General features: G+C 45.4%; 2 protein-coding genes across 4 annotated transcripts in view; both read left to right on the plus strand.

Moving 5' to 3' along the window:
- Nucleotides 1–34,005: 34,005 nt before the first annotated feature.
- On the plus strand, nucleotides 34,006–92,486 carry e2f4 (E2F transcription factor 4). The gene is made up of 10 exons (XM_059651588.1): nucleotides 34,006–34,201; nucleotides 54,440–54,549; nucleotides 59,539–59,700; nucleotides 60,579–60,622; nucleotides 61,002–61,066; nucleotides 61,226–61,508; nucleotides 62,641–62,844; nucleotides 79,698–79,745; nucleotides 83,579–83,623; nucleotides 83,951–92,486. The coding sequence occupies exons 1-10, from the start codon at nucleotides 34,085–34,087 to the stop codon at nucleotides 84,064–84,066; spliced, it is 1,194 nt and encodes a 397-aa protein (XP_059507571.1). The 5' UTR covers nucleotides 34,006–34,084; the 3' UTR covers nucleotides 84,067–92,486.
- A 22,651-nt stretch (nucleotides 92,487–115,137) lies between these two features.
- The window catches only part of elmo3 (engulfment and cell motility 3), a 122,857-nt gene continuing 110,494 nt past the window's right edge, over nucleotides 115,138–127,500 (plus strand). For all 3 annotated transcript variants that reach the window (XM_059651590.1, XM_059651591.1, XM_059651589.1), the window contains exon 1: nucleotides 115,138–115,350. The gene's annotated coding sequence lies outside the window, so the exon portion shown is untranslated. The remainder of the gene's footprint in view (nucleotides 115,351–127,500) is intronic.

Below are 127,500 nucleotides of genomic sequence, written 5' to 3' on the forward strand. Positions count from 1 at the left end.
ACACACACACACACCCACACACACACACCCACACACACCGCGCTCCCCCCAACACACACACACACACACACACACACACACACACACACACACACACACACACACATAACACACATATGCTCCCACACACACACACTCACACGCAGACACGCACACATACATACAGGAACACACATTCTCATGCACACACATCTACTCTCTCACACGGTCTCAAATTCATGCAAGCACTCACACACATACACACACACTCCCTCTCACACACATACACTTATTCATGCACATGAGCACACACACACACTTTTTCACTAGGTGCTGCTGAATAGCTCCCAAGCAGGAATCCTGAGCATTGTTTCCATTTCTTCAATTCCAATTGGGAATTTTCAGTTAATAGCTTACCTTTACGACCCCAGTTATAGACCCCAGCGCACCCTTCCCCCCACCTCCCCATCACCATCTGACCTCTTCTCTACAGCTTCCTTCCATTGTTTGATGCCTGTTGAGGTAGGATTTCTTGTTCACAGGCTGAGGGAACAACACATTTCTTTCACTATAGTGTCCAGTCAGGTTGTCACTGAGCAGTGCTGGGACCTCTGTTGTTTGTAACATATAGAAACGTGTTGGATGAAACTGTGGTTGACTTTATTAGTAAGTTTGCAGACGACATGAAAATGAGTGGAATCGTGGATGGTGAGGATTGTTGTCAAATGACATAACAGGGTGCAGACCATTTAGAAAGTTGCACGGAGAAATGACAGATGGAGTTTAATCCAGACAAGTGTGAGGCGATATTGTGGGGTCAAATGCAAGAGGAAAGTATACAGTAACTGGCTGGATGCTGAGGAGCATTGATATAGAGAGGGATCTTGGGGTGCAAGTTGATAGTTCCCTCAAAGTGGCAACACAAGTGTGAGAGGGGGTAAAGCAGGTAATAGGCACATTTGTCTTCGTCGGTCAGGGCACAGAGTGTAAAAGTTGGCAAGTCATCTTGCAGCTGTATAAAACTTCAGTTAGGCCACATTTGGAGTTCTGGTCACAACACTATAGGAAGAATGTGGAGGCTTTAGAGCGGGTGCAAAAGAGGTTTACCAGGATGGGAGTGTATTAGCTATAAGGAGAGGTTGGACCAACTTGGATTGTTTTCACTACAGCGTTGGAGGCTGACAGGCGACCTGTGAGATTTATATAAAATTCTGAGCAGCTGCGATAGGGTTGATAGTCAGAGACTTGTTCCCAGCTGGGAAATATGAGGGGGCGTAGGTTTAAGGTGAGAGGGGGCAAGTTTGACAGAGATGTGCAAGGCAAGATTTTACACAGAGGGTGGTAGGCGCTGCCATGGGAGATGGTAGAAGCAGATATGATGGTAATGTTTAAGAGACATTTAGAGAGATACATGAACAGGCAGGGAACAGAGAGATATGCAGCAGGCAGATGGGATTAGTTTAGAATAGCATCGTGGCGAGTACAGAAATGGTGGCCGAACTGCCTGTTCCTGTGCCAAACTGTTCCACATTCTGTGTTTAATTGCCTCTAGCAGATTGTGCTTCACCACAATAGAAATCTGATACTGGGGATAATGGGAACTGCAGATGCTGGAGAATTCCAAGATAACAAAATGTGAGGCTGGATGAACACAGCAGGCCCAGCAGCATCTCAGGAGCACAAAAGCTGACTTTTCGGGCCTAGACCCTTCATCAGAGAGGGGGATGGGGAGAGGGAACTGGAATAAATAGGGAGAGAGGGAGAGGCGGACCGAAGATGGAGAGAAAAGAAGATAGGTGGAGAGGAGAGTATAGGTGGGGAGGTAGGGAGGGGATAGGTCAGTCCAGGGAAGACGGACAGGTCAAGGAGGTGGGATGAGGTTAGTAGGTAGATGGGGGTGCGGCTTGGGGTGGGAGGAAGGGATGGGTGAGAGGAAGAACCGGTTAGGGAGGCAGAGACAGGTTGGACTGGTTTTGGGATGCAGTGGGTGGGGGGGAAGAGCTGGGCTGGTTGTGTGGTGCAGTGGGGGGAGGGGACAAACTGGGCTGGTTTAGGGATGCAGTAGGGGAAGGGGAGATTTTGAAACTGGTGAAGTCCACATTGATACCATTAGGCTGCAGGGTTCCCAGGCGGAATATGAGTTGCTGTTCCTGCAACCTTCGGGTGGCATCATTGTGGCACTGCAGGAGGCCCATGACGGACATGTCATCTAGAGAATGGGAGGGGGAGTGGAAAGCAGTCTGCTTTCCGGAGAGACCACTCTCTCCGTGACTCCCTTGTTCGCTCCACACTGCCCTCCAACCCCACCACACCCGGCACCTTCCCCTGCAACCGCAGGAAATGCTACACTTGCCCCCACACCTCCTCCCTCACCCCCATCCCAGGCCCCAAGATGACTTTCCATATTAAGCAGAGGTTCACCTGCACATCTGCCAATGTGGTATACTGCATCCACTGTACCCGGTGTGGCTTCCTCTACATTGGGGAAACCAAGCGGAGGCTTGGAGACCGCTTTGCAGAACACCTCCGCTCAGTTCGCAACAAACAACTGCACCTCCCAGTCGCAAACCATTTCCACTCCCCCTCCCAATCTCTAGATGACATGTCCGTCATGGGCCTCCTGCAGTGCCACAAAGTGGAAAAATAACGAAATTGGCTTCCTCCTGGCTCCTGATTTTTGTTCTTCCTGGTTGGGAGCTTCAGCTGCCTAAAAGCCTGATTCCCTCCTGACATCTCTGTTCTGCCACATCCCTTCGTTCCTTTATTACAATCTTGAAATCCTACCTTTTTGAAACAAGCTTCAGACGTAATGGTTTGGCTTGTACAGGACCCTTGTGAGCCCTGGCTGCCCAGGCCCTGAGTTTGAAATTGGTCCAGGAAAGGGCTGCCACATGGCCATCGAATGGTCCTCCATAAAACGAATGCACCTCCTCAGGGACATTTTGTAGAATCCAAACAGTGTAGAAAGAGGCCATTAAACATATCAAGTCTACAGCAAACCTCCAAAGAGCATGCCCGTGCCCCCCCCCCGACCCTGACTGACACCCTACCCTATCCCTGTAACCCTGCATTTCCCATGGCTAACCCACCTAGCCTACATGCCTATGGACACCATGGGGCAATTTAGCACGGCCAATCCACCCATCTTTGGACTGTGGGAGGAAAGCAAAGCACCCGGAGGAAACCCACACAGACACAGGGAGAGTGCACAAACTCCACACAGTCGCCCGAGGGTGGAATCAAACCCGGGTCCCTGGTGCTGGGAGGCTGCAGTGCTAACCAGTGAGCCACTTTGCTCATCCTGTTTCAAGCAGAGACCATCTACTCTCCATATCGGCAGCTGCCATCCACCACACCCCACCCCGCTGGAGGGGTAGTCAACCCTGGCACTGCCCCTGGGGCTTGGGAGGGCAATCAATGCTGAATTGAACTTTTTTTGAGTATATGGACCTCGTGCTGGATGTTGAGGAGGGAGCTAAGTACAAGAGAAACTTTTAGCTAGATGAAGAGCTGGTTTTCCTTTGACACGAGAGGATGTTGGCTCCAATCTTTTTCAGGTGTAAGTTGTATTACACCAGAGTGAGCTGGCATGCCTGTACTCCAATACCTTGAGCCTTCTGAGCAAGTAGAAGCCTTGGTGTGCTTTGTTAGCTGTAATAGATGGACCAGGAGAGATTGTTGGCTATCATTACTGCTAGGAACTTGACATTCTCGACCATCTCAAACTGCAATCTCTCCCACTCTCCCAGCTCTGCGGGCACCCCCAAAACCACACCACCCACCACCCCCGACTTCAGATCATTTCACCCCTCCCACTTTGGATGGTTAACTTCATGTAACTTTGTGTTGAAGTTTCCTCCATTCACTCATCATTGATGAGACCTGTTCTGGAGTACTGCGTCAAGTTCTGGTCACCCTGTAATAGGAAGGGTATTATTAAACTGGAGAGGGATCAGAAGAGATTTACCAGGATGTTACCAGGAATGGAGGGCTTGAGTTATAAGGAGAGGCTGGCAACTTTATTCACTGGAGCATAGGAGCTTGAGAGATGACTTTACAGAGATTTACAAAATAATGAGGTGTACAGGTAAAGTGAATGGCTGGTGTCTCTTCCCCAGGGTGGAGGATTTTAATGCTAAGTGACATATTTTTAAGATGAGAGGAGAAAGATTTTAAAATGGATAGTTTTTTTTACACAGAGAGCAGTTTGTGCCTGGAATGAACTTCCAGAGGAAGTGGTGGATGTAGATACAGTTACATTTAAAAGATATTTGGATAAGTAGATGAATAAGAAATGTTTGGAGTGATAATGGCTAAGCTGGGTCTAGTTTGGTTTCAGATTACGGTCAGCATGGACTGGTTGAACTGAAGGGTCGGTTTCTGTGCTGTATGACTGTATGATCTCTCGGGGTATATTGTCAACAGTGGTGGCACAATGGTAGATCCTCAGAAGATTAGAGCCTTTGAGTGTTTTCCCACTCTGAAGTCAGTTCAGGACCATCAGAGGTTTTTAAGAATGGTAAACCAGTTGAAAAAATTATTGCCAAACATAATAATGACCACAGAACCCTTGAGACTGGAACTGTATCATTGTTCTTTCACTATCACTGTGTGCAAATCCTGGCATTCCCTCCCTAAGAGCATCAAGGGTGTCCCTAAACCCCATGGACTGCAGTCGTACAAGATGGTAGCTCACCACCAACTGGGTGGTTAGTGTCAGGGGGTGAATAACCAGCAAGCGTGCCCATGCCCCATGAATGAATGGAAGATAAATATCCCTCATTGCTGTCTTAGCAATCGATCCTTCAGGTCCAGGATTTGGAGCCACATCCTTCCAAGAATGACCAGACAAGTGTTGCAAACTAGTCTATCATACAGACATTCATTCGTGATTGACAAGGAAGCCCGATGAGTCCACAATGACTCTTAGCAATTCCTATCGATGCTCCATAGTAAGCATCCTATCCAAGATATCAAGGTTTAGAACTGGATGAACAAGCAGGCCAAGCAGCATCAGAGGAGCAGGAAAACTAACTTTTTAGGCCTAGGCCCTTCTTCAGAAACCTAGACCCTTTTTCTGAAGAAATGTCAGCTTTCCTGCTCCTCTGATGCTGCTTGGTCTGCTGTGTTCATCCAGCTCCAGGCCTTGTTATCTCAGATTTTCCAGCATCTGCAATTCCTACTATCTCTGAAGCATCCGATCCAGATGCATCACAGCATGGTATGGCAGCTACTGCTCTGTCCAAGAAACTACAGAGAGTTGTGAATATAGCCCAGTCCATCCCACAAACCAGCCTTCCATCCATTGACTCCATCAATGCTTCCCACTGTCTTGGGAAAGCAGCCAACATAATAGAAGATAATAAAGTGTGAAGCTGGATGAACACAGCAGGCCAAGCAGCAGGTGCTCCTGAGATGCTGCTGGGCCTGCTGTGTTCATCCAGCTTCACACTTTATTATCTCGGATTCTCCAGCATCTGCAGTCCCCATTATCACTAACATAATAAAAGACGCTTCCCACCACCAGTTATACTCTCTTCCACCCTCTTCCATCATGCAGAAGATACAAAAGTTTGAAAACATATGCAAACAGATTCAAGAACAGCTTCTTTCTCGTTGTCATCAGGCTTGTGAATGGGCCTCTCAAATATCAGTGTTGATCTTTAGCTGTATGTTCTCTGTAGCTGTAATGCTTTATTCTGCTTTCCCTGATGTTCATATGCAAGGTATGATTTGCCTGGATAACACACAAAATAATACTTTCCACTGTATCCCTGTACATGTGACAGTAATACATCAAATCAAATCAAATCAACCACATGATAGAAGGAACACTGGAGCGCCTCCCATCGCTATCTATAGCACCTAGGTACAACCTGCATGGAAAAATGTATATTGTTACAGCTACATGGGCTGCTGGTGGTAACGTCATTGGACGAGTAATCCAGAACCCCAGCTTTATGATCTGGTGATGTGGGTTCAAATCCCACCACGGCAGAGGGTGGAATTTGAATTCAATTAAAATAAAATCTGGAATAAAAAGCCAATTTGTTGGCTGTGGTTTAAAAAAAACCCATCTGGCTCACTATACTTTGGGGAGAAATCTAACATCCTTACCTGGTGTGGCCTACATAGGACTTCAGTCCCACAGCAACATGGTTGATTCTTAACCACACTCTTGGCAATTAGGAAAGGGTAATATATGCTTGACTGGCAAAAAGACAAGTAATAAAAAATATTTCCCCAACAATCAAATTCTTTTTAAAAAAAGGCATAATACTACGGACACTAGAATTGTACCAGGATCACAAGCAACTTCAGAGAGCTAGGGACAAGTGAAGACAACATCATTTGAGTACAAACTAGTAAGGTTTGTCTACTTTTAGACATATTTATTGAGACAAACATGGTACACAAGGCATTACTGGTAATTTCTTCCATCAGATCTCTGTCCTGTGTGCCCATGCAACATCATACAATAGCTCCTATGCACCTGCACAGTAGCTATCATTAGGTAACCCTTTACGCTACCTCTCCCTTCGCCAAGTTTTTTTTGCTTGGCATGCCATTTCTGCCATTAGCTTTTCTGGAAACTGGAAATGTAAATAGGAAATGCCGACAATCAAGAGACCATGTGGGGAATGAAACAGAGTGTGCCGTCTGTGATGTTTCAGAAAAATGTTAGAAATGTAATCGGCTTTAAAGTGAGTACACAGGCAGGGCAAAGGGAGATGGGCATACAGAGGAATTGTAAAGAGGGTGGATGACAGGAGAGATTAGGTGGGATTAAAAGGTTGATGCATGGCCACATCATTATGGTAACAGGACAAGTAGGGGAGGAGAGTGGCACCGTGGTAATATCACCGGACTAATAATCTGGAGCACCTGGCTAATGTTCTGGGGACACGGATTTGAATCTCACCATGGCAAAGGATGACATTTCAATTTTAAAAAGTTTGGAACGAAGTTTACGAAAGGCTAGTCTTGTGGTGACCACGTAAGTATTGTTGGGAAAAAAATCCATCTGGCTCACTAGTACTCCTGAGGGAAGGAAAATGCTATCTTTGCCTGGTCTGGGCTACATGTGACTCCAGGCCCACAGCAATGTGGTTGACTCTGAACTGCCTGCTGGGCAATTAGGGATGGGCAATATATACTGCCTAGCCAGCAACTTGATCCGGTTAATGAATAATAAAGAAAATGTTTTTTTTAACCACAGCCAACACATTGGCTTTTTATTCCAGATTTTATTTTAATTGAATTCAAATTCCACCCTCTGCCATGGTGGGATTTGAACCCACGTCACCAGATCATTAACCTGGGGTTCTGGATTACTCGTCCAGCGATGTTACCACCATGCAGCCTACATAGCTGTAGCAATATGTGAAGACCTTTGAGATTCCTGAAGTTATAAAACTTTCTTCCAGAACAGCCGATCCTGGGTTTGATTGGTTGTGACGGGTGGGAATTTGGCCCATGGGATCAGAATCACAGGCTCTCAAGGAGAGTAGTTGATCAATGCTCTTTGACCAACTAGCAATGAGCAATCATTTGTTTAAAAGAGAGTCCACTGGCACCTATTGATTTGATTTGATTTAACCTTCATTATCAAGTGTACTCAAGTACCGGAGTACAGTGAAAAGTGTATAATGTTGCCACATCTTAGATATGAAGGTACCTACATATGAAACGAAAGTGCGAGTAGTAATATAGAGGGACAAAGTTAAAAATAAGGCATTACCATTGTTCTTAGTAAAGTAGAAAAATAAAGGAATAAAGTTAAACGTTAATATTACAGTCCTTCCTAGTATTAAGTGGAAAAATAAAAGAATAAATTTAAAACATCAACAGTCTTTCTTAAGTGCCGTCCCTGCAATAGTTCAGTCTCTTCGCCTGCCACCTGCCCTCTGGGAAGCCGTGGGCTTCCTACTCTTGATGCCACAGATGCCGGGCACCTGCTTCACTGATACGCCAGGCTCACTCTGACCAACTTGGGCTCAGGCCCACAACCCCTTCCATGCACCAGACCTCTAGCCGACACTGGTCCAGGTCCACAGCTGCTTCCCTGTACCAGGTCTCAAGGTGGAGGTCGATATATTGGGCTCTGCAGGCAAGCCTGGCACTGGGGAGGGCAGAGCAGGCGGGTATGGGCATTTAGCACAGATTACCTAGCATCTGGTGACCTCCCGGAATATCCCACGTGTGGGGCACAAACTGTTGAAGGCTTTTCTGCTGCTTGGTTGTTTGTTATTTGCATAATCAATTCAGATGCAGTGACTGTGACTAATTCCCTCCCGTTGGATCCCAAGTAGCCTCAGCCAGCGCTTATCCATCAAATGGCCAACTTCAATTTCTATCTGAGTCTGCTTGGCACTCACAGTACCAACACCTCTCCACCCCGCCACCTGACACCTCACCAGCACTGGGCACTGTTCTAGGCCCGGGAACCACACAATGGCACCAGCTCCAAGTAAATTTTACTGAAGATAGTGAATGCTGGGCAATCTGTCTGACGGCAGGCTAAGTATCAGAGCTGAACACAAACCCAAAGCTGAAGCTACCCTCGTTGAGATGTCATGGGCATACTAACCTACAGATACACACAGGCACACACATGCACACACACAAACAGGTGTGCCCACAGACACACACAAACACAGACACACACACATGCATATGCACAAAGACAAAACATGTTCCCATATACAGACACAAACACACACATATAGATATAAACACACACACACGCATATCCACAAAGACAAAACACGTTCACATATACAGACAGAGAGACACACACACAGACACACACCCACACATATGCATATGAACACAGACAAATACACACAGATACATCTGCCTAGCAACACTCGATATCTCCATTCAAATATGAGAAATGGGCAGAAAGCTAAATGGTTCCAACAGTAATATAGATGAAATAACGAGCTGCCTTCATTATACCACCACTCTCCTCGAGCACTTCACCAGCAGTGAAATAGTTTTGAATTGTAACTGCTGTAAGTTCCAATCAATAACCACTGGCCAGTAGTGGGGGGATAAATGCCCAGCTTCTTTTCAATGGAGTCTTTGCGATGCCCAACAGAGCTAACAGGACCCGGGTTTAATATCTTACCCAGAAGCTGGCATTCCCAACAACGCAGCATTCCTTTGGTTTGATGCTGAGGTGCTGGCTTAGAATTGTGCTCTGGTGTGAGGCTGGAGCTCTCTGCTTTCTGACTTGGTCCAGGACATCGCCTTCCCTTGCACAACACAAGCCCGAATCCAATGGCAGTTCCTTTCCACCATTGTCACCCTGGCTCCCTGACCTTCTCACTGTGCCCTACAGCACGCATTTCCCAGCAACTTGGCTGTCTTTCAAAGAACATTTGGCAAACCCAACACCATCAATTATGGTGCAGGTTCGAAGGGCTGAATGGCCTACTCCTGCACCTACTTTCAATGTTTCCATATGTCATCTTCCGCACATCTGTACAACGGTCATGTATTTTATTGTCAATATTCTGATAAAACCCTTGAATAATGTCTTGCAAACTGTTAAACTCACTGACAGATTGTTTGGAGGGAGTGGGATTGAATGTAGGCCATGGTGACAGAGGGAGAATGAGTACAAGGAGGGTCAAGATGCATCCATTTGCTGCTGAAACCTCAGAACTCTGAATTAAACCATGAGTATATCTTACAGTTGATATGAATCAAACTGAGAGTCTAAGGACAGTGGGTACTGTTCAGTACAGGACTACTTGCACACCCAACAGCGGAAGCAGTGTGCAATAGATGGAGGGATCAGATCTAAGCTCTGCAGTCCTGCCATATTGAATCCTGTATAGTGGTGGACAATTAAATAACTTGCTAGTGGAGGATCCCTAATGCCTGACATATCAGTAAAAGGCTGAACATTTTTAGCTGGATAGACCTGAGTGAATGATTCATTTCAGTCTCTTCTTTAAGCTCTCAGCATCGCAAAAGGCAGCCTTCAGCCAATTCGATTCACTCCATGTGATATGAAAAATAGTTGAATTTGGATACCACAAAGGCTATGGGCCCTGACAATATCCGAGCAATAATACTGAAGACTTGTGCTCCAGAACTTGACGCTCCCCTAACCAAACTCTTCCAGCGCAGTTACAATGTTGGCATCTTCCCGACAAAAATGTGGAAAATTGCTCAGCTATGTCCCGAGCAATTATCACCCCATCCTGCCTAATCCTAGTCTCACCCTAAATTGTCAGCAAAGTCACTGGAGGGGTTGCCGATAATGATATCAAGTAGCAACTTTTCAGTAATGACCCGCTCACTGAAGCTCAGTTCTTCTCCAGGGCCAGTCAGCTCCACTCAGCCTTGTTCCAAACATGGAGAAAAGAGCTGAGAGGAAAGTAACCACCTTTGACATCGAGGTAACGTTGAACAAGTGCGAACCAGTAATGGTCAAAGTTTTGAAAAATTCCTTCACAGAGGGGACAGCGAAAGCTGCTCCAAACTTTGTGGCACATTGTCTAAAAAGTGGAAATGGAAAGCTTGGTCTTTCAGCATTCAACGAGTGTGAATACTAATGAATGAACTGGATGGATTGCATTGGTAGAGTTAGGTGTTATCTCTGACTTCCAGCATTCATTGTTCCCTCTGTATCTCCATGGCAATGCCCTCAACAGTTGGCAGCTAACTCTACATCCCATGGCTTTCAGTGTAGGCTAGATCCAGCATTATTGAATCGAGTGTTAGTTCAACCCATTGAGCATTCATTTATCACAGACTTCGAGCCCACCAGCAAAACACAACAACTTAGCTCCAACAGTAACATTATCCCCATGAGGGACCAACAGTGACAATGGAACACAGCGATTATCTGACTGAGGGATTTGCTTTCTTTCTGTGGAGAAATGATTGTACCCTTTCCACTGTCATCCTTTTTCTTATCTCTGCTGGGTAGCTGTTCCCCAGCCATCACGCCACCTCTACAGAATCCCTAAAGAGCAGAAGGAGGCCATTCGGTTCATCAGGTCTGCATCTATCTTCCAAAGAGCATCTCATTCAGACCAACGCCTCCTTAATCCCCATAACCCCATATGTCCCATGGCGAATCCCTGGGCACTATGGGGCGATTTAGCATGGCCAATCTACCTAACCTTTGGACTGTGGAGGAAACTAGATCTGCCGAAGGAAATCCACGCAGACACGGGGAGAATATGCAAACTCCACACAGACAGTCTCCCGAGGGTGGAATCAAACCCACATCCCAGGCACTGTGAGGCAGTAGTGTTAACCACTGAACCACCCTTGTGTATATCCCATCTGTTTGGGTACAAGGGGCCCCGAGTGATTCTGATACTCCTGCCAATCAGTCGTCGAGTCTTACAGCTCAGAAACAGACCCTTTGTTTCAACTCATCCATGCCAATCAGTCTTCCCAAATCTTGTAACCATGTCTCACCCAGCATAGCAGATTACCAGGCTGTTTGACGTGATACTGAAATACTGCAGACTCTCGAGAACACCAGGCAGTAGCTAGCTTGGTTCTATGCTGGGAGTTCAACAGCAACTGCACACCGCTTCAGGCCCCATTGTGTTCACATTGGCTGCAGGAGAACAGGAAGGAGCAGGCTAATGTGTTCAACAGGTTTGTGAAATAAGCACTGGGTTAAGGAACCTGCGAATTGCTGAATGGTGAATGTTAGACAATGTAAATGATTCACCCCCTTTGGTGGGCGCAGCATGTGGTTGAAATGAGAGAGGGTTTGGAATCTCTGTAGCCCAGCAGAAGTCTGTCCTGGTGCCTGGACCGAAAGTGGAATGGTGGAGCCCAGTGTTGCTTTTTGCCAATGGCAGCCAATGAAGGGATTGTTGCCAGGGTTTCCACCATTGTTAAAGACAGCAGCCCACCAACAAGAGCTGGAAGTCCAATCAGAGGACTGCGGTTCAGGAGCGCCACCAGGAGGGGTGGTCATTACTGGGATTGCAGGCGGGGATGACACCATTATTTAGGGCTGTACCAGTCAGGCGTTGGGTGTTGTCGTCAAATGGTAAAGATGATAGATTCAAGGTCATGGAATGACAGAGGTTAAAAAACCAGGATGGAAAGTTAAATTATTGCGGGAAATACAATGGCTGTGACTGGAGAGGTAAGTATGGAATCAAAACAAGGTCTGACAGTTCTTGGTGGTATCCCAGATATATACAGTAAATCAGAGATGCTGCAATCTTTACCTACTAGACTTTAAAGACTGAAGATGGGGACTAGGGTGCAAATGATACCAATGGGAGATCAGTTCTGGGGTAGAAGGGATCTATGCAAGCCAGGCTAGTTACAATCTAATAATACAACAGTCCAATGGTCCACTGGCTGAACAGAGCTTCAACTGACTTCCTTCAGGGGTGATTTGCTCATGTTATTGAGGAAAGTTTATCATGGCAGAGATGTGAACCATAATGTAAAGTCAGAGAGGAATGCCACAGTACAGAGAGTTGAGAGACAGCAGCACTGGAGTAGGAAATACGGTATCAGGTGAGTTCAGCATAAGAAAGCAATAAAGTCTGAGGGCTAGGCCAGCATTTATTGTCCATCCCTAAACAAGGATCTCAAATGTGCAGGTAGACAGTGGTTCAGCACACAGACAGCTGCAGAACTGGTGGGCTGAGTCCTTGGTCATTTGAAAATGCCAACCTGTGTGGGTTAGGGTAGAACCTTTCATTGGTTGGAAAAAGTGAAACTGAGATTATTAGGGGCAAATGAATTTTGAAGTGTTGAAGCAAGAGATCAGAATTAAACTTTATCGGCGTCTGTGTTGTTTGGAAGAGAGATGAGATGGAAAGATTGAGAGAGTTCCTATAAATGCCTGACTCGAAATGGAAGGAGAACTTACAGGAGATTGTTATAAAGAAGACAACGGTTGTATACACCTCCTGATTTTTGTCAGTCACAAATCTGAGGCAACTTAGCCCCTGGCTGTGTTTTTTCATTCCTGCCCTTTTTGAATTGAGTGGGGCTGGAGGTTTTGAAAGGGCTGTCACCACATTGGTGATAAATCCACGCAAACACCAGGATCTGTCAGTATTGGCATCTGGGAATATATGTAAATGGGTGGATATTATGTGTGTGGTTCCCCCGAGGCATTAGGCCAAGCTTCCGAGAAGCCCAGAGAAACAAAACAACTCTGGCCCGTGCCGCCTGACTGACTCGCCAGCGCTTGGAGTCTTGGCTCCACGATGGAGGGTGGATTGAAGCCAGGGCTAGTGACACTGTCTCCTAGCATGAGCCAGCATCTGTCAGGCAGGAGAAAGCCATGAGCTTTATTTGAATCCTGAGCAGGCATAGATCAATGTCGATCAGCACGAGTGAACTGTCTGCTACAATGCTCTGATTCCCATTCTGGAAATTCCACCTGTCAGTCAGGAGGCTCCTTCTATAATCTTCCTCAGGCCTACAATCTTCAGAGGCCTCGGTTCGCCTCCAATTCCACCCTCTTACACTACCCCAATTTCATTTACGCTTCATTACAGGCCGTGTCTTCAGCTCCCTACGCCCTGAAAATCTCCTCTTCAACCTCTCCTTCTTTCAAATTTTCCATCAGATTTCCAACATTGTCCAATTTCTCGGAATATCTCCTCTGTGGCTCACTTTCTGATTGAATTAAATTGAACTGAATTAGGTTTATTGTCATATGTACTCAAGTTATGAAAGCACAGGAGCGCAATGAAAAGTGTACAAGGTTGCCAGCACATGGCACTATCCTAGGCACTAAGTACCTAGGTACGAACACAAAAAATAAAAGAGAAAATATTATACTACATTACAGATATACATACATATGTATAAATTAGGAAACTAAGAAATAAAGCTAAAAAGATAGCCATTACAGTCTATAAGAGCTTCCACATATGACTGGGGTCCATCAGTTCCCAACCAGGAGTCATTTACACTCCAGGTCCTACTGACCATCCCCGCTCCACTCCGCTCTGGACTGCCCACCATCTTCAGTCTGCCCCAGGGCCCACTGGCCATCCCCACTCTGCTCTGGACTGCCCACCATCCTCAGTCTGCCCCAGGGCCCAATGACCATCCCCACTCCGCTCCGGACTGCCACCATCCTCAATCTGCCTGAGGGCCCGTTGACAGTCCCCACTTCTCTCCAGACTGCCCACCATCCTCAGTCCACCCCAGGGCCCGTTGACAGTCCCCACTTCTCTCCGGACTGCCCACCATCCTCAGCCTGCCCCAGGGCCCACTGACCACTCCCACTCTACTCCGGACTGCCCACAATCTTCAGTCTGCCCCAGGGCCCACTGACCGTCCCCACTCTGCTCCGGACTGCTCACCATCCTCAGTCTGCCCCAGGGTCCACTGACCATCCCCAGTCCACTCCGGACTGCCCACTATCCTCAGTCTGCCCAAGGGCCCAGTGACCGACCTCACTCTGCTCTGGACTGCCCACCATCCTCAGTCTGCCCCAGGGTCCACCGGCCATCCCCACTCCACTCCGGACGGCCCACCATCCTCAGTCTGCCCCAGGGCACGTTGTTAGTCCCCACTCCACTCCGGACTGCCCACCATCCTCAGTCCGCCCCAGGTCCACTCACCATCCCCACTCCACTCCGGACTGCCCACCATCCTCAGTCTGCCCCAGGGTCCATTGATATTCCCCACTCTGCTCCGGACTGCCCACCATCCTCAGACTGCCCCAGGGTCCATTGATATTCCCCACTCTGCTCCGGACTGCCCACCATCCTCAGTCCACACAAGGGCTCACTAACCACCCCCACGCTCAGGGATCACGAAAAGCTCCTGTTAAATGTTATGGTGTTTTGCCGTGTGTTAAAGCAGCTATAACAGTACCAGCCATTGTTGCATCCCTCTGCCCAGGTTTATGAGAGTTTCCAGATCATTATTGACGAGTGCAGTACAAAAACTGGCAGATACATCAAAGAAGCCGGGCAGAGCTTGAGCGAGATAAGGTTTATTTATGAGGCGGAAGGCTCGCGCTCCCTTTGAATTCACCACCTTCTACTGTGTCCCCACCTGAATCCTCCCTTCCTTTGATTTCCATCTGTTTATCACCTTCCATTGATCAACATGAGATCACAGCTCCTGTTCAGTCCCACATCAGTCACTGAGTGTCCTTGAACGCTGTCTGAGAGGCAGCAAGGGCAAAGTTAGGATTACTGAAGTAGCTGATACACTTTTGCTTTGTGTTCTCATCAACTCTCTCCAGCAGAAAGAATGTCACTCCTGCAGCCTTTGCCCAACAGCCCGCTCTTTAGTACCTTGGCCCTGAGACTTGGCTTATGTGTCACACACTGATCCCCAAGACCAGGAACCTTCCCCAGGAGTAATCCTCACCTCTGTTAACCATGGCAGCTGAGGCAGGGAATCGAACTCAGCATCCATGCGGTCCGTGTGGCTTCGCACTGCAGGGGGAGGTGCTCACACTCAGCAGTGCAGCTCATGCAATCCTGCTCCCAACTGAGATTCCCAATCAACCAGCGTCGAGAGCTGTTCAGATCTACGTGGTTATCCTCAAGGGCAGCTGCTCAAAGATCGTGGTTCAATTCACTTTAGGGAGATCAAATCATCCCCGGGGCACGTAAGGAACAAAAAGGAACTGGAATTAGAATGAGAATTAGCTAATTCAGTCTGTCAGGTTGGCTCAATCAGATGATGGCTGATCATTACCACAATACCACTCACCAATGTGATCCCCAGATCAATTAATAGCACTCAGACGGGAATGGGTGGGAATGGGGAACTTACTGTTGATCTCTATGCCTAGGGCTTACCAAAGTCATAAAGCAGACAGAAAGCCAGGACACAGCAGGCACGACAGTTCCACTTCGTTGACCAGTGAAATACAACGCTAGGGGCTGGTTGAGGCTTTATGGACCTTCCAGTTGCCAAGCCCAGCCCCATGTAATCAGAGGACAGTGTGGACAGGGTGGAAAATGGTTCCATTCCTTATCTTCACAATGATCAGGAACCTGTTGAGGAACTGTAATTTGTATGATAAAGATGACAATATACTGTATCCAGTCAGTATCTCTCAGTCCCACACTGCCTCTGCACTCGGTCAGCATCTCTCAGTCCAGCACTGTGTCCTGTATCCGGCCAGTATCCTTCAGTCCCACACTATCCCTGCACTCGGTCAGTGTCTCACAGTCCAACACTGTGACCTGATTCCGGTCAGTATCCCTCAGTCGCACAATATGTCTGTATCCGGTCAGTATCTCTCAGTCCCACACTGTCTCTGCACTTGATCAGTATCTCTCAGTCCCAGACTGTGTCTGTCTCCGGTCAGTATCTCTCAGTCCCACACTGTGTCTGCATCCAGTCAGTATCCCTCAGTCGCACACTGTGTCTGCACTTGGTCAGTATCCCTCAGTCCCACAGTGAGTCTGGATCCGGTCAGTACCGCTCAGTCTCACACTGTGTCTGTACCCAGTCAGAATCTCTCAGTCCCACATGGTCTCAGCACTTGGTCAGTATCTCTCAGTCCAACACTGTGTCTGTATCCGGTCAGTATCTCTCAGTCCCACACTGTCTCTGCACTTGATCAGTATCTCTCAGTCCCAGACTGTGTCTGTCTCCGGTCAGTATCTCTCAGTCCCACACTGTGTCTGCATCCAGTCAGTATCCCTCAGTCGCACACTGTGTCTGCACTTGGTCAGTATCCCTCAGTCCCACAGTGAGTCTGGATCCGGTCAGTACCGCTCAGTCTCACACTGTGTCTGTACCCAGTCAGAATCTCTCAGTCCCACATGGTCTCAGCACTTGGTCAGTATCTCTCAGTCCAACACTGTGTCTGTATCCGGTCAGTATCTCTCAGTCGCACACTGTCTCAGCACTTGGTCAGTATCTCTCAGTCCCACACAGTCTCTGTATCCCGTCAGTATCTTTCAGTCCCACACTGCGTCTGTATCCGGTCAATGTCTCTCAGTCCCACACTGTGACTGTATCTGGTCCGTATCTTCCAGTCCCACACTGTGTCTACATCCGGTCAGTATCTATCAGTCCCACACTGTGTCTGCATCCAGTCAGTTTTCCTCAGTCCCACACTGTGTCTGTATCCGGTCAGTATCTCTCAGTCGCACACTGTCTCAGCACTTGGTCAGTATCTCTCAGTCCCACACAGTCTCTGTATCCCGTCAGTATCTTTCAGTCCCACACTGCGTCTGTATCCGGTCAATGTCTCTCAGTCCCACACTGTGACTGTATCTGGTCCGTATCTTCCAGTCCCACACTGTGTCTACATCCGGTCAGTATCTATCAGTCCCACACTGTGTCTGCATCCAGTCAGTTTTCCTCAGTCCCACACTGTGTCTGTACCGGTCAGTATCCCTCAGTCCCACACTGTGTCTGCATCCAGTCAGTTTTCCTCAGTCTCACACTGTGTCTGTATCCGGTCAGTATCCCTCAGTCTCACACTGTGTCTGTATCCGGTCAGTATCCCTCAGTCCAACACTGTGTCTGTACCCGGTCAGTATCTCTCAGTCCCACATTGTGTCTGTATCAGGTCAGTATTCCTCGGTCCCATAATGTGCCTGTATCTGGTCCGTATCTCTCAGTCCCACACAGTGTCTGTATCCAGTCAATATCTCTCAGTCCCACACTGTGTCTGAATCCAGTCAGTTTTTCTCAGTCCCAGACTGTGTCTGTATCTGATCAGTACCTCTCAGTCCACACCGTGTCTGTAGCCGGTCAATATCTCTCAGTCCCACACTGTGTCTGCACTTGGTCAGAATCTCTCAGCCCCACACTATCTCTGCACTTGGTCAGTATCCCTCAGTCCAAGACTGTGTATGTATCCGGTCAGTATCGCTCCGTTCCAAAATGTGTTTTAATACGGTCAGTATCTCTCAGTCCCAGACTGTGTCCATATCTGGTCAGTATCTCTCAGTCCCACACAGTGTCTGTATAAGGTCAGTATCTCTCAGTCCCACACTGTGTCTGTAGACGGTCAGAATTCCTCAGTCCCATATACGTCCGTATGCGGTCAGGATCTCTCAGTCCCACACAGTGACTGTATCCGGTCAGTATCCCTCAGTCCCACACTGTGTTCTGTATTCGGTCAGTATCCCTCAGTCCCACAGTGTGTCTGTATCCCTTCAGGATCACTCAGTCCCACACTATGACTGTATCCGGTCAATATCCCTCAGTCCAACACTGTGTCTGTATCAAGTCAGTTTTTCTCAGTCCCACACTGTGTCTGCATGTGGTCAGTATCTCTCAGTCCCACACTGTGTCTGCATGTGGTCAGTATCTCTCAGTCCCACACTGTGTCTCTATCCGGTCAGTATCCCTCAGTCCCACACTGTGTCCTGTATCCGGTCAGTATCCCTCAGTCCCACACTGTGTCCTGTATCTGGTCAGTATCTCTCAGTCCCACACTGTGTCCTGCATCCGGTCAGTATCCCTCAGTCCCACACTGTGTCCTGTATCCGGTCAGTATCCCTCAGTCCCACACTGTGTCTGTATCTGGTCAGTATCCCTCAGTCCCACACTGTGTCCTGTATCCGGTCAGTATCCCTCAGTCCCACACTGTGTCCTGTATCCGGTCAGTATCTCTCAGTCCCACACTGTCTCTGCATTTGGTCAGTATCTCTCAGTCCCACACTGTGTCCTGTATCCGATCAGAATCTCTCAGTCCCACACTGTGTCTGTATCCGGTCAGTTTTTCTCAGTCCCACACTGTGTCAGTATCCGGTCAGTATCTCTCAGTCCTCACTGAGTCTGTATCCGGTCAGTTCCTCTCAGTCCCACACTGTGTCTGTACCGGTCAGTATCTCTCAGTCCCACACTGTCTCTGCACTTGGTCAGTATCCCTCAGTCCCACACTGTGTCCAAATCCGTCAGTATCCGACAGTCCCACACTGTGTCTGTATCCGGTCAGTATCTCTCAGTCCCAGACTGTGGCTGTATCCAGTCAGTATCTCTCAGTCCCACACTGTCTCTGCACTTGGTCAGTTTCACTCAATCCCACACTGTGTCTGTATCCGGTCAGTATCCCCCAGTACCACACTACGTCTGAATCCAGTCAATATCTCTCAGTCCCACACAGTGTCTGTATCCGGTCAGTATCCCTCAGTCCCACAATTTGTCTTTATCCAGTCAACATCTCTCAGTCCCACACTGTCTCTGCACGTGTTCTGTATCTCTCAGTCCCATACTGTGTCTGCACTTGGTCAGTATCCCTCAGTCCCACACTGTGTCTGTATCCGGTCAATATCTCCCAGTCCAACACTGTGTCTGTATCCGGTCAATATCTCCCAGTCCAACACTGTGTCTGTATCCAGTCAATATCTCTCAGTCCCACACAGTGTCTGTATCTGGTCAGTATCCTCAGTCCCACAATTTGTCTTTATCCAGTCAACATCTCTCAGTCCCACACTGTCTCTGCACGTGTTCTGTATCTCTCAGTCCCATACTGTGTCTGCACTTGGTCAGTATCCCTCAGTCCCACACTGTGTCTGTATCCGGTCTGTACCTCTCAGTCCCACAATGTGTCTGTATCCGGTCAGTATCTCTCAGTCCCACACTGTGTCTGTATCCAGTCAGTATCTCTCAGTCCCACAGTGTGTCTGTATCCAGTCAGTATCTCTCAGTCCCACACTGTGTCTGTACCGGTCAGTATTCCTCAGTCCCACACTGTGTCTGTACCGGTCAGTATCCCTCAGTCCCACACTGTGTCTGTATCTGGTCAGTATCTCTCAGTCCCACACTGTGTCTATATCCGGTCAGTATCTCTCAGTCCCACACTGTGTCTGTATCCAGTCAGTATCTCTCAGTCCCACACTGTGTCTGTATCCGGTCAGTATCTCTCAGTCCAACACTGTGTCTGTATTCGGTCAGTATCCCTCAGTCCCACACTGTGTCTGTATCCAGTCAGTATCTCTCAGTCCCACACTGTGTCTGTACCGGTCAGTATCCCTCAGTCCCACACTGTGTCTGTACCGGTCAGTATCCCTCAGTCCCACACTGTGTCTGTATCTGGTCAGTATCTCTCAGTCCCACACTGTGTCTATATCCGGTCAGTATCTCTCAGTCCCACAAAAGTTGCTGGAGAAGTTCAGCAGGTCTGGCAGCATTTCTGAAGAAAAAGTCAGTGTTAACGTTTTGGGTCCAGTGCCCCTTCCTCAGAACTATTCTTTCGGTTTTCTCTCATTCCCAAGCTATGTTTGTATCTGGTCAGTCTCTCTCAATTCCAGACAGTGTTACGCTTTTTTTAAAATCCCTGTTATCAGTTATTTTAGTTTGTGTACAATAATAAAACAACTGATATATGACTTGCCGCTAACTTCAATCAGAGTAACATAATTTTATCACTGAAATCTCACCATAACCTCATTGTTAAGCACTGCCAATCCTGTATAAATAATGCTACTGCTATAATGGGCCTTTCTAACTAAGTGCAAAACCATTCATTTTGAAACCAGCATGTCTATTGGAGGCCTTTTTGTGTCTTATCAATATGAGCTTCTACATTTCCGCCACTCAATTTTAAAGCTTTGTGCATTTGCTTTGCTCATTCTGTATCCTGAGTTGGGCATTTTTGTTCAAAAAATGAGGTTGTGCACCACCAGGTGTATGCAAAGGGCGAGAATATTTTCAGGATGAGCAATTGTTTAATACTGAATGTCCTGTACCTTGACTCCCGCTCCGTGGCTTTGCCCCCAAACAGAAAGCTTACACTGGTGCCTTGAGAAAGGAATGCTATTCTGGTTTGCCAAGGTAAAAGGCACTGGAGGAAGGTTATGTGATCCATAAACTCCAAAACAGACTCATTGGACTGAATAGTTTGTTTCCAAACGGTAATAATTCTACTTAACTCCGTCTTTCCCCCATTAGTTCTTATTGCGCTGCCCTCTGCTGAAAGCACTGTCTGAGATGATACAGTCAGTCTGTGTAAGCTTTCCTGCATGTGACTCCAGGTCGATGGGCCCTGTCTAATCCTGTCCTCACCCAGCATCCACCCGTGGTCACCCTAATTTTTCCCTTCTTCTGTGGAACGTGGGCGTCGCTAGCTGGGCCAGTATTTATTTCCTGTCCCTTGTTGCCCCTGAGAAGGTAGTGATGAGCAACCTTCTTGAATTGCTGCAATCCACCTGCTGTCGGTTGTCTCACAAAGCCCTTAGGGAGAGAATTCCAGTATTTAGACTCAGTGAAAGTGAACGAATGGCAATGTATTTCCAAGTCAGGATGGTGAGCAGCTTAGAGGGGAACTTGCTAGTAGTGGTGTTCCAGTATATCTGCTGCCCTTGTCCTTCTAGTTGGAAGCACTCATGTGTTTGGAAGGTGCTGTCTGAGGATCTTTGGTGAATTTCTGCAGTGCATCCTGTAGACAGTACACACTGCTGCTACTGAGCGTCGGTTATGGAGGGAGTGGATGCTTGTGGATGTGGTGCTACTCAAGCAGGCTGCTTTGTCCTGGATGGAGTCGAGACTCTTAAGTATTGTTGGGGCTGCACTCATCCAGGCAAGTGGGGAGTATTCCATCACACACTCCACTGTCTCCCACAGGTACCTGGACTATACATCCTCACATCCCACTTCCTGTAAATACTCCATCCCATTCTCTCAGTTCCTCCATCTCCATCATATATGTTCAGATGACGCCAACTTCAACAAGGGAGACTCCGAGGCTTCATCAGCTCCGTTGTCAACAGGGCCCTCGACTGGGTCCGGCCCATCTCCTGCACTTCCACCCTCACCTCTTCACTTCCCACTCACAACCACAATAGGGTTCCCTTGTCCTTACCTACCATCCCACCAGCATCCACATCCAGAAGATCATCAAGTGCCATTTCCACCACTTCTAGCAAGATGCCACCACCAGACACATTATTCCCCCCTCCTCCCTTGTCTGCATTCCACAGGGACTGTTCCCTCTGGGACACCCTGGTCCACACTTCCTTCACACCCCCACAGTCCTACGGCACCTTCCCCTGTAACCGGCGAAGGTGCAACACCTTCCCATTTACCTCCTCCCTCCCCAGTATCCAAGGGCCTACACATACCTTCCAGGTGAAGTCACGCTTCACCTGCACTTCCCAGAATCTAGTCTGCTGCATTTCTTGTTCACAATGTGGTCTCCTCTACATTGGGGAAATGAAACATAGACTAGGTGACTGCTTCACAGACCATCTACGTTCTGCTCACAAAAAAGACCCTGAACTGCCTGTTGCCTGCCACTTCAATGCACCACCCTGCTCCCCGGCCAACATCTGTCTCCAGCTTGCTGCAGTGTTTCAGCGAACCCCAACGCAAGCTGGAAGAACAACACCTCATTTTCCGCTTGGGGGCCCTGCAGCCCTCTGGACTGAATATCAGGTTCAATAATTTTAGGGCCTAAACTCTGCCATGTTCCAGCCCCCTATCCCACACACCAGGCCTTGTTACCACATAGCCTGCCATTACACAACTCCTGTTGTTAGTCACTAACACTCCCCATTAACACCTATTCACCCTCCCAGCCTGATCATTATCAAATCTTGGTCTGCCCAGCTGCTTTTCTCTCTCTTTAGGTTCTATCCTATCATTTACTCCCTACCCAATTCCCCTCCCCTTTATTCTGCATATAAACTGGTGTTTTCCCAGCCACCATCCGTTCTAAGGAAGGATCACCAAACCCGAAACATTAACTCTGACATTTTCTTCACAAACACTGCCAGATCTGCTGAGCTTTTCCAGAAACTTTGTTTTGGCTCCTGTATTCAACCATACTCCTGACTTGCAGCATCTTAGGAGCACAATTTATTTCAGAACCCTCTCCCCCTCCCCCTTTTCTGATGAAGGACCTAGGCCCAAAACGTCAGCTTTTGCGCTCCTAAGATGCTGCTTGGCCTGCTGCGTTCATCCAGCTCTACACTGGGTTATCTCGATTCTCCAGCATCTGCAGTTCTCATTATCTCCTGACTTGCACACTTGGATAGGCTGTGGGGAGTCAGCGCCTATTGCCTTTGACCTAATGTGTGATAATTTGTATTTTAAAGTTGGGGTCACTATCTTTTCATTGTCTCCCTGGCTCTGGAAGGGCCAATTGCCCCCAGCAATAGAGTGGCACATCCTCCTGATTTCAGAAATGAACATGTCTGTCAATATCTCATTGGCAACTAGCTAAGTGGGTTAGCAATTACCTTCTAATCAGACCCAGTCATAAAACAGCCCTGGCTTGTCAGTATGGCTGTGACTCTAAATGGAATATTGTATTGATTTCTGTAGGAATGAATTACGTATTATTTCCAATGTGGAAACAAGTCACCTTGCTCAACCTTTCTATGTTGGTTTATCCTCTAATTAAACAGGGATCAAGATCCCAGAAATAGTGGGAACTGCCAATGCTGGAGTATCTGAGATAACACGGTGCAGAGCTGGATGAACACAGCAGGCCAAGCAGCATCCGAGGAGCAGGAAAGCTGACGTTTCGGGTCTGGACCCTTCTTCAGAAATCAAAATCCCATATGTTCCCAATCTATCCAACCCTTGAACTTTTATTTTTAATCATTGAATTAGTCTCTGCTTTATTAGCACGGCAAAATATGAATTGAAGAAAGATTTTCAAACCTGCAGCTCACTGTTGCACATGTTAAAGAGAACACACCCTGTCAAAGACATGATCATAGCTTCCTATTTTATCAGAAGGGAATGAATTCACCATCCTACCACACCCTCCTCCACATCATGCCCTCAAAGATAAATGAAGTAACATGAAAACAGAGAAGTGCTGGAGAAATTCAGCAGTTTGGCAGTATCCGTGGAGACCAAAGCAGAGTTAACGTTTCAAGTCCAGTATGCCTCTCCTTCAGAACATCCACAGTATTTTGCTTTTAAATGAAGCTGCAGACCAGAAACTAGATCTAACCTTTGACCCTATGTTATTTATCCTTGACTTTTGCTTTTCTGTTCACGATCCTGCCATAATCAGGGATCTTTAAGCTATCCATTGCATTTTCCTGGCAATCCTAAGATACAGGAGCAGGATTAGGCCATTCAGACCATCAACTCTCTTCCACCATTCGATTATTGCTGATGCGTTTCTCACCCCATTCTCCTGTCTTCTCCCTGTAACTCTTGCTCCCCCTTACTAATCAGGAACCTGTGTATCTTTGTCTTAAATAGATTCAATGACTTGGCCTCCAGACCCCTCTGTAACAATGATTTCCACAGATTGACCACACCCTCTGACTGGAGAAATTCCTCCTCATCTCACTTCTAAAGGGCCATCCCATCACGCTGAGGCTGTGCCCTCAGGCCCTAGTCCCTCCTACTAGTGGATATATTTTCTCCCTTTCCACTCTACCGAGGCCTCTCAAAATGCTGCAAGTTTCAATCAGATCCTTCCTCATCCTTCTAACCTCCATCTAGTACAGACCCAGAATCCTCATGTGACAAGACTTTCATTCCCAGGATCATTCTTGTAAACCTCCTCTGGATCCCCTCCAACGCCAGCACATCCTGTAGATACAGGACTCAAAACTACACATAATATCTTAAATGCAATCTGACCACTACCTTATACAGACTCAGCAGACCATCTCTGCTCTAGTATTCTAGCCCTCTTAAATGCCAACATTGAATTTGCCTTACTAACTGCCAACTAACCTGCATGATAACCTTGGGAGTCCTGAACTAGGACTCTCAAGTCCCTTTGTGCTTCAGTTTTCTGAAGCCTTTCCCAATTTGTAAAAGAGTTTATCCTCTATTATTTCTACCAAAGTGTATAACCTCATAACTTCCCACACTGTATTCCATCTACCACTTCTTTGCCAACTGTCTGAGCTTGTCCAAGTCCTTCTGCAGCCTCCCCGCTCCCTCAACATTATCTGTCCCTCCACCTATCTTTATGTCATCTGCAAACGTAGCAACAATGCCCTCAGTTCCTTCATCCAGATCATTAATGTGTGATGTGAATGGTTAGGGTTAGGCATGGATTCTTGCAAAATTCCACTCGTCACTGGCTGCCATCCTGAAAAAGACCCTTTTATTCCTGGTCTCTGCTTTCTGCCAGTCAGTCAATCCCCTATCCATGCCAACACTTTGCCAGTAACACCATGGGCTCTTATCTTATTTAGCAGCCTCCTGTACTACATCTTGTCAAAGGCCTTCTGGAAATCCAAATAGACCATGTCCACTGGCTCTCCTTAGTCTAACTTTCTCCTATTTCCTCAAAGAATTCCAATGGATTTGTCAGGCGGGACCTCTCCTTGACGAAGCTGTGCTGAATCATCTGTGTTTTACCATGCACTTCCGAATAGTCTGCAATTCCATCTATAATTATGGGCACTAAAATGTTATCAACAACTGAGGCCAGGCTAGCCAGCCTATTGTTCCTGTCTTCTTCTTCCTCTCTCCCTTCTTAAACAGGGATGTTACATGAGCCATTTTCCAGTCCTTTGGGACCCTCCCTGACTCCAGTGATTCCTGAAAGATCACCACCAATGCCTCCACAATCTCCCCAGCTATCTTCTTCAGAACTCTGGGGTGTATTCCATCTGCTCCAGGTGATTTATCCACCTTCAGACCTTTCAGCTCACCCAGCACCATGTTCTTAGTAATGGACACTCCATCCACCTCTGTGTTCCAACTCTCTTGACATTCTCATTCTAAGTTTGTCCAGCTTTTTCTCAACCTGTTTGCCACTACATCGTTACTTGTGAATTTCCAAGATCCATGGATTTGTGGATGCCAAGATCCATGGATTTGTGTGGCCATCCTTGACTCTGATGCTGCATTCCTGACTATCAATCAGAAACTCATGACTACAAGCGACATCCCATTGAGTTTACAACATAGCCCAACACTTCAATGAAGTACTGAGAGAGGGCTATGGTGGGGCCAACTTTCGTCTGATGTGTTAAACCAAGTTACTCCCTACCCTTTCCAGTGTCCGTTAACATTTTTGAAGACTTTTCATTTATTTTGTTGCTGAATGTGTGGGAACTTGTTGTACACAAATTGCTGCATTTTGTACAATTAAATAGGGACTGTATTTCAAAAGTACTTAGTTGACATGTTCAGGCTGTTTCAATTGCTATACAAATGCAGTTCTTATTTTATACAGAAAATTCCATCTTTTCTGCTTCCTCTTGGGAGATTTCTGACTTTCCATTCGTGGCTTTCAGTCATGCATTCAAAGATCCTTTCACATACACCAAGCAATTCTGCAGGCATTCAAAGAGACTGGACCAAGTCCTTTTTGAATCTTTATTTCACTCTTTTTTTGAATGATTCCCAAAGTATTCATCCCCTGTTGAAAGTGAACTCCCAAAACAATAAAGGCAAAGGAGAATTTTCAGTTTGGGTGTAAAGTAGCATCTCCTAGTTCTTGTTGCACAAGTTTTCGGCATTGATTTCATGATTCAAGTTTAATAGCAACATTGCAAATTAGGCAGGTTAGGTTAGCGGCAACTTGGATGAGACTTTGCAGGTGGTAGTGTTTCCATGTATCTCCTGCCCTTGTCCTTCTAGGGCTCAGAAGATTATGATAAAGAAGCCTCGGTGAGTTACAGAAGTGCAGCTTGTAGATGCCACACCTTACTGTGACTGTGTATTATTGGTGGAAGGAGTGAACATTTAAGGTGATATAATAGAAATCCTACAGTGTGCAAGCAGTTCATTCAGCCCATCAGGTCCACTCACTATTTGAAGAGCATCCTATCCAGGCCCACCCCATGCCCAATCCCTGTAACCCTGCAGTTTCCATGCAGATTCTTGGACTGTGGGAGGCATGAGGAAAATGTGCAAACTCCACACAGTCACCCAACAGAGGAATTGAACCCAGGTCCCTGGAGCTATGTGGCACCGGTGCTAACCACTGAGCCTCTGTGCCACGAGTAGTTGAGGTCAATGAAGTAAGCTCTTTGCCCAGGACGGTCTTGAGCTGCTTGAATGTTTTTGGAGATACACTCATCTCGGCAAACGGGGAGCATTCCATCACATTCCTGATTTGTATCTTTCAGATAGAACAAAGAACAATGAACTGTACAGCGACGTTGTGCCGAAATTTTACCCTAATCCTAAGGGCTATCTATCCTCCACCCTTGCCTTATACTATCATCCATATGCCTATCTAATAGCCGCTTAAATGTCCCTAATGAGGTCGACTCCACTACCCTCTCCAGCAATGCATTCCTTGCCCTGACCACACTCTGAGTGGAGAACCTACCTCTGATGTCTCCACTATAGCTACCTCCACTCACTTTAAAACGATGTCCTCTCATAATAGCTACCTCCACTCACTTTAAAACTATGCCCCCTCGTAACAGCTACCTCCACCCTAGGAAAAAATCTCTGGCTGTCTAGTCTATCTATACCTCTGATCATTTTGTACACATCTATCAAGTCACCTCTCATCCTTCGTCATTCTGCAGAGAATAGCCCCAGCTCTCTCAATCTTTCCTTGTAAGACCTTCCCTCCATTCCAGGCAACATCCTGGTAAATCTCCTCTGCACCTTTTCCAACGTTTCCACATCTTTCCTGGAATAAGGCAACCAGAATTGGATACAATACTCCAGATGTGGCCGAACCAGGCTTTTGTATAGCTGGAGCACAACCTCACGGCTGTTGCACTCAATCCCTCTATTAATGAAAGCTAACCCACCATATGCTTTCTTAACAACCTGGGTGGCAGCTTTCAAAGAACTGTGGACATGAACCCCAAGATCTCTGTTCCACCACATTGCCAAGAATTTTTCCATTAACCCTGTATTCTGATTTCAAGTTTTTCCTTCCAAAATGAATCACCCCTGCATCCTATCAATGTCCCTTTGTAAGTGAGAACAGACCTCCGCACTACCCACAACGCGACCCACCTTCATATCGTGCACGAACTTACTAATCCACACTTCCACTTCTTCATCCAAATCATTTACAAAAATCACAAATAGAAGAGGACCCAGAACAGATCCTTGTGGTACATCTCTCGTTACTGAGCATTATGTTAAATATTTTCCATCCACTACCACCCTTTGGATTCAGAATTGGCTGGCCCTTGGAAGACAATCTGCTACATTTCCCCCCATCCCATGCCTTCTCACCTTCTGCATGAGCTTACCATGGGGTGCCTTATCAAACACTTTACTTAATTCCATGTATATCATATGCACTGCTCTACCTTCATCCACGTGTTTGGTCATCTTTTCAAAGAATTCAAAAAGGTTTGTGAGGCATGATCTACCCCTCACAAATCCATGCTGACTATCACGAATAAAACTGTGCCTTTCCAAGTGATCATAAATCCTTTCTCTCAGCGCCCTTTCCAATAATTTTCTAAACACTGATGTAAGACTAACTAGCCTGTAAATTCCAGGGTTATCCTTATTCTCTTTTTTGAACAAGGGATAACGCTTGCCATTCTCCAATCTTTCGGCAAGTGGATGAAATGATCATCACCAAAGGCCCTGCGATCTCTTCCCTCACTTCGCACAGAATCCTTGGATAAATCCCATCAGGCCTGGAGTACTTATCGATCTTCAACTTCCTCCACATTCCTAGCACACCTTCCTTACTAACATCCACCTCCTCTAGCCTACCAGCCTGTTTCACACTGTCCTCCCTTACAACTAGGCCCCTCTCAGTTGTGAATACCGAAGAAAAGTATTCATCAAGGACCTCTCCTATCTCTTTAGGTTCAATGCACAAATTCCCTTTACAATCCTTGATCAGCCCTACCCTTTCTCTGGTCATTCTCTTGTTCTTCACGTACATGTATTGGCATTTTCCTTGATCCTATCTGCCAAGGTTTTCTCATGCCCCCTTACAGCTGTACTAAGACCTCTCTTCAGATCGTTCCTGGATAACTTGTATCCCTATAGAGCCTTTTGCGATCCTTGTTTCCTAAACCTTATATAAGCATATAAGCATCCTTCTTCCTCTTAACTAGTTGTTTGACCTCTCTTGAGAACCAAGACTTCCTCACTCGACCGCATTTTCCCTGCCTGGTAGGGACACATATCGAGCACACGCAGTATGCATTCCTTAAACAATCTCCACATTTCAATAGTGCTCTTCCCTGACAGCATCTGTTCCCATTTTATGTTTATGCAGTCCTTGCCTAACAATTATAATTACCCTTCTCCCAATTATAAACCTTACCCTGCTGTATGTACCAATCCTTTTCCATGACTATTGTAAAAGTAACAGAGCTATGACCACTACCATCAAAATGCTCTCCTACCAACAGGTCTAACACTTGGCCCGGTTCATTGCCAAGCACCAAATCCAAAGTGGCCTCTCCTCGTGTTGGTCTATCTACATACTGTGTCAGGAATCCTTCCTGAATGCACTGGAGAAAATCTGCTCCATCTGAACTATTACAACTAAAATGTTTCCAATCAATATTTGGAAAATTGAAGTCACCCTTGACCATAACTCTGTGACCTCTACACCTTTCCAGTATCTGCCTCCCAATCCACTCCTCCACTTCTCTGCAACTATTAACGGGTCTGTAAAAAACCCCCAACAAAGTGACTGCTCCTTTCTTGTTCAGGACCTCAGCCCAAACTGACTTTGTAGACCTATCATTCTCGAACTGCCTTTCAGTAGCTGCTGTACTAGCCCTGACTAGCAATGCCACTCCCACACCTCTTTTTCCACCCTTCCTATTTCTTTTAAAGCATCTAAATCCCAAAACGTCCAACAACCATTCCTGTTGCTGAATTACCCAAGTTTTTGTAATGGCCACAACATCGTAGTTCCAAGATGGGTTTGGAGAGTCAGGAGGGTATTTCTTGCCTCAATTGCTGTTGTGGCCTCTATGTTTATAAGGCTGGTCCAGCTTAGTTTCTGGTCAATAAACATCGACCAAACTCCCCCACCTCTCCAGAATGGCAATAGAAGATAATCCAGTGATCATGATACTGTTGAAAATTATGATGGAGTGGTTGGACTCGTTGGTGTTGGAGATGGCTACTACCTTGCACAGTTGTTCTTTTTCCCCATCAAACACTTCCAGGACAGGTACTGTGCAGCGTTGCAAAGCCATCAGAATAGGTTAAGGTCAGCTGGCAGCAAAATGACATGATGAACTTTCCTTCATATCAGTACCCTCAGACAGTGAAGGCCATCAGTTTAATTGGGACAATGTAACCGTAGTAGCCCAAGCCAAACATAGACATGCATGGGAATTCCTAGAGGCACGGTTCTCCACCCATACTTCAATCAACAAACATATAGAGTTGGACCCCATATACAAGCCCATACAGATCAAACCTGGAAATGACAGTACTCACCACAATGGACCGGACAGTATAAATTCCAAGTGGAGTAGAACAACATCACTTCCCCAGAGGCCTCACTGATGATGTCACCAAGCATGATGACGAAACGTCTGAATGAGAACAAGCCAGCTCGGTGAGCAAGTCAATAACCCCACCCACAACCCGAGCTACAGATCTTTGCCAACACTGTAAAGCTCCTCTACTCTTTTAAACTGGAAGTATAGTTCTCTCCACGTTGTCCTCATCAAAAACTCCCAGGTCAAGTTCAACGCAGAGTTTGACAGTGAGTAAAGTTCCTTCAAATCTTTTAAATGGAAAGAAAGCTGAAAATAAAGGTCTTTCTACACTGTCTCCATTAAACTCTCCCAGGATAGGGACAGCATAGGGACTAGCAGCAGAGTAAAGCTTTGTCTACACTGTCCTCATCAAACATTCCAAAGCAAGTACAGCATAGAGTTCAATATAGAGTAAAGCTTACTCTACTTTTTTAAAACAGAAAGTTAATGTCTCTTAACACTGTCTTCATCAAATGCTTCTTGGACAGGCACAGCACATAGTGAGTAATGCTCCATCTACTCTTTTAAACTGAAAGTAAAGCTCTCACCAATTGGACGGTTGTCTGGTTTCTAATTGTTCAGCATACTTTGATGCACGCAGGCACAGACTGCTTCATGTCCATGGAGTTGTGAATGGAATTGATCATTGTGCATCAAACAGTGAACATCCACATTTGAGAGAGAAAGTCATTTTGGGGCCTGATGTTTCTGCTCGCCTTGACCTCTGAGGTGGAAGGTCAGGAAGGAGCTATTAACGGAGCCTTAGAGAATATTTCCAGTGCATCTTGTGCACTTGCTGCCATTGTGCATTGATGATGGAAGGAGTGAATATTGGAGGTGTTAGATGGAGTGCCAATCAAGCGGGCCACTTTATCCTGGATGGTGTTAAGCTTCTTCAGTTTTATTGGAGCTGTTCGCATCCAATCAAGCACAGAGTATTCCATCACACTCCTGACTTGTGCCTTGTAGAGGGAGACAGTATCTGAGATCTGAGTTAGCGGCCACAGAATTCCTAGTCTCTGACCACTTCTTGTTGACATAGCAATTCTACTGTTAGTCAATACATGTGGAGCTGAAGGAACGCAGCAAGTCAGGCAGCATCAGATGAGCAGGAAAGTCGGCATTTTGGGTTTACACCCTTCATCAGGATCTTTCCTGTTCCTCTGATGCTGCCTGACCTGCTGTGTTCCTCCAGCTCCACACTGTATTCGCTCCGACTCCAGCATCTGCAGTTCTTTTTCCATTTCTACAGCTAGTCCAGTTCAGCTTCTCATCAATGGTAACCACAAGGATGTTGGTAGTGGCAGGTTATCGTTGACTTAAGTGTCACTTAATAACATGACAGACAGAAGCTTCCAACAGTTTGCTGAGGTGGTAATTGGCCAGGTAGGATTGTCCTGTGCTTTTGTGCACAGGACAGGCACAGGCAATTTTCCACATTATTGGGACGATGCCAATGTTGTAACTGTACAAGGGCAGCATGTTTAGGAACATAGCAGAGCAAGTCTGTGGTAACATTGCTGGAATATTGTCAAGGTCCATGATCTTCACAGTGTCCAACATCTCCAACTGTACCTTGATACCGCATGGAGTGCACTGACTAAAGCCTGGAATCTGTAATATTCAGGATTTCAGGAGGAGGCTGAGATGGATCATCCACTCAGGTCTTCTGGCTAAACATGGTTGACAGTAATTCTATCTTGTCTTTTGATTTAACGTGGAAGGCACCTCCATCACAGACAATTTGTGGATCCTTCTCTTTTCAGTTGTTTAATTGTCCATGTTGCTCATGACTGCATAGGGTAGGACTGCAACATTTAGCTATGATTCATTGGGTTGTGGGATCCTTAGCTCTCTCTATTGCTGTTTAGCCTGCAAGTTGTCCTGTGTTGTAGTTTGACCAGGTTAACATATCATTTTGAGGTATGCCTGGTACTGGTTCTAGACATGTCCACCTGTACTCCTCATTGAACCAGGTTTGATTATGGAGTTGTTTGGCAATAGTACAGTGGGGGACACACTGGGCCATTAGATAACAGATTCTGGTTAAATACAGTTCAGCTGATGATGATTGATAGCACTTCATTTGCAGTTTTAAGTTGCTAGATCTGTTAATAAGGAGGACTTTTTCGGGACAACAGGGCTGTGGGTATTATTATTGTTTCCGACGCTTGGTCAATGCTTTTGTTTTTATTCCTTTCTTTTAGGCTTTGTAGCAGTTTGATACAATTGAGAGGCTACTATGGCTACAAGCAAAGTTCGAATGGCATTCAGGTCATACTAGTGGCAGATTTTCATTTTTTAAGGCCATTTTAGGACCTGATGGTTTTTGATGACAATTGCTAGTGGTTTCATAATTACTATTAGACTAGTTTTTGATTTAGTCACAGAACTAAAAATTCACCATCTGACATGAGACTTGAACCCACGCTTCACAATGCTTTAACACAGGTCTTTGGATTACCAGTGACGATAGAATGAAGCCACCACCTCCCCAAAACATGACAAATGTGGAATGAAGGTGGTTGGCAGAAGACCTTGGAGGGAGATTGGTGGAGGGGTTTGGGCAGCTGAGCCGAAATCTTCTTTCATTCGGAACATTGTTGTTCAAAAACAAGGAAAAGGAGCAGGAGGAAGACATTTGGCACCACAAGCTTACCCTGCCTTTCAATGAGATCAGGACTGATAAACCTCAGGTCTCAATTCCTATTTCATATCAATATTTCACAGCCTTCAAACTTGGATGTTGAAGATGGCTTCCTAACCCCACCCCAATGTTCCAAACTTTATGGAGGGTATGGGAGGGTTGCAGAAGGAGTGTGGGTTTAAAGGCACTTCCTAAGGCAGGCAGGTTTGTGGTTTCTGGGGAGCATGTTTTTAATACACGGTCCCCGAGGTAGGCAGCAGGAAGTTTTGCATTTCTTGATATTTCAGTGATTTGCAGATGTTCCTTGGGTGGTTTTGTGACATGTGGGCAAAGTGGCAGTTTGCAGATGCTGCCTGAGAGCCACAGTTTGTGCTTTGCTGGAAGTGTGGTGTTTTGATGATACTCCTTCACTGGTACTCCTGTTTGCACTTTGCCGGGAGAGAGGCAATTTGAGAACAGTCCCTTGGTGTGGTCGGTGCTGTTTGCCCACTGCATTTGATGGCAACTGTTTGAGGATGCTCCCTGGCTGGGGCATGCTGTTCGAGCTTTGCGCAGAGGGAGGCAGTTTAGGGGCACTCCCTGGTGGGGGGGCCAGTTTGCTCTTTGCGGGGACGGGTGGGGTTTGAGGACGCTCCCTTGCTGGGATCTGGGACAGTTGACAGCTTGCAGAGAGGGTGGCAGTTTGAGGATGCTCCCTGGATGGGACCTGGAATTGGGGGGGGGGGGGAGGGGGAAAGAGACTGTCTGCGCTTTGCGGAGAGGGTGGAGGTTTGAGGACGGTCCCTGGCCGGGGCTGTCTGCGCTTTGCGGAGAGGGTGGAGGTTTGAGGACGGTCCCTGGCCGGGGCTGTCTGCGCTTTGCGGAGAGGGTGGAGGTTTGAGGACGGTCCCTGGCCGGGGCTGTCTGCGCTTTGCGGAGAGGGTGGAGGTTTGAGGACGGTCCCTGGCCGGGGCTGTCTGCGCTTTGCGGAGAGGGTGGAGGTTTGAGGACGGTCCCTGGCCGGGGCCCGGTTTGAGGTTGTTTGTTGGGGCGGGGGGGGGGGGTGTTGCTGTTTGCTCCCAGTTCAAATCAGTCCCGGCGTGCTGCGCGCTGCTAACGGCTACCGACCGAGAGAGACAGAGAGAAGGATAGAGGGAGGGAGGGAGTGAGTGAGTGAGGAAATAAAGTGAGTGTGTTGGTGAAGATGGCCGAGGCCTTACCGCAGACTCCGAGCAGGCATGAGAAGAGCCTGGGACTCCTCACCACCAAGTTCGTGTCCCTGCTGCAGGAGGCCAAGGACGGGGTGCTCGACCTGAAAGTGGTGAGGGGAGCGGGGGTTTAATCCGGGGGGGGGGGGCGGGTACACGGCCCCTGGGGGTGGGGTTGGATTCACCCCCCCCCCCCGGGGGGGTAAGGAGCACCGAAAGGCCGGCACACACACACACACACACACTCCGCCGGCTCTGGGAGAGGAATGAGGAGCGATTTTTTTTCGGGGGGGGGGTGTTAAAAGGGGAGGGGCAGCTGGACACCGAACAACCCCCCCCCCCCTCCGAAACCGGAGACACCGCGCGGCCTTGGTTGGGGGTCGGGGGGGAGGGGGGTTTGCGGGAGAGCACGTGCTCAACCTCCCGGTGCAGCGCGTCCGCTTCCACCCCCCACCATCATTCACATTGGTATCGTCCTACTCAGCTACCCCACCCCCCTACATTCCCCACTGACCACCCCCCCACTGACCCCTCCCCGCCACATTCCCCACTGACCCCTCCCCTGCCACCTTCCCCACTGACCACCCCCCCACTGACCCCTCCCCGCCACATTCCCCACTGACCACTCCCCTGCCACATTCCCCACTGACCCCTCCCCGCCACCTTCCCCACTGACCACCCCCCCACTGACCCCTCCTCTGCCACCTTCCCCACTGACTGCTCCCCACTGACCACTCCCCTGCCACCTTCCCCACTGACCACACCCCCACTGACCACTCCCCTGCCACCTTCCCCACTGACCACTCCCCTGCCACCTTCCCCACTGACCACCCTCCACTGACCACTCCCCTGCCACCTTCCCCACTGACCACTCCGCTGCCAACTTCCCCACTGACCACTCCCCTGCCACATTCCCTACCGACCACCCCCCACTGACCACTCCGATTCCACATTCCCCACTGATCACCCCGCTGCCACATTCCCTACCGACCGCCCCACCACTGACCATTCCCCACTGATCACCCCCCCACTGACCATTCCGCCTCCCACATTCCCCACTGACCACCCCCTGCCACATTCACCCTGACCACCCCCCCAACTGACCACTCCCTTGCCACAGTCCCCTGCCATATTTCCCACTCACCATTCTCCCTCCCCCACTGACTACACCCCCCACATTCCCCCTGACCACTCCCCTGCCACAGTCCCCACTGATCACCTCCCCAACTGACCACACTCCCCTCACATTCCCCTCTGACCTCCCCCCCCCCATGTTTCCCACTGACCAAGCCGCCCACCTCCTCCACTGACCACCCCTCTCACTGACCACATTCTCCACTGACCACCCCCCCCACATTTCCCTTTGACAACCCCCTGACATTTCCTTCTGACGCCCCCCCACCTCTCCCTCAATGTCACCACCACCACCTCCCAGTTCCCCACCCCCTGCTGTCCCTCAACACCGCCACCCTCCCGGTTCACACTCAGCCACCCCCCTCTGCCTGAGCCCTCCTTCCTTTAACCCCCCCCAACCTCTGAACTTATTTGTTTCCCCCCCAACCTCTGTTCTCCCTCCCCCAACAGCCCTCTGTCCCTCTCTGCCACTGTGTGTGTGCGGGTGTCTCCCCCTCTCTCTCATTATTGGCAGTAAGGGTGAATATTGTCTTTTATATGACATTGTACTAGAGGACCGAGGAGCCCTATCAAGTGTGCAGGTGTCCTATTGCTGAATTCATTGCTGTGGCTACGGGGACCATTCACACTGAGTCACTGTTGAAATTCGCTGGGTAATAACTGTTCCTGCAGTCGCACAGGTAAAGCTTTGTTTTGCAGCACTGTTTGGCAAAGTCCGAGACAATGCTGGAATCTGTTCAACAGCACACATGGTCACTCTGGTTCAGTAGCTAGGTGCATTGTTGAGTGCCACACACAGTTAACCAAAGGTCAGGGGTTTAATCCTGCGCTGAGCCACTGCATCTCAGTTAGGACAGCCCTAAAGTATTTGCTTCAGTCACCGCTCTGGGTGTCCTGTGAGGGAAAGGGATACATGGAAGAGATCTAATTAAGACATGCAATTCTAAAATGCTGCTCACACTGTCGAATAGCTTGCCATCAGTCTGGGCTAACAGATAACAGTTGTTCCCTTGTGTTAACATTGCAGAGGGTGGGTGCGGCTTCAGATTGAGATCTCGGGTGGAGCTCAGGAAAACGGTGGGAGAAGTACCCCATTGGCATCAGAAAGTTCCCATTGCTGCTATCTTGGAGAAGATGTGAACCTATTTAAGTCCTTCTTGATTTAGGCTGCTGCTGGATTCATGATTGATCTTGACCTTTGGCCACTTAGTTAAAGAAACTGTGACTGAGCCAGTCCAGTGCTATCCGTCACCATGTGTCCTCTCCTTGGGCCTGGGTTTTGGTCATGGGTTTGTGGTTTCAGCTGTTCAGTGGTTGGTCAGACCTTCGGTTGCTGCTGTCAGCCTGCCGGCTGCAGCACCTGCCAGTGTGGCACTGTGATACTCGGATCCCGAGGCTTTCCACTACTGACTCTGTCAGCGTCTCGTTGTGCCGTGATTCCTCCCACAGTTCAATAAGCCATCTCATACCGTCCCATTAGAGTGCATGTCACCCAGGTTTTAGGAACAGGTCACTGCAGTATGCGAAAGGATTCTCCACTCTCGGTGAGGGACAAAACGGCAAGGCTACATCGAGGGAGAACATTGCTCGCAGCTAGTCTAGCTGATTGGGGAATTCCCCTGTCAGTCATTCCTGGAGGCTGGGGTGGGTGGAGACTTTGAAGGTTTGGTCCACAGTTTGGAGAATCTGTCAATATATAGCCCCAGTTCCCACCCCCACCTCCCTCTTCCTGCCTGTGTCTCTGGTGTTACAATCATTCTAAAACAAAGCTGTTGTTAGTGACAGCCTGTCTGTGTTATCCTCAGTGAGGCATATTTTTGATGAGATTCCAGCTGTTATCTGTGGATAGTTTGGTACAGTGTGCCCCCTGTGGAATGCCAGAGGATGCAGCTATATCTTTGTGCTTTCTACTCTGCAATGGAACATTAGAGATGTAACCCATGGCCTACTGCAGTCTTGCCTCCAGTCAGGGAGCTTTGTTCCATTCATAATATCCCAACAGGAAGTGAAAATGGCCTTGCTGGGTCAAAGGTGAAAGAGTATTAAGGGGTGTCATGGGTTCATGGGGCACAGAATAGCTCAATTCATTCATGATATCCTGAGCATTCCTTCACCTTTGACCCTTGGAACCCATTGTAACTTCTGTTAACATTGTGAACCCCTTAATTAAAGGTGAATTATCTGCAGTGTAGGATTTCTGTAATTGCTTCAGCACGGCATTTTCTTCCTTGCAGAGGTGGAGTTTCTTTGACTAAGCGGCTTACTGATGTCCGATCTCCCTGCAATGTTTACTTCCTGTTCACTCCCATGTGGCCCTTCGTGGCTGGCACAACCCGTGAATGAGGTAGCAGAAAATTCTTGCCTGCTCACCGAGATTTAGCTCAAAAGTATGGTACGCCAGTTTGTTCAGCAGTTTATATTTCCTTACATGTTGTTCTGACTGATGAGGCTAAATGGATATCCACCATGGATTTTGCAGCACAAAGCATGTTGATTGTCTGAGAAGGACCCTTTCTCCTTCCTCAGACTCCTCATGAGATTCTGATTTGCTCAAAAACAAGGGGTAGAGTTTCTCACACGTGAGAGTGAGCTAGCATGGGTGGCTGAACACAGGCAGGAATCTTGGCTGATTTAGAGTCAGAGTCATCCAGCACAGAAATAAACCCTTTGGTCTAACTCGTCCGCGCTGACCACATATCCAATCTGACCGAGTTCCATTTGGCCCATATCCCTGTGAACCCTTACTATTCCTGTAACCATCCAGATACTTATTTGATCATAGTCATACAGCATGGAAACAGACCCTTCTGTCCAAATCATCTGTGCCTGCCAGATGTCCTAAATTCATATAGTACTATTTGCCAACATTTGGCCCATATCCCTCTAAACCCTTCCTTTTTGTATACCCATCCAGATGCCTTTTAAATGTTGTAATTGTACCAGCTTCCACCACCTCCTCTGGCAGCTCATTCCATAGATGTTTCACCCTCTGCATGAAAAATTACCCCTCAGATCCCTTTTAAATCTTTTCCATCCCAATTTAAACCTGTGCCTTCTAGTTTCGAACTCCCTACCCTGGCGAAAAGACCTTGACTATTCATCTCATTTTTGCAGCCCCCATGATTTTATAAACCTCTACAAGGTCAGCCCTCAGACTTCAACACTCCAGGGAAAATGGCACCAGCCTATTCAGCCTCTCCCGATATCTCAAACCTTCCAACCCTGACAACATTCTTGTAAATCTTGCCGAACTCTTTCACGTGGTCGTTTTATTGTCTTGTATGGTGTCAGTTTCCTTGAGCTTTGTTGGAGCTGCAGTCATCAAGGAAAAGTGGAGAGTATTCCATCTCAGCCCTGGCTTGTGTCTTGTAGATGGTGGATAGGTTTCAGGGAAATTGGAGGTGAGTTACTTGCTGAATTCTGACTGGCTGTGCCACAGTGTTTATCTGGCGGCTTCAGTTCAATTTCTGGTCAATGGGAACACTCAAGGTTAGGGTTAGAACAAAGAAAATTACAACACAGGAACAGGCTGTTTGGTGCTCTAAGCCTGCACCGACATGCTGCCCATCACAACTAAAGCTCCCTATTGTTCTGGGGACCATATCCCTCTATTTGCATCCTATTCATGTATTAGTCAAGACGCCCTTTAAAAGTCACTGTCCTATCTGCTTCCACTACCTCCCCCGGCAGCAAGTTCCAGGCACCCATCACCCTCTGTGTAGAAGAAAACCTTGCCTTGTACACCACCTGTAAACCTTGCCCCTTGCACCTTAAACCTATGTCACCGATAACTGACTCTTCCACCCTGGGGAGAAAGCTTCTGACTGTCCACTCTGTCCATGTCTTTATAGTCTTGTAGACTTCTATCAGGTCGGCCTCAACCTTCATCATTCTAGTGTGAACAACCCAAGTTTGTCCAACCTTTCCTCATAGCTAATGCCCTCTGTACCAGGCAACATCCTGGTAAATCTTTTCTGTACCCTCTCCAATGCCATCATATCCTTCTGGTAATGTGATGACCAGATTTGAACACACTATTCCAAATGCGGCCTAAGATTCTATCAAGCTGCAACATTACCTGCTAATTTTTAAACTCGGTGCCCCGGCCAATGTAGGCAAGCATGCCATATGCCTTGTTGACTACCTTCTCCACCTGTGTTGTCACTTTCAGTGACCTGTGTACCTATACGCCCAGATCCCTCTGCCTATCATGACTCTTAAGAGTTCTCCCATTTTCCGTCTGGATAAGACCATCTGCAGTGCATTACCTCACATTTTTCTGGATTAAACTCCATCTGTCATCTCTCTGTCCAACTGTTCTATATCCTGTTGTATCTTTTGACGGTCGTCATCTCTATATGCAATTCCACCAACTTTTGTGTCAATGGCAAACTTACTAATCAGACTAATTATATTTTCCTCCAAATCATTTATATATATTACAAATGGCGAAGGTCCCAACACTGAGCCTTGAGGCACGCCACTAGTCACAGCCCCCCAATTCCGAAACACATCCTTTCACTGCTACCCTCTGTTAGTGGGAATAGATTGAATATCATAGGACGACAGTTAGCTTCTCTTTAGTTGGAAATGGTCATTGCTGTCTGGCATGGCTGTTACTTGTCACTTATCAGCCCAGGCCTGATTCCTTCGGTATCTGAGTGTCGCAAATGATGCTGAACATTATGCAATCTTCAGTGAACATCACCACTTCTGACCTCCATGATAAAAAGAAGTTGCTAACACAGCCAAGTATTGTTGGACTGAGGACGCTCCCTGAGAAACTCCAGCATTTATGTCCTTTGGCCAAGATGATTGACCTTGAATAACCACAGCCATCTTCTGGTGTGTCTCCGACCAGTGAGATGCCCTCTGATTCCCAGTCTTACAAGATTTCCTTAATACCGTACTCAATCAAATGCTGCCTTGATGTCATAAGGTGGTTATTCTCACCTCACATTGAATTTAGTCCTTTTGCCCATATGCGGAACAAGACTGATATGAGGTTAGAAACTGAATGACCTTGGTGGAACTCAAACTGAGGAATAGTGGGCAAGTTTTTTCCTTGCACTGCTACTTAGTAACACCCTTGACCCCTTCCATCATGCTGATAAGCAAGAGTAGATTGTTAGGGCAATGCTTGTTCAGGTTGGATTTGTCATGGTTTTTTGTGAGCAAGACATAGCTATCAATTTTCTACATTGTTGACTAGTTGCTGGTATTGTAACCATCTTTTAACTTTTAATGAAGCCCTGTCCCAGAGGCCTGTGGTATAGATGCTCTTGTGCAGTACTGCCGGGGGTGCTATTCCTTGACGGAGTTTTGCACATAAAACTTTGCCTATCTGTGCCAGTCCTTTGAGTGGATGTGGGAGACTTCTGGTCAATATACAGAGACAGATTAGCTGGAATTCCTCCCTGTACCAACAAAGGATGACACGGTGGCTCAGTGGTTAGCACTGCAGCTTCACAGCGCCAGGGACCCAGGTTCGATTCCAGCCTCGGGCGGCTGTCTGTGCAGAGTTTGCACCTTCTCCCCATGTCTGCATGAGTTTCCTCCGGGTACTCCGGTTTCCTCCCACAGTCCAAAGATGTGCAGGCTAGGTGGATTGGCCATGCTAAATTGCCCGCAGTGTTCAGGGGTGTGTGAATTATAGGGGGGTGCGTCTGGGTGGGATGCTGCAAGGGGCAGTGTGGACTTGTTGGGCCAAAGGGCCTGTTTCCACACTGTAGGGAAGCTAATCTAAAAACTGACCAACCACTCAGTGGCTTTTTCTTCTTTGCTTGCAAAGTGATTCCTACTTAAGCCTCTCCACTCTAAAAATCATCACTTATGTATAAGTGTGGTTTTCTAGAGAGAAATTTCATTAAAAACAGCAATTCGTTATGACGTAGAGACCAGTGGTTCAGCAGGGAGTCTCATTTCTCTTCTGATATGCTCTCCACCTCCTCTCATTGGGTGAAGTTTCACTGGTTAATGAGTACAGTTGCTAGATGGAGATCGGTTGTGACTCATTCCTTACTGAATAAGTTGTGGTTGATAGCCTGCTCCATTTGGCTCTGGAAATGAGTAAAGACGGGTCTGGCCTGTCACCCACTGCTGTAACATCGGAGAAAGGGTACGTTGTTCTTTCGGTTAGGCAGATAGTCAGGAACAAGCAGAAAATGTGGTTCTTTTATAATTGGAAAGTCTCCAGCAATGTTCCAAGTCCGCGCGATTTCCCCCTTTGGTGCGAAGTAGCCATCACTGGCCATTTCAGGGTGTAATTAAGAGTCAACTACATTTTGCATCTAGGCCAGAACAGGTGAGGATAACCGATTTCCTTCTCTAAAAGATATTCATGGGCTTTTTTTGTTTCAATGGATAATAGTTTCATCACCACCATGACTAAGAATGGCTTTCAATTCCAGATTTATTATTTAAATTTTTGAGCTCAAGACGCGAGAGCATTGCCTGGGTCCCTAGATAAATAATCCAATGACATGAAACTTCTTATCATCTCCCCGCTATTGGCAGTGCCATATTTTTAAAGGTTTTTTAAGATATGGAAGATTCATATTGCAAAAGCTGAAATTAAAAGTGACCTTTCACCTGCTGGGAAGGTGATCCTTTCTCTGAAGTGACAGCCTGCTATTTGTAATAGGATCTCTGTCATGTTTTCGTGCTGGTTAGGAAGATCCCAGTAGGAGTGTTGTGTGAGGAATCCTGCACTTCCAGCCTCTTTCCCTGAAAGGGGTTCCCTGGTTGATGGCATATTGCTGGGTGGTGAATTTTGAACCAGGTCCAGAAGTAATCTGTCAAATCCCCAGGATGCAGAGAATGAGAAGCAATCTGTGAAGAGCCAAATGCTAATGATGCACATAAAGCCACTACTGTCGAGATGGTGCCCTGCTGAAGGGGCAGAATCAGGCCACAAGAATTTTTGAAAAAGATGCAGTTAGGAGATTTCCGTGCCTGAGAGAAGCAGAATGATCTTTGTGTCCTCATATGTGAACTGGAAAAGGTTCATTCGCAGGTACAGCAAGTAATTGGCAAAGTTAATCAGTGCTTTAGTTGATTGAAAGAGGATTGAATACAAAAGTAGGGAAGCCATGTTTTGCTTCGACAGGGTGAGGCAATGTCTGCAAAACTGAGTGCAGGCTGAAGATCTTGCTGAATGGAGAGATGGAAATGTGTTGGCAGCAGTTCAGGAGAGGTTTGCTAGATCAATAGCCAGAATGCACAGGGTATTTTCTGAGGAGAGGTTGAACAGATGAGGTTTATATCCCACAGGAGATTAGAAGTGTCAGAAGTGAGTTGATTGAAACATAGAAGACCATGATGGATATTGGCAGGATGAATGTGGAAAGGATTCTTCCTTTTGAAGCAGAATATAGAACTAAGGCTTACTGTTTAAATATAAGGGGTCTTCCGTTTAAAACGGATGAGGTTTATTTCCAGAGTTAAGTGTTTGGAGTTCCATTGCTCAAAATGCAGTCAAAGCTGAATCCTTGAATATTTGTATGTCCAAAATAGATTATTGATAAGTAAAGTGGGGGTTGAGTGAAATTTTGTCAGAAGTGTAGGAGTGTGGAGTGATCAGTTGAGCAATGATCATGTTGAATCTCGGAGCAGGCTCTGGGCCGAGTGGTCTTCTCCACCTTCTAACTTGTATGTGCTGGAGGCTGCAGAGCAGATAGTGCTTTAAAAATGCTTCCAAGACCACAGAAAGAAAGAGTCAATTACTTTGAGTGGAAGAACTATTAAAAATTTTGATATCCAATTTGAGTATAGAAGGAAAGCTCTGTCTTTTGACCAGTGAACTAACTTAATTCATTGGAAACAGTTTGCTGTATTGTGAAATATTAATTTCACTCTTACACTGGGACCCCTGCTGTAACTAGCTCCCAGACATGCATACCTGGATAATGAGAGAGGTGAGATGACATATTTGTACTTTGTGTTTGATCCAACTACGATTCCATCAGAATCAGTAATGTGTGTACCTCCTAACAGTCCTCAGACTACAGTGTTCAAAATAATTGAATAAAGTAGGAACTTTAAAAATTAGCTATTTAAAAAGACATTCTAACATCAACCAAAGAGTTAAAATTGGTGACTGTTCGTAACCTTTGCAGACTGAAAGATTTAGGGTCAGAGGTGGATCTGCATTAGACCATGTTACAGTGCTGCACCTGCATTCTAGCAGCAGATGAAGTGCTTGCTGTCACATAGACAAATATGTAGTGACTGATATAAGACAAGCCCAGAAGTCACTCAGTTTTCAGAATGTTACAGCAATGAGCTAGCTCCCAAGGAAGGGGCGCTGGTACCCCAGGGAAAATGGGGAGATTGGAACAACTAGGCCAAAGGGATGGGGCTGTTGCTGGAAGGGTCTGGACCCATAAGTGAGGCTAGGAGTGTAGGTTATTGGGTGAGGGATCTGTCTGGACAAGGCACAGTAACAAGGAGGGAGTATTGCAGTGAGGAGATGGTGGCCTGATTGTGGTGGCATTGGACTATCAAGTCTTAGACCAAGACCGTGATCTGGTAATATGGATTCAGGTCCTAGCATATCAGCTGGTGGAATTTAAATTCAGTTAATAAATTTGGAATTGAAATACTAGCCCCAGTTATTGTGAAAAGGAAATTATCATCAATTGTTGTTATAACCCAGCTGGTTCACTCATGTCCTTTTTGGAAGGAAATCTGCCATCTGTCCTCTGTCTGATCTACATGGACTCCAGATCCTCAATGATGAGCTTGACTTTTAATTACCCTCAGAAATGGCTCAGTAAGCCACTCAATTCAATGGGTAATTAGGGGTGGGCAACAATCACTGACCATGCCCACATCCCGTGGAATAATTCTTGTAAAAGTGATATTAAGTTCCCAACCTGACTGTAGTGGCACTCCTGTGTTTGGATACTGCGGGGAAATTCCCAGAATTCCAGACCATTTGACATTAGTATTTGGAAAGGAAGCACTTTGAACTGACAAGGGAGTGAATTCTTCTGAAACTGGCATTGTTTAGTGAGCCAGTCCTTTCTGCTGACATCTGGGAGCAGTGATCAGTGTTAGTGTGTGTTGTATTCGTTGATATAAAAGCACAAAAAGCCCCTTTACCTGTATGGTATCCACATGCATTCAGTGGGCATTGCTGGGCTGCTGGTTAGTTTGAGATCCTGCCTGAGGCAGAGCAGCTGACACTGAAGTTGACTTTGGTTCCCCCGATGTTTCCTCTGAGCTGCAAACAACTGGATACGAGATCAACCCTGATGGGTGGCATTGTTTAGTGAGCCAGTCCTTTCTGCTGACATCTGGGAGCAGTGATCAGTGTTTGTGTGTGTGTGCTAACAAAGCATTCTCACTGTCACAGGGCAACAAAAAAACCTGCTCACCTGGCAGCCTGTAACTCAAACTGGATTGTGCTCTGTACCTTATAAATTGATACATCCTGCACCCCCTGATTGATTGTAAACATCATCAGTTGCAATCTGGTAACAGACCTGATCGGTACAGTGCCAGGTTTCAACCTCCCATTATCTGAATAACCCTCAACCACTTGAGGCTTGGACCCAAAGATGATGCAACCCGTCACCCATACACACCTCCTGCCCTGAAGAGTCAGCCCTGCTTATATCTACTCTCAGCTGCACTACCTGAAACTCCTCAATAACTTTTAATCTCAACCTTAACAACAACTGCTTCCTCAGCCAAATAAAACTATTGTGGTACTGCGCCAGTAACGTGGTGTTGCCTGCTGGATTAAACGCATTGAATCTCCACCTAAGAAATCTTAAAGCTACTGAACTATTTCACTGTTACAAGTTTTGAAAAGCACATGGCTTGATTAGTAGAGTTCAAAAAGAAGGAAGTTAATCTGACTGGTTTGGCACTAATTGAAGTATTGTGGCTAATTCTGGGCACCACATGTTGAAGAGAATTTCAAGGCCTTAGAAAGGATGCAGAGGAGATTAATTGATTTCCCGCATCTGTGTGATAATTCTAGCAATGTTGGAACACTCTAGGAAATGAGATTGTTCTCCTTAAAGGAGAAAAGGTGAAGGGGAGGTTTAAGTAGAGATGCCTAAAAGTTTGAGGAGTTTCAACAGTAACTGAAGAGCAACTGTTTCCAGTAGCAGAAGGGTTGACAGTCAGAGGGATACAGATTTAAGATGTAGTTAAAAGAAACTAGAGGGCAGATAAAAACCAAAAGAACTGTGGATGCTGTAAATCAGAAACAAAAAGAGAAATTACTGGAAAAGCTCAGCAGGTCTGGCAGCATTTGTAGAGAGAAATCAGAGTTAATGTTTAAGGTCGAGTGACCCTTTTTCAGAACTGCTCTGAGGAAGGGGCACTCGACCCAAAACACTAACTCTGATTTCTCTCCACAGATGTTGCCCCAGACCGGCTGAGCTTTTTCAACAATCTCTGTTTCTGTTGTAAAAGGGAAATATTAGCTTTGCACCCTATAGTACACGGTAACTGGACAATCTGAAATAATTGAGAGCCGATTCAATGATCTCTTCTAAAGTGAATTGGGTAATTACTCAAAGGAAATTTTCTAAGCCCATTGGGAAAGGACAGTAGAATGTAACTCGTGGAATAGCTCTTTGATTGAGCTGACACAGGTAGAATGGTCCAAATGGCTTCTTATCTACTTGACTTTGATCCTGCAGATTGGTCTGAATGTGAAGCAGGGAATAAACGTGAAGAGCCCAGTGAATCCCTGGTTATGCTGGTAGTTTGAGTGGGATAATTTGGCCAGGTTTTGAGGGCAAGAATGTTATGGAAAATGTCCTGCCCCAGCGTGGGGGGCGACTCTCAGTTTCTCGGGAGAGGGATCCTGATATCTTACTCTCCCAGCATTAAAGGTGATGAATGTTTCCTTGATGGGGCAGTCACCTGCTGCTCTGTATGGTGTCACATGGAGATGTGAAAAAGAAAGATGAACTCACATTTATGTAGCACCTTTACATTGTCTCAGGACATTCAAAAGCACTTTATCAACCAGCCAAGTGCTTCTGAAGTATGGTAACTGTTGTAATTTAGCAAACTTGGCAATCAGTTGATGTACAGCAAGCTCTCTCAGTCAGCAATCTTATCAACATACTAGAGGCAGGGTTGGGTGGCAGGGGTCAGTGGAAAGGAAACAATCATGAACTGCGTTGCCGTCTGGATGATACTGTAAATATGGACCACCGCTGTGGTGCCCTCTATAATCAAGTAGCTTGGGCTTCTTAAGTCAAAAGGAACATATGCCTTTAGAATCAGAAATGAGGTGTATGGAGATAGTTGTTGCCAAGAGTCAAGACCAGGTTGCTCTCGGGAATTTCCTTTATCATAGCTCCTACCCATTCTAGAAGCTGATGGAGCTGGTGTGTTTCTCCTGCTGTCTGCCATTTTGAGACATCGATCTGCTGTTTGGTGCTCTGTCTCCTGCTGCATCAGGTTGTCAGTCAGCAGCAACCCCTCACAACTCCACTGAAGCATGTGAATCTTACAGCAGGAACAGTGAGCAAGGGTACAGTCATTTCATTCCTTTTTGACCCAGATGGTGTCTGGGATTTTCCCCAAGCAGCAGAGGACTCTGTGGAGTCAAGTCACTTTCTGCTTTCTTCAGTGTTTTGTTTTTTGTCAGTTTCTGATGCTTATTTGAGCTTCTATTTTGGCATGTGGGTGGGGATTTACAGCAGGTGTTTTCCATTGACAGTAAAATCCTTTGGAACTGATACAGTTACATCAAGGTCCCCCAGTTCACCAGAGTGGCTGTGTTCAGTCTGATCTCATGGCTTACTGGCTCCTTGTCAACCTCCTAGCCCGTTATTTAGCTTGGAACTATTTGCACACAGCAAACAATGTAGTATTCACCAGGTATGTAAGACCATAAGTAGTAGGAACAGAAGAAAGCTGTTGACCCCTTCAGCCTGCTCAATCGTTCAGTAGTATCATGGCTGATTCAACATTCCTTGCATCCACTTTCCTGCCCTTTTCTCACAACCCTTGATTCCCCAACTGATCAAGAATCTATCTATCTCAGCCTCAAATATCCACAAGGACCCTACTCTCGCAGTTCTGGTGTAAGTAGTTCCAAAGACTCCACCCTTGAAGAGGAGAAATTCCAAAAGTTGGTTTCAGAGCATTCACTTCCTTCCTCACTTAAAATTGGTAAACAGTTGCAATCCCAACACTGATCCCTGTGGAATTTCACTTGCTGTTTCCTGCTCATGAGGCCGTTTTCCATCCACACCAATATACTACATCCAACACCGTGGGCTCTTCTGACTTGATCTTTTGTGAGGTACCTTGTTGAATGTCTTCTGGAAGTCCAAATACAACACGTCTGGTTTCCCTCTGTCCACTCTCTGACTGAGACCTCAAAAAATTCTAAACAGTTAGTCAGACACGATTTCCCTTTAATGAAGCCGTGCTGATTCTTGGATTATGATTTTCCAAATATTCTGCCATTATTTCCTTAATTCATTCCTGTACCTTTCCAACAATAGATCTTAGAGTAGAATGTCTGTATTTACCCACATTTTCCCTCCCTTTTTGAGTAGGGGTGTTACATTAGCAGTTTTCCAATCCCCTGTTGTCTGCATATCCAAAGATTTTTGGAAAATTACAACAAATGCATCCACTGTCTCTGTAACTACTTCTTTTAAGGATCTTCGGGTGCAAGCCAGCAGGGCCGGGGGTCTTATCTGCCTTTAGCCCCCATTAGTTTGTCAAATTGCTGCTTCTCTAGTGATTGAAATGGTACTAATTCATCCCCCATATTTTTTAGTATTGATAGAATGTTTGAAGTATCTTCCGCCATAAAGACTGATTCAAAATATGTTTAACTCCTCTGCCATTTCCTTGTTCCTCAAAACTGTCTCCCCAGATTCATTTTCTAAGGGACCTGCGTTCACTTAGACCTCTCTCTTCCTTTTTACCTATTATTATTGTCTATTTTATATTCCTCGCTAGTTTGCTTTTGTCATTTATTTTCTCTTCATTACCATTTTTGTCCTCCCTTGCTGTATTCTCGATTTACCCTAATCATTGGGGCTAACTCTGACTTTTGGCCTCCTTGAATGGTTTTTCTTTCAACTTCACACACTGTTTAATTTCCTTGGTCAGTCATTATTGGTTTGACCCTCTCTTAGAATCTTTTCCCCTTACTGGGATGTATTTTTGCTGACGGTCATGAATTACCTCTGCCACTGCTTGCCTACTGTCATTCCTACTAATCTGTGTGCCCGTTTCTTTTCATCTAACTCTGTCTTCCTTTCATTGTAATTTCCTTCCTTTAACATAAACAGTTGTTTCTGACCGAAGTTTCTCACTGTCAAATTGCATATTAAATGCCATCATGTTAGGATCACTGCTTCCGAGGTCATTGATTAAACCTGCCTCACTACCCATTACCAGATCCGAGATAGTCTGCTCCCTGTTTGGCTCCTGGAGATATTGCTCTTGGAAACTCATACCATTGAGCCTATGAATTCAATGTATAGCTGCTCTTTCCAATTTGATTAACCCAATCAACATGAAGATTAAAGCCACCCATAATTGTTGCTTTATTCTTTTTCCGTGCTAATCTTTGTTGATTTATAACGTTTCCCACAGTGATTACTGCTTGGGTCTGTATACTACGACCAATGCTTTTTCCCTTGCTGTTTTTTCTAACCTCTGCCCAAATGGACTCTACATCATCTGAGCCTAGGTTATCTCTCACACTGTCCTCATTTCATTTGTTATTACTAGTCCTACCTCATTGCCTTTTCTATCCCTACTGTCTCTCGGAAAGGTGAAATATCCCTGAATGTTAAGTTCCCAGCTTTGATCTCCTTGTAACCATGTTTCCCTAATGGTTATGAGTTCATATCCCTTTACCTCAATTTGCACAATAATTTCGACCACCATATTTTGAGCGCTTTGTGCTTTCAGATGGCAAGCTTTTAAGTTTGTTCCCTTATTTAATTTCAGTACAATTTTATACAAAGCCAGGCTATTTTTAAAGTTCATTTTCAGGACATGGGCGTTGCTGGCTGGCTAGCATTTATTGCCCGTCCCTAATTGTCCTTGAAGAGTCTTTGTGATGATTAGTACAACTGAATGGCTCGCTAGGCCATTTCAGAGGGAAGTTGAGAGTCAACCACATTGTCTAGGTCTGGAGTCGCATGTAGGCAAGAACAAATGAAGATGGCAGACTTCCTTCCCTGTGGGATAGTAGTGAACCAGACAGGTTTTTCCGACAATGGTTTCATGGTCACGAGCAGTTTCTCAATTCCAGATATATTTATTATTGAATTCTGTAATCTGCCGTACCAGGATTCAAGAATGACCCCAGAGTATTAGCTGACTTTCTGTATTAATAATCTACCGATAATATAACTAGGCTCTCCCTTCCCCGCCATTTTACCTATCATATTCACACTGGCAATCTGAAGAACAGTTCATTTTGTGCTACTCTACCGCTTATTTGCAGTAGCCCTGCATTTTTATCCTTCCCTGATAATGATCCAGTTCCCCTTTAAGTGTCTTGATTGAACCTCTCTCCACCATGGTCTCAGGCAGTGCATCCTGACCCTAACTCCTCTTGTCACCCTTGTTTGATTTGCCAAATCACTTGAATCTGAGCCGTCTGTTTCTTGGTCCTTCGACCAGTCTGATGGTAGTTGATCAATAAATGTTGGCCAGGTGACAGTAACACTGGGACTTGAGCTCACAGCCTTCTGACACAAAACTTGGAGAGTTACCAGATGATATCACTCTCAACCTCTCAACCATTTCTGGTTCGGCTAGTGGGAGAAAAGGGGTGTGTGGGGAATGAAAGCCACACGTGTTCTCTACTTTGGCTCTGCCCTTTACTTGAGTAGGCCCCATCAGCTGGTTGGCTTACATATGGACACTGGCTGCCCCCTCGTATGTCAGCCAAGTGATTGTTCTCGGCACGATTACGGTCTCCTTATCTACCCAGGCTGTTTGCAATCTCTTGCCCTACACGTAAACGGATCACTGGATACAGATGACTAGAAGTGCTCTCGAGCACTGAGGTCAGCTGCTACCCTCCTCAGACTTACTCTGCCCAGACTAGTGATTGGCCACCTCATCTAGTGGCCGTAGTGGGCAGCCCATTAACCTGCCTTTACTGAGGCAATTGATTGTTGGTTCCAGATAGAGCAGGCCTCACTTGGTCCTGAACCGCACTGCCCCTGACAAGGCTATGCACAGGATAAGACTGAGGGCGAAAGTGAGTAAAGTCCCATCTTCCTAACACTTAACTTAGTCTTCATGAAGCTGAAGGAGTAAGGAGAACAAGTTCCAGAATGGATAACAAACTGACAGGGAAATTGTGATTACACTAGTGGCAGAAAGTGAAAGAGAGTGCTGCACATGGATCGTTGCTACAATTGCAGCTGTTCACCACTTTCATTTGTGGCTGGGTCTCTGGAATCGGCAGGGCAGCATCAAAGTTTTCCAGATGCACCAAGTTTCTGGGCAGGGTAATTAATGCAGAGAACTGTGTAAGGATGGTTAACAACTTGCAGGATGAGCTATGCCATTGGCAAATTAATTTCAAGAGTGACAAATGTGAGGAGCTATATCTTTGGTTGAAGCAATGGGAAGCCACATTTCTTGAAAAATGTAATGGAGGAACAGAGGAAATCCAGGGGAGTATGTCCGCATGCATCACTCAAAACAGTACAGCTTAATTATAATTTATCGGGGTAGAATTGAAAAGCGGAACAGTTACGTTAAACCTGTATCAAATATTGGTTATCCCAGGGCTTCCTTGGATTAGCATTTTGAAGTATGAGAGGGTGGAGAAAGTGTGGAAAAAGCTTTACTAGATTAATACCAGAGCTAAGAGATCATACTGAGAGGGAAGATTGATCTGGCTGGGATTGTGTGGCCTCGGAAGAAGTCTGAGGGCTGAAATGTTAGAAGCCTTTAAGATAATGAAGGTTTTGGTTTGGGTGGATATCAGGAGGCATTCTACTTTTTGGAGAAGACCAGAACTATCGGCACTAATTTTAAGATAGTTGCAAATAACTAACAAATAGGGATGGTAATATCACTGGGCTGATAATCCAGGGGGGCACTGTAGGATCTTGCATTCGAGTCTCACCATGGCAGCTGCTCAAATTTAAGTTCAGTTTCCGTATCTGGAACTATAAAGCTAGTTTCAGTACTGACCACTGTGTAAGATATATTCTATTCAACCTATTCAGAGATGGTTATACGTACCTGTCATCTACTACATAGAGCTTTATGGAAGAGTATAGTGCAGGAACAGGCCCGATGGCCCATCATGTCTGTGCTGACCATGATGTCATTCTGAACTAAACCCATCTGCTTGCACATGGTCTGCATTCCTCGATTCCTTGCCTGTAAATGTGTCAATCTGTGTCTCTTAAATGCTGCTTCTGCTACCTCCCCTGACAGTGTGTTCCAGGCACCTATTACCCTCTGTATTTTAAATAAAATCTGCCTTCCTCATCATCTTTAAGCTATTCCCCTCTGACCTTAAACCTGTGACCCTGGTATTTGACATTTCCACCCAATCCATGCCTCCCATAATTTTATAAACCTCAAACGGGTCGCCCCCTCATTCTCTGACAATCCAGCAAAAACAGTCCAAAGTTTGACCAACCTCTCCTTATGGCCAATACATTCCAGTGCAGGGAACATCCTGGTAAACCTCTTTTGCACCCCCTCCGAAGCCTCCATGTCGTTCCTGTAGTGTGACAAGCAGAACTTCACACGATGCTCCAAATGTGGCCTAACTAAAGTTTTATACTGCCGCAAATATGACTTGCCAACTTTTATACTCCATGTCCTGACTGATGAAGGCAAGCATCCATACACCTTTCTTGCCACTTTACCCACTTGTATTACCATTTAGAGGAGGCTAAGGACTTACACCCAACACCGCTCTGTATATCAGAGCTCCTCTGGGTTCTCCTATTTACTGTATACTTTTCTTTTGCATTTGATCTCCCAAAATGCATCGCCTCACACTTGTCTGGATTAAACTCCATCTGCCATTTCTCTGCTCAACTTTCCCACTATATCCTGCTGTACCCTTTGACAATCTTCCTTGCTAGCCATGCTTTCATGTCATCCGTCAACTTAAAAAGAAACTAGATTACCTGCATTTTCATCCAAATTATTTACATGTCTGAGGAGTGTCAGGTAGAGTTTAATTTAGATAAATGTGAGGTGTTGCATTTTGGAAAGGCAGATCAGGGCAGGACTTATACACTTAATGGTAAGGTCCTGGGGAATTCTGCTGAACAAGGAGACCTTGGAGTGCAGGTTCATAATTCCTTGGAAGTGGAGTCACAGGTAGTGAACAAGGCATTTGATATGCTTGCCTTTATTGGTCAGTGCATCGAGTAAAGGAGTTGCGAGGTCATGTTGCTGCTGTACAGGACATTGGTTAGGCCAGTTTTGGAATACTGCATGCAGTCCTGGCCTCCCTGCTACAGGAAGGATGTTGTGAAGCTTGAAAGGGTTCAGAAAAGATTTACAAGGATGGCGTTGGGCTGGAGGTTTTTGAGCTATTGGGAGAGGCTGAATAACCTGGAACTATTTTCCCTGGAGCGTGGATGCTGAGAAGTCTATAAAATCATGAGAGGCATGGATAGGGTGAATAGTCGAGGTCTTTTTCCCATGGTAGGGGAGTCCAAAACTAGAGGGCATAGGTTTAAGGTGAGAGGGGAAGGATTAAAAAAGAACCTAAGAGGCAACTTTTTCATGCAGAGGGTGGTGTGTATTTGGAATGAGCTGCCAGAAGGAGTGATGGGGGCTGGTACAATTATAACACTTAAAAGGCATCTGGTAGATATATGAATAGGATGTATTTCGAGCCCTATGGGCCAAATGAGGACCAATGGGACTAGATTTTTTTTTTAGATATCTGGTCGGCATGGATGATTTGAACAGAAGGGCCTGTTTCCATGCTCTACATTTCTATAACTCGATATTACAAACAATGCAGATCCCAGCACTGATCCTTACAGAACACCATTGGGCACAGACCTCCAGTCACAAAAAATACCCCTCCCCAACTACCTTTTTATCTTGAATGGCTAAGTTTATTTTGTATGTAACTTAACAACTCACCATAGTTCCTACCTGACTTAATCTTTTGAATCAGCGTACCATGTCAAGCATGTTAAGTCTATGCAGACAGCATCTGTGCCCTACCGCATCAATCATTTCCATCACTTCCTCAAAAAGCTTAATCACATTTGTGAGACAAGACCTTGCCTGCATAAAGCCATGCTGACTATCGCTATTAAGTCCACTCTTTTACAAGTCTGAGAAAATCTTGCCCCTCAGAACTGCAAGCAATCTGCTTCCTTGCCTCCCTCAGTACGCTGGCGTAGATCCTGTCAGGCCTTGCTGGCTTATCTACTTTAATATTTTTCAAGACACACAATGCCACCACCTTTTTGATATTGACATGCTCTAGAATATCAACATATTCCTCCTAATCTTAACATCGTTCATGTTGCTCTTCTTGATGAATAACCGGTGCAAAATATCCATTAAGGACCCTTGAGTGGATTTAACCTTTCCCCAGCCACCGTCTTGCTCCTAATATATGTATAAAATGCTTTGGAATTCTCCTCCCAGTTCTGCTTGCCAAGTTCTTTCTGTTTCCTTTATATTCTTCAAGGGCCAGGGTACGTTCTGAACCAAGACTTCTTGGTCTGGGTGGAACCAATTCAGTGATTGTGAATTATTGCAGAAATCTGTAAGGTATCTAATGACTTTTGGAGAAGGAAATCTGCTGTCTTTATCTGGTCTACATCTTGGTCTGAATCCAGACCCACAGCATTATGGTTGACTGTTAACTGCCATTTGAAATGACTTCACAAGCCACTCTGTTCAATAGCAATTAGGTATAGACAGAAAACACTGGCTTTTCCAGTGACACCCGCAACCCAGGAAAGAATAAAGGAAAATTAAGATTCCAGTAATGAATTCAAAAGAGACGTCTTTACCCAAAGAGTGGTTGGATTGTAGGTGCTTGATACCAACGGTGTAATTGAGGCAAAAGCACAAAGGTATAATTGGAAGTTAGATAAATACGAGGGATAAAGGAATAGAAGGATATGTTCATGCAGTTGGATGAGGTTGTTGTGTGGAACATAAACACCAGCCTCCATGCGTTAGGCTGAATGACCTGTTACTGTGCAGTACAATCAATATAAATTGTGTTTTCTGTTCAGGCAGCAGATACTCTGGCCGTGCGACAGAAGCGGCGGATATATGACATCACCAACGTCCTGGAGGGAATCGGGCTTATCGAGAAGAAATCAAAAAACAGCATTCAGTGGAAGTGAGTGTGTCAGAGAAACCAAGGGACTGGGCAGGCATTTAATAATACCGTCCTGTTCTGTTGGCTTCTTCATCCCTAATCTCCTTGCACCATTTCCTCTGCCCTCCTGTCTCACCACCATGCAGGTCTAGACTACAGACTTCCTCGGGGCTTCATGATTTTACATTTTCCTGTTCAATTAGGAAGATGACCCCACCTCCCTTTAACGATTTTCTACTTCCTCTGAACAAATGACCAGGGAGAAGAGGGCTTGGTGCTATTTCTGTTGCTTAGCTCTTCCTTCATCACTCGCAGTGTTTATTAGTTTCAGTGTTAGCCATGGTTCATTACCTGGAGCCTGGTACCCTCTTAGCCCCAGAGTGACTTTTAAAAAAGCAAGAATGACAACCTTCCAGCACCTCAAATTACTCCCATTATTCTCCAATGTGACAGGATTTTTTCCAACAGTTTGTAGGTGTGTGAATTTGTTTCATAATAAAGTGAGCAGAGCAGCATATGTAAGACTAAATTTGTTGGATCACTGAGTTCCAGTAAGTAGGACTAAAGTGGTGAACCATACATACATATGAATTAGAAGTCGGAGTGGGCCACTTGGTCCCATGAGCTTGATCCACTGTTCAGTAAGATCCTGTCTCACTGTCCTGAGCAAGAAAGTTACTCATGCCCCTCTTGAGAGAAAGCATCTCTCTTAAATGGAAAATGCCTAATTTTTAAAGCGTGCCCCTTAGTTCTCATCCTACTCAACATTTTTCTCACTGCATGACTTTTTTTTTCCCCTTATTCTCGGAAATCAGCCACGTGAACGTTCTCTGAACTGCTTCTGATATAATTACATAACATCATCAACAAGGGCATCAAAACTGTACACAGTACTTCACATGTGGTAGCTTCCCTTTTCAATAAAAGCCAAAGTTCCAAATCCTTTCCCAATCATTTGTATCTGCTTACTCAAATAAAATAAAATACTGCAAAGACTGAAAATCTGAAACAAAGACTGAGAATGTAGGAGAGGCTCATCACGTTTTGAAGAAGTCATACTGGACTCAAAATGTTAAGTCTGCTTTCTCTCCACAGATGTTGCCAGACCTGCTGAGTTTCTGCAGCATTCCCTGTGTCCTGATAGCATTTGTAGATAGATAAATGGACTTTGTTTCCTGTCCTGTTTAACTCCACTTCAGAACCTTGGAGCTTCTCCAACTTTGTCACTGTTTATGTCTGCATATTATCAGGTTGTGATTTACAGGGCACCCCAATTCCTGTCTTCCTCTGAGTTCTGCAGTCACTTTCTATTTAAATAATGAACTACTTTTCTATGCTTTTTTGAAAATGGAAAAACTCTCACTTTTCCACATTACACCCCATCGGCCAAATTTTTGACTGCTTCATTAACCTATCTATGGTCCTTTGCAGACTCCTTGTATCCTTCTCATAAGATATTCTGTTGCCTTTCTGTCATCAGCAAAGTTAACAAATTTGCGTTTGGTCACTTTGTCCATGTCATCGATATAGATTGTAAATAGTTACGGACAAAGTTCTGGTCCCTGTGACAACCTATTAATTACAGCATGCCAACCCCAAAATGATCCATCTGTCCTTCATTTTGCCTTGTCTTAGCTAAATAGTCCTTAGTCCATGCTGATCTATTAGCTCCTATACCATGATGTCTTATTTTATTCAGTAACCTCCGATGTGCCACTTTCACTGCTGCCTTTTAGAAATCCAAGTACACGACATATACTGTTATATACGCTTATTGTCTCTTTAAAAAGTTCTAATGAACTGGTTAACCACAGTTTTCCTTTTGCAAGGATAAAAAACTGACACAAATGTTGAGCATCAAGATGAAAAGACTTTCTCTCCTAACCAATTAAACAGGTTCATTGGGACATTCTGAATTTTAACTGCAGCCATGAGCTGACTATTTGACTTTGTAAGTTGGCACAAGCTGTAGCTGTGTCCAGATGCTGTTGCAGCCCTGGGCATGTAGTGCTGTTAGTTGGGAGTTTCGCGAGTTTCAGGATTTTGACCGAATGATGATGTATGCGTAGTAATGTATTTCCAAGTCAGGATGGTGAGTGACTTGGAGGGGAACTTGGAGGTGATGGTATTGCCATGCATCTGCAACCCTTGCTGTTTTAGCTAATAGAATTTGTGGGTTTGGAAGGTGCTTTTGAAGGAGCCTTTGTGAGTTGCCACAGAGCATTTTATAGATTGTACACATGACTTCTACTGAGTGGCAGTGGTGAAGGGAGTGAATGTTGAAAGTGGTGAATGGATTCCAATCAAGTGGGCTGTTTTGTCCTAGATGATGTCAATCTGCTTGAGTGGTGTTGGAGCTGCACTCATCCAGGCAAGTGGAGAGTACCCCATCAAATTCCTACCCTGTGCCTTGTAGATGGTGTTTGGGTGAGGGGGTGTTACAGTTGGGAAAGATTTGTTTTCAGTGGATTGTGGATTTCCCTAAATCCATTATGTCTGCTCTCCGTGTCAGGGTGGAGCCAGGAGGTGAAGCTGGGTAGAGCTACCATCTGGTTGTTTAAAATCTGAGCTGTTATTGGGGCAAAGAATAGAAGAAAGGTTGCGGGATGAGTGAGGTTTTCAGTATTATCTATGGTCACTATTCCATTGCTCTGTCTCTTGGACTTACCCTGAGTTTGGTAGCTTTAAGTATGTGTTTCCAGTACAATGATGCCATATTCAGCATGATCCCCTCCCAGAGGGCAATTGAGAGTCACCCACATTCCTGTGGGTCTGGAGTCTGTAGCCTGTAGCTCAGGCCAGAAAAGTACAGGAGTTTCCTTCCCTAAAGGACATTAGCTGTCTTTAATCTTCACTATCCTTGTCTCTTGCATTTGCGTCACTGACTGGCCAGTTCCCTCACCAAGGTGGAATTTGTGGATTTCAGAATACCGATTCCTGCCAACATCTGATCTTTAAGGGAATTTCTCAGCCCAGTGTAAATGGTCTTGGGGCTTGGTTATGAAATGTTGCTTTACAAGACAGCTATTGGCTCCATAACCTTCCTCTGAACCAGTATCATTGCTGTCTCAGGTGTCTACCTATGTTTAGCATAGAGACCTGTCTTCTTCCACAGACTGGCTCTGTCCTTTGACATGTAGCATGACTGGTTCCAATTGTGAAGGAGAGAAGGAAGCTTCTACCTCCACCTGGCTGTCTCCTTCACTGTGCACTGAGGCAGGGCTGGTATCTGTCACTGAATACCACTTGGTTCAAAACATCTGCCTTTTTTGGGGTTAGAGTATTTGAGTGGGGAATATTCAGTCCTAGTGCCTTTTTTCCAGTCAGAGAGAGAGAGAGAGAGTTGCAACGTCCAGTCAGAAATGAAGTGGACACACTTCACTCTCCATTTTCTGTTGCTGTCTATCGACCATGGTTATTGCCCGTTTTTCATGAAACCGGATCCCAATTTGGAGGATAATCCCATTGAAGAATTAAGAATGGTTACAGCACAGAAAGAGACCATCCAACCCATCATGTCAATACTGACTCTGCGCAAGAACACCGTGGCCCTTTCCCTGTACCAGTCAAGCATTTTTTCCCCCTTCAGCTAATTATGAATACCCTCTTGAGAGCCACAGCGGAATCTCTGTTCACCACATTATGGTCAAGTGGTTGAGTTTTTGTATGATTATTGATAGGAGGAGGCTATGCGTCTCCTAGAGATGATTCCGTCCCATTTGATGTGACCGAAAACCATCTACCCATCTTTACCCAATTCCTTGTCATATCTTGGGTTAAGAACAATCTGTAATCTTTTGATTTTTAAAGTGAACAATTGATCAAGTATCATTATGATTTGCAGAGGAGAATTCCAAACTTCTTTCTTCATGTGCAAACATCTTGGTGAAATTATTTCCTAATTTCACTCCTGAAAGACCTGACTCTAATTTTTTGACTCTGGCTCTAATTTCTAGGTGCTACCTCTTAATCGTAGGCTCCTCGGCCAGTGGAAGTAGTTGCCAACTACCTACGCTATCTGTTGCCTTTAATATTTTGAAAACTTTGAGCAAACTGCCCTTTAAGTTCTAGGAATAAAACCCTACTTTGTGTAATCTCTCCTCTTGGCATAATTCAGTTCTCATTCTGAAAAGTCGACACTGCAGTCTTTCTAACAATCTTGCCTTATATGTTACACTCTTGCTGAACGAGCTGTTTCTCAGTCTTCCTCCTCTCTCTTTCTCCTGCCCGACCCCAGTAGAAAAGTAAAACCTGGTGCCCCGTAGATGGAAGCTTGGCCAGGATATAAATGGGAACGAGGTCGCTGTGACATTTAATACGGTTATAATTGTGTTTAACTTTATTTTTTATCCTTCCAATACCGTCTTACCTTTCTGTGCAATCTTGACATCAGATGGGCACTCTAGAAATGATGGTATTTGTTTAATCAGAATATTGTGTCCATTTGGTTTCTCTTCCACAAGGTGCCAAGGCAAATTGCCATCTCTGCTTTCTTCCTGAGGAAGAGTGTTAGACTTGTCCATTTTGGGAGGGGACGGTGATGTTTAGTGGATGTAAGTCTTTTATTCTGAGGTGGAATGGTGGAGCAAGAAGTACATGGTGGATATCTGGGAGTTTCAGTCCATGTCTGCTTGTTCTAAGCTGGTGTAGGGTTGGCTGGATCTGCCTGTCAGTTACGCCCATGCTCACAGCTTGACCCTCAGCGAGTAACTGTGTGTGAGCCCAGACAGTACTAGTTGGGTATTTCCTGACAGCAGGCATCACCACCAAGCTGTATTCCATCTAACTATTCCGCATGGCATGGTCAAGTATGGAGATGTGTGGAGTCCTGCTGACTGACAGCACTGTGCTAACTAACTCTGGAAGGTTGAAATAGCGCAACTGCCTCCCAGCGCTGAACTCTTCCATTGACTTAAGTTGAGAGACTCTGTCTATTGGTCCGACTTTATGCCCCCGACTGTTTGTCCGAGCAGTAATTTACACCGTTTTCTTCTTTGTACTCGGTCACAGAGGAGTGGGCCCTGGATGCAACACCCGAGAGATTGCAGATAAGCTGATAGACCTAAAGGCGGAGATCGAGGATTTGGACAGACGAGAGCAAGAGCTGGACCAGCAACGAGTCTGGGTACAACAGAGCATTCAGAATGTGACGGACGATATCGAGAACAGCAGATATCCTTTGGCGCAGACCTCGGTCTCCAACTCAGGGTCAATAAACGTGAACTAGAAAAGCACAGCAGGTCGTACAGCATTCGAGGAGCGGGCTCCTCAGATGCTGTCTGACCTGTTGTGCTTTTCCAGCCCCACATTTATTGACTCTAGCTTGCAGTACCTGCAGTCCTTATTGTCTCCTTGGTCTCCAACTCGTCCTCTTTTAAAATCTGTGATCCCATCTTGAACACAGGCTGCGACCTGCCTCCTATTGGTTTGGCATTCACTTAATGATCATGTACTTAAAACACTCCATTTGGCTGTATCCACTTCAGCTGTGCAGTTAACCTCCCCTCAGCTCACTGAGCTGTCCTCAGTAACATCAACACAAATTTGCCCACTTCACAAACACCTCTCTGAGAGACTGAATTTCCCACAGAAGAAACACTTGGACACCTATCTCACCCTTGCTGCTCGCACTCAATTACTGCACAACCCTCTCCCCATGTGAATGAGCAGCACCTTCTGTGGTTTAATCTGGGCGTCCCATTTCTGTTTTTCCCTTTGGTTACAATGCCTTGTGTACCTTGCCCATACACCCATCGTTTACGTATAATTAGGTATTGGAACTTAGTGTTGCATAGGTCCAGGTGGGCTATTGGACTGTACACATGTTACCTCTCCACTATCCTGTGGTCTTTAGCACTCTCCCTAGTTTGCTGCCACCCACATGCATGCAGTACACGCATTATCATCTGTGTGTCAGCCCTCCTTTAATACAGTGGGAGGTTCAACAATAGGTTGCCCCTTAACTAGTGCCTGACTTCGAGGCATAGTACAGTTTCATCAACTGAGAGTGAGTGAGTTCTTGGTGTTGCCTCTCCTTAACTGTTTTTTACATTAGCATATGTGACACATGAGGATATGTGCCGATGTTTTAAAGGTAAGAAATGTGCGTTTGTGGCCACTGGAGTTCCTGGGATCTTTTTGGTGGGGTGTGTGGTGAGAGATAATCCTGCAGGGCCGGTAATTGGGTGCAAGGCCAATGCTAGATTTGGGGGTGGACATATATAGGGAGTGAATCAAACTCTTCAATACCCTAGACAGCAGAATGCCGCCTAGGAGTTTGTGTGTTCGGAATTAGAGGGGCTGGTGCTGAACTGTGTATTTTACCTACTTGATGTCACAAGGTGTCACGTTGAGACCATCTCTCGTACCCTTGAGGACGGTGACCAGCCACTGAGTGGCTTCCACAGCCTTTTGTATCTCCTCTCGCTCTCGCGTGCTCTCTCTCTAATAATGTCTTCTGTCTGTTTGACCAGGTGATACGTTGTTAGCAATCCAGGCACCCTCAGGCACCCAACTGGAGGTTCCCATCCCAGAAGGCGTGAGTATTGCACCTGATAACATATATTTTCATGCCTTCGGTTCTCTCTTCCTGCTCCTCCCATTGCCCTCCTATTTACTCTCCTCCTTACCTCTCCCTTAATGTTCCTCCCTCCCCACCTTTGCCAAGCAGCTTGCTTGCATGTTGTTTGTGTTCTAGGGCTTGAATGGACAGAAGAAGTATCAGATCCACTTGAAAAGCACAACCGGTCCCATCAACGTTTTGCTGGTGAACAAGGACACTTCGTCCTCCTCCCCAGTGGTGGTACCTGTGCCCCCACCTGAAGACATGATCCAGTGTACGTCAACGGTGCCCACAACCCCGCAGAGGCCAGCACTGGCCAGTACCCAGGAGGCCGAGCCAACGTTACCAACCCGGTCTGCCTCCCCGTCCACTGCCTCAGAGGTATCTCGGCCTCAGCCCACAGTAACAACACCCACAGGTGAGCGCTGCCCACAGCATTGCATTGAACTTTCAGCTTCAGGGTCAGGGAGTCAAACAATAGGCAAGGCAAGGGAATGGGACTGGTCAGCTTTCGCCAGTTTGAGTGTGTTGCAAATACAGGTTCCCACCTTGGTAGGATGTGGGTCACTGATGGTCAAGCGCATCCCATTGACTGTGGCTTGACCATCTGACCTGCTACTACGGCTACTCAGGAACACAGCCCGATGTTGGAGCTGTAGAGTTTTTTTTTCTGATTTGAAACAAATCTACATCTCCCAGGTGAATGTGACAAAAGTACTGTGGATGCTGGACTCTTGGGGCGAAAAATAAGTTGGAAATGCTGGGAAATTCTGAAACAGAATACTTCCAGCTTTCGTTAGATGAACTGGTGAAGTGGTGCTGCCTGTCCTGGATAGTGTTGATAACATCAAACATTTCCAAGAAAGTGGAGATTATTCCACTGCACTGCAGAGTAATGCTTTGTTCGTAGACAGGCACTCAGGAGACTGGAAATGACTTTCTGCAGAATTCACAGCCATTAACCTGATCCAGTGTTTGTATTGAGGTCATGCTCTACCTTCTTTGCCAGTAATCTTAAATTTTTTAATTCTCTGATGTTTCATTTCACTTGAATTCGCATTATGGTGATATCATGATGGGCTTAACTCCACTTTGTTCCTCTATTCTCTTTCACCCCCTCCCCGACTCCAAAGAAATAACCATTGTCAATCAGAAATTGGCCTGATACGCCCTCAAATATATTCAGTGACCCAGTTTTCACAGTTGTGTTGGGAAAACGGTTGTCACTATTGTATAATGTCTTGCACATATCACCATGGTGACGTGCTGCACTGAGCCTCTTAACTGAGCTATTGTGAATGAAGAAAGTTTTGGGAAATTAATTGAAACATAAAACAAACAGCAGGCAGAATTTTCGGTATGTGTTGAACGTGAGCAGAGGTGCCCTTTGACCTACAGTTGGCTGGTAGTGGCCCCTTTGGAAGGTTACATTTACAGCAAGCTTTATCAGCCAGGCTGGATGTGAGCTGCCAACTCTCCCTTTGGGCTGGAAGAGACTGTTTGGCCTTGACTTCTAATGCCATTCATTTCTGCTATTCCCTGTTATTCAGTGCCAAGTGCATCAGCACAAGAGTCCCCCAGCAACACCAACAATGTCTTAAGCCTGGAACCTCTCAACCTGCTGCCAACACCCACCAGTCAATCCATAACCATGGAAACACAGCCCCTGGAATCCTCAGCCTCACTGGACAGCAGCACGTCTTTATCCAACCCCACTACCTCCTTTGCACCAATCAAAACTGAATCTTCTGTGGGTGAGTTACATTTCCTGTTTTTTGGGTGACATATGTTTTGAGGCCTTTGGACCTGGAGCTTGGAGGTAGAAATTAACTTCACAAACATTACAAAACTAATAAAGTGATATGCCCAAAGTTGAAAAAGGTGGTCTACATGGAGCTTTTGTCAGCTGATTTTGTTAACGGTTCCATTTTCTCAACTCCCATTCCCCCCCACCTCAAATGTATCATCATCACCTCAAAGTAAACCTATTTCTTCTCATTTCCAACCTCTCTTTCCTCTTCAAATTCGTTCAACATGTTCTCTTCTTCAAAATCCATTCTCAGAACTTTGTTTGAATCGCAGAATCAGAGGTTTCTGCCCCTGATACTATAAAGAAGCAGCTCTCACTAAAGTCACATGACATCCTATCTGGCAGTGACAAAGGTTAACCTTCTGTTCCTCATCCATCTCAAAGTGTTTACAATTTTAACACCATTGACTGCACCATCTTACCCTATCCATCTCCACTCTCATCTACCTGCGTGCTCTCACCTAGTTCCATTCTTATCTATAGATATCATGGTCAGAGACTCACTGACAATGGCTTCTTTTCCTGCTTCTGGGATCCCTAAGATTCTATCCATGGGGCCATTTCCTGTTCATCCTTAACACATCTAGCTCAACCTAACTACCATCTCTTTCAACCCTTCGACTGCCTGGAAATGATCAGACTCTTTATCCAATGTCTAGTATTAGATGAGCTGAAACTTCAAACCAATTAAATATCAGGAAGACCAAGACCATTAGCTTCAGTGGCGTGTCACAAATCTTTCCCTGGCTATTGAATCCATCCGTCTCCCGAGCAACTGAGGATAAACCAGACAGCTTGCAATGTTGTATTTCCAAAAATTATCTCTGCCCATCCTCTGTTACATTGCCTGACTCTGTCGCTGTTCATTTGGTGAAACACTCATCACATCCTCGAGCTCCAGCCTCAATGAATCCAATTCTCTCCTGGCTGTGTTTCATCTTCCACCTTTCATAAACGTCTTCAGCTCATCCAAAACTCTGCTGTCCAATTTCTGCCAGGCACCAAGTCCTTTTTCCCACCATCCTCTGCTCATTTACCCACATTGACCCATGGGTTTTGCCCCATTATCTCTGTGATCTCCATCAGCATCTCAACCTTCCAGGATATGTGCAGCCCTCTGGCTCTGGGCTCTAGGACATGCCTGGTTTTAATTACTTTGCCATTAGTGATTGTGACCTTTGGCTGCTTTCAGCTTAATCTCTGAAATTTCTTCTGAACCTTTTCACTTCTCTGCCCCGTTGTCCTCCTTTAAAACAGACTTCAAAAATCACTGTTTCTCGAAACCCCTCATCATTTGACCTAATAATAACTAATTAAGCAGCTTGCTGTGGAAGTTCTTTTCGCTAATGATGCTTTTGCAGAAAGCCATTGGGACCGAAGATGGAGAGAAAAGAAGATAGGTGGAGAGTAGAGTATAGGTGGGGAGATAGGGAGGGGATAGGTCAGTCCAGGGAAGACGGACAGGTCAAGGAGGTGGGATGAGGTTAGTAGGTAGGAAATGAAGGTGCGGCTTGGGGTGGGAGGAGGGGATGGGTGAGAGGAAGAACAGGTTAGGGAGGCAGAGACAGGTTGGACTGGTTTTGGGATGCAGTGGGTGGAGGGGAAGAGCTGGACTGGTTGTGTGGTGCAGGGGGGGGAGGGGATGAACTGGGCTGGTTTTGGGATGCAGTAGGGGAAGGGGAGATTTTGAAGCTGGTGAGGTCCACATTGATACCATTAGGCTGCAGGGTTTCCCAAGCGGAATATGAGTTGCTGTTCCTGCAACCTTCGGGTGGCATCATTGTGGCACTGCAGGAGGCCCATGATGGACATGTCATCTAGAGAATGGGAGGGGGAGTGGAAATGGTTCACGACTGGGAGGTGCAGTTGTTTGCTGCGAACTGAGCTGAGGTGTTCTGCAAAGCGGTCCCCAAGCCTCCGCTTGGTTTCCCCAATGTAGAGGAAGCCACACTGGGTACAATGGATACAGTATACCATATTGGCAGATGTGCAGGTGAACCTCTGCTTAATATGGAAAGTCATCTTGGGGTCTGGGATAGGGGTGAGGGAGATGGTGTGGGGGCAAGTGTAGCACTTCCTGCGGTTGCAGGGGAAGGTGCCTGGTGTGGTGGGGTTGGAGGGCAGTGTGGAGCAAACAAGGGAGTCACGGAGAGAGTGGTCTCTCCGGAAAGCAGACAAGGGTGGGGATGGAAAAATGTATGTATCATCTATGTAAATGGCTTGTTTTCTTAATGGCAAAGAGAAGGTTGCAAAATGAAATGACTATCAGAGATAATGGGAACTGCAGATGCTGGAGAATCCAAGATAATAAAATGTGAGGCTGGATGAACACAGCAGGCCAAGCAGCATCTCAGGAGCACAAAAGCTGACGTTTTGGGCCTAGACCCTTCAGATGAAGGGTCTAGGCCCGAAACGTCAGCTTTTGTGCTCCTGAGATGCTGCTTGGCCTGCTGTGTTCATCCAGTCTCACATTTTATGAAAATGAAATGACTATTCGTTTTAGAATCTGAGGCGATTAACTCATGTAGACGATGGCAAGCTCTTTCACCTTGTCCAGAGTGCTAGGCACCTCTGTAGAATATAGCCTGCATTTACAGTACATTGCAAACTCATCTGTGGAAGTATTTCAATGAGTGAGTGGTTAATCTATGAAACAGACCCTTTGGGGAGACCATGGAAACCTGAATTGATTGATTTGTTTAAGTACAAATAGTCTTATTCAGATTGTATCCCAAAGATGCTGCATTTAATGAGTGCTTTGAGATGTGATGTGATAAGTGCAGCATGTTCATTGTTCATGGTTTCTCAGCCCCTGGGGTTTCCTCCCTTTGTTTAACCCTGGTTGAGAATGATTATTTGAGGTTGACTGTGATTAGTCTATAATCTCAAGTATTGGTGCGTTGTTACTGCCAGGCCCTTGGTGCATTTCCCAACTTATGATTCCAGATGGGATACAACAAATTGTTAAGCTGATGGATGTGAGAGACTCTTATTTACTCTTGACCCCTTCTTTATTCCATCTCCCTCGGATGGTCACAACAAGATTAATTTAAGAATGAATGTCTTCCAATGAGTATACCTTTCTCCCAGATGCAGGTCTGGGAAGCATGAGAGCTTTATTATTAAAAGAGAAGAATTAGTAGTGCAAAAGATACACTTTAGAAATAAAAGGTGAGTCCAAAAAAATGAAGAAGTCTCAAAGATATATGGATCTTTGAATCGTTCATAAAGAATGAATTGTTGTACATTGCAACTGTTGGAGGTTATCAATAGTGTTGACATTTAGTTCTTAAACAGACATAGAACATAAGAACTAGGAGCAGGAATTGGCCATCCAGCCCCTCAAGCCTATCCTGCCATTTAATAAGATCATGGCTGATCTTTGATACTCAGCTCCACTAACCGGCCCTCTCACCATAAACCTTAACTCCTTTACTGTTCAAAAATTTATCTAGCCTTGCCTTAAACACATTCAGCAAGGTAGCTTCAACTGCTTCACTGGGCAGGAAATTCCACAGATTCACTACTCTTTGGGTGAAGAAGTTCCTCAGTCCTACATCTGCTGCCCTTTATTTTGAGGCAATGCCCTCTAGTCCTAGTTTCACCTGCTAGCGGAAACAACCTCCCTGCCTCCACCTTATCTATTCCCTTCATAATCTTATATGTTTCTATAAGATCTTCCTGAATTCCAGTGAGTATAATCCCAACCTATTCAGTCTCTCCTCATAATCCAACCCTCTCAACTCTGGAATCAACCGAGTGAATCTCCTCTTCACCCCTCCAGTGCTAGTATATTGTTTTGCAAGTAAGGAGACCAAAACTGCACACAGTACTCCTGGTGTGGCCTCACCAGGACCCTGTACAGCTGCAGCAGAGCCTCTCAGTTTTTAAACTCCACCCATCTAGCAATGACAGACAAAATTCCATTTGCCTTTTTAATTACCTGCTGCGCCTGCAATCCTACTTTTAGTGATTCATACACAAGGACACCCAAGTCCCTCTGCACAGCAGCGTGCTGCAATTTTTTATCATTTAAAACATAGTCCATTTTGCTCTTATTCCTACCAAAATGGATGACCTCACACTTGTCAACATTGTATTCCATCTGTCAGACCTTTACCCACCTACTTAGACTATATGTATCCCTCTACAGACTTTCAGTGTCTTCTGCACACTTTGCTCTACCACTCACCTTAGTGTTATCTGCAAATTTTGACATACCACACTTAGCCCCCAACTCCAAATCATCTATGTAAATTATAAACAATTGTGGTCCCAACACTGATCCCTGAGGCACGCCACTAGCCACTGACTGCCAACCAGAAAAACACCCATTTACCCCTACTGTTTGCTTTCTACTAGTCAACCAATCCTCTATCCATGCCAATACATTACCTGTAATACCGTACAACTTTATTTTATGTAGCAGCCTTTGGTGTGGCACCTTGTCAAATGCTTTCTGGAAATCCAGATACACCACATCCACAGGTCCACCATGCCAGTAATGTCCTCAGAGAATTCCACCAAATTAGTTAAACATGACCTACCCTTCATGAACCCATGCTGGGTGTTCCCAGTGGGAGCATTTGTATCCAGATGTCTTACTATTTCTTGCTTAATGATAGATTCAAACATTTTCCCCACTACCGAGGTTAAGCTAACTGGCCTATAGTTACGTGCTTTTTTTAAACAGTGGTGTCACATTAGCTGTTTTCCAATCTGTAGGAACCACCGCAGAGTCCAGTGAATTTTGGTACATAATTACTAGTGCATTTGCTATTTCCCCCATCACCTCTTTTAGTATCCTGGGGTGCATTTCATCAGGGCCAGGAGACTTGTCTACCCTTAGCCTCATTAGCTTGCCCAACACTGCCTCCTTAGTTATAATGATACTTTCTAGGTCCTCACCTGCTATAACCTTTTTGCCATCAGTTTTGGCATGTCATTTGTGTCTTCCACTGTGAAGACCGACACACAATAACACAATAATGCCTCAGCTGTTTCCTCATTCCCAGTTATAAAATCACCATCTCATCCTCTAAAGGACCAATGTTTACCTTCGACACTCTTTTACAATTTACATTATTTATAGGAACAGTTGCTGCCTGTTTTTATATTGGGAGTTAGTTTACTCTCATAATCTGTCTTTATAACTTTTTTTGTGGCTTTCTGTTGGCCTTTAAATATTTCCCAATCTACAGTTTCCCACTAATTGTTGCTTTTTTGTATTTTTTTTAATCTGATACTTTCCTTTAGCTCCTTAGACATCCATGGCTGATTTTCTTTTCCTACAGTTCTTCCTTACCACTGGAATATACTTCTGCTGAGCACTGTGAAAAATCGTTTTGAAAGTCCTCCACTGTTCCTCAATTGACCCACCATAAAGTTTTTGCTCCCAATTTTACGTCACCTAATGCCTCACTAATCCCATCATTAGTCTCCTTTGTTTAAGCACAAGACATTGGTACTGGATTCAACCTTCTCACGCTGTATTTATATTTTAAATTCAACCATACTATGATCGCTCCTTCTGAGAGGATCCCTAACTGCAAGATTATTAATTATTCCTGTCTCATTACGCAGGACTAATCTAGGATAGCTTGTTCCCTTGTAGGTTCCATTACATATTGCTCAAGGCAATTATCGTGGATGCATTCTATGAACATCTCAAGACTGCCACGACCGACCTGGTTTGACCGATCAATATGTAGATTAAAGTCCCCCATGATAATTGCTGTACCATTTTAACATGCATTAGCTATTTCTATGTTTATTGCCCGTCCCACCACGATGTCATTATTTGGTGTCCTACGACCACACCTATCAGTGACTTCTTCTCCCTGCTATTCCTAATTTCCATCCAAATGGATTCAACCTTTTTTTCAGTAGAACCTCTGTCATCCCTCACTACTGTCCTGATGTCATCCTTAAAAAGCAGAGCGACACCACCTCCCTTACCTTCCTGTCTGTCCTTGTGAACAGTTTGATACCCCTGGATATTTAACTCCCAGTCATGACCATCCTGCAGCCATATCTCTGTAATGGCCACTAAATCATACTCATTTGCCATGATTTGCAACGTCAACTCATCCACCTTGTTTCGAATGCTCCAAGCATTCAGATAAAGTGCCATTATGCCAGTTTTTGCACCTGCTTTTTGGGTCCTATTACCTCCATTACTAACAGCCCTTGAGTTCTCCTTCCCTTTAATTTTTTTCCTAATTTTCGATGGAGTTGAAGCTTCCTCCTCACCTGCTAACCTGCTGCTTTGCCTTACATTAATAGCTATTCTTCCTGTACACTCACGCCTCCCTTCAGCCTCCAACTTACTAGTTTAAAGTCCTGTTAACCACCCTATTTACCCTTTTCACCAGAACGCTGGACCCAGCCCTGTTCAGGTGGAGTCCATCCCAGCAGTATAGATTCCTCTTGTCCCTGAACTGATGCCAGTGCCCCATGAAAAGGAAACCCTCTTTCACACGCCACTATTTTAGCCACGTTTTTACTCCCTAAGCCAATTTGCACATGGCCCAGGCAGCATTCCAGAGATTATGATCCTTGAAGAACTGTTGTTTTAATTTTGTTCCTAGTTTTTCATTGTCCCGAAACTGGTCTTTTCTCCCCACTCCTGCCCTTGTTGTTGGCACCTACATGGACCACCACAACTGGATCCTCCCCCTCCCTCTCTAGTATCCTCTCAAGCCGGTCAGAGATGTCTCGCACCCTGGCACCGGGCAGGCAACACACCATGCGGGATTCTGTATCCTGCTCACAAAGGATACAATCTATCCCCCTGATGATGGAATCCCCTGCAATTTCAGTCTGTCTTTTAGCTCCCTGCTGTTGACTGGCCTCTTGGACCATGGTGCCATGGTCAGTTGACTCATCCTTCCTGCAGCCCTGTTCCTCATCCACACAGGGAGCAAGTGCCTCATTCCTGTGGGATGATGTCAAGGGCTGCGGCTCCTATAATCCTGTCTGCAGCGTCCCTCTACCTGCCTCATATCTTTGGGAACACCCTACTGTCCTTGCCCGCCAATCAAATTAACATTAATCTACCAGGTGTGACTGCCTCCTGGAACACAGCATCCAGGCATCTCTCCCCCTCCCGGATGTGCCGCAGTGTTTGGAGTTTGGATTCCAGATTCGAGCTCATCAGTTTTGAGCCGGAGCTCCTTAAGCAGCCAACACCTGCTGCAGATGTGGTCACTGCGTTCTCAATGGGATCAGCGAGCTCCTACATCATACAGCTACAACACATCACCTAGCCTGCCATCTCTACTTAGTTAATTATTTAAAATTAATTCGTTTTGATTTTAGTTTCTCAGTGTTGTCTGCACCAGTAAGTTTACTCTGTCATATACTCACAACAGACTCCAGCTTTGCCTTCCGAAACGCTCCCAAAGAATTTGGTGTCTAGATGACCATCCCAAAAGATAACAAAGAGATGAGGGGAAAGAAATGCAAATAGCTTACCTGCTCACCACACTCAGTCCTTATTGTTAGGTTAGAGGAGCTGGAAGAGTGCGAGAACTACATACGTAGTGTCTCGAGTATCAGTTAACTCCCAAATTTATTTTGAAGGCCGCAGTTGCGCAAAGTAAGACTTTTTTATAATCAAAAAGCTTACCTTCCCAGGCTGCACTCGCGATCTCTTTTAGACTCCCGTCACTCAACAACTCCATTTTCAAGCTGCTCCATTTTGTACCTTGGTTGAGATTCTGTTGTTCTGACTCCTTTCAGGGTGACTGAATTCTAGCACTTGGGTGAGAGGAGAGCCATTTTCTGTTAACCTATTTCCATTTGTCTGGCTTGCTAGTTGGCTTCTAGCATTGAGTGAGAGAATCGACAAGTCGCCAGGCCCGGATCAGATTTGTCCTCGGCTGCTTTGGGAAGCGAGAAATGCAATTGCTTCGCCACTTGGGAAGATCTTTGCATCCTCGCTCTCCACTGGAGTCGTACCTGAGGACTGGAGAGAGGCAAATGTAATTCCTCTCTTCAAGAAAGGAAATAGGGAAATCCCCGGCAATTATAGACCGGTAAGTCTCACGTCTGTCGTCTGCAAGGTGTTAGAAAGGATTCTGAGGGATAAAATTTATGACCATCTGGAAGAGCATGGCTTGATCAAATACAGTCAACACGGCTTTGTGAGGGGTAGGTCATGCCTTACAAACCTTATCGAGTTTTTTGAGGATGCGACTAGAAAGATTGATGAGGGTCGAGCTGTGGATGTGGTGTATATGGACTTCAGTAAGGCATTTGATAAGGTTCCCCATGGTAGGCTCATTCAGAAGGTCAGGAGGAATGGGATACAGGGGAACTTAGCTGCTTGGATACAGAATTGGCTGGCCAACAGAAGACAGCGAGTGGTAGTAGAAGGAAAATATTCTGCCTGGAAGTCAGTGGTGAGTGGAGTTCCACAGGGCTCTGTCCTTGGGCCTCTACTGTTTGTAATTTTTATTAATGACTTGGACGAGGGAATTGAAGGATGGGTCAGCAAGTTTGCAGACGACACAAAGGTCGGAGGTGTCGTTGACAGTGTAGAGGGCTGTTGTAGGCTGCAGCGGGACATTGACAGGATGCAGAGATGGGCTGAGAGGTGGCAGATGGAGTTCAACCTGGATAAATGCGAGGTGATGCATTTTGGAAGGTCGAATTTGAAAGCTGAGTACAGGATTAAGGATAGGATTCTTGGCAGCGTGGAGGAACAGAGGGATCTTGGTGTGCAGATACATAGATCCCTTAAAATGGCCACCCAAGTGGACAGGGTTGTTAAGAAAGCGTATGGTGTTTTGGCTTTCATTAACAGGGGGATTGAGTTTAAGAGTCGTGAGATCTTGTTGCAGCTCTATAAAACTTTGGTTAGACCGCACTTGGAATACTGCGTCCAGTTCTGGGCGCCCTATTATAGGAAAGATGTGGATGCTTTGGAGAGGGTTCAGAGGAGGTTTACCAGGATGCTGCCTGGACTGGAGGGCTTATCTTATGAAGAGAGGTTGACTGAGCTCGGTCTCTTTTCATTGGAGAAAAGGAGAAGGAGAGGGGACCTAATTGAGGTATACAAGATAATGAGAGGCATAGATAGAGTTGATAGCCAGAGACTATTTCCCAGGGCAGAAATGGCTAGCACGAGGGGTCATAGTTTTAAGCTGGTTGGTGGAAAGTATAGAGGGGATGTCAGAGGCAGGTTCTTTACGCAGAGAGTTGTGAGAGCATGGAATGCGTTGCCAGCAGCAGTTGTGGAAGCAAGGTCATTGGGGTCATTTAAGAGACTGCTGGACATGTATATGGTCACAGAAATTTGAGGGTGCATACATGAGGATCAATGGTCGGCACAACATTGTGGGCTGAAGGGCCTGTTCTGTGCTGTACTGTTCTATGTTCTAATCCCTTTCTCTGCAGCACAGGGTGACAAGAGGATAGTTCTTTGACTGTGACCTTCACAGTATACTTCTAGTAGTCTAGAACACATGGTTATCTTACTTCACTGGCACACACGGCATCATTCATTCCCACTATGTGTCCACAGTTCGGAACATAGTGTGCAGTGCGTGGCTTGATGTTGCAAGTGGTCATTAGGCAGAAGATCATAGTCCAGTCTACCTTGACATGCCACAAAGGTAAACAGGGGAAATGTTTACAGGCTACAAACTGAAAGACCGCTAGGAAACTTTTAAAAATCAAATTGAGAACTAAGTTATTAAAATGGAGATGTCAGGCTGGGCAATGTATTGTAACTACATGTTTTGGGAGCTGGTGGACCCCATTGTGGTTCATAGTGACCACATCTGTAGGAAGTGGGGGTTGCTTGTGAAACTCCATCTCAGACTTGCTGAGCGGAGTCTGTGCTTCAATCATTGCTGCACATCAGGGAGTGGGAGAATTACCTGGATGCTGTGTTTCAGGAGCCAGTAGATTAACCACCGCAAGTTCAGTCAGTGGTCAGAGACAAGAGGGTCTGACTATGAGCAGGGCAGGTAGAGGGATCAGGAAATAATGCTGAGGGAACCTCTGTCCTTGAGCTTGTCTAACAGGTTTGAGATTCTTGTCCTCTGTGAATGCGAGTGGGTTTGATAGTAGAGGATGAGCAAACTGACCATTGCACATTCGCACAGGGAACCATTCAAGAGGGGGAAAGAGAAATATAATTGTAATCAAGGATTGTACAGGCAGGAGTATAGACTTCTCTATAGCTAGGATCGAGAGTCCCAAAGACTCTGTTTGCCTGCCTGGTGCCCTGTTTCAGGATATCACATCTGGGCTGGAGAGGAACTTGGAGCGAGGAGGGGAAAGATCCAGTTGTCGTGGGCCATGTAGATGGAAAGAGGCAAGAGGTTTTGCTGATGAAGTATGAGTAGCAAATGTCTATATTAAAAAGTGGAGCCAAAAAGGTGGTAATCTCTGTATACTACATCAGCCACAAGCAAATTGGCACCAGGTCAACATGATTAAAGAGGTAAACATGTGGCTTGAAGATTTGGTGTCAGAAAAGCATGAAAATGCCTAAAATTCATGGCAGTAGTACTCGGGAAAGAGGGAGCTGTTCCGATGCGATGGGCTTCACCTGAATTATGCTGGGACCAGCATTCTGGCAGACAATGTAACTTGGGCTGTGGATGAGGCTTTGAACTAAATTGTTGAGGGATCTAGGGGAGGTTTCAGTTGCATGGAAAGTTATAGAAAAAATGAAAATAGGGTCGGGCTCAGCAGAGGTTATTAGAGTTTCCAGAACAAGTAATAGGACAGAGAGTATGGAAAGGGTCAGGAATCTACTGACTTCAGGCATGACAGATGAGGGGACAACAATGACTGCACCCCCCCTTCTCAATGTAGGTCTGGGGGTGTTGTGCTTAAATTCACACAGTATATGAAACTAGGTAAATGAACTTGTAGCATAGATGCAAATTGGCAGGTATGATATGCGTTTCACAGAGATGTGGATGCAAGGGGCTCAGGGCTGAGAACAAATTATTCAAGCATGCACGTCCTGTTGAAAGGCCAGGCAGATAATCTGAGGGGCAGGGTTGCCTTGTTAGTAAGAAATGAAATTAAATCAGTGGCAAGAAGCCATATAGAGTCAGAAGGTGTAGAATCCTTATGGTTAGATTTGAGGAATGGCAAAGGGAATAAGACCCTGACTGGATAATAAAATGTGAGGCTGGATGAACACAGCAGGCCAAGCAGCATCTCAGGAGCACAAAAGCTGACGTTTCGGGCCTAGACCCTTCATCAGAGAGGGGGATGGGGAGAGGGAACTGGAATAAATAGGGAGAGAGGGGGAGGCGGACCGAAGATGGAGAGTAAAGAAGATAGGTGGAGAGGAAAGTATAGGTGGGGAGGTAGGGAGGGGATAGGTCAGTCCAGGGAAGACGGACAGGTCAAGGAGGTGGGATGAGGTTAGTAGGTAGATGGGGGGTGCGGCTTGGGGTGGGAGGAAGGGATGGGTGAGAGGAAAGAACCGGTTAGGGATGCAGAGACAGGTTGGACTGGTTTTGGGATGCAGTGGGTGGGGGGGGAAGAGCTGGGCTGGTTGTGTGGTGCAGTGGGGGGAGGGGACGAACTGGGCTGGTTTAGGGATGCAGTAGGGGAAGGGGAGATTTTGAAACTGGTGAAGTCCACATTGATACCATATGGCTGCAGGGTTCCCAGGCGGAATATGAGTTGCTGTTCCTGCAACCTTCGGGTGGCATCATTGTTGCAGCCATATGGTATCAATGTGGACTTCACCAGTTTCAAAATCTCCCCTTCCCCTACTGCATCCCTAAACCAGCCCAGTTCGTCCCCTCCCCCCGCTGCACCACACAACCAGCCCAGCTCTTCCCCCCCCCCACCCCACCCACTGCATCCCAAAACCAGTTCAACCTGTCTCTGCCTCCCTAACCGGTTCTTCCTCTCACCCATCCCTTCCTCCCACCCCAAGCCGCACCTCCATCTCCTACCGACTAACCTCATCCCACCTCCTTGACCTGTCCGTCTTCCCTGGACTGACCTATCCCCTCCCTACCTCCCCACCTATACTCTCTCCACCTATCTTCTTTACTCTCCATCTTCGGTCCGCCTCCCCCTCTCTCCCTATTTATTCCAGTTCCCTCTCCCCATCCCCCTCTCTGATGAAGGGTCTAGGCCCGAAACGTCAGCTTTTGTGCTCCTGAGATGCTGCTTGGCCTGCTGTGTTCATCCAGCCTCACATTTTATTATCTTGGAATTCTCCAGCATCTGCAGTTCCCAAGACCCTGACTGGATTTAGGTACAGGCCTCCTAGTCAGGATGTGGGGCTTGAATACGCAGGTGGACTGGGAAAATCAGGTTAGTAGTGGATATTAAGGAAAGGAATTTACAGAATGTCTACAAGATGGTTTTTGTTTGGAGCAGCTTGTGGGACTGCCCACCACAGAACAGGCATTTCAGGATTTGGTGATGTGTACTGAGGCAAGTTTGTCTAGCCGTTCCTGTATTCTACTTCAGAACATTTGGTCAAACTGTTTGGACAAATGGGGCTTTCAGTTTTTTCTAAGGTATTAGTTTGCTTTCCTTTCCTTTTATTTATGCACTCTTCTGGTGCCGTGAATTACCTGCAGCAGTGCACTGGTATCACTGTCCCCTTCTTATTTGCCCAGAACAGTCACCGTGTCTAGTTAAATGGTCAGTATCATCTCTGCCTCTCCCCCACTTGTTTAGGTCTTTTGTCTTTCTTCATGCAACATCCTAATGGGAGTGAGGGCATTGTTGATGTCCAAAGGGACCGAGGCATTCTTGTCCAGTAAGTCACTGAAAGCCCATGTACTGATGCAGCAATCAATTCGGAAGGCAAGTGGGATGCTGTTCCTTATTGCAAGAGGATTTGAATACTTAAATAAGGAAGTCTTCCTGTAATTCTGTAGAACACACATAGAACATGGGACAGTACTGCACAGTACAGGCCCTTCGACCCACAATGTTGTGCCAAATGTATACCCTAAACCTAAGGTCCACCTAACCTCCACCCCTACCTTATACTACCATCCATTGGCCTATCCAATAGCCACTTTAATGCCCCTAGTGAAGCCGACTCTACTATGCTCTCCAGCAATGCATTCCACACCCCTACCGCTCTCTAAGTGTCCACAACTTGACCCACTTTCGAATTGTCTGTGATCTTACTAATCCACCCTTCCACTCCTACATTCAAATCATTTACAAAAATCACAAATAGAAGAGGACCCAGAACAGATCCTTGTGGTACACCACTCGTAACTGAGCACCATGTTGAATATTTTCCGTCCACTACCACCCTTTGTCTTTTTAAGTGTCAGCCAATTCTGAATCCACTCTTCTACATGTCCCCCTATACCGTGCCTCTTTATTTTCTGCATGAGACTACCGGGGGAAACCTTGCCAAACGCCTTACTTAAATCCATGTATACCACATCCACTGCTCTATTTTCATCCACATGTTTGGTCACCTCTTCAAATTCAATAAGATTTGTGAGGCATGATCTACCCCTCACAAATCCATACTGACTGTCATGAATCAAACCTATACAAGTGATCATTAATCCTATTTCTCAGAGCCCTTTCCAATAATTTGCCCAGCACTGAAGTAAGATTAACTGGCTTGTAATTTCCGGGGTTATCCCTATTCACTTTTTTGAACAAGGGAATGGTGTTTGCCACTCTCCAATCTTGCAGCACTATATCCGTGAACAGTGAGGATGAAAATTTTCATTGCCAGAGGCCCTGCGATCTCTTCCCTTGCTTCGCATAGAATCCTTGGAGAAATCCCATCAGGCCCTGGGGACTTATTTATCTTCAAGTTCCTCAAAATTCCTAGTATATCTTCCTTACTAACGTCCATCTCCTCTAGCCTACCAGCCTGTTTCACACTTCCCTCCCCTACAACTTGGTCCCTCTCAGTTGTGAATACCAAAGAAAACTATTCCTTGATCCTATCTGCCAAGGTTTTCTCATGTTCCCTTCTAGCTCTCCCAAGTCCTTTCTTCACCTCTCTCTTGGCAAACCTGTAACCCTCCAGAGCCTTTTTTAATCCTCGCTTCCTAAACTTTATGCAAGCATCCTTCTTCCTCTTAACCAGTCATTCGACCTCTCTCTCGAATCAAGGCTCCCTCACTCAACCGCATCTTCCCTGCCTGGTAGGGACGAATATGTCAAGCACATGCAGCATGCATTCGCTAAACAATCTCCACATTTCAATAGTGCTCTTCCCTGACAGCATCTGTTCCCATTTTATGTTTACCCAGTCCTTGCCTAACAATTATAATTACCCTTCTCCCAATTATAAACCTTACCCTGCTGTATGTACCAGTCCTTTTCCATGACTATTGTAAAAGTAACGGAGCTATGATCGCTACCATCAAAATGCTCTCCTACCAACAGGTCTAACACTTGGCCCGGTTCATTGCCAAGCACCAAATCCAAAGTGGCCTCTCCTCGTGTTGGCCTATCTACATACTGTATCAGGAATCCTTCCTGAATGCACTGGACAAAATCTGCTCCATCTGAACAATTACAACTAAAATGTTTCCAATCAATATTTGGAAAGTAAAAGTCACCCAGGACAACAACCCTGTGGCTTCTGCACCTTTCCAGTATCTGCCTCCCAAGCTGCTCCTCCACTTCTCTGCAACTATTTAGGGGTCAGTAAAAAAAAACTCAACAAAATGACTGCTCTTTTCTAGTTCCTGACCTCAACCCAAACTGATTCTATAGACATACAATTCTCGAACTGCCTTTCAGTAGCTGCTCTTCAAGCCCTGACTAGCAATACCACTCCCCGACCTCTTTTCCCATCCCCCTATTTCTTTTAAAGCATCTAAATCCTGGAACTTCCAACAACCATTCCTGTCCCGGAGTTACCCAAGTTTCTGTAATGACCACAACATCGTAATTCCAAGTACTGACCCATGCTGTAAGTTCATCCATCTTATTTCTGATGCTTCTAGCATTGAAGCATACACACCTCAAACCATCCCTGTGTCCACAATTACGCTCCATAGACTGCATTTCTTTATTAACAACCTCATTCCCTGCTGTGTCTGTTGGACGGCTGAATACCTCATCCTCTGAGTTACAAATCTGGTTCCCCACCCCTGCCAATCTAGATGAAACCATCCCACATTGTTTGAGCAAACCTCCTTCCCATGATATTTGTGCTCTTCCATTCAGGTGCAGACCATCCTTACTGTACAGGTCCCACCTTCCCCAGAATGTGCTCCAATTATCCACATAATGGAAACCCTCCCTCCTACACCAGCCCTGTAGCCATGTGTTTAGCTGCACTCTCTCCCTATTTCTTACCTCATTATCACGTGGCACTGGTAGTAATCCAGAGATAACTACCCTGTTTGTCTTGGACTTCAGCTTCCATCCTAACTCCCTGTACCCGTTTTTCACATCCTCAGTCCTTTTTCTACTGATGTGTATCATGCCTCCTGGTTGCTCACCCTCCCCCTTAAGGATCTTGAAGGCACGATCCGAGACATCACAGACCCTGGCACCCGGGAGGCAACATACCATTTGTCAGTCAGAACCGCCTGTCTGTGCCTCTTACTATTGAATCCCCACCACAGTTGCTCTCCTATTCTCCCCAGTTCCCTTTTGAGCCATAGGGCCCGGCTCAGTTCCAGAAACCTGTCTGCTATGTCCTTCCCCTCGTATGTCGTTCCCCCCGCAACAGTATCCAAACCAGTATACTTATTATTGAAGGGAATACCCACATGGGATCCCAGCACTGTCTGCCTATCCCCTTTCCCTTTCCTGTCAGTCACCCACCTACTTTTTTCTTGTACCTTGGGTGTGACCACCTCCTTATAACTCTTCTCTAACACCTCTTCAACCTCCCGTATGATCCAGAGTTCATCCAGCTCCAGCTCCAGTTCTCTAACACGATTTGTGAGGAGCTGGAGTGGGTGCACTTCTCTCAGGTGAAGTCAGAGGGGACACCAGCAGTGATCCTGAGCTCCCACATTCTGCAAGAGGAGCATGTAACTGCCCTAGCGCCCATTCCCTGTATTCTAGATTTCCAGAAGAAAAAAAAAGCCTTACCTTACCGACCTTCCACATAGTTTCTTTTTTCTGGTTAGAGCAGGAGGATGGGTGTGCGACACTGCACGTGTAGTGTTTCAGGTTTAGCCAATGCCTGAATATATAAGTTCACTTTCTGGCTCGTGCTTTCATCACTCCTGCTGCTGGAAGCACGAAGGCCGCTGTTGCACGAGGTTATTTTTTTACAGGAAAAAGCTTACCTTCCTGACTGCACCCTGGCTCACACTCTCACCACTCCCGCCACAGAAAGCAAGCAACCTACAGTCCTGTTGACAGCCTTGATCTCTGTCTGCAGGTGAGTGTACTTGCCTTGAGGGAGTTACTGGATTGGCAAATTTGAGTTTCCTTGACCAAAACCATGTAAAGTTTCTGCTGAGCTGAGCTGACCTGATATGAGTGAGTCCAGACATTCCTGGCCCCTCATCATCTTGTAAGATATCTGCGAAATGCCATCTTTGGGCTCACTCTGACTGACTCCTGCATCGAACTTTGTCCCTACCTTAATGAGTGAGGGGGAAGGTGGCTGAGGAAGAAATTTCAAAATATTTAAACCCTCTGCTTTTATTTAGTGATGAATGCTTCCCATCCTTTCCCCATCCATCATGGGGAATTGCTTGCCTCCTCCCCTTCCCTTCCCTCACCTGGCCACCTCTACTCACCAGGCCCAACACTATTTATTTGTGACTCCCTGTTGCCCGCCCCCTGCCACACCTTGTCCATGTGCTCTAACACTCTGTTCTGCTTTTTTGTTCACAGACTTGGAGTTTCCAAAAGAGTTGACAGAGATGTTTGACCCCACTAAAGGTAGGCGTGACTGGGTGAGCTTTCACTCTGATTGGGAACTGTTCCTATGCCTCCAACCATTTTCATGTTAACGTTTACGTGATTCTGAACCCATGAGCCATTGTCGCTGGTTGCCCTGAATCTCTGCTCTTTCTCTTGCCCTCTTCTGAAGGGATTTATCCCTCGCAGAAACATTGTTCCTGAGCACAAGGAGCTTGCTTGTTTCTGTTCACCTTGATGTAATTGCTGGTGTGATGGTTAGCTACATTTGCCCCAAGGTGCTTAGATCGATTGCTGGCTCAGCGTCATCATTCTGGGGCTGCCCTGCTCAGCGTTTAAAATCCCTCGTGTTTCACCTCCTGTCTTCTCCTAGTTCGATCGCCTCATCTCTGTGAGTTGTCGCCCTCTGCTGCTGAGTTGCACAAATGCAGCTTGACCAATGTTACCCATATGCTTGGCTCTGATCAGTAAGGAGACATTTGCAGACCATTTGTGATGATCAGTTCTAAACATCAGCTGTGCCATTTACCTTCCCTTGGACCGTCTAACCTAGTTCAGCCAGCACTCCCTGCTCACTGTGTCAGAATATACCCAAGCCACTGATCTGAGTTCACCCTGCTCACACCTGACCTGACACTCTTCACCTCTTAACCTCTATCCCATGTCTCATTCTGCACTGAATCATACCCCATTCAGTGTTTCCATTTCCATGTGAAACATCTGAATGTGGTTGGAAGAACTGTGTTCAATTTCAAGAAAGACAGAGTCTTAGAGTTGTACAGCGTGGAAACAGACTCTTCGGTCCAACTCGTCCGTGCCAACCAGATATCCTTAATTTATCTTGCCAACATTTGGCCCATATCCCTCTAAATCCTTCCTTTTCGTATATCTATCCAGAAGCCTTTTAAATGTTTTAATTGTACCAGCCTCCCCCAGTTCCTCTGGCACTATGCTCTGAGTGAGAAAGTTGTCCCTCCGGTCCCTTTTAAATCTGCTTCTCGTCTTAAACCTATGTTGGTCATGATGTTACAAACTTGTATAAGATCATCCCTCAGCCTCTAATTCTGAAGAGAAATTAGCCCCAGGTAATCCATGATGGAGGATGGAAAAAAGTTGTGGCTGTAAGAGCTGCCCTTTTTTTTTGTTTTGAAGTATTTTCAGTGTTGAGGCTGATTTCCTCACATTTCTGGAGCCGTAGTTATTGTTTTAAAAGCTGTTACATTGTTTTGGAACTTTTGTTGGACTTCTGTAATCATGTGACCAGCCATGATGTGATACAATGAGATCGAGCCAATATTGGACACAGTCAACACACTGCCTTACCACAGTTGGAAGTGTCCTGAAGACATGGAGAAAGGAAGTATTGTCTCTGCTGGGACCAGTTCACTCTTGATGCACCAAGTCACGTTAAAACTTGGTACGCTGAGACTCCCCAACATTGAGACACAGGAATTATCATTGTTTCGACAGCCTATACCTGCCGAACACTTCTGGCCGTGTTTGGATTTTGCTGTGTCCCTTGAGCATCCTCTTGTTTATGGTTGCCAGGTTATCTTGCTTGAGAGATTTTGCTGTGCATGCAGTGGTTCTCATGTTTCCAAAATCAGAACAGCACTGTGCTCCCAAATAACTCTTACTCGCTTTTGAGCACTGGGAGGTCCCGAGAAGCTGTGTAAGTACAAAGCCTTTCACTACCTGATGACTTAATAGCTATGGGACAAAATGCCATATTGCTGTTCAGGAAAGCCCTCAGAGAAGCCATGATCGCTAATTTTAAAAACCCAAATGTTTGTTTTTTTAATCAAGACTTTTAACCTGACTTCAATACTTTTAACAAATTTGACTCATCAGTTAGGCCTGTATGTCCTTCCATTGGTTATTCACCAGATGATGTTAAATGAAATAATTTTGAGTCAATAGAGAGGGGGTGAGAGGGAAGCGAGACAGTATAAGACATTATCTGTTTAAAATTGAACAGTGTATTTGTTTAAAATTTATCATGTAATTAAGGAATTTCGTGGCACAACCTTAGCTTATGGCACAGTCAGCTGGGTGGATCCCATGTTGTTATTGAGTGTTGCTATTTCAGGTCTCCAATATCTATGACCCTTGAGTTTCTCAGACAAGCCACTCTCACAGCCCCTCAGCCTCTTGACTGAAGATTGACTATTATTGGATCATGTGTAGCCTGATGTTGTTATAACCAGGTTCAAACTATGCCCTTCACCCTAAGAGTAAGGAGTGAATGAGGCCTTCACCAGGCTGTTGTAAGGTAGGGTGAAAGCTCACCAGATGAGCCAGTCCCACTCCCTGCCAGAAGATCTTTCACTGTTTTCCCAGCTGTTGTTTTTAACGAAGGTACACACTCTCCAACAGTTCTGTTTCGCCTGGTGGTTCTTGCTTTGTTTTCTTCCTCAGTCTGATAACTTGTCTTTGCATGCACTGGGTTCATCAACTGCCAAATCTAATTTGGAAAGTCCCCACTGCTAAACTGAGACTGAGTTTGAGTGTGTTTGTCTGTTTTTCAGTCTTGTCCCCCTTAACCTGCTGCTGTATCTGGAACTCCCAGATGCTCCATTTCCAGCTGAACTCCACTCCCCGTGCCAGGGGGGCGTCTCACTTTCAGCACCAGTGCCTTCAGGTTCCCCCAATGGGTTTTCCTGCTTCTTTCAACCTTTCAGATGTACAGTGTTACACCAAGGAACTATAACTTTGCTTTTCTTGTTGAATCTTTCACCATCTTGACACTCTCGAATCGCTTTACAGCCAATAAACAGCTTTTGGCATGTCATCATTATTCTAACAAAGGAAATGTGAAATCCAATTTGTGCAAAGCCAGCTCCCATAAGCAGCAGCGTCATAATGTCAATGATCAGGTGATCTGTTTCAGTGAGCAAGAGGATAACCAGAGAGTTGTGGAAAACTCCCTGCTCTTTAAAATGCTCCAATAGGATTTCCTTTGTCCATTTCAGGACAAATGGGGGCCCAAGTTTTAATACCCCATCTGCGAATCCAGCATTTTGTTGCTACTGCAAGGCACCGTTCATCTTGAAGCTGTGCGTGGGTTTCTGGAGTAGGACTTGGAACATTTAGTTCAGCAATGAGAGTGCTACCCACTGAGACAAGGCTGTCTGTCCAGGATATGGTAACGTATTGTGCCAACAGTCTGCATCAGTCCCAAGATGCTTTGCAACAACTCACCAATGGGTCTTTAAACAGCATCTATTAAACCCATGACCCCTGCTCCCTAAAAGGGGCAACATTTGCAGGTTGCAATGCCCCCATACAAGTTGCCCTTCACATACTGTCTGGCCTGGCTCTGGATCATCATTCCTTTACTGTTGCTGGGTCAAAATCAGGGATCTCCTGCACAACATTGGGTGCCCCTGCACCTCAAGAACTGCAACAGTGCAACATAACAGCTCTTCTTAAGGATGCTTTGGTATGAGCAATTAATGCTGATCCAGCCAGCAACATCCATATTTTGTGAAATAATTTTGTTTAAAAAGTAATGGTATGAGTAATGACTAGAAAAGACTCCAGCAAAGAGCAGTGTGTTTAGAACTGGGTGAAGGAATAATTGGAAGCTTCATTATAAGATAGCCAAGCGGAAGAAACTAAATGGCTGGTGAGTGTGGCTACAGTTTTGTTGATTAGATTTAGAAATGATCGGACACTTGTTCTTTTTATTCCAGAGCAGGAATCATTGTAGCAGATTGAAGGACTGGAGAGATTTGGCTTGGGTGGTGGGGGTTACCAGAGAGAGAACTACTTCTGTGCTGTTTGGCCCAGATGTGATACGTGATTTGGTGACCTTGCAACACGTTGGCACATTCCTTGTTTCTATTTTGCAGAATGTATGGATTCGGACCTCATAGACGAGCTGATGTCTTCAGAAGGTGAGTGTTTCAAATTTGGGAGTCCCAAGGAGTTGGGGAAGGATGGGGTGGAGAGCTTCTTCTCTAGGTCAGAGCTGTAAAAGATGGTTGGATTGGACCATTTCAGAGGAATAGGAACCCTGTCAAGGAGGTATTGTTCATACAGCTTTGGAGGGGGTGGTGGGTTTCCCTATGATGCAGAGTTGGATTGACCACCATGAGGCAGCTGGGCAGACTTGTCTACATGATCCATCCTTTCTGCATCATTGCCAGAGAGGCCTCACATTGAGTGCCTCCTGCTGTGTGCTGCATTGTTTAACTGTGTCACTCGTCCTGTCTCCCTTACAGTTTTCGCTCCTCTGCTGAGGCTGTCTCCGCCACCAGGAGACCATGACTATTACTTCAACCTCGATGACAGCGAAGGCGTCTGCGATCTATTTGATGTGCCAATTCTTAACCTTTGACCTTTCAGCAAACTTTGCTGTCTGTCAGCTGCATATTGAACTTCTTAAAAACATTTTTTTAAGCAAACAGAATACTTTTTTTTTAAAAAATGACATCTTTTGCAAATTCTGAGTCTCCCTGGAGTGAGATAAACTTTTGGCGTAACTGCACCTGGATATGACGAAGAGATAATGGAAGGCAAAGGTTGTCAGCAGATGGATGGTTTCGAAGTTGCTATTGGCTTTCTTTTTTTAGTTGGCTTCACGACCCCAGAGATATTGATTGTTCTTTCAGTGACAAAGCAGAACTTTAGCTGTAACTCCATCATTGGCCTTGCTGTGTGGTGCCCCTGGAGACGGTGCAGGAAATCGCATTGGCATTCCAGTTACATGGATTGGAGTCGGCCATTTTGGATTAACGCTTCATGTGAAAAGCCATCTTCACACACTTTACAATGCCAAGACTGCCTTCTGTTTATCGTCAAGACTTTTTTTCCCTTTCCCCATCTGCTGTCAATGGACTGTGCTACTGGCATTTTCAGTAATATCCCTATTTCCTTCCACTCGCGGTTCAACCTCGTCAAATCGAATAGTCTCTTTCACAGTGGTGGGCATTATAAACCTTGGTCAGTTTTGAAGATGAGATAAGGGTATTTATTTTTGAGCTTAATTTTCTTTTTAATCGAAAACTACTTCTCATTCGGGATTGCTTTAAAATTTGATTTCCTCCTGAATATTGACATCTGCCGTTGTAATCTTCCACAACTTAGGGTGTGTTGCCTCTTTCTGTGTCAATTTGGACACTTCCCAGTGTGATTCCCACTGTTTCTCCTCATCCAGTATACTCAATCCTTCTCATCAAGTCTGAATGGATTTTATAGATTGAGCAAATGAACAGTAACACTGTCAGACCTGGCCCAGTGGATAACCCAAATGGCTTTCTACTGTGCTTTAATCATTTGGTGACTCCCTCCCTTTGTCATTCTGTAAGAATTAATCTTCCATTGAAAGGGATTGGACAGCTTATTTGCATAGTTCCAAAGAGTGGAATCCTTTAGGGCTGATCTTAAAATTTCATCACCATTGAAGAGCTGCTCTGCAAGTTGCTTTTCTCATGGTGTACTGCGAACCATGGGACAATACTCCTCCACTCTTGAGAGATCTTCTCGGCTTGGATGTGGACCTGTGGTGCTATTTTAATGTTTCTAATTACCCTCTTGACCTATTTCTCCCATTTTCTTGGCTCCTTGAGAAGTTCCCCTCTTCATAATGGACCACAGTCAGGCTGCTGATGTTGCCCATGAGATGTACAATCAGTTGTAGAGTCAAAAGTCACACTGCCATCAGTTGTCATGACAATCTGCTTTTCGTAATTGATGTCTTCCAGTTTTCTCATGGGTGAGGGTAGTGCAGAGCCTGCTTCCCAGTGATTGTCACTGTAGTGACCTGTGGCATTGCTTATGGAATAAGTGAAGTCAGAGTGGTTCATCTTAAGCAAAACATACTTGTGTCTGACTTTGGACATACATGTCATGCTAAAATTCAAACACCATTCTTTTTAAAATGATAAAAATTTTAAATGGCTCAGCCACTCAGCCTAACTTGGGGTGGATTCCATTAACTCCTGGGGATTTGAAGAGAAGAGGGGATGGGATGGTGGTCAAGTGTTTTACAGTAGCTTGCCTCATGATTGTACTCTGGGAAGCCTGGACTCTTAGAAACTAGCCGGGTGACATGGTTTTACAATGTGTCTCACTACAGAAATAACACGCTCAACAGAGAGGGCCTAGCATCCTCATTGCTTTACGACGAGAGGCGATGAGTGACCTGGAATTGGGGAATTCATTTGCATCTCAGATTGAGAGTCATTTCACTTGCTGTTAGTGCCCAACCTGACAGACTTGACATAGCGACAGTGAGACCTGGTGCCCCGGTTCCATATGGTTTTCTCTTTCTGCATGTTTTCCCTTGTCTCTTCCTGAGATGAGATTTCAATGAAGCGTTGATCAAAGTGCAAAACAATATCTTTTCATCCGTGCATGGGGTGTGAATGTTGTTGGCTGAGCCAGTATTACTTGCCTGTCCCAAATTGCTCTAATTGAAGTTAGTGGTGAGCGGCTGCTGCATCTAATGTAGGGACAACCACAATGCTGTTGGCAAGGGGGTTCCAGCAACGTCGAAGGAATGACGATATGTTGCCAAGTCAAGGTGGGATATGGCTTGGAGGGGAACATCAAATTGCAGCGTTCTCATGTGTCCGCTACCCTCTTTCCAAGTAGTAGACGTCATGGGTTTGAACAGTGCTGTCTTAAGGAGACTTCTTACAGTGCATCTTGACAGTGCATGCTGCTGCTAGTGGGTTGGTGGTTGAGGGAGTGAATGTTTAAATTGAATGCTTTGCTCACATTGCACTAAGAAGTTCAGCTGTTTCCTTGAAGGGAAATAGATGGTCAGAAACTGGAGGTAACTATGGGTGGAATCTAGTTAGTGTGGGAAATATGTACAGTAGTATATTTCATAGGGAGAAACTAAGACCTGTAATACATAGATTCACTCGCTCTCTTCAACCAGCTGAACAGTTCCAGTCAGGACTCAGTGTTTCAGACGGTGAACCACTGTTAAAGGTGAAGGAGAATGTGCTTTATTTCATAGCTTATAACTGTGGTGTCAAGTGATTCTGGTTTCAGTGTTCTCACAAATCAGACTGGCTTTATTTCATACAGAACTACCTTCCTGTGGTGTGCTGGGTCCATTGTTTGAACCCCGCCACAACATATGACCACTCTCTTCCTGTCAGGTTTTACCCAATGCCCCTTGTATTTCCTGATACGGACCACAGTGAGCAGTAGTAGTCACTGAGTCTTCCAGGAGCTCTGTCTACTCCCTGACTCACTACTGACCTTTGGTGAGTTCCTGGGCCATATCTCATGGCTCCCTTGGTGACAGGTCATATCTCCTATTGCGCGTAGCTCACAACTGAGGTTTGCTGTGGTTTAACAGGGTCCAGCTTCTTACGTCGTTAGTTCAATTGTCATCATTATTCATAGAACCATGCAGTACTGAAGAGGCCCTTCAGCTCATTGAGTCTGTACCACTATAAATATACCACTACCTGCGCTAGGCCCATGGCTTTGAATGTTTTAACACTTAAAGTGCTCATCCAAGTACTTTTTAAAGGTTATGTGGTGAGTCACCTCACCCTCCCAGAAAGTGCAATCCACACCCCCCACCACCCTCCAGGTGAAAAAAGGTTTTCCTCAAACCTCCTGCCTTTCATTTTAAGATAATGTCCCCTTGTTACTGACCTTTTGAATAAGGCGAACAGCTATTTTGTATTCACCCTTTTCATGCCCCTCATAATCTTACACCCCTCTATCAGGTCGGTCGGTCTCTCTCTCTCCAGGCAACATCCTGGTGAATCTCTTCTACATCTATTTCATTTATAGTGATTGTCTTATTTACCCAGAAGCCGCATGAAGGAGATTCAGCATTCATTGAGATGTGTGACTGAGAGAGTTGGTATCACTGAAGGGTAGCCTTAATGACACAATCTGAACCTGATTTGCTTCAGGTTGCTTGTCTTCTTTTGCGCTGTCACTCACTCTCTCATGTATGTTATCACTGTGTTTGTCTCTCTCCCTCCTTTGTCTTGTTACTAGCCATCAAGGTGTCGCTTCTTCCATGAAGCACTTGATTTTATGTTTTATTTAAAAGATAAGCACAGTGTTTTCATATATAATATTCCCCATCCCTGTGTTGTCAACATATTCATGCACTTAGCATCAGTTGGTTGTAGCTGATGTTAAATCCACTGGCTAGAATGTTGCACAGATACAATACCAGTGTGAATAACCACTTTGGGTTTTCAGTTCACCTCAGATATTCCTCCCCAACACACTTGCCTTCTTTCACAAGGAGACCCCATTTGTCCAGAAGCCTCTGCCAGCTCTTTGAAAGATCTGTGGAATTAGTCCCAATCTACTGCTCTTTCCCTATAGCTCTTAAATAGTTTCCCCTTCTTCATCGACTTCCTCTCTTTTGAGTATCTATTTAATCTACTTCTACCATCCTTTTGGGTCATGCATTGCAGATCATAACAATTCGCCTTATAAGAGAGATTACAAATTTCTCCTCTCGCTCTTTTGCCAGTGAGCTTGGATATGGGACCGTGGATTACCAACATTGTTGTGTATAGGAATAGCTTCTCTGTTATCTATTGAAACCTCTCCTAATTGTAATGCTTTGAAATCTCCATTGACTTTGTCCGGTCTACAGCTTTTACTGTGTTCACATGCTGAGGTGTCTCATCTCTGCTACCATTCTAGTAAATCTTTTCCGCACCCTCTCCAAGGCTTTGACATTCTCCCTGACGTATGGTGCCCAAATTTCTTCTTGAATTCATTCATCAGTTATGGGTATTGCTGGCTAGGCCAGCATTTACTGCTCGTACTTAATTGCTCCAGAGAATATTGTGTTAAGCTATCTTATTAAATTGCTGCAGGCCTTGGGTTGTAGAGAGACCACAGTGATGTTACAACAGGAGTTTCAGGACTTTGACCCAGTGACCGTGAACGAACAGCAATGGATTTCCCAAGCCAGGCTGGTAGGTGGTTTGGGGGAGAACTTGCTGGTGGTGGTGTTCCCATGTATCTAGTGCCCATGTCCATCAAGGCAAGAGAAGTGATTGATTTGGAAAGTGCTGTCTCAGGAACCTGGGCAAGTTTTGCAGTGTATCTTCTAGATGGTACACATTGTGTCTATGTTGGAGGGTGTGATTGTTGAAGTTGATGGGTAGGGTGCCAAACAAGCAAGCTGCTCTGACATGGAGTGTTGTTGGAACTGCCCTCATCCAAGCAAGTGGGGAGTTTTCCATCACATTCCTGTCCTGACTTGTCCCTTGTGGATAGTGGACAGACTTTGGGGAGACAATAGGTGAGCTTCTACCTGCAGCCTCTGACCTGCTCTTGTAGCCGCAGCGTTTATATGGCTAGTCCAGTTCACTTTCTAGTCTACGTTAATCCCTAGCAATTGTTAAGGAGTGTTTTGGTGCCAGAAATGCCACCAAATATCGAGCGGCGATGATCAGAATCTCTCTTGTCGGAGATGGGCATTGCTTGGAGATTGTGTGATGATTGGGGCGACGCGGTAGCTCAGTGGTTAGCAGTGCTGCCTGACAGTGCCAGGGAACGGGTTCGATTCCACCCTCGGGTGACTGTTTGTTTTTGTGGAGTTTGCACATTCTCCCCGTGTCTGCATGGGTTTCCTCCGGGTGCTCCAGTTTCCTCCCACAGTCCAAAGATGTGCAGTTTAGATGGATTGGTTATGCTAAATTGCCCATAGTGTTCAGGGATGAGTAGATTAGGTGGGTTTATAAGGGGATAGGTCTGCGTGGGATGGTCGGTGTGGACTTGTTAGGCCACAGAGCCTGCTTCCACTCTGTAGGGCTTCTAAGATCTATGATGATCTATGAATGTTAGTTGTCAGTTATCAGCCCAGGCCTGGTTGTTGTCTGGGTCTTATCACATGTGAATGCGGGTTGCTTCTTTTGGACACCAGCTTCTTCAGCATCTGACAAGTTAGGAATGGTGCTGATCATCATTCACTGACAATTTCATATCCACACTTAGGGAGGGAAGGTCATTGAAGCAGCTGAAGATGACTAGGTCTAGGACACTATCTTGAGCTCCTGCAGAGATATCCTGGAGCTGAGGTGATTGACTTCCAACAAACTACCATCTTCCTTTACGCAAGATATGACTCCGAACAAGAGAGAGAATTTTCCCCAATTGTTCCATTGACTCCAGTTCTGTTAGGGTTCTTCTGCCCCCTCCAGTGGTTAAACCTGAGCCTCCAACCTTTCCACTTGAGCTCCTGATCAGATTAAACTCTCCTTGGAATTAATGTACACCCAAGACATGAACACTACCCTGATGTGGAAAGACTCTTTGAACCCCACCCTCACGTGCCTGGCTAGGAGAGATTAACCTCTCTCTGCTCCTTGTCACAACTTGATGCATTTTCTTCCTGTATCATTCTTGCAAATCAGTCTTTCCCAATATCAGAGCAGTGTCAGAAATCACACAATGCCAGGTTATAGTCCAACAGGTTTATTTGAAAACACAAGCTTTTGGAGCGTTGCTCCTTCTCTGTAAGAAATCGTTCATTGTCTTCACCTACCTTAATTCTTGAAGTCTTTTGAATTTTGCTGCCTTTCAGCTCCTGGTCCTTGGACCCTCCCCTCTGATAAAAATTGTGGAGGAACTGCAGTCAAATTTGTGTTATCTGGCACACAGGATCCGGTGGTGCCATTAAATAAAAAATACCAGGTAAACTATTTCAGTTTGTGGTAATATTAGGAATTGGGTAAATTATGCCTCGACGTATCCTGCAACTTGCAGAGATTTAGAGGCTCCAGACCTTTTGAGTCTTTTCACCATAAACATGGAGAGCAAAAGACTCCAACGTTCTGTACACATTGACAGCAGTGAACCTGTGATCAATGTGCAGAGGTTTCCTGTTACCAGCATCACAGATCTGTCATTGGCCTTAGTTGAACTTCTGTTGTTTTAAAACCCGATCCTCTGAAAGTATTGCAGAAAGATCGTATCATGGAATCTGGCCAAGGATTTTGCTTCAGAATTAAGTAGTAACTCATGACTTGTTTAAAGGAAAGGCTGTCTGTGTTCGAAATGCTGTTGAACCCATGCTTACCTGCTCTCTGATGAAGGGTCTAGGCCCGAAACGTCAGCTTTTGTGCTCCTGAGATGCTGCTTGGCCTGCTGTGTTCATCCAGCCTCACATTTTATTATCTTGGAATTCTGCAGCATCTGCAGTTCCCATTATCTCTCTTACCGTTCAAATGTTGTGTTTGTTGGAGCTTGCTCAGCTGTTTTTGGACCCCTGTCCCACCCACCATCTTTAGACAAAAGAGAATAATAAAGTTAATGGGTTTCTTAGATTCATGTTGGTTTTAATTTGAAGATGTTTTAAAAAGGATTAAAAATGCCCCTATATTCATTGAGTGGATGTTTGAATCTCTGAGGCTTAGCAGTGAAGATGTCAAAGGAGCTTTTGATTTAATGGATGGCTGACTTTCACTTGAATGTAACAGGCTTCACGATGTGTAAAAACCTGAGCCTTCCTCCCTGAAAGACTCCCTTGCTATAAAAGGGTGAAGCCTCTGAAGTGCTGAAGACAAGAGATGTATGGGTCTGAAGTGGCCCAAGTACCAGGCCTACTTCCATCTCCTGGAGGCCTTAAATTGTTATAAGTCCTTTCAATGTTCATTGTTTGAGCTAAAAGATGGGGTCAATGTGTTTGTCTGAATAGAATAAGGTTAGTTGCTAGGAAGCAGAGGGCATTTTCCCAAAAATGAGCAGGTGAGAGTATGATTGTCACCACTACATGTCTGTGAGTTAAGGTCCTGCAAAGTAGGGGATCCTTTGGCCTTTCACCCTCTATCTCAAGAAGCAAAGTTCCAGTTTAGCCTGGTGCCAGCATCACACGTTTTAATCTACTGCCTGACTATTTGAGTTTTTTTAAAAGCTAGTGCCCCCTCCCGTTTGTTTTAAACTAAAGACAGTCGGATTGTTTTAACAATAACAAAAGAATGCTGGGCATGTGCAGCAGCTCAGGTGGCATCTATCGTGAGGGAAGGTTGGGGTTTGTGTTCAGGGTAATGACCCTTCATTGGAACTGGAAAATATTTTGTCCTGAATTGTTAACTCTGTTTCTGTTTCTAAAGATGCTACCAGATCTGCTGAGTATTTTCCAGCATCTTTGATAATTTCCTTTTGGATTGTTTTAATGTTTGCTTTGTCTAATTAGGGATTTATGGGTGGCATTCTGCGATGACTTGATATAAGAATGTAAGATAACACTTTTTTATTTGGTTGTCAAGAAAAAAATTATTTTTGTACTTTTGCGAGGGGGTCATTTGAAATCAAAACATGCCAGTTATTGTACAATTTATAATACAGCCTTTCTTAAATCGACATTCATCTCAACATAGCACTTTAGAGAAATCAGATGTTTATATTGTATCATAAGACAACAGATGGTCATTCCATTGTAGACAGTAGCTTTGCAAAGGAAGAATTTATATATTATTTTTCTTCTTGTATCTTAATAGTGTCTGAATCAGTTGAGGAAAATGATTTTGAAATACTACAACTTTATTGTCATGTGTTTCCATACAGTATTTCCTCAGCTTAAGAAATTGTATTTGTGCTTTTTTTCTTTCTAATTTTTGTTTTTATGAGCTTTATTTTATTGGTTGAGCAATGTACCATGTTTGGCTGTTTTATGCCAGATGATAAATGCATGTGTATCCTTATCAGTGCCCCTCCTTTGGCAGCTCTTCCTTGTACTGTTGTTGTGTTAACTGCAATGCATTTGGGAATTGTACAGCGTCTTAATAAAAAAAAATCCTGTTTTTTGAATTAATTGCTTCCCGTCAGTATGTATAGCTTTTTGATCTCTAGTGTTTAATAACCCTCAGGACGGATTAGTCATTAGAGCAGGAATAGTCATTTTATTCAGAGTCTCTTGAATCTGACCCCTTTCCTCCTGGGCTTTGAGTGCTTGGGACTTGTTCCAGTGATTGCACAGGCTCACCACTGCCTCCAACCAGTATTGATAGCTGCATCGTCCTGAAAGGGGGTGGATGGTCTCCCGTCCCCACCTCCAAACTGTATCCTGCTCTAGGCAAACTGCGTTCCTTGTAAGTGTACAGATCCCACAATGTGGCACCAAATGCTACCATATCAGGACCTTCTTAAAGATCGACAGTAGATTTGTTTGCATACAGCAAACATTTTTAATGACAGTCTCTTCTGCTTGTCTTCACATTGAATTTCAGACCAACAGCCAATGCTTCCTCTAGGGCTCTGTCAGCTTCACCCTCTTCTTTACCTTCCAGCTGTTTACTTTCATATTGAAGATGGTGGTTTTCAAATAGGGATCTGGCTCTAACATGATCCTCAAGGCTTTTTTTTGTCAGCTATTGGCGGATCTGGACATGCCTCATTTGCATTGTTTTTTATTTCATTTTATTCGTCTGCAGGATGTGGCGTCACTGGCAAGACAGCGTTTATTGTCCATTCCTAATTGCTCAGAGGGTACTTAAGAGACAACCACATTGCTGTGGGTCTGGACTCACATGTAGGCCAGACCAGGTAGGGGCAGCACTTTCCTTCCCTGAACAGCTTTAGTGAACCAGACGGGTTTTTCCTGACAATCGGCATTGGATTCATGGTCATCGTTTAGACTCTCAATTGAGTGTTGAATTTCAAATTTATCTGCTACAGTGGGATTCAAACCCAGGTCCCCAGAACATTATCTGGTCCCTGGATGAACATCCAGCAATAATACTACTAGGCTGTCGCCTTCCTCTTTTTTTTTATTTCTTAGTCGATTGGGTGCAATCAAGTGATACTCAGCCCATTCCCTTCACTGATGGCAGCAAGGTGCCCCACAGTGTGGAAACCAGCTTCACCATACTGAGTACAGTCAGCTCAGTATAGAAACTGGGGGGGAGGGCTGATTCATTCAATTCAAGTACAAAACAGGATTGTTGTTTGAATAAATGTTTCAGTGATAGTTTCTGCAGTTTGATAGAAACTTGTACATTTCCTATGATTTGATGAATTTGTTGACCTGCAATGCCAGCTCTGAATTTTGTCTGCGCATGTCGTATGTGACCCCCCCTTATTATTTCCAAGATTTTCTGTGTCCATGTTGTTGTGATGCTGTTGTCTGAGGGGTAAATATTGGCTGTATCCAAGGAGACAGCAGCCTCTTTCCAGTGATAGGGTTCACGGCAGCACACTGGGTAAAACCACCCAATGGAAAGCGAGGCCTCCATGTTGAGCAGCCACTCACTCCAGGCTCCCTCTAATTAGCTGCACTCCCTGCAAATATATGGCCTACTGCACAATCCTACAGACAGCTGCAGGCATTCCTCTGAGACTAGGTATGACTAATTCAAGGTATAGACTTTACTGTACACGAGCTGCCGGACTGTTTTAGTGAGGGGCATTTCAGTCGATGGGAAGTGGTGCAAACTGAGGCCCCAGTGGGGAATTAACCTTTTGCTGTGATCTAAGAGTCACGTTTTTCACCACATGATGAGGGATACCACTAAGAAGTTCAGCACCTGATTGGTAACGTTAGCAGATGAGTTGGACTGTAGGGTGATAATGTCGATGGATGCCATGCACAAAGCCTTTTCCGGCATGGAATCTCATCAGTCCCATTCACACCAATCTCCTAGCCCTAGAGCTTTGATTCTCTCAAGTTCCATTATGTAACTTTTCAAATCTTGGCTTCCACCGCCCCTTTTGTTTGCAGGCATTGATCTCTAGATCATTACCACTTGTCACGTGATTATTTCCCAAAATCTCCTGGCACCCCTCGCCCAAAACCTAACAAATCTGTGATCTGATCATTTGTGCCATCAGCCCCTGGAACAACCCTTCTTTAACTACAAGATCTAGACCAGTCATGACCTTGGGTGCATTAGTCAAATCTCCCCTCAACACCCCACACCCCTTTTCTCCAAACAGAAGGACCCTCGCCCCTCCAACCAAACAGTGCAACTAAATTCCCTCATCCCTGGAACCATTTTGGTGAAGCTCTGCACTTCCTCAAGAACCCTTGCACCTTTCCTAATGAGTGCTGACCAAAATTGGACATATATTCTAGTTGGAGATTTGCTAGAGCTTTGTAAAGGTTCAGTATAACTTCCCTACTTGTGTGTTTGATGCTTCTCTTTTTGAAACCCAGTGGCTTTGTTAACAACTTGTTGTGTGTCCTGCCACTTTAAAAGATCAGAGCGGAGAACCACGGGTTCCTCTGTTCCTGCTCACCCTTTAGAAGAGGGTCATTATTCCCTGTTGTATCTCCCCATCCCTCTCTCTTTCCCTGCCCCACGCCCCCCCCCCCCCCCGCCGCCGCCGCCAAGCTGCGAAACCGTGACCCAGCGGCTATTACATGCTGGTCCTGGTGACAGGAAATAGGAGTGAGAGTTGACCATTGGCCCATCACGTTTTCTCTGCCATTCATTGGGATATGGCTGGTCTTTTACATCAGCATTTTTCTTGCACTAACCCGTGAGTCACAGGGAGAATAAGCAGGCCATTCAGCCCATTGAGTCTGCTCTACCATTCAATGAGATCATGGCTGAACTGATAATCCTCAAACCCCACTGGACTTCCTTACTGATTTAAATATCTGTCTTTATCAGCCTCAAAAATCTTCAGCAGCAAAGAATTCCTCAAATTTCACCATTCCAAGAGAAAGAAATTCCTCATCTTTGCCTTAAATGGGCAGCCCCTTTTTCTGAGATCGTCTGGTCTGAAATGCTTCCATAAATCGAAAAGCCTCTCCGCAACTACCCTGCCAAGTATCTTAAGGATCCTGTACGTTTCAATAAGGCCACTTCTCCTTCTTCTAAAGTCCTACAGGCCCAATCAACTCAACCTCTCCTCTTAAGACAGCCCCTCCATACCTGGTATTAGGCTAGTGAACCTTCTGTGGACTGCCTCCACTGCTTGTATATCTTTCCTTAAATAATGGATGCAAAACTGACTGTGGCCAGATTAGTGCCTTGCATAGTTATGGTAAGACCTCCCTAGTTTTATGCTCCTTTCCCTTCCAAATAATGGCCAAAATTCCATTCGCTTTCCCTGTTACCTTCTAAATTTGTATCCAGCTGTTTGTAAATTATGCACACGTTAACCCCTATTCCTTTGTTGTTACTTATTGCACTCTTTCTCAATTTAAATAATATTCAGCTCCTCTAGTCCTGCATAACCTCTCATGATCTTATTGGAAGGTGGAGCAGACTCTGAATGGCTGATTTGTCTTGCATCAATGTTCATTAATGTTCTTTAAGAAGGTAAATGTATCGTGCTTACCTGATTTGGCTTGCATATTCTGGGTTCCAAGTACCAAGGAATGCAGGGGGACTGTTTTCAGTTTAATAAAACAAAGATCTGCAGTTCTGAAACCAAAGCCAAAATTACTGGAAAATACTCAGCAGGTCTGGCAGCATCTCTGGAGAGCGAGACAGGAAATGTTTTGAGTCCAGTGACCCTTGTTCAGAATGATCATCATCAGGCTGGGCTGGAGAATATACTTTGATATCAAAGTTGAAGAAATGGTATGACTGGTCATTGTCTCACTCCTTTGTGTTTTTAGAATGTAGAAATCTATTAATGTCAGTCTTGAATATGATGTCTGAGCCTCTTGGGGTACAGCATTTCAAAATTTCACCATCCTCCCTGAAGCAATTCCTCATCCTCTCAGTCCTAAGTAGCCTAATCCTTATTATGAGATTCCAGCCCTCATTCTAGATTCGCTGAGACATAAAAAAGAAGTCCTTACTGCATCTACCCTGTCGAGCCCTGTAAGAAATTTGAGATTTTCAAAGTCTGTCATTCTTCAAAACTCTTCATCTCAAACTTGTCCTCATGGGGCAACCTCAGCAATATCACCAGCCAGAGCTCTGAAGAAGAGTAGTAATGGACACAAAACATTCAGTCTGTTTCTCTGTCCATAGCTGATCTCAGCGTAACTATGATTCTCCAGCATTTTTCTGTTTTAATTCCAGCAATCCAGTCTGATGAACCTTCACTGCACGTGCTCCATGTATATCCTTTTTGTGGGAAGACCTGATCTGCACACAGTACTCCAAGTGTGGTCTCACTGAGGTTCTGTAGAATAGAATTAGGGAATCTTTACTCCTGTACTCATCCTGTTACCGTGGAGACCAGCATACAGTTTGTTCTGAGGAAGGGTCATTCAACGTGAGACATCAACTCTGATTTCTCTCTGGAGATGCTGCCAGACCTGCTGAGATTTCCAGGAATTTCTGATTTTGTACACAATTTGCCTTCCAAATTTATTACTGCACAGAGAGTGCTGCAGCGTTGTGGGTGTTGTTTAACATCAGCGATCAGATAAAGTGATAAACTTTAGTGAATTAGGGCAATAGCCCCACTCTATGCTGGGGGTAATTGACATGGTAGGAGGGAGCTGCAATTTGAGCACAGCACCGCTCAGAGGACAAGCTATGAATTGCATCCTCCGTGATTGCAACCTTTCACAACTCTCTACACCAAAACATTCCATTTATATCGCAAACACTTATAAACTGGACAAATCCATCAGCAGCACCCTCTCGATTAATCATTCAACATCGAGACCAATTTCAGTGTTCATTGAAAACTTTTATCCAAATCTAACTTACCCCTTTTATTGAGGTTTTTTGCTTCCCTGCTGATTTCGCCAACTGCTAAAAGCTTCTAGTGTTCCCAAAGTAGCAGACTGCTCCATTTGTGCAAGTTCAGTCACTGGCCATTATGGTGATATTCGACTACAAAGGCACCGCAGTCCAGAGTAATGACAACCTACCTGAGATCTGGACACACTTTCTCTCTCTCTCTCTGGCTGAGAAGGTTATTGTTAGAGACAAATGCAGAGATTCCTGGAAAGACTCAGCAGGTCTGGCAGCAGCCGTGGTGGGAGAATCTGAGTTAACATTTCAAGTTGATGACCTTTCATCAGAATTGTGGGGTAAAGCAGAGACAAAATAGGTTTCAAGCAAGAGGTGGGTGGGAGGAGGAGAAACTGATCCGTGATGGTCTTTTCATGCATCAACACTTCATAACCTCTTGCCATTTAAGAAATATTGGGCATCACTGTTTTCTGTTTCAAACTCTATTACTTCCCATTTTTTATGTATCATACCTACCTGATATGTTCTTGCCCACTCAATCAGCATGTCCAATTCCCTTTGAAGCCTCTTCAACTCTCATTCCCACTCAATTTTATTGTTGTCAGCAAACTTGGTGCACACATTCACATCGTTGACTTAGATGGTGAACAGTTGGGTCGCAAGCACAGATCTTTGTCTCTGTTTTCCCTCTACTCATGTGTTACAGTCCAGGCCAATCCCACGTAATCTCATTTTCCTTGCTCACCTACTTTCTGCGACCTTATCGAATACCTTTTGAAAATCCAAATGTGCAACATCTACTGGCCACCCATTATTTATTCTGCTAATTGCATCCCCAAAAAAGCTCCAACAGGCTTGTCTGACATGGGACGTTAGATGCCTTCAAGGCAGAGATCAACAAATTCTTGATCTCACAAGGAATCAAGGGCTACGTGGAGAGTGCAGGGAAGTGGAGTTGAAATGCCCATCAGCCATGATTTAAATGGCGGAGTGGACTTGATGGGCCGAATGGCCTTACTTCCACTCCTACGTCTTAGTCTTATTATTTTGTGTCCTGTCTTCCAACTTACCAGAGACCAGTCTCCCCTCCTGTTACCCATCCCTAGCTTTAAACCTATTTTATCTCTGATTCTTCCAAATTCTGATGAAAGGTCATCGACCTGAGATGTTAGCTCGGTTTCTCTCTCCACAGATGCTGCCAGGCCTGCTGAGTTTCTCCAAATTTCTCTGTATTTGCTTCCAGCGATAACCTTGTCAGCCAGAGACGTAGAGAGATCTTGGGTGAGGCAGTGATTACTCTAAATAGTGATGCCTTTTGTGGTTGAATATCACCATAAAGGCCACTGACTGAACCTGTACGAGTGGAGCGGCCTGCTACTAGTTAGTGAAAGCCAGGGGTAATCAGCAGGGAAGCAAAAAAACTTCAATAAAAGGGGTAAGTCAGACTTGAATGAAAGTTTTCAGTGAACTGTGAAACTGGTCACGATGTTGAAAGATTAATTGTGAGGATACCATTGATGGATTTGTCTAGTTGATAAGTGTTTGTGGAGCTGAGAAAGTTTGCAGCCACTGAGGGTGCAGTTCATAGCTTCTCCACGGAGTGGTGCTGTGCTCAATAAGCAGCTCCCCTGAGCCGTGTCGATTACCCCGGCCCAGAGTGGGGCTATTCCCCTAATTCAGGAGTAAGATCACTCCGGGGGTGACTAGGACTCCAAAAGTGTGGCCTAATCCATCTTCCATCATTAACTGGCAAGTTCATGTTGAAACCACATCAGGGCGTTGCATGAAATTGTGTCTATGTAACTTTAATGAAGTATATTTCCTATTGTAATATGAAGAAACACAGCCAATTTGTACAAAGTTTGATAATAATTAATTACTTGGTTTTATTGATATTGCTTGTAAGATAAATATTGACCAGGAAACCAGAGAGATAATGTTAATGTTAATATCTTCAAAATAATGTTATGGAAACGTTCACATTCACCGATGGGAGCTCAGCCTGCCTCTCTGCTTAATTCTTTATCTGGTCAACAGAGATGTTGAACAACACTGCAGCACTTCCTCAGTACTGCACACCATCTGGTTATGTGCTTCGACAGTGAAGCTGCAATTCACACTTGACTCAGACATCTTGAGTCCATTGAACTATGGCTAACATTTTATATATCTTCACTGTTGGAGTCTTTGTGGTGTTGATCAAACTATACCACCTGCTTCACAGATTTGGAAAGCAATTTGTTGGTTAGGATCCAAAGCATACACACTTGGTTTGCCCTGATAGCCTGAACTAGGAATTGAGAGAAGCAGGGACTACAGTATTTTGATATGATTTGATTTATTTATTGTTGCGGGCACCTAAGTACAGTGAGAAGTTTTGATTATGAGCAGTACGGGCAGGTCATAGTAAGCAAGGACATACACATCATAGGGTGAAAAGAAATGACTTCAACGGAGGCATACAGGTTACATCACACAGGGTGTGTGCTACGCAAGTCCAACATTAGCAAGATCCAGCATTATTTGAAGTTAGAGATTCCATTCGGCAGTCTAATAACAGCAGGGAAGAAGTTGTTCCTGAACCTGCTGGTGTGTGTGTTCAAGCTGCAGTGTCTTCTGCCTGATGGAAGAGGTTGTAGGAGAGTATTACCAAGGTGCAGTGAGCCTTTGATGTTGGCAGCCTTTCCACAGCAGCGAGCTGTGCAAGTGGAGTCCATGGATAGATGGTTGGCTTCCATGATGGTCTGGGCTGTGCACAAAACCTTCAGTAGTTTCTTACGGTCCTGGGCAGAGCAGTTGCCGTACCAGGCCGTTATGTACCCGGACAGTGTGCATTCAGTGGTGCATCTGTAGAAGTTGGTGAGGGTCCTTATGGGACATGCCAAATTTCCAGAGCTACCTGAGGAAGAAGAAGAGGCATTGTTGTCCCTTCTTGACTGCCGCATTTACATTTGATGTCCAGGACACGTCATTGGTTATCCTCACTCCAAGGAACGTAATACTCTTCACCCTCTCCACCTCAGTTCCGTTGATGTAGACGGGAGCGTGTTCTCCTCCTTTCTTTCTGAAGTCACTGATCAGTTCTTTAGTTTTGCCGACAGCACAAAATTGTTATCATTGCACTATGTCACCAAGCCCTCTATCTCCTTTCAGCGTTCTGACTCATTGTTTGATATCCATCCTACCACAGTGGCCTCATTAGCAAACTTGTGGATGGCGTTCATTTGGAGTTTGGCAACACAGTCGTGGGTGTACAGGGAGTATGATAGTGGGCTGAGGACACATGTTTGGAGGGGTCTCCACTGTTAAGTGTTATTGTGGAGGAAGTGCAGTTCCTTATCCTCACTGATTGCGGTACGTACATCAGAAAGTTGAGGATCCAGTTGCAGAGGGTGGAGCTGAGATCAAGGTCACGGAGTTTTGAGATCAGTCTGGAGGGGATAATGGTGTTGAAGGTTGAGCTGTAGCCAATGAGAAGGAGTCTGATGTAGGTGTCTTTGATGTCCCAAGGTTCCAGGGATGAGTGCAGGATTGGGAAATGGTGTCCACTGTGGACCTGTTACATCGGTAGGCAAACTGTAGGCAATCGAGGCAGGCTGGGGACTGGAGTTGATGTGGGCCATGAGCAGCCTCTTAAAGCACTTCCTGATGATGGAGGTCAGAGTCACTGGGGCTATTCACTAAGGCACATTGCAAGCGCTTCCTTAGGTACAGGGAATGATGGTGGTCTTCTTGAAGCAGGTGGGGGGCTTCAGCTTGTAGGAGGGAGATGTTAAAGATGTCGGTGAATGTCTCCGCCAGCTGGTCTGGACAGGATCTAAATGCTTGTTGCCCAGGGACACTGTCCAGGCCCATCACTTTCCCTGGGCTGACTCCCAGGAAGACTGATCTGACATCTGCAGCAGTAACAGTGGGAACAGGTGTGCCTGGTGACACCAAAATGCTGGCATTCTGCCCGAACCAAGCATTAATAGCATTGAATACGTCAGGAAGGGATGTCAGATCGGTCTCAGGTTCATGAGGTGGCACGTGCTGAGTCTATTAATCTCAGCAAGGGGGCTGCACTGACCTCTATGATCATGGGTTAATAACATTAATAAGTTGCCATATCAAAGTTAACACAGCGTGGAGCTGGAGGAACACAGTAGATCCGGCAGTATCAGAGGAACAGGAAAATCGACATTTCAGGTCAGGACCCTTCATCAGGAGCCCTAAAGTGAAAAGTAAATTCTATTTTTGTTGAGTGTCAGTATGAAAAGAAAATAGAGCATTGTCTGTCCAATTGGAAGCAGAGCCGGCTTAAATTTTCAGATTGGTGAGATGTGACAGGCGGTGGGCCATAGGGCTTGCTGTAAATTTACAGTTTATATAAATGGCTTTGAAGATGTCAAAGATGTGATTGCTAAATTTGCTGATGTCTCAAAGATGGGGAAGTAAGTTAGTTGTGAAATGGGTACAAGGAAGCTCTACGAATTCAGAGCAGCTCAGTGGTTAGCACCGCAGCCTCACGGCACCAGGGACCTGGGTTCGATCCCACCTTTGGGCAACTGTCTGTGTGGAGTTTGCACATTCTCCCCGTGTCTGTGTGGGTTTCCGCTGGTTTCCTCCCACAGCCTAAAGATATACAGCTTAGAGTGGATTGGCCATGCTAAATTGTCCCATAGTGTTCAGGCATGTGTAGATTGTGTAGGTTATGGGGGGATGGGTCTGAGGGTCAGTGCGGACTTGTTAGACCGAAGGGCCTGTTTCCACACTCTAGGGATTCTGTGAAGAATATAGGAAAGACACTGTCACCCAGATGGCTACTTTGACATATAGCTGATGATGGTTTGATGGTGTAAGGCTCTCCACACCTCAGGCCTCACATGGAGTACTGCACACAGATCCAGTCACCTCATTTAAGGAAGGATGTAGATGCATTGGAGAGAGTTCAGTGAATGTTTACAACACCATTATCTGGAATGGGCCTGTTACCTTATGAAAAAAGGGTGGACAGGCTTGTAGCTGGTGAACAGGTTCTTGGGTTGGGAGCAATAAATTAGTGACATTTTGGGCAAAGCTAATGCTGTCATGCACTGTCACTCTTCTGCATTCTCTGGCTCACCTTCGCACACAGCCTCAGTTTCATGCATGTTGTCACTCTCAGCTTTGTGCATGCTGTCACTCGCATCGCCCTCACTCTCGTGTACGTGTGTTTACTCTCTCAGTCTCATGCACACTGTCATATTCACTGCCTCTTAGCAGACCCTCTATGGCATTCCTTTGCAACTGCACCGGGGTCAAGCGTGCTGTCTTTCAGCTACCATGATGAACAAAAATGCCTTCTTGGATGGATGGTGAAGATCCCCCGAGCCAATCATAAGCAGAGCAGGGAAATTCTCAGTGGTTGGCCTGGTCTGCATTTATTCCCTCAAGCCGCCAGCTCCCAACAACCTGGACCGTCCCCCACTGATATTTGTAGGAGTTTACTGTGCAGAACCTAATAGCCATGTTTTTCATTAAAGATTGATCACAGCTCAAACGTATTTCACCGGCTTGGAAGCCCCTCGTGGCCTAACGTGTGAAAATTGTTTTAATATAGACCTGCCTTGATGTACAAATGAACGGATAAGTCAACCCATTATATCAGCAGGAGATAAATTTATGGATAAGGGATGCAGAGGTCCTGGCTAATGTCCTGTGGGCATGAGCTCAAATCCCACTGTGGCAGCTAAGGCACTTTCAATTCAATTATTGTCGGAAAATATAAAGCTAGTCTCAATAACGGTGACCATGACAACCATCGATTGTCGTAGAAACTCAGTGTGGCTCACTAATAACTTTTGGGGAAGGAAGTCTGCCATCCTTACCTGGTCGTCTGCCACTCAGTGCAAGGGTGAGTAGGGATAGGCACCAAATGCTGGCCTTGCCAGTGATGCCATGTTGCCATGAGAAAAAAAATAAGGGTACCACTGAGTATGAGCTAGAAACCAACAAAATAATCTGGTCAAGAACTACAAGGCAACTATTCGCTCGATAGAAGAATTTGAATCAATAGCCTTTGCCAATTTCATTCTCTCAGGCAGATCTTGCTGTGTACAATCATATTTCCAAAATACTGTAGACTAAATTTAGTTGTAGTTCCTGAGATCAAGAACTAAGACTGACCACACTTCCTAGCAGCTGATCACGCACGCACACATAGGCATATTGAGGTTAAGGTTATTTGAAAATGAAACTTCTCCGAATTTGATTCTTCTCTGACTGAGCCAGTCTGCAGTTCACATGAAAGAAAGGGATACTAGCTCCAAAGAACTCTCAGCTGATTACAGAGGTCAAGAATCATGCTTCATAAACGCAGCCAGATTGAAATGGGATATTCTTAAACCCAGTTTAACCAATACAATAGCTATGCAAGAAAGATTTACGCCTGAAGTGAAAAGGAGGGTGTTGGGTGGTCTATATACATTCAGATGCTGCTAAAATGAAATACAAAGGTGAAGTTTTTTGTCTTGCATTCAACAGGGCTAGGATGAAAGAAATCAGACTTTGGAATTGGCGGGGTGGGGCGGGGGGGAGTAGGAATTATTAGTTTATATAGCCTGAGAAGAAGGTGCTGATTAATTGGACAATCATTGGCATTGAGAGGCAGCAGGACCGGTTAACTCATTCTCAGGCCAGTGAGCGTGTTGTCACAGGTAACAGAGATTGGCAGTCTCCATAGCTCCAGTTTCTCCAATCAAGAAATTGTGATATATGTCCTTCTGCCTGCGTAAAACACAGTCCTATGTATTAACGTCTAACTTTGAGCCTGACTGATAATATTCGATTGAATTTTTTCAGTGTAGTTTCTAACACAGTCTGGATTGTTCAGTAAATGCTGGACAATGGCAGGATAATGTTTCATGTTGCACACAGTGTTCTGAGGCTTGCAAGCCTGGGCTGGTTGTGTAGAAGCATGCCACTTCCTGCTGTCAATGGCCAATGGGATATATCTGCCAGCTGAATTCTCCTAAGATGCATTGCACCCAAGGAATTGTAGCATTTGTTTTCAGTGCATTTTTACAGCCAGTTTCAGGCAGAATCCCATAATCAAATAAAACTTTATACAAGCTGAAGTAGAACAGATTAGTGACAAGTTTACTAATCAACACCGTGCTCTACAGGACGCAGTCTGATTGTGCAACTTTCTTCCTTTTATTTGACTGTTTTACTCATTTGTAGGATGTGGATATCACTAGCCAGGCCACATTTATTGCCCATCCCTTATTGCCTTGAATTGAGAGGCTTGCTAGGCCATTTTAGAGGGCAGTTAAGAGCAAACCACATTGCTGTGGGTCTGGAGTCGGCCGCAGGGCCAGACCAGCTTAGATTTCCTTCCTTGAACGATATTAGTGAACCAGATAGGGTTTTAGAAAAGTCAATAATGTTTGGCATAGAACCAGCTTTTTTCCCTGAATTTTTACTTAATTCAATTTTCACCATCTACCCTGATGGGATTTGAACCCGTGGCCCAAGCCTGAGACTCTGGACTACCAGGCACAGAGTTTATACAATGTGGAAACAAACCCTTCAGTCCAACCAGTTTATGCTGACCATAATCCCAAACAAAAGTAGTCCCACTTGCCTGTGTTTGGCTCATATCTCCACAAACATTGCTGATTCATATCCAAATGTCTTTTAAACATTTAACTGCACCCAGTCCAGTGACATTACCACACTGTCACTATCTCCCAAACCATTTATGCCACTCCATTGTCTGAATAGATTATTGCACAATAAATAATCCCTGCACTATAAAATTTATACAATCATAAGCAGTTTAGTGCCACAGTTAAAGAGGTACTAAATATGTCATAAATCTTTTTGTTTAGGGACGCAACAAGAACCTGTTCTTGCTGGTGGTTTTAAGCTTGGCATGCTGTTGTCCTGTATTAAACAGGAACAGCTATTCACCCAGTTCAAACTACCCCTTTGCCAGCTATCCCACCACAGTAAGGATGCTGACATCCTGAAAATACACCGAGCAGATCTGACAGATGCACGTTGAGGAATACCAAATGACATTTGCAACATGAATAGAGTTGCAGAGGTCTACAGCTTGGAAACAGGCCCTTCGGCCCAACTTGCCCGTGCTGCCCAGTTTGGTAGCATCACGTTGTTTCGAGACAAACTGATGCATGTAAATGTAAGCTCCAAAAAAGGGCCTTGAGTGGTCACACTCAACGAATATAACAAATATAAAGAAGTTCAAGGAAGGTTCCGGGTTTTATCTGTGCCACTGCCCAATCCACATGACTGGATGGCCACACCGATGTTGCAGAGGCATCTGCTAGACTGACACAAGGGTGGTAACCTGCCCCACTTGGTCCTTATGTCTCACTGCATCCACATGTCTATAGGTCTCCTAAGTCACAAAAATAAAAACACCCTGTTTCATTTCTGATGCATTGCGCAACACAAAGTGACTCAAACGGTTGAGTGACCTGCTGCTACTGGTTCTAAATGCGTACGCAGTGTAGAATTCCCATATTTCCATGAAGACCATACAAGAGCTACATGTTGAGAACAATAGCATGTGTTCTTCTGACATTGGCAGCTTATTTAATAATGTACCGTTCAAGGAAGCCATTGATATTTGCGCTATGTCACTAAAACAAGACCATCTACGTATGCCACACCTGTTCAAAACTTTGTTCATTGATCTCATGAATTTGGCCATCATGATAGTTGAGTTCAGTTTCAATGACAGAATATAGGCCCCAAATAGACGCTGTTGGGAGCTCCTGTAGGCCCAGCTCTTGCTAACATCTTCATTAGTTACCATGGAAAATACATCTTTGATGGAATACCCACTAACCTTCTACCTTTGCATACTTTGGATGCATATGTGACTCGTTTGCAATATTCAAATCTGCAGTTGTATCGAGGAGCTTGTTTACACGGCTTAATAAACATGATAAATCAGAAGATTAACACTGTTTCTCTCCCCACAAATTCTGTTAGATCTGCTGAGTTTCTGCAGTACTTTCTGTTTTTATTAATAATAAACTCTAGCCTGCGCTGAAATCTACCGTTGAGATGGAGTGATCAGATCTGCTGCCTTTTCTCGATATTTCTGTATGTGTGTGTCTGCATATTCCTGTGTGTCAGTGTCTCTATGTGTGACTATATATTCCTGTTTGTCAAAACTCTGTGTGGGTGACTGTATATTCCTGTGTCAAGTGTCTCTGTGTGTGTCTGTATATTCCTGTGTGTTGGTGCCTGTATATATATTCCTGTGTGTCAGTGTCTCTCTGTGTGGCTGTAAATTCCCTCATGTCAGTATTTCTGTGACTATATATTCCTGTCAGTTCAGTCTCTCAGTGTGTGTGTATATTCCTGCTTGCCAGTGTCTCTGCGTGTGTCTGTATAATCCTATCTGTCGGTTCCTGTGTGTGTGTGTGTCTGTATATTCCTGTTTGTCGGTGTCTCTCTGTGTGACTATATGTTCCAGTCACTGTGTGTGTGTGTGTGTGTGTGTGTGTGTGTGTGTGTGTGTGTGTGTGTGTGTGTGTGTGTGTGTGTGTGTGTGTGTGTGTGTGTGTGTGTGCGTGCGCACACGCGTGCGCATTCCTGTGTGTCAGTATCTGTCAATCACTGTATTTCATTGTCTGTGTATATATGTCTGTATATTCACGTGTCATTGTCTTTGTGTGTGTTACTCTATATGCCTGTGTGCCTATATGTTTTTGTGTGTCAATGTCCATGTGTGTGTCTGAATCTGTGTGTGCCTATATTTCCTGTTTGTCAGTGTCTGTGTATGTGATTGTATATTCCTGCATGCCCGTGTCTTCGTGTGTTACTGTATATTCCTGCATACCAGTGTCTTTGTGTGTGTGACTGTATATTCCTGCGTGTCAGTGTTTTTGTGTGTGACTATGCATTTCTGTGTGTCCATGGCTGTGTGTATCTGTATATTCATGTGCATCAGCGCCACTGTTTGTGTGTCTATATTCCTGTGTGTCAGCTTCTCTGTGTGTCTGTATATTCCTGTGCGTAATTGTCTGACTGTGTATTCCTATATATCCATGTCAGCATATGTCTGTATATTCCTTTGCATCAGTGCCAAGGTGTGTGTGTCTGTATATTCTTGTGTGTCAGTGTCTCAGTGTATATCTCTAAATTCCTGTGTGTCAGTGGCTCTGTGTGTGTGTGTGTGTGTGTGTTCCTGTTTGTCACTCTCTCTGTGTATTTCTATATGATCCTGCGTGTCAGTGTCTGTGTTTTTCCTCTGTTACGGTCTCTCTGTGTGTGACTGTATGTCCTGTGTGCCTTTGTCTGTGTGTGTCTGTACTTTCCTGTGTGTTATTGTCCCTTATGTGTGTGTCTATATGTTCCTGTATGTCAGTGCCTGCCTGTGTCTGTCAGTTCTTGTATGTCAGTGTCCGTATGTACAACTGTAAATTTCTGTGTCTGTGCTTTTCTGTATATTCCTGTGTGTCACCTGCTCTGTGTGTGTCTGTATGATCCTGCATGTCAGTGGGTTTCGTGCATGTCAGTGTCTGTGTGCCTCTGTGTTTTCCTGTGTGACAGTGTCTCTTGTTTGTGTGTCTGTATACTCCTGTGTGTCTGTGTCTGTGTTTTTCTCTATATTCCTATGTTGCAGTGTATTCTTGTGTGTCAGTTTCTGTATGTTTCTGCATATTCCTGCGTATCAGTGTCTGTGTTTTTCAGTATGTTCCTGCGTGTCACTGTATCTGTTTATGTATATTCATGTGTATCTGTGTGTCTGCATATTCCTGTATGTCAGTGCCTGTATGCAACTGTATATGCCTGTTTGTCAGTGTTTATGTGTGTGTGTCTGTATGTTCACGTGTGTCAGTGTCTCTTCATGTGTGACTGTATATTCCTATGTGTCAGTGTCTGTGTGTGTGACTGTATATTCCTCTTTGTCAGTATCTCTCTGTGTGTCTCTAAATTCCCTCATGTCAGTGTCTCTGTGACTTTATATTCCTGTCTGTTCAATCTGTGTGTGTGTCTGTATATTTCTGTCTGTGTCTCTCTGTGTGTCTGTTTATTCCTGTATATCAGTGCCTCTCTGTGTGTCTGTAAATTCCATCATGTCTGTGTCTCTGTGACTTTATATTCCTGTCTGTTAATTCTCTGTGTGTCTGTGTTTTTCTTTATATTCCTGCGTTACTGTGTTTTTCTGTGTGTCAGGGTCTGTGTGTGACTTTATTTCCTGTTCATCAGTGTCTCTGTGTATGTGTTTGTATATTCCTGCATGTCAGTGTCTTTCTGCATTTGACTGTGTATCCCTGTCTGTCATTGACTGTGTATGTATGTTCCCGTGTGTCAGTGTTTCTATGTGTGTCTGCATATTCCTGTTTGACAGTGTCTCTGTGTGTTTGTATGTTCTTGTGTGTCAGCGTCTCAATGTCTGTGTCTGTGTATTCCTGTGTGTTGGTGTCTCTGTGCAACTGTATGTTCCTATGTGCCATTGACTGTGTGTCTGTGTTTCCTATGTAGCAGTGACTGTGTATGTATATTCCTGTGTGTTATTGTCTCTGTGTGTGTGACTGAATATTTCTATGTGTTTGTGTCTCTCTGTGACAATTTATTTCTGTTAGCCTGTGACTGGGTGTGTCTGTGTATTCCTGTGTGTCAGTATTCATATGTGTCTGTGTATTCCTGTGCGTCAGTGTATCTATGTCTGTATATACCTGTGTGTTAGCACCTGTGTGTGTGTGTGTCTGTATATGCCTGCATATCACTGTCTCTGTGTGCCAGTATATTGCTGTGTCTGTGTTTTTATATATATTCCAGTGTTACTGTGTAATTCTGTTTGTCAATTTCCGCATGTGTGACTGTATATTCCTGTGTGTCTGTGTTTGTGTGTGTCTGTGTATTTCCATGTGTCAGTGCCTCTGTGTGTCTGCGTATTTCTGTTTGTTACTGTATGTCTGGGTGCCTGTCACTTCCTGTTTGTTTGCATATTCCCTTCTGTCAGTGTCTCTGTGTGTGTCTGTATATTCCAGTGTGTCAGTGTCTTTCTGTGTATCTATAAATACTCTTATGTAAGTGTCTCTGTGACTTTATATTCCTGTTCATTCTCTGTGTGTATATCTGTATATCCCTGTGTGTCGATGTCTCTGTGTGGAGAGAGATATCCCTGTGTGTCTGGGTCTCTGTGTATGTTTCTGTATATCCCTGTGTGTCGGCGTCTCTGTATATTCCTGTGTGTCGGTGTCTCTGTGTGTGTATCTGTATATTCCTGTGTGTCAGTGTCTCTGTGTGTGTATCTGTAGTTCCTCCATGTCAGTGTCTCTGTGTGTGTATCTGTATATTCCTGTGTGTCGGTGTCTCTGTGTGTGTATGTGTATATCCCTGTGTGTCGGTGTCTCTGTGTGTGTATCTGTATATCCCTGTGTGTCGGTCTCTCTGCGTGTGTATCTGTATATTCCTGTGTGTCGGTGTCTCTGTGTGTGTATCTGTATATCCCTGTGTGTCGGTGTCTCTGTGTTTGTCTCTGTATACCCCTGTGTGTCGGTGTCTCTGTGTTTGTCTCTGTATACCCCTGTGTGTCGGTGTCTCTGTGTGTGTCTCTGTATATTCCTGTGTGTCGGTGTCTCTGTGTGTGTATCTGTATATTCCTGTGTGTCGGTGTCTCTGTGTGTGTATCTGTATATCCCTGTGTGTCGGTGTCTGTGTGTGTATCTGTATATCCCTGTGTGTCGGTGTCTCTGTGTGTGTATCTGTATATCTCTGTGTGTCGGTGTCTCTGTATATTCCTGTGTGTCGGTGTCTCCGTGAGTGTCTCTGTATATTCCTGTGTGTCGGTGTCTCTGTGTGTGTATCTGTATATTCCTGTGTGTCTGTGTCTCTGTGTGTCTATCTGTATATCCCTGTGTGTCGGTGTCTCTTTGTGTGTATCTGTATATTCCTGTGAGTCGGTGTCTCTGTGTGTGTCTCTGTATATCCCTGTGTGTCGGTGTCTCTGTGTGTGTCTCTGTATATCCCTGTGTGTCGGTGTCTCTGTGTGTGTATCTGTATATCCCTATGTGTCTGAGTCTCTGTGTGTATATCTGTATATTCCTGTGTGTCGGTGTCTCTGTGTGTGTATCTGTATATTCCTGTGTGTCGGTGTCTCTGTGTGTGTATCTGTATATTCCTGTGTGTCGGTGTCTCTGTGTGTGTATTTGTATATCCCTGTGTGTCGGTGTCTCTGTGTGTGTCTCTGTATGTCCCTGTGTGTCGGTGTCTCTGTGTGTGTCTCTGTATATCCCTGTGTGTCGGTGTCTCTGTGTGTGTATGTGTCGTTCCTGCATGTCAGTGTCTCTGTGTGTGTCTCTGTATATTCCTGTTTGTCGGTGTCTCTGTGTGTGTATCTGTATATCCCTGTGTGTCGGTGTCTCTGTGTGTGTATCAGTATATCCGTGTGTGTCGGTGTCTCTGTGTGTATCTCTGTATATCCCTGTGTGTCGGTGTCTGTGTGTGTGTCTCTCTGTATATTCCTGCGTGTCGGTGTCTCTGTGTGTGTATCTGTATATTCCTGTGTGTCGGTGTCACTGTATGTGTATCTGTATATCCCTGTGTGTCGGTGTCTCTGTGTGTGCCTCTGTATATTCCTGTGTGTCGGTGTCTCTGTGTGTGTATCAGTATATCCCTGTGTGTCGGTGTCTCTGTGTGTGTCTCTGTATATTCCTGTGTGTCGGTGTCTCTGTGTATGTCTCTGTATATCCCTGTGTGTCGGTGTCTCTGTGTGTGTATCTGTATATTCCTGTGTGTCGGTGTCTCTGTGTGTGTATCTGTATATCCCTGTGTGTCGGTGTCTCTGTGTGTATCTCTGTATATCCCTGTGTGTCGGTGTCTGTGTGTGTGTGTATCTGTATATTCCTGCGTGTCGGTGTCTCTGTGTGTGTATCTGTATATTCCTGTGTGTCGGTGTCTCTGTGTGTGTATCTGTATATCCCTGTGTGTCGGTGTCACTGTGTGTGTATCTGTATATCCCTGTGTGTCTGTGTCTCTGTGTGTGTCTCTGTATATTCCTGTGTGTCGGTGTCTCTGTGTGAGTCTCTGTATATTTCTGTGTGTCGGTGTCTCTGTGTGTGTCTCTGTATATCCCTGTGTGTGTGTGTCTCTGTATATTCCTGTGTGTCGGTGTCTCTGTGTGTGTCTCTGTATATTTCTGTGTGTCGGTGTCTCTCTGTGTGTCTCTGTATATTCCTGTGTGTCTGTGTCTCTGTGTGTGTCTCTGTATATTTCTGTGTGTCGGTGTCTCTGTGTGTCTCTCTGTATATCCCTGTGTGTCGGTGTCTCTGTGTGTTGCTCTGTATATCCCTGTGTGTCGGTGTCTCTGTGTGTGTATCTGTATATTCCTGTGTGTCGGTGTCTCTGTGTGTGTCTCTGTATATCCCTGTGTGTCGGTGTCTCTGTGTGTGTCTCTGTATATCCCTGTGTGTCGGTGTCTCTGTGTGTGTCTCTGTATATCCCTGTGTGTCGGTGTCTCTGTGTGTGTCTCTGTATATTCCTGTGTGTCGGTGTCTCTGTGTGTGTATCTGTATATCCCTGTGTGTCTGTGTCTCTGTATATCCCTGTGTGTCGGTGTCTCTGTGTGTGTCTCTGTATATCCCTGTGTGTCGGTGTCTCTGTGTGTGTCTCTGTATATCCCTGTGTGTCGGTGTCTCTGTGTGTGTCTCTGTATATCCCTGTGTGTCGGTGTCTCTGTGTGTGTCTCTGTATATTCCTGTGTGTCGGTGTCTCTGTGTGTGTATCTGTATATCCCTGTGTGTCGGTGTCTCTGTGTCTGTCTCTGTATATCCCTGTGTGTCGGTGTCTCTGTGTGTGTCTCTGTATATTCCTGTGTGTCGGTGTCTCTGTGTGTGTCTCTGTATATCCCTGTGTGTCGGTGTCTCTGTGTGTGTCTCTGTATATCCCTGTGTGTCGGTGTCTCTGTGTGTGTCTCTGTATATTCCTGTGTGTCAGTGTCTCTGTGTGTGTATCTGTATATTCCTGTGTGTCGGTGTCTCTGTGTGTGTCTCTGTATATTCCTGTGTGTCGGTGTCTCTGTGTGTGTATCTGTATATCCCTGTGTGTCAGTGTCTCTGTGTGTGTCTCTGTATATCCCTGTGTGTCGGTGTCTCTGTGTGTGTCTCTGTATATTCCTGTGTGTCGGTGTCTCTGTGTGTGTCTCTGTATATCCCTGTGTGTCGGTGTCTCTGTGTGTGTCTCTGTATATCCCTGTGTGTCAGTGTCTCTGTGTGTGTCTCTGTATATTCCTGTGTGTCAGTGTCTCTGTGTGTGTATCTGTATATTCCTGTGTGTCGGTGTCTCTGTGTGTCACTGTGTGTGTGTATTCCTGTGCATTCGTATCTGTCTACATACAGCAAAATACACAGTCACACACAGAGACACTGACACACAGGAATGTTCAGTCACATAGACACTGGCACTCAGGGACACTGACAAACAGGAAATACAGACACACACAGATTCAGAAACAACTTGGACATGGACATACAAAAGTATACAGACATGCACACAGATATTGACATGCAGGAATATATAAGCACAGAAACTGACTCACAAGAATATACAGGCAGACACCGAGACACTGACACAGGAATATACAATTGCACACACAGAATATTTGACACACAAGAATATACGTTCACACACAGATACGACACACAGGAATATACAGTAACACACACAGAGACATTGCTACACGTGAATATACAGACACATATTCACAATGTGTCAGTGTCTCTCTCTGTTTCTGTATATTCCTGTCTCTCATGATCTGTATGTATATGTCTGAATGTTACTGTTCACCAGTGTCTCTTTGTGCCTGTGTGTCAGTGTCTCTGTGTGTGAGTATATATTCTTGTGTGTCAAATATTCTGTGTGTGCAATTGTATATTCCTTTGTCAGTGTCTCGGTGTCTGCCTGTAAATTCCTGTGAGTCAGTTTCTGTGTTTATATATTCCTGTGTCAGTGTCTGTGTGTGCTTGTATATTCCTGTCTGTCACGCTCTGTGTGTTAATGTTACTGAGTATCAAAGTCTATGTGTGTTTACATATTCCTGTATGTCAGCGTCTGTCTGTGTGTCTCTAAATTCCATTGTGTCAGTATCTCTGTGACTTTATATACCTGTCTGTTCAAACTCTGTGTGTCTGTAAATTCCGTCATGTCATTGTCTCTGTGACTTTATATTCCTTTCTGTTCATTCTTAGTGTATCTGATTTTTTGCTGTACATTCCTGTGTTTTTCTGTGTGTGATTATATTTCCTGTTTGTCAGCGTCTCTGTGTATGTGATTGTACATTCCTGCATGTCAGTGTCTCTCTGCGTGTGACTGTATATTCCCGTTTGTCAATGACTATATATACTTATGTTCCTGCATGTCAGTGTGTGTGTGTGTGTGTGTGTGTGTGTGTGTGTGTGTGTCTGCATACTCCTGTTTGACAGTGTCTCTGTGTGAGTGTGCTTTCTTATGTGTCACTCGCTCTGTCTATGTCTGTTTGTTCTTGTCTATCAGTGCCTGTATCTGTATATTCTGTGTATCAGTATCTCACTGTTTGTGCCTGTATGTTCCTGTGTGTCAGTGTCTCTGTGTGTGCAACTGTATGTGCCATTGTCTGTGTTTCTGTGTTTCATGTGTGCCAATGATTGTGTGTGTGTCTGTATATTCATGTGTGTTACTTTGTGTGTGTGATTGTATATTCCTGTGTGTTTGTACCTCTGTGTGACTGTATATTCCTGTGTGTTTGTGTCTCTATTAACGATATATTCCTGTTTGCCTGTATCTGTGTGTATCTGTAAATTCCTGTGTGTCAGTATTCGTGTGTGTCTGTCTATTCCTGTGTGTCAGTATTCATGTGTGTCTGTGTGTGAATGTATATTTCTGGGTGTCATCATCTGTGTTGTGTTTGTACATTTTTATGTCAGTGTCAATGTGTGTGTGTGAAACTGTGTGTGTCTATATTTCCTGTTTGTCAGTATCTGTGTGTGTGTAATTGTGCATTCCTGTGTGTCAGTGTCTGTGTGTGTCTGTATATTCCTGTATGTCAGTGTCTCTGTGTATGTCTGTACATCCTTGTGTATCAGTCTCTGTGTGTCTATGAATTCCTTCATGGCACTGTCTCTGTGACTGTATATTCCTATCTGTCCAATCTCTCTGTGTGACTGTATATTCCTGTGTGTCAGTGTCTCTTTGTGTGTAACTGTATATTCCTGTGTGTTTGTGTGTTGCGTGCCTGTATATTCCTGAGTGTCTGTGTCTCTGGGTGGCTGTATATTCCTGAGTATCTGCGTCTTTCTACGTGACTGTATATTTGTGTGTGTCAGTGTCTCAGTGTATGTATATTCCTGCCTGTCAGTGTCTGTGTTTACCTGTATATTCATGTGTGTCAGTATCTGTGCGTGCCTCTGCATTCCTTGGTGTCAGTGTCTGTGTGTGTGTGGAAATGTGTCTGTTTGCATGTGTCTGTGGGTGACTGTATATTTTTGTGCATCAGTGTCTTTGTGTGTGACTGTATATTTGTGTGTGTCAGTATCTTAGTATGACTGTATATTCCTGTGCATCAGTGTCTATATTTATCTGTATACTCCAGTGTGTCAGTGCCTGTGTATTCCTGTGTCAGTATCTATGTGTGTATATATATTTCTGTGTGTCAGTGTATCTATGTCTCTGAATATTCCGTGGGTGTGCGAATGTATATTCCAGTGTGTCAGTGCCTTTGTGTGTGACTGTATATTCCTGTGCATATGCATGTACATTCCCGTGTGTGCGTGTTTCCTTTAGCCTGTTGCCCTGCTCAGAGCTGTTGCTGTTGCGCGGACAGTGATTTTTAGTGGGGGGTGGGGGGTCAGTTTCTGGTGCCTGTGAGGATGCTGCCTCTCCCTGCGGGAGGAGCTGGCGTGTGTCAGTTTCTAACCCGGAAGCCGAGTTCCAGTCCCTGCTGGGCTCACTCCCTGCAACTTCTCGGCTCCAAAACTCCCGAGAAAAAGTTTGTTTCTGGCAACTGCGTTCTGTCGTGCTGACTGCCCACCGCGGTGAATCTCACAGGCCCTTCTGAAGCGGAACTCCGTGCCGAGGGTGGGGTAAGAAAAGTGGTGGGGAATCTTGAATGGAATAAGGAGGGACTGTTACGGCCTGGAAAGCGGCTGGAGACGGGGTATAACTAGCAAACTCCTGTTCTGTTCCTCCTCTTGTCTGAATGTAACTTTCTAGAACTGTGGAAGGCGACTGACAAGAGAGGGAGAGGTGGTCAGGGTTGGACGGGAGCGGGGGAAGATTGCAGATTGCGAATTAGGATTAAATCATTTTACAAGTGGGCAGAACACTGACCTAAAGATTATTTTTCACTAAAGTCATAAGTTTGGGAAAGTTTCTTGTGAACTTTGTGCTCCACTAAAACAAAAGTACGACTTTTCACTACTTTTGAAAAATTTTTAAAAACTTCTGTGCCTCTGGGACGGCTTCATTTCTGTTTTGCTTCCCAGTTTTCTCTTGTTCATTGCTGACAGGACTATTTTATGGAGTTACAGTATCTGGATCATTGATTTAGGGTGTGGGATCTGGGAAAGATCGAATCATGTTCAAAGTACTTATTTTATCCACAATGCTGTGGTTCCTTGTACAGACAAGTCAGCAATGGTGTTTCGGTATTAGTCACTCACTAATCTTCCACTTTCTCCTCAGCACGTGCACACTTTGGTTTCAGACAATCTGTTAATATAGGACAAAAGCAGAATGTGCTGGGGAAATTCAGCAGGCCCGGCAGCGTCAGTGCAGAGAGAAACAGAATTAATGTCTTGGGTCGAGTGACCCTTCTCCAGAACTGGTGGGTAGCTAGGAAAAAAGTAGTACATACGCTGGAATCGGGGCAGAGGAGCTACCAGTAGATGGAGAGGTAGACAAGGGGGTGGATAATGGTAAGCCAGGGACCATATGTGAGTGAGAATGGGTTGGCTGTGCTGAAAGCAGTCCATGTCTTGACAGAGCCAGGGGTGTGGGGGTGGGTAAAGGATGTGGAAGGAGGCTGTAATATTGTTGAACTCGATATTGAACTCTGAAGCCTGCAGGGTCCCCAAGCGGTACATGAGGAGCTGTTATTCCTGCTTGCACTGAGTTTCACTGGAGCACTGCAGCAAGCCTGAGACACAGATGTTGGCCAGGGAACAGGGCGGTGTGTTGAAGTGGCAGGCACAGGTAGCTCAAGGTCATTTCTGCAGATAGAAGGTAGGTGTTCTGCAAAGTGGTCACTCAGTCTGCATTTCGTATGCCCAGTGTGGAGGAGACCACATAGTGAGCAGCAAATGCAGTGATGCACAGGTAAATCATTGCTTCACTTGGAAAGTGTGTCTGGGGCCTCAGATAGCGAGGAGGGAGGATGTGAAAGGGTAGGTGTTACACTAAGATTAAACATAGAACTGGAGATCCGAAACTTTGACAGAAATAGCTTGAGAAACTCAGCGTGTCTGGCAGCATCTGTGGAGAGAAAGTGGAGTTAGCGTTTTGAGTCTAGTGGCTTTCATCAGAACGTGTTAATTCTGCTTTCTTCCCACAGAAACTGCCAGACCTGCTGAGTTTCTCTTGAGTCTTTCTGTTTTTGTGTGGGTGTTACACCTTCTGCAGTTGCAGGGAGGGTGCCATGGGGCATTAGGAGTAGAGGAAGAGTGGACCTGAGTGTCCCAGAGGGAATGGTCCTTGCAGAAGGCTGACACAGGAAGGGTGTGGAGGGGAGAGGAATGTGTATCTGGTGGTGGCAGAAGTGGCAGTCAAAGATCCTTTGGATATGGATGCCAATAGCGTGGAGCATCAGCACTCCATTTATCCCCTCTTAAAAACCCAGCCACATCCCCTTCCCATCAACTATCATTGGGGAAGCTTAAGTTTCGAGGGGAGTGCAATGTTCCTCCTGCAGGATGTGGGAGGTCAGGGTCAACAGCAGTGACTCTGCTGGCTTCATTTATGGGAAGCGCCCCTAGCTCCAGCTCCTCTCAACCGCTTTAGGGAACTGAAGCTGGAGCTGGATGAACACAGGATCATTCGGGAGGCTGATGGGATGATAGAAACCAGCTACAGGGACATAGTTACCCCTAAGAATGAATGCAGTTGGGTGACAATAAGGAAAGGGAAGGGAGGCAGTTACTCAGTGCAGGGATCCCCTGTGGTCCCCTTAACAATAAGTATAATGTTTTGGGTACTGTTTGGCAGTGGGGGGGAACCGACCAGGGGTAAGCCACAGGGAGTGGGACCCTGGTACAAAGTCTGACTCTGTGGCTCAGAAGGGGAGGGGGAAGAATAGGAGAGCAATTGTAGTGGGGATTCAATAGTAAGAGGCACAGACAGGCGGTTCTGACTGACAAATGATATGTTGCTTCCCGGGTGCCAGGGTCTGTGATGTCTCGGATCGTGTCTTCAAGATCCTTTAGGGGGGAGGGTGCGCAACCAGGAGGCATGATACACATCAGTAGAAAAAGGACTGAGGATGTGAAAAACGGGTACAGGGAGTTAGGTTGGAAGCTGAAGTCCAAGACAAACAGGGTAGTTATCTCTGGATTACTACCAGTGCCACGTGATAATGAGGTAAGAAATAGGGAGAGTGTGCAGCTAAACACGTGGCTACAGGGCTGGTGTAGGAGGGAGGGCTTCCATTATGTGGATAATGTGGAGCACATTCTGGGGAAGGTGGGACCTGTACAGTAAGGATGGTCTGCACCTGAATGGAAGAGCACAAATATCATGGGAAGGAGGTTTGCTCAAACAATGCGGGATGGTTTCATCTAGATTGGCAGGGGTGGGGAACCAGATTTGTAACTCAGAGGACGAGGTATTCAGCCGTCCAACAGACACAGCAGGGAATGAGGTTGTTAATAAAGAAATGCAGTCTATGGAGCGTAATTGTGGACACAGGGATGGTTTGAGGTGTGTATGCTTCAATGCTAGAAGCATCAGAAATAAGATGGATGAACTTACAGCATGGGTCAGTACTTGGAATTACGATGTTGTGGCCATTACAGAAACTTGGGTAACTCCAGGACGGGAATGGTTGTTGGAAGTTCCAAGATTTAGATCATATAATAGAATCGTAGAATCTCTACAACATGGAAACAGGCCCTTCGGCCTAACAAGTCCACACTGACCCTCAGAACATCCCACCCAGACCCATCCCCTTTCAACCCACCCACGTCATCTGGTTCTGGTTACAGCTTTTAGATTCAATACTTTTCTCTACTGATGGTGATTACTCTCAGCTTCTCCATGCCCAACATCTCATGATTTTCAATTACCTTTGGAAAGTTTGCCAAGTCTTCTACAGTGCAAACAGAAACAAAACACTTGTCCAAAAAAAACCTCTATTTTTTCCCATTATCAATTCCTATGACCCTCTCTTCAAAAGATTAACAATAGTAAAAGTAGCTCTATTCCTGTTCAAATATTTGTACTCTTCCTATGGCCTCTGTTTTAATATTACCAATTAATAATTAAGATCACCAAGGAGATCCTTTCCCATTAATAATTTCCCAATCTCTCACCATTTCAGAAATGTTTTGCATTTCTGTTTACCCTACTAATCCTGGATAATTTCGTATTTTTCACATTATATTCCATCTATTTTGTTCTTGCTCACTCATAGAGGGATGGGAGAAGAGGCAGCTACTGAAAGACAGTTTGAGAATGACAGGTCTACAGAGTCAGTTTGGGCTGAGGTCAGGAGCAAGAAAGGAGCAGTCACTTTGTTGGGGTTTTTTTTACAGACCACCCCCTAATAATAGCAGAGAAGTGGAGGAGCGGCTTGGGAGGCAGATACTGGAAAGGTGCAGAACCCACAGGGTTGTTGTCCTGGGTGACTTTTACTTTCCAAATATTGATTGGAAACATTTTAGTTGTAATAGTTCAGATGGAGCATATTTTGTCCAGTGCATTCAGGAAGGATTCCTGATACAGTATGTAAATAGACCAACACGAGGAGAGGCCACTTTGGATTTGGTGCTTGGCAATGAACCGGGCCAAGTGTTAGACCTGTTGGTAGGAGAGCATTTTGATGGTAGCAATCATAGCTCCGTTACTTTTACAATAGTCATGGAAAAGGATTGGTACATACAGCAGGGTAAGGTTTATAATTGGGAGAAGGGTAATTATAATTCTGTTAGGCAAGGACTGATAAACATAAAATGGGAACAGATGCTGTCAGGGAAGAGCACTATTGAAATGTGGAGATTGTTTAAGGAATGCATACTGCGTGTGCTCGATATATGTCCGTACCAGGCAGGGAAAATGCGGTCGAGCGAGAGAGCCTTGGTTCTCAAGAGAGGTCGAACAACTCGTTAAGAGGAAGAAGGAGGCTTAGGTAAGGTTTAGGAAACCAGGAATGGAAAAGGCTCTAGAGGGAAACAAGTTATCCAAGAAGGAGCTGAAGAAAAGACTTAGGAGAGCTATAAGGGAGCAAGAGAAAACCTTGGCAGATAGGATCAAGGAAAACTCCAAGGCTTTGTATGCATACATGAGGAATAAGAGAATAACCAGAGAAAAGGTAGGGCCGATCAAGGGTTGTAAAGGGAATTTGTGCACGGAGCCTAAAGAGATTGGAGAGCTCCTTAATGAATACTTTTCTTCGGTATTCACAACTGAGAGGGACCTAGTTTTAGGGGAGGACAGTGTGTGAAACAGGCTGGTAGGCTAGAGGAGGTGGATGTTAGTAGGGAAGATGGAATTTTGCGGAACCTGAAGATAGATAAGTACCCCAGGCCTGATGAGGTTTACCCAAGGATTCTATGGGAAGCGAGGGAAGAGATCGCAGGGCCTTTGGCGATGATCTTTTCATCCTCACTGCCCATGGGTATAGTGCCTGAAGATTAGAGAGTGGCAAACGTCATTCCTTTGTTCAAACGAGGGAATAGAGAAAATCCTGGAAATTACAGGCTAGTTAGTCTTATTTCAGTAATGGGCAAATTACTGGAAAGGGCTCTGAGGTGTAGGATTCATGATCACTTGGATAGGCACAGTTTGATTCGTGATAGTCAGTATGGATTTGTGAGGGGTAGATCATGCCTCACAAACCTTACTGAATTCTTTGAAGAGGTGACCAAACACGTGGATGAAGGTAGAGCAGTGGATGTGGTATACATGGATTTAACTAAGGAATTTGATAAGGTTCTCCATGGTAGGTTCGTGCAGAAGGTAAGGAGGCATGGCATAGGGGGAAATGTAACAGAGTGGATTCAGAATTGGCTGACCCTTAGAAAACAAAGGGTCGTAGTGGATGGAAATATTCAACATGGTTGAAGAAGGGTCCAGGCCTGAATCGTCAGCTTTCCTGCTCCTCTGACGCTGCTTGGCCTGCTATGTTCCTCCTGCTCCATACTTTGTTATCTTATATTCAGCATGGTGGTCAGTTCCAAGTGGTGTATCACAAGGATATGTTCTGGGTTCTCTTCTATTTGTGATGTTTGCAAATGATTTTGATGTAGGAGTGTAAGGGTAGATTAGTACATTTGCAGACGATACGAAGATGGGTCGTGTCATGGATAGTGCGGAGGGCTGTTCTAGGTTACAAAGGGACATTGATAGGATGCAGAGCTGGGCTGAGAAGTGGCAGATGGAGTTTAACCCTGAAAAGTGTGAGATGATTCATTTTGGAAGGACAAACTTGAAAGCAGAATACAGGGTTTACGGAAAGATTCTTGGCAGTGTGGAGGAGCAGAGGGATCTTGGGGTTCATGTCCACATTTCCTCGAAAGTTGCAAACCAAGTGCATAGCGTTGTTAATAAGGCGTATGGTGTATTAGCTTTCATTAATAGATGGATTGAATTCAAGAGCCGTGAAGTTATGCTTGCGCTATACAAAAGCCTGGTTCAGCCACAACTGGAATATTGTGTCCAGTTCTGGTTGTCTCATTCCAGGAAAGATGTGGATGTGTTGGAAAAGGTGCAGAGAAGATTTAGCAGGATGTTGCCTGGAATGGAGGGAAGGTCTTATGAGGAAAGATTGAGAGAGCTAGGGCTTTTCTCTTTAGAATGATGAAGGATGAGAGGTAACTAGATAGAGGTGTACAAAATGATCAGAGGTATAGACAGACTGGACAGCCAGAGACTTTTTCCTTGAGTGGAGGTAGCTATTACGAGGGGGCATAGTTTTAAAGTGAGTGGAGGCAGATAGAGGGGAGACATCAGAGGTAGGTTCTTTACTCCGAGAGTTATAGGGGCGTGGAATGCATTGTCGGAGAGTGTAGTGGAGTTGGCCTCATTAGGGGTATTTAAGCGGCTATTAGACAGGCATATGGATGATAGTATAAGGTAGGGGTGGAGGTTAGATATACCTTCGGTTTAGGGTAAAAGTTTGGCACAACATCGTGGGCTGCAGGGCATGTATTGTGCTGTACTGTTCCATGCTCTATCTTCGAACTATCTTTCCCCACCTACAACCCTATTCCTTCACTCCACCCCTTAACGCTACCCCTTATGTCAATACTTCATCTTTTTTTTCTCCATGACTTCTGCTTGCCATTTCCTCTGCCCCCTCGCAGCAGTTTCTCCTCCAGTGCCCCTACGCGCTGGCCCTCCTGTTCTGCCCCGTCCCTTGTCTGCTCCCCTTCCTATGCCCCACCCTCCCTCCTCAGCCTCCGTACTGCCCGCCATTTCTGTCTGCCCCATCTTTGGCTCACATTCGCTACCATGAAAGTACCAACAGCGAACTGTATTTATCTGGGGCCGAGATGACAGCAAAGCTATTATCTCTGTGTTTGTCCCATGGTATGGAGTATCACAGGTATCTCCCTGTATTTATCCTTTGGTGTGTAATATTGTTAATATCTCTCTTTGTATATTCTGTGATATACAATATCACTGATACCTTCCAAATTATGTGTGATGTCACTGATATCTCCCATGGTGTGGGATATCACTGATATTTCCTGTGGTGTGAGATCAGCAGGCATCTCCCGGTGTTCATCCATGGTATGGTATAACACTGATGTAGGATAGCACTGATAACTCCCAGTATTTGTGCTGTGGTGTGGAATATTATGGATATTTTGCCCTGTTTGCCCCCATGTGGTGGTCACTGCTGATATCACACTGTGTTTACTCCTGGGTGTGGAAAATCACTGCTATCTTCCAGTGTTTATGTTGAGATATTGAATATTACTGGTATCTGCTTACATTTAACCTGCGGTGTGGGATATCTCTGATATCTCCCCATTTTAATAACATGATGTATATTGCCGTTATCTCACCGTGTTTGCCACTTGGTGCGAAATACCACAGACACTTCCGAGTGTTTCCGCTGTGATGTGGGATATCACTGATAGCTTCCTGTGTTTACCTCATGGGGCGCATGGAAGGGGGCAGAGATTGTTGTTAAAGAATGACGTAGGCCCTATCTGTCCTCTGAGGTGGATGAAGAAGAAGATCTGATGGCAGCTGTTCTGAGCCATCCTCATTGGCCATAAAGATGTCACAAGGTCTCAACAGGCGCGACTTAAGCCCGTTCTTGCTAAGCGAGTAGCTCCCACTCCCCTCACAGGGGATGTGAAATGGAGTTCAAGGCGGATAAGGCAGTTCCCGGATGTTGCCCGGAAGCTGAGAATCTTTTATCGTACCTTGTGTCCTGTAAGACATGAGGGTGGTGTGAAACTCACAAGCACCAGTCAAAATCTTCCAAGTACAGCCAGGAATTTGAGCCAAAACTTCATGCCCTGAGGTTATAGGTGGCTCAGTTTGCCGTGTCCAAGTGATGGATGGGGCATACCTTCAGTTGAAGCCAGTGCTTCACCTGAGCCACAGGGAATACATACCCACCAAGGAGCTTTGTCTATGAGGGCGCATTTATTCATTTCTAAGGACTCCACATCATCTCAGATGCCAGTCACTCCATGTGATATTGAGGAATTCGCTGAGAGCACTGGATATAAACATCCCTGCAATAGCACTGAAGACTAGTGCTCCAGAACTTGCCGCTCCCTTAACCAAACTGTTCCAGTACAGCTACAACACTGGCATATACCCGACAATGTGGAAAATTGTCCAGGGTGTGTCCCATACGCAAAAAGCAGTAAAAAATATTTAACCCAGCCAATTACTGCACCATCAGTCTCCTCTCGATCATCAGTGATGGAAGGTGTCAGTAACGGCACTATCAAGCAGCTCCTGTTCAGCAATAACCAGCTCAGTGACACCTCAGTTTGGGTTCCATCGGGGCCTCTCAGCTCCTGACCTCATTACAGCCTCGGTCCAAACATGGACAAAAGAGCTGAATCCCAGAGGTGAGGTGAGAGTGACAGCCCTCGATATCAAGGCTGCATTTGACCAAGTGTGGCATCAAGAAGCCCTGGCAAAACTGGAATCAGTGGGTATCGGGGGGCAAAATCTCTGCTGGATGGAGTCACACATGGCATGCAGGGAGATGGTTGTGGTTGTGGGAGGTTAGTCATCTCAGCTCCAGGACTTCTCTGCAGGAGCTCCTCAGGGTAGCGTTCTAGCCTAACCATCTTCAGCTGCCTATCAATGACCCTCCCTCCATCTTAAGGTCCAAAGCGGGGATGTTTGCCGATGATTGAATAACGTTCAGCACTACTTGCAACTCCTCAGATGCTGAAGCAGTCCACGTTCAAATGCATCAAGATCTGGACAATATCCAGGCTTGGGCTGGCAAGTGGCAACTGACATTCGCACCGTGCCAAGCATAGACCAACTCCAAAAAAGAGAGGATCTAACTATCATCCCTTGAAATTCACTGCTACAACTATCACTGAACTCCCCATTAAGTAACATCCTGGGGGTTGCCGTTGATCAGAAACTGAAACTGACCAGTTAATACAAGAGCAGGTCAGGAAGCGAGGAACCCTGAAGTTCAGTAACTGCCCTCCTGACTCCCCAGACTCTATGCACCACCGTCCAGTTCCGGAAGTCACTGCCATCCATGAACCTGGGAGGTCTGCACAGCCAAGAAAAGAATTACAAGGAATGTTGGTCAGCAGTGTGGTGGAATACTCCCCACTTGCTTGGATGAATGCAACACTTAAGAAGCTTGACTCCATCCAGGACAAAGCAGCCACTTGATTTGCACCACATCCACTCCTCCCACCACCGACGCTCAGTAGCAGCAGTGTGTGCTATCGACAAGATGCACGGCAGAAATTCACCAAAGATCCTCAGATAGAACCCTGCAAACCAATGACCTCTCCATCTCAAAAGACAAGGGCAGCAGAGAGATTGCCATCTGCAAGTTTCCCTACAAACTGCTCATGATCCTGACTTGGAAATAAATCGCCATTCCTTCACGGTGGCTGGGTCAAAAGCCTGGAATTCCCGCCCTAATGGCATTGTGGGTGAATTATAGGGAGACTAAGAATTTTGCTGGAGTCACCTAGAACCTTATGAAAGTCAAATGGATGTACCTAGTTGTGTGAAGCTCAAAGCAGGGTAAGGGAAGGTGAAGAGATAACAAAGTGTGAAGCTGGATGAACACAGCAGGCCAAGCAGCATCTCAGGAGCACAAAAGCTGACGTTTCGGGCCAAGACCCTTCTCTGATGAAAGGTCTAGGCCCGAAACGTCAGCTTTTGTGCTCCTGAGATGCTGCTTGGCCTGCTGTGTTCATCCAGCTTCACACTTTGTTATCTTGGATTCTCCAGCATCTGCAGTTCCCATTATCTCTAAGGGAAGGTGAAGGGTGGGTTTGGACTAGGTGTTGGCAGGAGATCAGAATGGAGCTACAGTTTTACTGCTGTTAAAAAGCCATTGTCAATCTCCATAAGCGATGGCTTCCAGAAGAGAACAAGATCCGAAACCTGGCCAGTAACATGGAAAAGGCAGCACCAGGCTGATTGATTACGTGAGCTGCCCGGCCCATTGATTCATTATTTGTTTTATTTATACACTTGCATATGGCAGCAAACACAGCAATGCCCATGACACTGCACTGTCTTATATTGTGAGTTGTTAGAACGCTGATTACACTCACCAGTGGCACTGGTCACTGGAGCGAAGCCCAAATGAATCCGGCAGATTGCCGGAGAAAAAGCCAGGACAGAAAGACTGGCCCAATAATATCTGCAACTGGCAGGAGAGATCGACGAGGCTGGGATAATGAGGAATCCATGGTTTTCCAACCCGATTCCGAGTACAAAAGCAAGAAACTAATTTGTGAATTTTTTTTATAAATCTCTAGTTAGGCTGCAGCTGGAGTTTCGTATCTGTGTCCTGAAGAGGATGCGGAGCAGCTTTGTGGAAAGGGATATGATCTTCGGTGATCTGGAAATACTAGACGTGCTCAGATTCTTTTCCTTGGAGCAGATGGCATGAAGGGCCGACTGATTTGAGGTGTTCAAACATTTAATGGTTCTGACAGAAAAGTTTGGTCCACTTACTGGAGACTCAGGAACCACAGCACAGTGTTGAGGTAATAGACAAGTAGAACAGAGGAGTGGCAGATGGAGTTTAATTTAGATAAGTGCAAGGTGTTGCATTTTTGGGAAGGCAAATCAGGACAGAACTTATAAACTTAATGGTAGGGACGTGGGGCAGTGTTGCTGAGCATATTAGACCCTGAGGTAAATGTTCATTGTTTCTTGAAAGTGGAGTCACAGATAGACAGGGTAATAGCAAAGGTATTTAGTACACTTGCCTTTCTTGGTCAGTACATTAAGTATAGGAGTAGGATTGTCATATTGCGGCTGTACAGGACATTGGTTGGACCACTATTGGAATACTGTGTTCAGTTCTGAGCCTCCCTGCTATAGGAAGGATGTTGTGAAACTTGAAAGGGTTCAGAAAAGATTTACAGGGATGGTGACGGGGTTAGAGGGTTTGAGCTGTAGGGAGGGGCTTGATAGGCTGGGGTGCTTTCCCTGGAGTGTCGGGGGCTGAGAGGCGACCTTGCAGAGGTTTATAAAATCAAGAGGGGCATGGATAGGGTGAATAGTCAAGGTCTTTTCCCCAGGATCGGGGAGTCCAAAGCTAGAGGGAATAGGTTTAAGGTGAGAGGGGAAAGATTTAAAAGGGATCTGAGAGGCAACTTTTTCACACAGAGGGTGGTGGGTGTATGGAATGAGCTGCCAGAGGAAGTGGTGGGGGTCAGTACAATTACAACATTTAAGATATATCTGGGTGGCTGTGTGAATAGGAAGGATTTACAAGGATGTGGGACCAGATTGATTTAAGATATCTGATTGGCACAGACGAGTTGGACTAAAAGATCTCTTTCCACACTGAACATCTTTATGACTAATTGAGACAAAGCCAGTTATGATTATGAATCAATAGTGGAATCAGATTCAGGAGCATCTTTCAGAAAGGAATTGGATCTGTGTTTGAAACGCAAAGAATTACACAGTAGAGAGCACACAGAATGTTAACGGGATTGGGGGGGAGGGAGGGGAGTGCGGGCAAAAGTTTTTCCAAGAGCTAGCACAGACACGATGGTCCACATTGGCCTCCTGCAGTTTGTGGTTTGATTTATTGACCTCAAAAACAGGAACGGTCTGGTGAATCATGACCTTTAGCGTTCCTTCCTGGTTCCTCCCCTACCATTACAGCGTGGAGGCTGTGGATTCAGGGTCCTGTCCTGTGTTCCCAGAGGTGCTACCTTTAATTGGAGGCACTACACCTGGGCGATCCATCCCGCTGCTGTTGTCCAAAGGTGCTGCCCAAAGAAAAGATTGACAGATGACCCATCCAGCTTCTGGGATCTTACAATGTTGAGGATGGTTGGTGCATTTTACACAAAGCAGGTATCTCAGCTGTCTCTGATTAATTAAAGGGGGCTTGTTAAAAGTGCACAAATTCAAATTGTAATTTGACATGAAACTGAATACGTAAGTTAGGAGTGGGTGTATGCCATTCAGCCCATCAAGCCTGCTTTGCCTATCATGGCTGATGTGTTTGCCTTTTGAATTCCAAGCACTCGATCGCTTTAGGTTCCTGTTGGACAATGGAATTAATCTACTCCTGTCTTAAAAATGTTTAAACACTCCACCTCCACTGTCTGCTGAGGTAGAGTTCATGTCTGGTACAACCCTCTGAGAGACAAAGCTCTGTTCCTTTCTCTTCTGAAAGAGAGAACCCCTAATTTTTTAGATAGCGCTCCCTAGTTCTGGTCTCACCCACAAGAGGAAAGGACCTTACCATGTCCACCTTGTCAAGACTGTTCAGAACCTATTTATTTTCAATGCAGTCACCGCACTCATCAAAGTAATTGTATCTTTTTACAAGTACAATACTGAAACTATCTGGAGCAATTGAGAAC

Source organism: Stegostoma tigrinum, chromosome 16 (genome assembly GCF_030684315.1).
Source record: "Stegostoma tigrinum isolate sSteTig4 chromosome 16, sSteTig4.hap1, whole genome shotgun sequence".
Lineage (NCBI taxonomy): Eukaryota > Metazoa > Chordata > Chondrichthyes > Orectolobiformes > Stegostomatidae > Stegostoma > Stegostoma tigrinum.

Bases quoted from the DNA above. Each gene is read 5' to 3' on its own strand.
- e2f4 (XM_059651588.1), top strand. From the start codon at position 34,085: ATGGCCGAGGCCTTACCGCAGACTCCGAGCAGGCATGAGAAGAGCCTG. The intron at 60,623-61,001 runs GTAAGAAATGTG...CTGTTTGACCAG, and splicing joins TATGTGCCGATGTTTTAAAG to GTGATACGTTGTTAGCAATC. The intron at 79,746-83,578 runs GTAGGCGTGACT...TCTATTTTGCAG, and splicing joins GATGTTTGACCCCACTAAAG to AATGTATGGATTCGGACCTC.